Source organism: Dendropsophus ebraccatus, chromosome 2, assembly GCF_027789765.1.
Source record: "Dendropsophus ebraccatus isolate aDenEbr1 chromosome 2, aDenEbr1.pat, whole genome shotgun sequence".
Taxonomy (NCBI): Eukaryota; Metazoa; Chordata; class Amphibia; order Anura; family Hylidae; genus Dendropsophus; species Dendropsophus ebraccatus.
Window position 1 is genome coordinate 39,986,661 of NC_091455.1, and position 119,228 is coordinate 40,105,888.

At 43.0% G+C, this 119,228-nt stretch overlaps 1 protein-coding gene across 6 annotated transcripts; it reads left to right on the top strand.

Annotated features, from left to right (window-relative positions):
- The first annotated feature begins 6,790 nt into the window (after window positions 1-6,790).
- On the top strand, window positions 6,791-112,240 carry CNGB3 (cyclic nucleotide gated channel subunit beta 3). 6 transcript variants are annotated; one of them, XM_069957402.1, is made up of 19 exons: window positions 6,791-6,998; window positions 11,755-11,834; window positions 19,877-20,006; window positions 35,835-35,957; window positions 45,073-45,218; window positions 47,191-47,415; window positions 49,236-49,444; window positions 52,934-52,984; window positions 57,210-57,296; window positions 62,797-62,861; window positions 65,042-65,164; window positions 72,676-72,817; window positions 75,271-75,430; window positions 77,284-77,381; window positions 78,176-78,259; window positions 88,923-89,041; window positions 90,075-90,221; window positions 103,177-103,330; window positions 111,806-112,240. In XM_069957402.1, exons 2-19 carry the CDS (start codon window positions 11,792-11,794, stop codon window positions 112,091-112,093), a joined length of 2,394 nt encoding a protein of 797 aa, XP_069813503.1. In that variant the 5' UTR covers window positions 6,791-6,998; window positions 11,755-11,791; the 3' UTR covers window positions 112,094-112,240. The 6 variants fall into 6 exon arrangements, with proteins under 6 accessions (XP_069813503.1, XP_069813505.1, XP_069813506.1 ...); XM_069957404.1 differs by lacking the exon at window positions 111,806-112,240 and adding an exon at window positions 106,106-106,278 and having other exon boundaries at window positions 103,177-103,354; XM_069957405.1 differs by lacking the exon at window positions 111,806-112,240 and adding an exon at window positions 106,106-106,278.
- The last annotated feature ends 6,988 nt before the right edge of the window (window positions 112,241-119,228 follow it).

Genomic DNA, 119,228 nt, shown 5'->3' on the forward strand with positions numbered 1-119,228 from the left:
ACCAATGTAGAATATGTGCTTTGCTGGAACTGAGGTGTAGATAAGAAGTAAGTGATACTCGTACTCACGTATAGTCTGACCGCTTTCTGCCCCCTAGTTGCCTAGAACCCATCCTAGGTGGGTAGCACGAGGTCTAGTCATTGGTTATCTGGGTGTAGCAGACTTCCGAAATTACCCAGTTGTCTTGCACTGCGCAGTAGGATACGTAGACCTATTCTGGTAGCTTTGGCCTACTGAGGTCAGCTCCTTTTGTTTCAGGAGACTGCCCTGCACATTTTAGAAGGGCTCCTGGCATGGTCAAGGGTTATGCTAGGTGGCTTCTCTCCCCTAAGATGAACTTAGCACAGCATAGTGAAAGTAGTTGCTTGCATAAGGGAAGTCTCTCCAAGAGCTAGCTTCTCACACATCTGTCCCCTCTGGAAACTAGTCTGAACTAACTCACTTCTTCCACCAAGTTAACTCCTCCTACAGGGGTAAATCTAAACCCTCCTGTGAGTGGTAGTAAGAGACAAGAAGGAAAGATTAGAAAGAAAGAGCACCTGGGGCTGGTCAGGATAGAAACACATGGTACAACACAGTTAACCCTGTACTCTACAGCTGTGCATAAGAGACATAAACAGTATTGACACCTAGTGGGGAAAATAAGGTACTACATCTCCCACTGGTTAACCTGAGCGAAAACTTTATACAGGTGCCAAGGAACAGCACCCTGTGCTGTCACACAACATAGGTCCATCCCCAGCATGAGGCCACCTTATCGTTGGGGGGATGGTTTACACTATTTATTTTTTTGTCAGTTGGGGGGCTGCTTTTAGCTATTTTCATATCTGTGTTAAGTCTGTATCTTGCTATTAGTGGTGAGCTATTGCACTTTTTGTGTTTTTGTTTGTTTATAAGTTTTCATATGTTGACACTAACAATTCCTTCCATACTTGTTATTATCTATTCAGTCTCCTTTTACAAGTTCTGAACTGCTGCTTTCTACAGAAGACACAAAATTTGTTTGCAAGCTTTTCTCTCTGTCTCCCCCTCCCTTTTAAGGCGGATAATGTAAACAAGTTCCTATCCGCAACTTTGTCCTGCTGTGAGGATTAATCAAAGTGAATTCATAAGTAACTTGACCTCAGATGAACCCTCCCAGCATTACAAAAATTCTATAAACTTGTAGATAAAGCCTGTCAGGGACTTGCTTATATCAGCTGTCTCGGAAAGGGAGAGGAGAGGAGGGGTTGATGAAGAGAAAAGCTCACATACAGTTTATTGTGTCTTAAGCAAAAACAGCGGCTCAGAACTGTGGGAAGGAGACTGAATAGATCACAACAAGTATAAAATGAATTGTAAGTCTCACCAGGGGCAGCAACATATTAAAAGTAGAAATGAGCGAACTGGGTTCGGGTTCGAGTCGATCCGAACCCGAACGTTCGGCATTTGATTAGCTGGGGCTGCTGAACTTGAATAAAGCTCTAAGATTGTCTGGAAAACGTGGATACAGCCAATGACTATATCCATGTTTTCCACATAGCCTTAGGGCTTTATCCAACTTCAGCAGCCCCGGCTAATCAAATGCAGAAAGTTCGGGTTCGGATCGACTCGAGCATGCTCGAAGTTCGCTCATCTCTAATTAAAAGTTATGTTTGAGTGGAATACCCCTTTAAGAACTACTATAGCAGCCTGCTGGGCTGGTTGTTCCCAGAAACCTACAAAAGTTTTAGCAATACCCCAGACAAATTTGATGCTCCCCAGGCCAGTAGTATGTGGCTATATAAATTATCTAGTGTTGCTTCTTGGGCAAAAAAAAATTACATAATTACTGTATATTATTTGTTAAGCCAATAACCAAATAGTTATTAAAGTTTCCTTCTCATTCTACATCATACAGTGTTCATGATTTATTTATGGGGTTTTTTTTTCCCCGTAAATGATCCGCTCACTAACTTTTGGAAGCATGACCTGTGATTTGTGCCTGTAGTCGTGTAGCAATAAGGTGAGTGAAGCTGTATATAAAGAAGCTGTATGTAGGCCATGTCTGACTTGTCAACTTTAGTCTCCACATCTATCAGAGTAGAGAACTAAGTTGTAATTTATTAGGAAATGGGCAGCTTGTATCAGTTTCTTCTATTTCAACATTGAAAATTTTTGTCGAAAAGTCAAGAATTCATATATTCATGCATAGACTTGATATTTGTAATGAACATCATATCCACATTATTATTCAGGTTCAAGTGTCACATAAAAAGTTAATGTGAAAAAATTCTATGGACTTAATTCATAAAATGCAGTCAGTCACGTTGAGGAGTGCAATAAGGTACTTAATAATTCCATAATGTTTTCCTCGGTATTAAGGGATTTCAGAATCTTTTTTTCCTTAAAGGGATATTCCCATCTCAACTAATATAGTTATACCTAAAATCTCAAGCCTTCCCATACTTATCAGCTGCTGTATGTCCTGCATGAAATGTTGTTTTCTTTTCAGTTTGACACAGTACTCTCTGCTGCCACCTCTGTCCAAGACAGGAACTGTCCAGAGCAGGAGAGGTTGTCTATGGGGATTTGCTGCTAATCAGCACACAAGTTGTAGAAAATTCTAGGCTCATCTCGTGAGGTAATTTACAGCCATCACCTCCAGATCTCTGTGCTTGGTGTTGGTGTGTCTCAGTTAGAAAACCACGTCTGTGCACCCTGGCTATCAACTACATCCTCCCTTCCCAGTGACCGTATAGCCTTGGGATCTTGTTCCATTCCTAGTTCTCTGCTCAGCTCCAGTCCGAACAACGTCTCCATTTAGCATTTTATACATCGACCGCAAAAAAACATAATCTAGTCCCGGCCTCCAGTACTCCTTCATTTCCTGCAGTCGGTGGTCAGCGAGGACCTTCTCTGAGCCTATCCGTCTCTGGTGAGAACCGGGGGCTCCTTAGACTCCTTAGAGAAGGTACATCATCACTCCTCGGTTATCCAGGGGATCCAAGTTCTCATGCCTGGACCATCCTTTACATAGATGATGGCTTTTATACCCTCCAAATGCAAGGGGGTTAAGATATACAGAGGTGTCAGACTAGCACATCAATGAAAGAACCAGAATCCATAGGGAAAACCAAAAACAAGGCAGAACCAAATCAAAATCCAAACCAGTAATAGAGATCAATCAGAATAGGAGATCTCATCAGGTCCAAAACAAAATCAGGGGTCAGGAATCCAGGCAGCAAACAATAACTATGAGAACGCTCCTAATCGCTGGAACTTCAATAACGTGGGACGGCCCCTGAGGGCATTAAAGGTCTGACCTGCCCTGCCATCACCTATAGGCGATGTTCACACAGTATTTATAGGTCCTATAAAGTTATCTATTAACTGGGTCCCATATTATCCTATGGTAGTTGATGGCCATGTTAGAGCATGTGCACTACCCTGGACTTTTTAGTTTCTTGTGAAGAACATAGTTCTGCATTTGGAAGAAGATAGGACTAACAAGGCTGCCTCTATCTGGGGGCCCCACAGCAACCACATGGCCTGATTCTGTCTATATATCAGTTGCCGATGGAAGATTTTATAGAGAGTTCAATGACTAACCTGGAATAAAAATAATCGAGCCCATGCAATAATAATTATATGCGATGCTAACAATAATTATATTGTCTGAACTTGACAAAGGAGGTCCTGAGAAACTCTCTCCACACATGGTATCATGTATTAAGACTACAGCAAGTAGGAAAAATAAATGATGAAATTGTGAGAAGCTCAAAACTGTTTTATTATAGGGTTCTGTCAAAGTGCTCAGCGGGCCCAGCTGTGGACGTAACTTTATTGCCAATGACATCTGGTGTCTTGGCATCTTCCAGAGATGTTATACTGAGCGCTCCAAATTATAGGCACACTAAATTCATTTTTTTTCTCTTTTTTTTTCTTCTTAGTTGACCTTCCTCACTATATAAGCTACTTTAACGCTATATAAATCGTGAACCCAGGATCTAGAATGGAAATGAAAAAAAAAATAAAAATAATAATGTATATAAAGTCATAGCTGTAGCTAGGCTTTTATTCACCTTATTATTTTTATTTTTTTTAAGTATAATAGTATACATATTTTGGGTCAACAACAATACATATACATACACAATTGCTCTACACACACATGGTACTGCTATATACACTCATACATACACACATTTAAACAGCATGCAACACACACACCATATATAACTATACATTACACCCACACACATACACCCCATGCATACATGCATTTTGCACACACATACTGTACACAATATATTGTTGGAAACATTACACAGAGGGCCCACGGTATGAAACACCCTGCAGATTAATCCTCTCTTCTTTTCTATCTTTGCTCCTTTGATATTATTACAACAGTCAGTAATATGCTTCAGCTGTTGTAACTTAAAAGGGAACGTCGGCAAAAAATGTTTTCTTTTAAATCAACTGGTTTCTTAAAGTTTTAAAGATTTGTAATTTACTTCTATTTAAAAATCCCAAGTTTTCCAGTACTTATCAGCTGATATATGTCCTCCAGTCTGACACAATGCTCTCTGCTGCCGCCTCTGTCCATGTCAGCAGTAGCAAATTCTCATAGAAAACCTCTTGCTGACATGCACAGAAGTGGTAGCAGAGAGGGTCAGATTGGAAAGAATACACCACTTCCTGCAGGGCATACGGAAGCTGATAAGTACTGGAAGACTTGGGATTTTTAAATAGAAGTAAATTGCAAATACTGTATATATAACTTTCTGAAGCCAGTTGATTTAAAAGGGGAAAAAATTGCTGGAATTCCCCTTTTAGGATATGTGCACACTATGCAATTTCTGCAGAGCCTTTAAACGGATTCTGCTTCAAGTTCCACCAGTTCCATAGACTCAATGATATTGCCAGCGAATTCCACCGTCCACCAAAAGAAAAGATAGAAGAATCCGCCGGCAAATATAATTGAGTCTATGGAACGGGGTGAACATCAAGCGGAGGCCACTCGGCAGAATCCACTTGAAGTCTCTGCTAAAATTCTGTAGTGTGCACATTTCCTTAAAGGGGTTGTCCAGCGAAAATCTTTTTCTTTCAAATGAACTGGTGTCAGAAAGTTATATAGATTTGTAATTTACTTCTATTAAAAAATCTCAAGTCCTCCCATACTTACTAGCTACTAAATGTCCTGCAGGAAATGTTTTATTTTCAGTCTGACAGAGAGCTCTCTGCTGACATCTCTGGCCATGACAGGAACTGTCCAGAGCAGGAGAGGTTTTCTATGGGGGATTCATAGAAAACCGAGACAGAGTTCCTGTCTTTGCCAGAGATGTCAGCAGAGAGCACTGTGTCATAGGGAAAATAAAACATTTCCTGACATACAGTAGCTATGGGAAGACTTGAGATTTTTTAATAGAAGTAAATTACAAATCTATAAAACTTTCTGATATCAGTTGATTTGAAAGAAAAAGATTTTCACTGGACAACACCTTTAAAGCGACTCTGTACCCACAATCTGTCCCCCCCCCCCCCCCCTCCCCCAAACCGCTTGTACCTTCAGATAGCTGCTTTTAATCCAAGATCTGTCCTGGGGTCCGTTCGGCAGGGGATGCAGTTAATGAGCTAAAAACAGCTTTTAATCCGGCAGCGCTGTGTCTAACGGCCGGGGCTTACATTTGTATATGCATTAGGCTGGCACACCCTCTCTGTCCTTCCTCCCCACCCTCCTCATCATTAGGAATGCTCCAGGCAGATTGCTTCCTATTCCCCACCTGTGTGCATAATGAACATGGGCTGGATTGTTAAGACACCTGTGCAAAGCTCAAACAGCAGTAAATGTTCCTGGATGATTCCTAATGATGAGGATGGAAGGGGAGGAAGGATGGAGAGGTGGTGCCAGCCTAATGCATATACAAATGTAAGCCCCGGCCGTAAGACACAGCGCTGCAGGATTAAAAGTTGTTTTTAGGAGAATAGCTGCATCACCTGCTGAACGGACCCCAGGACAGATCTTGGATTAAAAGCAGCTATCCAAAGGTACAAGTGGTTTGGGGGGACAGACTGTGGGTACAGACTCCCTTTAAGCAGTAAAGGCAAAAGAAGGCAGTATCTTCTGCTCATTCCACATCTTTACACGAGTGCACCTGTGGTGACACACACACACACACACACACACGTTTTTCAGAAGTATACTCATTATATTCTACTCAATTAAAAACATGTCTCTGTAAGAAATCCTAAGCATATGCGATGAGATTTTTCATATATTTCTATAGCCACCAACTTTAAAGGGTATAGCTTCATATTAAAGGGGTTATCTGGGATTAGAAATGACTAACTTTTTTAATTCAAAACAGCGCCACTCATGTATAGAGCTTATTTGTAGTACTGCATCTCAGTGCCATTCAAGTCAATTGAGCAAGGTTGTATTACCACACATAGCCTGGGGACAGGTGTGGTGCTGTTCTTGGAAGAAAGCAGCTACATGTATGTTTTTCTTTTCCTGTTACCCCCTCTTAGGTCTCTTACAACCAGTAAGATGCATAAAGCCATTCTCACGAGGCCTTGAAGATGTAGCTTTAATGCCTTTGGGTAAGATGCTAACTTCCGCAATGGCAGATGGCGGCATTGCCAGTTTTGCCACCTTCAGCAATCTGTTAACAATTCTCCGACGACAAGTTCTGCAGACCTAGGGGTCCAATTTCCATATTTGTTAGTATCTGAATTTTAAATGAACGTCAAATAGCGGAATAAGAGATTTCCATTCCTAGCAACAAAAAAAAACTGACTGTGCAGCCTAATGACTGTCTTCAGAATGTCACAAGTGGGCTTCCTTATCTGGTCACAGACTTTGCATTATGGAATTTAATTAAGCTAAACCCTAAAGTACTTAAAAGACTGATTAACTTGCCAGGTCAAAGCTAAGAAAGAAGTCAAACAGTTGACATAAGCAGTTGACGCGGGCTGTCAGCTGGGAACGCATCGCAGGACGGCCATGTGAACCAAGAGATTAGCCTGCACAGAAGGTAAGGTGGTATATACATTTATTTACATCTATAATGGCTCCTCGGAATATGGCCGCCATCCAAGCAATGACATCTAATGCTATAAATTCTGACGGAAAAGGACATCTTGTGGCCTGTTCTCAGAAGGATAGCACTATATAAGCATGTTACAATGATAGGGGGTACAGTGGTTGCCGTGGTAACCCAAGGGCCTACATAGAGATAGTACTATAAGTGACTATAGGGGAGCTCTATCCTAATATAATATTCTGTAATCTATAATAATCTATAATATTCTTTATCTATTAAAGGACTATAGGGAATAAGTACAGTAAAGCATATCGAATGTGTGTTTACAGCTAATATATATGTAAATGGATACTTAGCACTCCAGGAATGATAGATCATTGCACTGTAAAGGAACATCCTTAATCTTGTCTCTATCTAGTTCACGTTGCATTTACATAGTCATTAATATGATGAAGAAAATCTGGTATCTTTGTATTATTAAGGCCTCCATATGTCGGTCGCTCTGCTGGGAATGTGCGGCTTGGAATGCTTATTTTCCACTCTTCAGATTCTTGATAGACCTGGATTAATGGGGATTAGTGAAAATCAATTCCAATCCAAAACACGGCATTTAGAGCCCGGCCGGAGCACATGTGAAGTGTTAATACGGGGGGAAAAAATGAGCCGCTGTGCACTTCTGTTAACAAATCATATTATATTGCACACAGTATTTATTACGTTGTAGAGACATGCCATGAGACATTAGCCGAGCAGCATGATAATTACACATTGTGAACGGTGTTAGCGCACGTAGAACATATGGGAGCCACTGGAGATCTCCTATTATGGATTAGGATTTTATTACAGCATTAATGAACTTGTGATTTTCAATTAATTACTCAAATCCAATTTTAGTTATAATGCGTATTCGGCTGTATGTGGTTCTTTATGTTAGAGCTTACACATTGAAAGACATGCTGGTATTGAAGCCCATGTACCACAAGGTACATCGCTTTGTGTATTTTACATGAACAGACTGGTGTCTGCGCAGGAATGCTGGTGCCGCGTTCATTTTATTGGTCTGTTCCCGAGCATGAAGCACCGGACCCCAATGTGGCAAAACCCCTCCCCTCTGTGATGCACCTCCATTAGAATCAATGGAGCTGCGTCACAGGGAGGAGATTCTCAAACTGGGGGGCAGTGGGCCCGCCCCCAGTGCTTCATGCCAGGCCGATGCTCGGGAACAGATCAGCGCTGTGCGCGGGAAACAGGCGGCAGTTGAAAAAAAGGACATCGGCATCAGCATCCCTGTGCCTGCACCGGTCTGTTCATGTAAAAAACACAAAGCGATGTGCCTAGTGGTACATTAGCTTTATAGGGTACAAACACACACACCGTACACGCTGCGTATTTACTGCTGCGATACGCAGCAGATACGCAGCAGATTGGATCTATATAACTGAACACAGCATCAAATCTGCAGCAGATCTGCTGCGTATCTGCTGCATATACGGTGTGTGTGTTTGTACCCATAAGGATTTTCCAATAAAGGACCTGAGCAAGGGGGTCCCATGTCCCCATGGCTAAATTGGCCAGTGTTTGGACATCTATGCTGATACTTCATTTAGATCTATGAGACTGACAAGGATAGCCAAATATGATATGATATTATAGCCAAAGATGCTTATCAATCCACTTCTGTGTTTTATGGGATTCTAAGATGTGTGATTAAATAGGCCCGGACACAAAAACTAGGTGAAAAAAACATGGTTTACTGTAGTAAAGACAAAGACAAAGCAAGAGGTTAAACAAAGGATTAAACAAGAACAAGATATACTTAGTTATGAATATAGATAACACCAGTCCTAGGGGAGCCCCTCCAATGGACGGTTATTCAATGCACACCCGGTTGAAGAGTAGTTTCTTCCAAACACGGCTGCACCTGAGCAGCTATTTTACACTTGAATAATTTTTTCCCAAGGGCTCCCTTTGTGCTTAGTGTACCTGGTTTATAAAAACTTTCTCTCCACTCTTTTTCGATCCTTTAAAGGGGTAGTGCGGCGCTAAAAAATTATTCACAGAATAACACACATTACAAAGTTATACAACTTTGTAATGTATGTTATGTCTGTGAATGGCCCCCTTCCCCGTGTCCCACCACCCCCACCCATGTAACCGGAAGTGTAGTGCATTATACATACCTGATCCGTGCCGACACACGTCCGCCATCTTGTGCCAAACGTCATCTTCGGCCGGCCGGCCTGAACACCTTCGATCTTCCCGAGGGCCGGCCGCGTCATCAGCTGAGATTGGCTGAGCATAACTGTGCTCGGCCAATCGTGGCTCAGCGGCTGATGGGTGGGTTCTTTTATTAGAGCCCAGCATTGTTAGAAGCTGCTGCAGAACATCTTTGGGAGCAAACCTGTCAATCACTTGAGACACAACTGACATACACAAACACACACATATACACCAGTGCTACAGACATTGCTGACATACACACACATATATAGCCACAGATACATACACATACTGACATATAGATATATACACAGATACATATATACACACACTGACATATAAATATATACACAGATACATACATACACTCACTGACACACACACACACACACACACACAGCACTTACAGCTCCCAGGCTTCCCCCCTCCTCCTGTAGTCTGGGCTGATCTTCACATAGAAGTATTCAGGACCTTTGGGTCATGTGACCCAAAGGTCCTTCATCCCTCTCCTGTGCCGTCTGGCAGGTCCTGCTCCTCTGTTCAGCCCGCTCACCCGGCACTACAGTGAGGGGGCTGAACAGTGCAGTGGCGGGTCCCTCTTCCACTGGACCCCTGGGGGAGCGGGGTACCTACCATGAAGGCAGGGCAGGCTTTCTCGGGCCCCCTTCCTGCAGGGGCCCTATAGAAGTCGCCTTCCCTGCCTTCATTGTAGCTACGCCACTGTCTAACGTGTAGACCACAAAGAGACACTTCCCAATGAATTCTCAAGTATTAAAATATCTAGGAGATAAGATAAACATTAGACTAAGATAAGAAGGAAGGCAACAATAAACCCTTTAAGAAAGCACAGTATGAACACAGTGAACCCTTCCATATACATTCCATCCGTGGTAACTGAATCAGATAATTTTATGGGATAAAACTATCGGATTTTACTCTATTACACAGTCAGGCAATGAGTGTCATTTGTAGACAAATCCCTTTTAGGCTATGTTCACAATAACAGCCGTATCTCATAACAACAGCTGTTGTTGTGCAAATAATGGCCGTTATTTCAAAAATATCCGCTATTGTTTGCACAACAATGGCTGTTGTTATTAAATATGGCCGCTGTTTTTACATGCTGTGAAAATAGCGTAGCTTACCACTCAGTCTTTAATGTCTGATTCACTAGAGGTGTTACTTATAGCTTCAGGTTCACAATACGACACCAGATACCAGAGGTGTAACAAGAAATGGCTGGGCCCCATAGCAAATTTTGATTGGGTCCTACGACTGACCACTAAGCCATGAAGTGTAGTCATAACTGCATAACTGCAAGCACTAGTCAGGAGTGCTTGCAATTAAAGGGACATGGGCAGAACCCGGGAGACCTGGGGGCTGCAAATGATGACAGCTTAGGTGGCCCAGTGTATTGCAGGAGTGGGCCAAGGGGCCCCCTGATGCAGCAGGCCCCATAGTAGCCGCTATGACTACTACAGTGGTAGTTACGCCCCTGCCTGATACATGGCTCACCAACCAGACACAGTAGTGACCATGCTGTGTTTTCTTATGGGAAAAAGGACCATTGGGCCATTGATTCCTAATGATAAGCTGACACTTCCTGTTCTGTACAGGTCACTTCCTATTTGTGTCCTCCTTATCATCACAAATAGCAATACATTGACAGGTAACACCAGAATATAAGACACCACACTGAGAAAAGCCGATATTTAGAGCTCAGCCTCTTCCTCTGCGGAATTACCTCTGCACAGGTTACAGTGCATAGAAGCTTCTTCCATATAAAATAATACGATCTGCTCTAGACTATTATGGCTATACCCATATGGCTGGCTGTAAAGCATATCTCTAAATGCTGTTAAACACAACTTAGACAGATGGTCACCCCCATAATTTTGTTGGAAAAAAAATGAAATAAATAATCTGAAAAAAAAGAAAAAAGAAACCCAGGTCCCTAGTGCCACTTATTGGACATTAGTAACTAGTAAATATATGACCCATAAAAGAGGCTTGAAACATGGCTAGCTAATGTGCATTCGTCCCTCCTAGGAAGCATTGCCAGGTTTATATGACTCTCAGCTGGCAGTCTCCACAAGGAGAAGCACTACCACATAATACCATGCAGAAGGGATTTTATGGACCTATTTTTTCGGAATGCAAAAAAAAAAGGAAAAAAATCCGGCACTTATCAGTTCTTTGCTAATAGAGTTCTTTTATCAGGTCCATTTTGAATTTTGAATCACATGTATTGTTTATAGACTCTGTTGACATATGGATGCATACGCATCAATACACACTAGTAAGGCTGCAGAGGTATGATGCTTTAACATCATGTGTGCCATGGGTGATGCTCTAACATACAAATGTCATGTGACCACAAGGAGATCTGTGCAGCCATATGTCTGACATGGTCATTTTTACAGTTTATTATATTAAGTATAATTGTTTATCCACAAGATACAATAAGCATTGAAATAGAATTGTACCTTGGTAATATGTGCATAGTCTAATACATATGTTTCTACAGACAGGAGAAGAGGCATTAAGAAAGACACCAAACAGCGATGAAAAGATTTAACTTCAAAGCAAAGTTCTTTGCCCCACAAAGTAAGTTTTAAGATTCATTTTGTGTTACTGACCAAGGCTATGTTCACACTACATATATTTTCGTAAAAATATGTGATTAATACGAAAATATATGTTACATCGCCGTCTATGGAATCCCAGACGGAGTGTATATACATAGTATACGCTTCAGCTGGGATCTCTAGCGGAGCCGTGAGAAACTGACAGAAACAATTACCAGTTTTCCATAGAATTTTGGTTTCAACATACAATGGTCATCCTGGAACCAATTAATATCATATGTTGAGGGACGACTGTATATAAGGATTAAATGTATAGAAGAATATAAGAAATTTACGTTCATAGGTTTTTAATTGCTCTGCCGCCGAAAATGAGAGTAAAGATGCCTATTCACCTTCAGTAACAGTTATTTACCCAGTTCTCCAGATACACAGCCAATGGTTTATATGTTCTCTGTAGGTAAGGGAGCCAATGGCAGATTTGGTTTATCACTCAGAGAAAGAAGGAGTTGGGCAGTTAAAATCCATCATCATCTATTGTGGAGAGGCCCCCATATACCTCATACTGATGCCGGTAACAGGTCTGGTCTTCTTCCATATAAAGTGTATGGGGGCTTTTATGTCAAGTTCCACTTCTTAGAGCACAGTAGTAAAAAACAATCCTTGGAGAATGACTTCAAGAAGCTTAAACTATACTAACAAATGTACATAGATAAAATCAGTGACTACAGAGAAGGCGGCACAATTACCAGCCCCTGGCTTTATTACATATCTATGGGCTCCATTATCAGGTCTATTATCAGGATGTATTCAGCTTGGTTGTTCTTCTGTATTCCTTTTTTATTATTTTTCATTTTCATGATGAGTTTCAGTGTAATCAGATCTGTCAGTTATTTAGTCTATCACCAAGTTATTTCAAGAGCAATATATGAAGTTTAATATACAACACATCAGATAAGAACTTCAGGCTCAATTTTCCAAGGTGCCGTACACCAACAATAGTGGAGTTAGTGAGAGAAATATATGCAATATTAAATCCTTTTTTGTTAAAGAGACAAGAGTATTTTATAAGTAATACTTGGGGGCAAACAGAAGTCTTGTGTTAGGAAGTTTTTGGAGCACAGGGGGCCCCTTAATCTGGCTGGGATACAAGTAGGTCCGCCATTTGTAAGGCAGCCTAATGCCGGGGTCCTTGTGTCCTTAAGCTTCCAGATATTATTTTTTTCTTGTTAGCCAATAAAGGTATTCTATAATTCTTTGGTCTCTTTTGACACCAAAGTATTTAACATCACATAGACTAAATATTTCTACATTTCAGAACAAGCTTATACCGCTCGCTGGCACTGGCATTGCCCAAGGGAACGTGCTTGCTCTGATATGCTGTGATGATGTTTGTCATAGTACACTGGCCAGGAAATGTGAATCACTTTCATCTCTCATATGTCCATGAAATCATTATTCTCCCCAAACTGGGAAAAAAAAAAAAAAAAAAACATGAACCGTTAACGTCTAACAAAGTTAAAACATAGAATTATAGCATTAAGTTGTCTTTTTTGCTAATATTATAAGTGTAAATTTAGATGTAAAGTGTTATCAATATTACACAACTATAAGGCACATAATAATAATAATAATAATAAAAATTAGCCATCTGGCAAATTCCTCTTGTGGCTTATCTTCCTGAGAACAAAAAGATCAGGCAATTAAAATTCAACATGCCCAATACTTCTTTTCCCTAACATCATCTGTTGCAGAGTCTTTTCTCTAACATTGTATGCTATGTGCTCAGCACTAGAGCCACTGAAATATGTGATGTATCCAAGCACAATGTTCTGACAGGTTATTTTTGGCCATGGGTTGGCCACAGGTTTCCAGAGAACATGGGCCACACAATAAATCTAAGAGAAATTCCCCCCTCAGCCCCCAAATCAGACCTTACTACAACATCAGCCCCAACAGGTTGCCCATACTGGGCCGACATTATTTCCCAAAACCCAGCAGATTCCCAGAGTTAGCTACTCGCAGGTTGCACTCAGCCCTTACTGCTTTAGGTGCTACCCACACAGGATGCTGCTTGGTACCTACTTTTACTGCCAGTCTTGCCATCTGTCCCATGATATCCACAACTTGGAAAGCCCGTAAAGACTCGCCTTTCGTTGCTAAGTTGACCTTATGGATCAGCATCACTCCTGAGCCACATCTTGTGACCTACAGTTCCCTAGCATCCTGTTGGTTTCCAGTCCCCCTATCTCTCCTGCAGAGTGGCAAGCCATCGCTCTAATGTCCAGGCCCAGGACCATTTTTTTAGACAAACAGGCCAATAGTATTTCCACTACACCTTACATGGCTGTCGTCTCCCTCACCTCGACACCATGAACACCTGCCTTATAACACTTCTTAAGGCTTCTCCCTCTCAGCATAGTGACATGGTACACCACTGTTACCAGGCCCATCCCTCTGGCACTATTAGGACTACAGATGAGCGAAGGAGACGGAAATTTGTTTAGCGAGCCTCGCACAATTTCTGTTAAATTCGTTAAGATTCGCAAATTGAACAAATTTCATTAAAACAACCAAACTATAGTAGCTACAATACTGGCACTATTACAGAAGGACGAATTTGTTAAAGCATGTTGTTGCAAAAGTGTCAAAAATTGGAAAATCACAATTTAGAAAAAAAAAGTTAATCAGCCAGTCAGTCATCCAATTTCTGTCATTCCTCTCCTCTCTGTCCCTATATCATTCTGTTAGTCTCTCCCTGCTCTGCTGTAACTGCCTGCTGCCATCCTGCTCTCTCCTCCACACACAGCTGACTGGCCGCCTCCGTTACCGAACCCCCTAAGGTGCCTTCACACAAACCGGATCCGCAGTGAATTTCATGCTGCAAATTCACAGTAAAATCCGCTGTGGATCCAGTGCCAGTGCATCCCTATGAGAATGTATACTCACAGCGGGATTGACATCCTGCTGCGAGTACGTAAGTTAACCTCCCGCCAGCCGGAGCATACATCACCAGCATCTCCAGCTTGCTTCGGGGGTTCTCGGCTGCACGTCCCGCTCAGCCAATTAGTGGCTGCGGAGGGGCAGCACACTGATTGGCTGAGCGAGATGCCGGGAACCCCCAAAGCAAGCTGGAGTGGGGAGCAGGTGATGTATAATCCGGCTGGCGGGAGGTTAACTTACATACTCGCAGCAGGATACATTCTCATAGGGATTACCTGGCACTGGGTCCACAGCGGATTTCACTGCGAATTTGCAGCGGGAAATCTGCTGCGGATCCGATGTGTGTGAAGGCACCCTTATGTAGAGGATCAGAGGGAGATGCTGACATCACAGAGGGGCGTGCAGCTGATTGGACGGGCACTAAAGATTATGCTTAATCCCTTTCACCCGCCCAATGACACTCCAGACCGCATGTGCGGCCGGCTTTTTTTTTTTTCCTTTACAAATCAGAGTGAATTCGCTGCATAGAACAAAGTGAATTGACAGCGCGATTCGCTGCAAATCTTTGCCAGATTTCTCTTCACTCACCTCTAACTAGGACTCGGACCCCCCAGAGATTATTGCAATACCTGTATCTCCCCATGGGGTTGGCAGACCAGACTACAACTACCAGAGTCAGGTATGGTATTAGGGCCTATCATCCCACAGTATACACATATACAGTGCAGCATAGCAATATATATATACACACAGTCAGAATATACATAAATATTCGATGAGCAGTCTTTAGGTGCAGTATACAGTTCTGCAAAGGGAAATTGCCCCCCCCCCCCCCCTTACAAATTTCTATATAATTTTCTATGGCCTTCTTCAATAACATCATTGTCTATGTCAATTTATGAAACACTCGTTTTATGTCAGTGACACTTGCGCACGTCTGTCCCCGGCACAGGCGTTTCCTCCTCAATGTTTTCACTATAAGATTGCTGTTCCTCGGGCTTCATGCTGTTCTTTTGATCTTTTTGGCTTCGTATTCCTCACAGCTTGTTTTTATTCTCCTTGTCATTATTGAAAGTTCCATAAAGTGTAAGGCCACGTAGACACAAAGCTATAAACAAATTTTAATTGGTTCCCACGACAATATAAAGCATTATGAAATATTTTAAAAAAAACTTTTTTTTTTAATAAAATATTCAATTGCCTACTCCTAAATTGTAAAGATCACAGTGTCATTACCGCTACTCTCCATTACCATTGTTTCCCTTTTTAATGGAATAGAAGGGTGCCAGTGATAAAACACAGCGAAAATACCAAGCTTGCAATAAAAGGGAATATATTTTGGCTTCTATGCTGAGATCACAGCTGAAAAGTCCAGAGGCAGTTCCAGCATTGTTTCTAGCAAAGCGATTGTAATTTAGAACAATTCCTTGTATGTTGAGCTTATATGTGGATTTAGCGATCAGAATCAATTATGGACAGTTACTCTAACTACCCTGGGTATGAGCATTGTGGGCACTGGGTCTTCCATCACGATAACTTCTTTTTACTGCTGTATTGGAGAGGTTACATAACAACCACATTTGACCTATTAAAGGAAACCAATCGATTGTGCTGATTGGTTCCCTGCTGCATAGTAAAGCTGTGCTGTGCAGCTCCCCGGAGCTACCATTCGCATCTGGAGCCGCAACTTTACAGCAGTAGTTTTATTCTATCGCTTAAGGACAGGAGAGGGGCAGCAACTAGTCATCTGGACAGGGAGCCGCTTGTGACTAGTCACTGCTCTCTGCCTGTCAGTGCACAGTGCGGGGATGATTAACAGGCAGAGAGGCCACCTACCTGACTCTCTGACTCTCAATCATACCCGCACTGCGCACTGACAGGCAGGGAGCCATGACTAGTCAGTCTTCAGTCTGTAGTCAGTGTGTGAGGAAGCAACAAGAACTAGATGTCTGCTGAAGTTAAGCCAGGGTGTCATGATCGTGGCTGAAAAGACATCAGTGCCACCCTGTGCGGTGAAGATCCGACCTCTGCGCAAAAGACTGCGCTTTTGGCCTTAAGTCCGTTCCTGGTTTTATTATGTTCTTTGCTTATGTCTTTTGCGATCCAGTCCATGTTTTCTCAGTTCTCCCTGCACTTTCCTTGCTGTGGTCTATTCACTAATTGTCTCTGCTGTGTTCTGATTGACAGGTCTCCTCACCTCTGGCTTTGTGTGATTCTCTTGTGTGTTTTTCCTGCTCTACCTATCAGCTTGGAGTCTGGGACTTCTGTTCCCTTATAGCTTGGTCTCTTCCTTCAGTCTGAGCTCTTGATAGTTTTGTGCAGCTTGTCTGTCAGCTAGATCCAGCCTTTGTCATATTGTCTGTATTCCTGGTTTTCTTATTCCTTTGCTTGTTTCTTGCCTTTCTTTGTCTTTTGGTTCAGTGTTCCTCGCTTAGTCCTCAGTGTGCCTTGCCTTGTCCTCAAGTTTCTTTGTTACTGTCTCTGGCTTCTGTTTCACCGTTTACCTTGTCCATTGTCTGTTATTGCTCCTAGTGCCTTGTGCCTTAACCTAGCGTTCTCCTGACTGTTTGTTATTGTGACTTTGACCTTTGGATTTTGTACTCTAACTTTGCTTCCTGGATTCTTATTTTGTACCTTCGCTGCCCATGTGTTGCTGACCCCGTACTCTGACTATTCTCTTTTGTGTTTGTTTGTCCTGTCTTGTTTTGTTTTGCACTTATTTCAGTGTAAGGGCTCGTTCACACAGAGCAAAAGCAGCTGAATTTCTGTGCTGAATCAGCACTGAAATTTCAGCCGTTAAAATAGGTGCAGAGCTAATTTCCATTGTGTTGAATGGAAATTCTGCTCTGCAGTTCACACAGTGGAATTTCCGCACTGAACTAATCCGCTTTCCGCCAGAAGAATGAACATGTTCATTCTTCCGCTAGCGGAGGCCTATACAAATCAATGGGGCTCTGATTTTCTGTTTCAGCGTGGAATACGCGTGTATTCAGCGTGGAATACAAGCGTAATACAAGCGGAAATTACGCGCTGAATCAGCGCAGAAATGGGGAAAAAAGAGGGGAGGAGGATTCTAGTATATATTCTGGTATAGTCTAGTTTACTCGCCAAATACATGCATGCGGATTCCTCGAGTATTCCGCGCTGAATTTGTCAAGAGCTGATTACGAGCTGAACACTTTCCTAGCGGAATACGCAGGGATTCTGCTTACATTCTGCTTATATTCTGCTCGTAATTCAGCGTCAGTTGATTTCAGGTGGAAATATTTCCACGCGTAATCCGCCCCTTTTGCTCTGTGTGAACGTAGCCTTTGGATTGTCGACCAGTTGTCCGCAGTAATCTTTAGTACTGTTTGTGGCAAGTAGGTAGGGTGAGCTGGGGCACGTGCCAGTGTTACGGTTGCACCAGTCTGTTGTCTTCCCAGTTCCCTACCTGACACAGGGCCTGGCTTAGGATAGGTCCCATGACAGGGACACAAACAAGGAAGCCACAGATTCTGTCTATGCAAGCCACAGCCACTATGAAGGAAATACAAAGGGGGAGAACTGCCAGACTAGGATTCCCTTGTGCACACCAGGAACCTCTCTAAAACGTGCAAGGCAGTTACCTCAGCAGTCACAGGAACTGACCCCTGTGGAAAACAGTTACTATGAGTCTAGGTATTCCACTGCACAGTGCAGGACGACCAGGAAATCTTGAAAGTCTGCTTAGCCCAGATAATTAGGCCTGGGGCTTGTACTACCCTGACAGGATGAGTAGCTCGCAACTGTAGGGCAGAAGGCGGTCAGACACAGTCTAAACATCCGGGGCGGATCCTATACCACTTCAGGCTACCATGACAAGTGTTCAAGTGACCCTAGAACCACTCAGCTACCACACCACCATAGCAGCTGACCTGGGAGTATACCAAAACGCCAGGCCAACCAGTCTAGCGTTCCCCATTTGGTCTGCCTACCGCACATCTTTAACCCCACCCACACTGACATCTATCTATGTAGAATCGAAAAAAGAGAATAGATAGATGGATAGATAGATAGATACTATTAGAGATGAGCGAACTGGCCGAGGTTCGGGTTCGTATGAACCTGAACTCTCGGCTTCTGATCCACGCTGTCTGCCCGTTCCGTGGAGAGGGTGGATACAGCCTGAGGACCGCCTGGGCTGAATCCCAGTTTTCCAGGCAGTCCTCAGGCTGTATCCACCCTCTCCACGGAGCGGCCAGACAGCGAGAATCAGAAGCCGAGAGTTTAGGTTTATACGAACCCGAACCTCGGCTGGTTCGCTCATCTCTAGATACTATGCTTAATGTGGAAAGCATAAGCAGATCAAGCCAGTGGTGTGCAGATACTACAAGGCAGGGGCAGGTTCTGACAGTTCGTTCTGAGGTGCAGTGTATGCTGGGAGATGTAGTTTGCCGGCCTGGTGCCATGATGTAAAACTTGGATCATTTGAACCTGGAGCTAGGAGCAGCATAGACAAGTGAGAAAGGTGTCAAACAACTGGTGGTGGATCGATGAGTACACCTACATGCTTTTTGTGCATTTTATTTTTCATAGAGTTTTTTTTTTTTTGCCAAAGGGGTACTTATAGTTATACAGAATTATGGAAGTTATACAGATTTGTAAATTATATTGAAAAATAATCACGCCTTCTATTACTTGTCAGCTGCTATACAAACCAGAGGAACTCATATAGTTCTTTCTAATCTGACTCAGTGCTCCCTGCTGCCCCCTCTGTCCATGTCAGGAACTGTCCACAGCTGGAGAGGTTTGCACTGGGAGTATGCACCGAGTTACCAGCACAAACAGAGGTGGCAGCAGTGAGTACCGTGTTGAATCGGAAAACATTACATGATTTCCTCTGGGATAAAAAGAAGCTGGAGTACTGGAAGTCTTTTTTTCTTTACGTTTTTTTTTTTTGTTTTTTTTATAGAAGTAATAGAAGTAATTTACATATTTGTATAACTTTCTGACAATAGTCAACCAGGAATCTTCTAACATCACTCATGCCACCCAGACCTCGACAAACTAACTGTTTTTCAAATTGCTATTACACGATCATGACTCAAGTACCCTGCCATATTACCAAAATACCTGATATCGTTTTCAATATACTCTTAGATGATCCAAAGGATGAGAACGCTACAGAAGAGATCAAACCAGGCTCATCGCAGTCCCAGGAAAAAGCACAAAGGGAAAACTCATCAACAAGCAATGAAAACCAAATCTGTGAAGAGAAAGATAAAAAGGAGTAAGTAAATGTTGGCGGCTTTTCTAAAAGTAACATTTAATGTGAAAAGGAGTAATTTCTTTTACTTATTGTACCACCTAGAGCAGTAAGAAGAGGGATGGTTTGCCTTTGTCTATCCTTTTTTTGTGTGAAGGGTTCCTAGAAAATAAGTAATATGATCATATATTATCCTGACGCTTAGTCCCCTAGTGAGACAACCTGGCAAGTGTGCAATTCTTCTACAGCTCCCCCACAGGAGAAATTAAGAATTACACAATTGAAGAGACGGCTCTATACTGTGCATTGACATGTTGGGTCCTCCAGAGGGTGAGATATTCTGTTAAGGCTGTTCTTTGGTTGGGCTTATAGGTAAAGGTGTTTAACAAAGGACTCCCATCTAATAAATCAGAATTTTCTAAGATTTGCACTTTTCGTTTCAGGTGAGGTTTTAGCCATTGTGTATATAAGTGATAACAATATTCCATCCTGACCATTATATGGCTTGTATCATTTGATTTGGCTTTAAAGGGTTTATCCAGGATCAGAAAAACATGGCCGCTTTCTACCAGAAATAGCACAACGACTCTTGTCTCTAGTTTGGGTGTGGTTCGGCAATTAAAGAGACTCTGTACCCACAATCTGCCCCCCCCCCCCAAACCGCTTGTACCGTCAGATAGCTGCTTTTAATCCAAGATCATGGAGCCGCGGCACACATATTCCATGATAGATTTATGATCTCACACTGATATATATGTCATATGTATTCTAACTCTATTCATACATAGGTCTACCATCTTACTAGAAATATCTCCACATTCTGTTATGTCATGTTGTTTAGGTTCTATAGACACGTACTATGTAAGCATTGTTTCTATAACATTATAGCTCTGTAAAGTGTGACTACATTCTTCTGGTATTAACATAATGTGTTATTACGCCCCTGCACTTCATGAAGCTCTACAGATGGACCTTCTGCACCCTCTGTACCTATAGTACTCAGCTATGTACTTCACATATACAAGTGTAGTTGACTTATACGACCTACGGAGTCAGCATTACTAATGAATGGAGACAAACACCCGGTTTATTCTGAGCGGCTTACGGGCTACAGATAATGTTATTATGCCAGGATGTGCCTTGTAGCCTAAACATGTTGTCATCCATGATAGGAAAACAATACCAATTATTTTGGGAACTTTCACCCATATGTCATAAACCAGGAACTATTTCTGCATTTCCTGCCTCTGAATGAGCCCTCTCCTATTTACGGCCGATTCCTCGAATGTTACAGAATAGAACGGCAGCCCAAGTCTTCATGTTTAACAAAAAGGGAATGATGCATTTCCTCTAATTCTTGTATAACAATAATATTTATTCCCTATTACGACTTCTCCTAAGTAGCTTTGTCTATACTACCGTCATATCGGTAATAGAGGACTAGAACCCATTGAAGCTATCCAAGAAGTTATAAATCAGGTTTTTCGGCACAAGTTAGTTTTTATTGAAGCGGGAGGGATGGCGTTATCTCTTTATTTATTAATTTAAATAAATCCTAAAATTTAAAAACACTAAGCATCAATACAAGAAGGATAATGATAAAAATACATCAGTTCATCATATGATACATTTTGCACATCTGAAACTGGCAAGAACTCGAAAAGTGGGGTAAAAGAGGCAGAAATGATAAATCTTCTTCTAGTGTTTAATTTTCAGCTGTTTTTGTGAACAGGAGGTGGGGAAAGGGTCATTAGTTCTTTCATCACCATCAGAGTGCAGAATTACAAAGGATAAGGTATAATAACTAGTTATCATAATTTGCATTTTAAGGCGATGTTCAAACAACGTAAGTTCAGTATTAATCATGGCCATTTCAACAACAGCCGTGATTAATACTTAACTTACATTGTGCTGCAGCTAGAGGGAATCCTGGCCGGAGTGTAAATACATAGTATACACTCTGGCCTGGATTGCTAGCGGCCACGCAATACCTGACATCCGTACGCTCTATTGTGTGAACTGACAGGTTCTTTGCGGCCGCTATTCATTGTGTGCAGCGGGGAATTGGGATGCGGGTGCACACGCATCCCAATTCATGAGAAATTAAGATCATCTGTCCGGTACTGCAGTACTGGCCAGGATTATCTTCTCTGACACTGGCCGTTCTGTGACCCGGCGGGACACAGGGCGGCCGGTGTCTTACGCCATGTGAACATGGCCTAAAGTTAGATGTACAGTATATAACACAGGATTACTATAATGACCATAGAAGATAGAGACATACTCCCCCTCCCATCACCGGGACTTCTGCATATGTCACAGAGCATGCCTACTATCCCATAGATGTCACTTAGTTATTTTTTTTTTCCCTAAGTACCTGCTATAAATCAGATTGTTCAGACAAAATGAAAAATAAATAATTAACCAATGTATAATCTAAAACAGATGAGAAAAGTACATTACAGTACACTTACTTATTACTGTACCTTGAACTATTTAACTATAAAGTGGCCAACCCCTCTAATCGTTATATTTCAGGCAATCAGGGTGTGTAGAGCAGACATAAAGATTCTAAAACCTAAATTAGGGCATGTCTGTTGGAGATGTAGAGAATACAGAGACACTTACCTAACTGGGTACTTGCTACTGAGCAATTAAGACCCCAGGCTTAATTTATCACTACTCTGGACAATTAAACAAGCATATTGCGGGACAGAGGCATGCCAAACAAAGTATGGGGACACGTATTTTGCAGAAGTTAGAAATAAGTGCTAAGACTGGATATTAGCAGTACAGATGAGCAAACTTTTCAAAAGTTTCCCTGCTGCCGCCAAAAGCCAGCCACTCACTCACTCACTCAGTCAATTACTTAATCAGCCAATCACTAACCGAGACGGGACAGGGGCTGAGTGGGCTGTTAGTCTTGTCTCCGCCAATCACTGGTGAGGTGCTGTCTTGTCTAAGCTAGTGATTGGCTGAGCATGCTGGAGACGGCTACAATCAGTGGAGGACACCGGAGAACCGGAGGAAGACACCAGGGGAGCACGGACAGGTGAGTATACCCTTTTTTTATGGGTGTTAAATTGTGCAGCTACCATCTTTACAAACTTGTTCGGTACCAAATCGAACTTTTCACAAAGTTTGGAACAAATCACGGTTGATAAGACTTAGTTCTCTCATCTCCAATTAGCAGGACTCTCAGCTCCTATACTTCCAGTTTCACATGTCTGACTGAGAAGGATATCTGGGAAAGTCCTCTATATTTTTTTACCTTTTAGAATCAGAATATGCATAAGGAACAGCAATGTATAATGTATAGCCGGACTGCACACAATAAAAGGAAAAACAAAATCCCAAACGAAAAAGCTAAAATCATAGAAATTACTAATTGACACATGCAGAAAGTAGTCAATGTCATCTAAGTAGCAATTACATCCAAAAGAAGGACATAAAATTGAGGCTCATTTCATCATATGTGTGAAACCATTCTGACACCAAATGTATTCTGGGAAAATTAGCTTGCGGAGGATAATTAGCAGATGCCTATGCAAAATGCCACATTTGTGTTGAATCAAATATCCTGATCTTTAAAATAATTTCATGTAGTTAAACTATAACAATGGTATGAGTGAACTGGAATAAACCTGGCTTTCATCAAGCAGCTGAATAGAAAGTCTTTGTCAAAATACTATTCAGATTCAATCTACTATACGGAAAGACAACCCAGGCATAAGGGAGCAAGAATTATGAGTTCTAAAAATGACATGGTATACGGTTATCCTAAATATTCCACCTTGATGGTCTGTTCAGTGATGGGCTTCAGTGATGGGTCAATGTTGGTAAAAAATTAGAAATCATCCCAACTCTAGCATGCTGGAGACCGTCCAAACCTGGAAGTCTCAGCATTTGATTACTGGTGGCTTAAAGGGGTATTCCATGAAAACCATCTTTTCCCCTAACCACAGGATAGGGAAAAAGTTGGAGATTGCGGGGTTCCGAATTCTGTACCCCCCGCCGATCAGGCCCCCAGCTTCTTTGTTATGAATAGAGCCGTGGGTACGGCACATTACCCATGGCTATATTCATTTCTACAAAGCAACGGAAAGAGCTAAATATGCCAGAGGAATGATGTACTCGGCTCTTTCCACCACCTCCATAGGAATGAATAGAGCCACGGGTCACATGCCGTACCCACATCTCTATTCATAATACAGAAGCCAAGGGTCGGATAAGGAGATCATGGGGGGTACAGAGATCAGACCCTCTGCGATCCCCTACTTTTCCTCTATCTTGTAAATAGGGGAAAAAATTATTTTCTTGGAACACCGCTTTAGGAGTTTGGATGAAGCCCTAAGGAGTCCTGAAAAACCTGGGTACAGCCTATGCCTTAATCCATGTTTTCCAATCAGCCTTAGGGCTGCATTCAACTTCTTCATCCTCCGGTAATCCATTGTCCAGACTTCTGGGTTAGGAAATGAATCATACTGTCATGATCGCGCCTGAAAAGGCATCAGAGCCACACTCTGTTGCAAAGATTCGACCTGTGCGCCAAAGACTGCGCTTTTGGCATTAGGTCCGTGCCTGGTTTTCTTATGTTCTTTGCTTATGTCATCTGTGATCCGGTCCATGTTTTCTTAGTTCTCCCTGCACCTTCCTTGCTGTGGTCTGTTTACTGATTGTGTCTGCTGTGTTGTGATTGACAGGTCTCTTCTCCTCTGGCTTTCTGTGATCTCTTGTGTGTTTCTCCTGCTCAGCCTATCAGCTTGGAATCCGGGACTTCTGATCCCTTATAAGCTTCTCCCTCCCTTCAGTCTGTGCTCTTGATAGCGTTGTTCAGCTTGTCTGTCAGCTAGATCCTGCTTTCCTCAGATTGTCTGTATTCCTAGTTGTTTATCCCTTTGCTTGTTTTTTACCTTCTTTGTCTTTTGGTTCAGTGTTCTCCTTTAGTCCTCAGTGTGCCTTGCTTGTCCTCAGTGTTCCTTGTGCAGTCCCCAGCTTATCTTGCAAAGTTCTATGGCTTTGGCTTCACTGTTTCCTTGTATGTCTGGCTTTGGCTTCACCGTTACCTTGTTTCATCCCTGGCTTTCGTCCTCCGTTTGTTTGGTCCTCCGTTTCTTGCTGCTTTCTTGGTCCTGTCCTTCTGTGTGTGTTTTTTGGCTTTGCCTTTTCTGCTGTCATTGTACCTTGTTTGTCTGTACTGTGTCTTGTCTGCATTTGCACTTACTGCAGCGTAGGGAACGCCGCCCAGTTGCAGACGGTCGTTTAGGGCCTGCTCTGCAAGTAGGTAGGGACAGCGTGGGGGGTCTTAGCCATAGTTCTTGTGCCAGGAGCTTGCTGGGCATCAGGCGGCTGTCTTAAAGGACAACTCCTGTGCTAAGGGAAAAAAAAGCAAAAACAATCAGAAACATAGTTTATATACTTATCATCCCTCCTGGGCTGTTACTGTTTGAATTTCCTGGTTTCAGCTTCCCATGATGCACTTTGGCTGCTGTGACGTTGCAAGTGCCTGCCCCTCAATTCACTTCAACTCCCATCATACATGACCCCCTCTCTCTCTCTTCCATCAGGCTGCTGTATAATCACACAGGTTGTCAGCCCCTGCACTGAAGCTGCACACACATACTTTCACTTTGCAATGTAGTGTACATAGCAAAGTGACATCTGCACAATGGCCGTCCCTAATCAGGTCAGGGCAGCAGGAGAGATAAGACGGGGGTCTGTCACGGAGGGAAGATAAACAAGTGACAGGGCTCCTTCACTCACTGAGTCCACTCCACAGCAGGAGAGAGTATGAGGGGGGGGGGGCTGCCTATGTGCTGGGAGTCAGAGAGAAGATAAGCAAGTGACATGACTTGCAGTTGCTCAGCCAATGGGAGCTGAGCAAGCAGAGTCACCTGACAAGGCAGGGGAGGGGGAGGCTGGTGTAACAGGAGCTAGAGCAGCCCTCCTGCTGATGACTCAACGTCACAAGAAGGAGCTGAGAGAAGATGACAGTAATTAGGTCTGTGTGAGTTTAGTGCACTTCCTGGTGGGAGGGTGGAGGGTGGAAAAGACAGGGAAGGGAGGCAGATAGGTGATTGAAGCACATTACAGAGTTATATAACTTTCTACTGTGCTTCAATTACTGGGAAAATGTTTTTTATGGGAGTAGTACTTTAAGCATTGTTTTGCTGCTCTAAACTTTAGAGAACTCTGCAGGTCACCAACTCTAGATGTACATGTCATTTGCTGTGATCAGTTAGGGGCTGAGTTTTCAGACTCCTAGTAATCGCTAGAACAAGTGGGGAGAGAAGCACATGGGTCACTGTCCCATAAGCTTGCATTATCATTTCTCTATAATTTGACAATTTAGTTAATAGTCAGCTGGGTGTGAACTTAAAGGGAAACTATCAGAAGGTTAGACAAATCTAAGATGCTGATAGCACCTTATAGCACCTGGGACGCTGAGGAGGAAGGTGTGTGTGTGTTACCTTTCTCTTTGGTGCCGGTCATGCGCTGTTAGTCAGAGTAATCTTCACTCCGATGCACTGTTAGGAGCACTGCCACATCATTGTCCAGCTCCTTTTGATCATAATCAATGGAGCAGGTGGGCCGGATGACGCGGCAGTGCTCCTAACAGTGCTCTGGATCGAAGATTACTCCGAATAACAGCTCAGGATTGGCACAAGGAAAAAGGTAACACACACACCTTCCTCCTCAGCGTCCCCGGCACTATAAGGGGCTATCAGCAGATTAGACTCATCTAACCTTCTGATAGTTCCCCTTTAAAAGTTTTACATTGAGTGCTGTATATGTCTAATACATACCCCTTAACTGTATTCACGGCATCAGCTGATATTCACACCCTTTATAAACATTAAAGTACACGCCCATTTGACTATTAGGGTGCCTTCACACACACCAGATTTGCTGCAGATCTGCAGCAGATTTGATGGTGCAGATTTGATGCTGTGTTCAGTTATTTAGATTAAATCAGCTGCGGATCTGCTGCGATACGGTGTGTGTGAAGCTACCTTTAAATTAATTGTCAGAAAAACTTTAAACCCTCATATCTCAGGAATGGAAGGGAGTATCTAGAAACTGTAAAAAAAAAAAAAAAAGTGTGTGATCATGGCGCCCTGCATTATTTAATGAACATAAGGTCTCATTTTTTGGTGGTTGACTCTTTAAGGGTAACTCTTGGCAAAGGTGAGTTTTCCAATGGAATTATTAATTAGGCAGATTTTTATGCTTTCTAAGGCTATGTTCACACGGCGTATAAGTACGGTCGTTGTTGCCATCGTCAACAATGGCCATACTTTGTACACCTAGGCAAGCTGCCATATCTTCTATGGGATCCCGGCCTGAGCATATACCTATCATATACGCTTCGGCTGGGATCCCTCACGGCGCTGCAAAGAACTGACATCTCAGTTTTCTGCGGCCGCAATTTAGTGAATTGCAGCAGTAGGAAACCCTGTCAGTTCACACAATGAAGTGAGCTGCTCCGGCCACTTGCTCCATAGTGTGGTGTGGGGAGTTCTGATGCGGGAGTGCATGGATGCACCCGCATCAGAACTCTGCGGCCAGAATGATCATTGCAGAGACCGGCCGTTCCGTGACCCGAAAGCCTAAGGCTATGTTCACACTGCGTATGATTCCAGCCGTAGTGCGAACCACGAATATACGCACGTAGTTTTGAGGTTGATGCGTTAGCTTGAAAGTATAGGATATACGCCCGCACAATGCACACTACGTATGAGCTTACGGCCGGATCGTATACGGCGCCGTGAAAAACGAACAAGACCATTGTTTTAGGACGGAAATGTTCCAACTCACGGCCGTGGATTTCCATGCGGTCCCGTACGGAGTACTTATTTCAGCCAAATTGATTGTGATTTTTAGATCCAAAAGGTTCTGTGAGTTTTATTGGGCTGGGCGAAGATTTCCAAGTAAATGACCTGTTTCAGATCGCTTTGAAACGCTAGGGAAGCATAACTGTACTATGGGCGTATGTTCGCAGTACGTACGCATGTTCGCAATCCAGCCGTATGTCTATTTTGCCCACGACTGTACTTTCAGCCGCACATATACGACTGCGTACGAACTACGGCCGGACTCATACGTAGTGTGAACATAGCCTAACAGTGTATTGCATGACATATTGATAAGCAAATGGGTATCACAATCAAGTCTGCGAGAAATTCGTAGTTAAGCTCTGCTACATCTTGAAAAAAAACTGAACAAACTTTAAAAAAAAAAATTTAAGTGAGAAATTATAAAAATACTCTGCTTAAACATAGGGTAACATAGCTGCAATACGAAAATATTAAGATACATCCTCATTAGTTTAGAATTTTTCTTTTTGCAAAGTTCAGTTCTTTGATATGAACATTGAAAGTGAATGCATGTGTTAGTCAAACAAGTTCCCATTGCAAACTAATTGCACTTTAGTCGGTCCTGAGCAGCCTTGTACTTAGAATGTCATGGAAGTGTTATTATTAGCATCAGTACTAAATCACTGCGGAAACATCGCTGGGAAACATAAAATCACTTACATGAATTTCATCAAGTCATCAAACTTTTTAGTTCTTTCATAGAGGAATTAGAAGCTGACTACAAGTCTGAATGCCTTAAAGGGGTTATCTCGGGACATAAAAAGGCCATTGCCCAAATTTAAAATAATAAAACTTACTTATCCACTTTCATTTTGAATGTTGCACTAATGTCCTGATTTCAAACAGTGTCTCATATCCCTGGCCCCTACACTCCAGCAGTCATTCCAAATGTCTCCATCAGCTATGACGGAAAGGGGGGTGGCTTAGCTAATCTTCTGAGCCACTCACCTTTAAGTATTTTGCACAAACATTAACCCCTTAAGGACCGTGGGCGTATATTTACGTCCTGCGGTCGTTAAGGGAGTTCAGAGCGGGGCCGCGCGGCGACCCCGCTTTGAACTGCTGCGGTCCCGGGTGCCGCATGTAGCACAGGACCGCGCCTATTAGGTAATCAGATGCAGCTGTCAAAGTTGACAGCTGCATCTGATAACTAGTTGCAGCCGATCCCTGGTGTCTAGTGGGGTGGATCGCCCACTTGAAGGTTCCCCGAGGTGCGATCCACACAATTTTACCGGCCGGGGGTCCCTGATCCCGGCTCGGCACTCAATTGCAGCAGCCGGAAGCAATCCAGTGCCTATCTCATTGATGTATGCTGTATAACTTTACAGCATAGATCTCAATGAGAGATCAGTGTGCTTATACTAGAAGTCCCCCAGGGGGAATAACCCTAACCCCAGGGGAAATAACCCTAACCCCAGGGGGAATAACCCTAACCCCAGGGGGGCTTCTAGGATAAGTGTAAAAGAAAAAAAAAGTGTTGTTATTAATAAAAAGTCCCCTCCTCTAACAAAAGTTTGAATGACCAGCCTTTTCCCATGTTATAAATAAAAATAAATAAATAAACATGTTTGGTATCACCACGTGCGTAATTGCCCGAACTATTAATTAATCAATCACGTTCCTGACGGTGTAAGCGCAAAATAATCCCAAAGTGCAAAATTGCGCATTTTTGGTCGCCTCAAATCTAGAAAAATTGTAATAAAAAGCGATCAAAAAGTCACATATGCGCAATTAAGGTACCAATAGAAAGTACATATAATGGCGCAAATAATGACACCTGACACAGCCCCATGGACCAAAGGATAAAAGCGTTATAAGCCTGGGAATGGAGCGATTTTAGGGAACATATATTTGTTAACAATGGTTTGAATTTTTTACAAGCCATCACATAAAAGAAAAGTTATACAGTACATTTTATATATCGTTGTAATTGTAATGACTTGATGGACATATATAACAAGTACCCCCCAAGTAAACAAAATGCGTGTTTTTTTTGTTTTTTTTTTTCAATTTCACCACACATTTATTTTGCACTGGCTTTGCAGTGTACTTTATGAAAAAAATCAGCCTGTCATTGCAAAGTACAATTAGTGGCACAAAAAATAAGGGCTCAAATAAGCACTGTGGGTTTCTAGGTGAAAAAAATGCAAGTGCTATGGCCTTTTAAGCACGGAAAAACGAAAACACAAAAAACGAAATTGGCCCCGTCCTTAAGGGGTTAAAGGGAATAATAATAATAATAATAATAATAATAATAATTTTTATTTATATAGTGCCAACAGATTCCGCAGCATTTTACAATTCTGGGGGTACATACATAGACAAAAATCAGACATTACAGAGATCTACATATAATTATCCATACATGAGGAGTGAGGGCCCTGCTAGCATGCATGAGCTTACAGACTATTAGGAGGGGGTGCGTTTTTTTCCATGAATGGATTGGCGGCGGTGCGGGGATGCCGGTCCCGCAGTCCTTTTTTACATGAAGCACTGGAGGCAGACCTGCCGGCCCCCAGTGTGATGATCTTCCCTCTGTGACGTGGCCCAATAAGAATCAATGGAGCCGTCTCACAGAGGGGAGGGGGCTTCAACACACTGGTGGACGGCAGGCTCACCCCCAGTGCTTAATGGCGGGCTGGGGTCATAATCACTTAAACACTATTAGGGGGAGATTTATCAAACATGGTGTAAAGTGAAACTGGCTCAGTTGCCCCTAGCAACCAATCAGATTCCACCTTTCATTCCTCACAGACTCTTTGTAAAATGAAAGGTGGAATCTGATTGGTTGCTAGGGGCAACTGAGCCATTTTCACTTTACACCATGTTTTATAAATCTCCCCCTGTTTGTATAAATGTAGCTTGCCTGTGTATTAGTAGATGCTTTCTATCCAGGCTAAGCATCACTACATAGAGCCAGTAGAACTATCGATAAGCTTTTAATAATATTTGAAATGTGTGCAGATACTGTATAAAGAAAATATGTTAAAGGGGTACTCCAGAGGGGAAAAAATAGTTTTTAAATCCATTTCAAGCCTCCCAGTACTTATCAGCTGCTGTATGCAGTGCAGGAAGTGGTATATTATTCAAAGTCTGACAGAGTGCTCTCTGCTGCCACCTCTGTCCATGACAGGAACTGTCCAGAGCAATAGCAAATCCCCACATGGACAGAGGTGGCAGCAAAGAGCACTGTGTCAGATAAAATACACCACCTCCTGCAGGACATATGTGGTAACCCAGGAAGCCAGGTATTGTTTAGCTGGGGACAAGATGTTGTGCACTGCCTAGGCACTAGTCATGGTGGCCAGGAGGAGAATGTGTCCACCCTTGGATGTACCAACACACAGCTTTTTAAGTAGAACAGTTGTGGGTGTAGTGTGAGAGGAATCATAGAGTACTTTAAGAGTTGGTAAGAGGGCTACAGGAGGAATCGATCTAAGCAGTGCAGTATTCTGTCAGGGTGAACCTAATACATGGTACTTGATAGAAGAAACCTATACTCACAGTTTTAAGAACACGGCCTCATGCCAGTAGAGATGCCAGATCCAGGAACACAGGCCTAGGCCTTTAATAGGTCAAGGAATGGGAACTGTAAGCAATCATAGTCCTGTGCATATTAAAACAACTATTGCATTAACCTCCATTTCTTCCAATGTGCTGGATGAAAATAGGTTGAAACTGAATACCGGCATCTTGTGGCCAAACAATGGTAAGACATCTTTGAAATCACAATACAGAAAGACACAGGCCACCCGTACAAAATATACCTTTCAGGGGCCGACTGGACCAAGGAGGGAACCCATTAGTGGAACATGGGTTCTGGACTATTACACATGCAGCAGATGATAAGTATTGGAAGACTTGGAAGAGATTTTTAAATAAAACTAAGTCCGTATAACTTTCTGACACCAGTTGATGTTAAAACATTTTTTTCCAAAGTATCGTTTTAATTTTAAAAAAAAACAAAAAAAACTGTGAACAAAAAGTACAATTAAAGGAGAAGTTCGGCCATTTTTAAAATCCATCAGCCTGCAGGGGCAGGGGGTAATTTGATAACAAGTATGAACTTACCTCTCCTCGTGCCCGTCATGAGCAGCGGGACCAGTCTTAGCATCCCCAGCGCTGACATATCACAACCCGGCTGATGGACTGGCTGCTTATCCAGTCACTGATTGGGGTGGGGCTCCGTTCCACTGGTCACTGGTCACTGGTGGGCTGAGCAGTCAGTCCATAAGCCGGGACAGGCCTTTACCCCAAGTGGTGACGTCATCACAACTCAAAGAAAATGCCTTCCAGCGAGGGTCCCGAAGCCAGTCCCGCCACTCACCGCGGGCACAGGGAGAGGTAATTCAGTGTTAGTAATCAATTTCCCCTCTGCCCCTGCCGGCTGCCGGATTTTAACAACGGCCAGACTTCTCCTTTAAATTATTGAAGATTTCTAACTCTCTACAACACAGAATGGAGTTATCTAAGGACACTTGATAGGAGTCTGCACCTCACACAGAACCCGGGGAGCTATTCCAAAACCTCCATTTCTGCAAATTGTGTTGAGAACTCCCACCAGGTTCTCCTGATAGCAAATAAACAATGTTAATCTCCTTTTCCTATTGTATGTTTCTTAAATAATGACTAATGACACATAATAAGGCAATGTCGTGCGCACCTGCTGGCTCAATGCTTCTGTTTGTTATCGCTGCTCAGATAATAGCAATGTAATCAGGTGGCATTAGGGTAATGGGCGGCATAATAAACAGCTATAATGTCAGCGTGAAGAGCGAAATAGAGTTGGTAAAAAATTTGTAAACTGACCCCTTCTATAACATATTGCAAATTGAGTTTGGTATCTAATTTGTAGCCTAGTAATGGCTAAGTAGGCCCGGGGGATTATATTAATTGATGCTGTGCATGAATATGTTTGTCACAAAGAGTTGAGCTATGTGCTCAGTCACTTAACCACATAATCATATTTTCCCAGCTTTTAGATATGGACTCATGCTGTAAATTAAATTAGCTCCTTATATTAGGTAAATCAGATAGTGGCACTTCAGAAAAATATTGAATTTGCAAATGATTCCTTTAAGGAAAGAAAAAAAAAACCTACTTGATCTATGGTCACAGTTTTCAGCATTTAGGAATTAGGCAGCATGGTGGCACAGTGGATAGAGATGTTGTCGCGTAGCTTGGGGACCCTGTTCTTAATTCCAATCAATGGGGGTCTTTTTTTTATGTTCTCTGTTGTGTCACTATAACTTGCTGCCTATAGTCTACAAATATGATGGATTATGTAGTCTAGTGTAAATTGGAAACAATGTGAGTCATGGTAGGTGGAAGGTGAGCTTTACTGAGTCAGTGAATGGTGGGAAAAGCAACCTAGCTGCAATTTCATATAGAAATAAGGCCATAGCGTTGGATAGATGGTAATATCTTTAATCATTAGAATTAGAATGAGTGAAAACACTATACTGGAGGGTCAAATAAGGTTTAAAGGGGAACTCCAGAGTAAATAAAAACAAATCAACTGGTGCTAGAAAGTTATATATTTTTATAAAGTACTTTTATTTAAAAATCTCAAGTATTCCAGTACTTACCAGCTGCTGTATGTCCTGCAGGAAGTGGTTCTTTCCAGACTGACACAGTGCTCTCTGCTGCCACCTCTGTCCATGTCAGCAATTGTACAAAGCAGGAGAGTTTTTTGCTGCTTCTCTGGATAGTTCCTTTCACGGACAGAGGCAACAGCAGAGAGCACTGTGTCAGACTGGAAAGAACCACTTCCTGCAGGACATATGGCAGCTAATAAGTACTGGAAGACTTACATTTTGAAATAGAAGTAAATTTAACAATCTTTATGAGTCTTCCAGTACTTATCAGCTGCTATATGTCCTTCAGGAAGTGGTTCTTTCCAGTCTGACACAGTGCTCTCTGCTGTTACCACTGTTTGTGAAAGATACTATCCAGAGCAGCAGCAAAAACCTCTCCTGCTCTGGACAGTTCCTGACATAGACAGAGTCAGCAGCAGAGAGCACTGTGTCAGACGGAAAAGAAAACCCCACTTCCTACAGGACATACAACACCTGATAAGCACTGCATGTAAAGACATTTTTTTCTGTAGAGTACCCCTTTAAAGAAGCCAAGGATTACTGCACCATGAAGGGTTCTGTTCACATTAGAAATCAGTTTTACTGTGACTTTCAAAAAGCACTGGAAAGGACACTTAATAGGAAAGTAACAACATAATTGTAATCAGGACGCAATAAAATGCTATTTTAATTGAACGTGCCATTTCTCAAAAGAAAAAAAGAGATATCACTGGGTTGGTGCTGGCGCATACATCCCATCTTCTGCAGTTTCTCCCTCTGCAATTAGGCTGCTCAGTGTACTGGAGACGAGCCCAGTGCCCCCAGTTCACCCATATCTGCCCAGTGCACCGAGCAGCCTAGGTGCAGAAGCACAGATGACAGGAATCCCTTTAGAAAAGTGGTACAATCACTTTGATTTCATCCAGTATAGTGGTCATCTCTGCTGTATATAAATCTTCCCCAATACCTATGTTAATCTTCATTACATTCTGTGTTGCGGTTTTAAAGGAAATTGTCGTCTCCTTGTTTTCATTTGCCAGTTAATACATTTTATTATTGTCAATTTTATGCCACTTCAGTTTCTGCGGCGTGCAATTTCCATATTAATGGCCGAGGAGGCGACATTTTTCATTGCATCTAAGGCTCGGGGCCTAGAACATGTGTGCCCAGTATATCTGCCTGGGAAACATCTCTGTCTAAATCATTTGCAGGATCTCTTTGCATTGATAAAAACATTTACCAGAGTGAGCAGGAGGCAAGGTTACTCCTGTCCTCAGTATGGGTGGGGTATTGCAGCTCAGTTTTATAGAAGTGAATGGAGCTGAGTTGTAATGCAGCAAAAGACCTGAGGACAGGGGTGGCGCTGTTTTTTGAAAAAGGTAGCTATGTTTTTTTCAATCCTGAAAAAACCCTTTAAACCACTACAAACCACACTGAGGTTCCTTTTATTTTCCAGCTACAATGCCATTCTAGTCCTACTGCTTGCCCACATGCCCAACATTATGTTTACACCCCATAGCTACTGCTGTGTGGATCAGGAGTCACTTTCGCTATGCCTACTGTATCTATAAACCGTTCAATTTAAGGTACATAAAGTTACATATAAAATTTGACTTTATTAGCTATGGGATGCAAACAGTAACATGGTGGAGGGAGCAGAACTGCACACCTGAGAAATGGCCGCCTGCTTAAAGGGGAACTATCAGTAGGTTAGACAAATGTAACCTGCTCATAGCCCCTTATTGCACACAGGGAGCTGAGGATGACAGTATGTGTCTTAACTTCCTCCTCTGCACTGTTCCTGTGCTGTAAGCAGTGTAATTCTTGGTCTGGAGCACCGTTAGGAGCACTGCCCCACCCCCAGAGCATTGATCGGCTTGGCGCTATGGGGGCGGAGCAGTGCTCCTAACAGTGCTCCAGGCCATAGATTACAGGCTTACACCACGGGAACTGCGCCAAAGAGGAAGGTAAGAAATAAGGGGCTATCAATTTGTCTAACCTGCTGATAGTTCCCCTTAAAGCAGCATCACACAATTGTTTATAGTTTGTTATTTTACACACTAATGTTCTTAAATCAACTAGTTTCAGAAAGTTATATGGGTTGGTAAATCATTTCCATTTAAACGTCTTCCAGTACTTATCAGCTGCTGCATGTCCTGCAGGAAGCGGTGTATACTTTCCAGTCTGACACAGTGCTCTCTGCTGCCACCTCTGTCCATGTCAGGAACTGTCCAGAGCAGTAACAAATCCCTGTAGAAAACCTCTCCTGCTCTGGACAGTTCCTGACATGGATAGAGGTGACTGAGAGCTATGTGAATTGACTGTATACTTGTGACTTGATTATAACCAAAGTGACATTTATCACTAATCTTTTGTTTGTTTGTTTTTTTAAATTTCAGGAAGACAGTGACAACAAAAAAAAGTCTAGGAGTTTTCTTCAGGGTTCCAGTGGTGATTAACTGCATGAAGGGAATATTACACGCACAAAGGAAACTTAAAATAGGAGGCTCTGCTAGACGGAGGTAAGATACTTCAGTGTTTAATGGCTGGGATTGGCTCATTCTCAGTGTCTCCATCACAGAATACACATGAATCCCTTCCCTGGTTAAGTGGTACACATATACCTGGCCATCCTGATGCTCATCTGCCTGTTGTGGATGCATTGGGTATAGACTGATGCCACCATGGGCATGGGTTACACAGTTCCATACACCATGAGCTGCAATGCCCTGTGAGATCTGACATCTTCCTATTAAAACAGTGGTCACAATTTGTGTTATAGTGCTGTTCTATGGAATCATACCAGATAGGTTAGCCTTGCCTCCCTATTCACATTAACTCGGGAGCCCATGCCTGTATTCCGTATACTTCCTTGGACCACTAACAATTGTAACACTCAGTAAGACCTGGCCCCGGCAGTTCCCCGTCCCCTGCTCTGCTCAAGCACTGATGTACTGTACATTGCTGTACATAGCAGGGTCCCATCCCCTGTGTGTACTGTATATTCTTATATACAGTACCCAGGGGGGGAAGCTGCCTGACACAATCACTGTTCTAGAACCACTTGTAATGATAGCAATCACTGCTCCCTGTATAGAGACAGCCGCACATAGCGATCGTGTCAGGCCGCCTTCCCCCCGGGTACTGTATATAGGAATATACAGTACATAGGGAGGAGGGGACCCTGCTTTGCAGTACTTGAGCAGAACAGGGGATTGGGAACGTGTCTTTCCTTTCTGCTACCAGTCAATGGAAATGCTTATGTAAATTAAAAAAAACTGTATACAGTGAAACTTTGAGTTACAAGCAAGGTTCATGCCAGGAGCTTGCTTGTAATCCAAATTACTCATATATCAGAGCAGATTTTCCCATATGAAATAATTCAAGCAAAGACAATTCGTTCCACAATGCAAAAATAAGGTAGGTAAGGTGTTCTGTATCAGTAAAGAAGGGGTTAATCAGTTAACTCTTCCTCCAGACACAACTCCACAGGTGGCTGCAAACCTGCTGGTTGTTGGTACTAGTGCAGTGGCGGGAGATGTCCAGATGAGGCACTGTGGAGTTAAAGCACTCACCACTTGGGTCATATCTGTGCATGCAGTATCTTGGCTGCCTGAACATCGGAGTAGGAGGGCACTGCAGCCTTGCAGCCGATGGGGGCCCAATAATAACTGTAAATGTTTACTGGGCCTATTACCCGGCCCGATTATCGTTTAACAAGGGTTAACGTTGCTGATGTCCTTGCAGCCCTTGCTTAAACTTTATACATTACCTAGCCAGGCTGCAGGGCTCCTCTTGCGGTCTTCTTCTCCCCGGGTCCCGCTCGCTCCAGCTTCAGAGCGGCTTGTCTGAGCTGACAGGACGCTCAGCCAATCACTGGCCGCGGCGGTCCTGGCCAGTGATTGGCTGAGTGGTCTGTCATCTCATACAGGCCCCTCTAAAGTTGGAGCGCGGGACCCGGGAAGAAGACCGCAAGAGGAGCCCTGCAGCCTGGATAGGTAATGTAAATCATCAGCCACGCACCGCGTGGTCGGCACTCAACAATTATAGGTTCAAACCTATATCAACGATCAGCCGATGATCGTTATCATCGGCTGATCGTTCTATTTATTACATGGAGCGATATTCGGCAGATTATCGCTCCGTGGAATAGGCCCCTTACTCACACTCAGTCCTCCGGCAGCGGGGAGAGGATATAAGGCCAAGCTGCCCGCTTCCACAGGAGCATCTCTGCAATTCTAATTGCGGATGCGGATGGCACCAGAGGAGAACCGGAAGGCAATGGATCACTGAAAGAGTTGACCAGGTATCAGTGGGTTAAAATCAGAGGGCTTTCTACCAAGTACAGTATCAGGATGGGGATACAGGGGGCTTGTATTACCAAATCTTACTTTTTTTTTTTTTTCAATTGTTAGCTTGCAAAACACTCTCTGACTAAGAACCCTATTACACCAGCAGAATCTCTGACAGATTTTTTTGAGCCCAAGCCAGGAATGGACTATAAACAGGGAACAGGTCATAAAGGAAAGATGGAGATTCCTCTTTTCAAACCCATTCCTGGCTTTGGCTTTACAAAAATCTGTCAGATAATCTGTTGGTGTAATAGGGCCCCTAGTTACTTGTAGTCCAAGGTTTGACTTACATAGATTTATTTTAATAAAATTATATTACAAAGTAATATAACTTTCTTAAAGTAACGTTTTAGCAAAAAAAAAAAAAAATCCTGTCACCGGAGTACTCCTTTAATCTAACTCCCAAACTAAATATGAATCCTGCATAAAAATTCATCACCTAACAAAATAACTTTTTTTTCCTTAGAACTTTCTTAGCTTTGTTCTAAATGCCCCAGACCAAAGTTTATTACACATACACAGACCCTCCTATACTAAGCGGACCGATCAATCACTATGACAAACAACACAAACCATATCCCGGCTTAACTAAATGATACAGTAACTTGCATCAGTTACCCATAAATATTAAAATGAGTAACATAAATTGTTGGCGGCCATTGTTTAAAGGGAGAAAAGCCACGGGATATTAAGACGCGAGAGGCTGATGCAATGAAATCCATTAGCCGTCCATCAGACATTAAAAGAGAGAATGTTTGAAATGAAAAATTAATTGCAGCTTTAGTTTCGCTGCCTTTTCTCTTTTCTCAATGTGTCTGGTGTAAAATTTGTAATTAACTTTTCAATCATTTTCTCATTTATTCTGGTACCTGGAATAGCATTTAATGTGCCGAAAATAGAGCGATATTTTTCCTAAGAGAGTTAAGGGAAGGAGATTAGAGGATTCATCCTGTAGTGACTGACTGATTCCTTGCACTAAGCCGCCATTTCACGTCTTACAAAGAATTTAATATAAAGAGAGAATTCCTTTGTAATGTGACCATCTCCACGAACAGAATTGACTTCTGGCACTTGAGAAGAATAATTGCCCTGGGTCTTTGTGCTATTTCCTCTTCTTTTTTTTTATTTCTTCTTAATATAAAATATGATTAAGAGCTCAGATGAAAGGGAATTTGAGTATTTAGTGCCTACAATTATCAGAAAATACTTAGAATGGAAATTTTGATCAAATGGAAAATATCATTGGCCGCGCTATTATCCAAAATACGGGTGGCTGCATGGTTACTGCAGACAATGGAGAATCCCCAGGAAGCGATAAAGTCACAGTAATTTTTAATTTTTTTTCGACCGAGGATGGGAACAGGGTGTTACTTAGCACTTGGTGAGCATTTCTCTCGGCTCATTCTAGTGATCAATCAGAGTCTGAAAATGTCAAAAGTTTTTTTTAAGGTTAAAGGGCCCACTTAAAGGGAATTACTTTTGTATTTCATTTTAGTTTAAGGCTATGTTCACACTTTGTATGAGATTGGCTGTTCTGTGACCCAGCTGAGTCATGGAACGGAAGAAAAGATCATCTCAGCCAGTACCGGCTGGATGATCTTTAGCACCGCTGAATTTAGATGCGGGCGCATCAGTGTACGCCCGCATCTGAATTCCCTACTGTGAACGGGATGTGAACGGCCGCATCTGAATTCCCTGCTGCACACTATGGAGCGTGCGGCCGTAGAAAACTGACATGTCATTGAATAGCGGCCGCAAAAAACTGACATGACATTTTCCCGCGGCGCCACTAGGGATCACTCTGGCCGGGATTCCCTCAGCCTTCAGCCCAGCATAAGTTCCGCACTATTTACGGCCGTTGCAACAAGGGCCGTGAGTAGTACGGAACTTACGTTGTGTGAACATAGCCTAAAGGAAACCAATCATTCCAAAAATGCATAGAAAGCTATATGTACGGTGTAATGCAAAGGTGTAACTGACACCTATGAGCTCACCATATAACACCCTGAAAATGACGTTTGTAAATGACAACTAGTCATGTGGGCGTTCCTTGGCGTCGAACTAGTCACGGATGGCGCACTTCAGTTGGATGTAATCCCGCCTCTCTGGGAGCATCAGCACACAGGACTGGCCCCTCTGTGACGTGCAGCAGGTTCCTGCATTAAGAATAAAGCCCAAAGGGGTTTCCCTGGGCACCAACACTCCCAGAGGGGCGGGAAAAAAAACTTTTCTGGGGGTATGTGGAAAGTTCACAGGTGTCAATTACACATGCAGTAGGCTTCATTACAACATATGCATAGCTTCCCAGCGGACGATTATCGTTCGCATAATCATTAACGATTAACAATCTCAAACGACTGCTATTGCGAAAGACCTGAAAACGTTCACTCATTTCCATGGAACAATAATCGTTACTTATGATCGTATTTGCGATCGTTTTTTCTTCGCTATTTCTTCGCTATTGCGTTCGTATCTATTGCGAGCGACCGAACGACGTCTTATTCAATGCGAACGATTTGCGAACGTTTTGCGAATGAGCAACGATAAAAATAGGTCCAGGTCTTATGAAGCGATTAACAATTTCTCGTTCGGTCGTTAATCGTTAACTGCATTTCAACCGAACGATTATCGTTTAGATTCGAGCGATTTAACGATAATCTGAACGATAATCGTCCGGTGGAATAGGGCCCTAAGAGTGAATGGTTTGACATTTCATGGTGGACACTCATGGTAGAGATAAATGGATGCGAATCCAAGGACATTAAAGGAAACCAAAGATCACCAAACTTGCTATAAACCTAACAAACATTGTTAATAAAGCTTCTAACACAGTGCCCAAGCATATGCGTGTTTCCCGATGATTGGTTCCCTTTAGGCTACAAACCCACTTGCCGGATCTGCAGCGAGTCTCCTTGCTGCGTTTTTGCAGCGAGACTCGCTGCAGATCCCAGCCCTATACTTTCATTAGCAGAGAAACTCGCAGCAGGGATGTACATCCCTGCTGCGATTTTGTCTGCAGCCCGCCCCATTAACCCCCTAGCCGCCGGACATTATACGTTACCGGGTCCCCGTTCCTGCTTGCTTCGGGGCTCCCGGTGTCTTCACGGCCCGCCCGGCCAATCAGTGCGCTGCCCCGCCGCACCCCCCGGCCGCATGATCGCCCCCAGCACCCCCCGGCCGTACGATCGCCCCCCCTGCAGCCCCCGGCCGCACAATCGCCCCCCCGCAGCCCCCGGCCGCACGATCGCCCCCCCACAGCCCGGGGGGTGCGGGGGGCGATCGTGCGGCCGGGGGGTGCGGGGGGCGATCATGCGGCCGGGGGCTGCGGGGGGCGATCGGGGCTGCGGGGGGTGATCGTGCTGCCGGGGGATCGGGGGGCGATCATGCGGCCTGGGGCTGCGGGGGGCCGATCGTACGGCCGGAGGGTGCGGGGGGCGATCATGAGGCCGGGGGCGATCGGGGCTGCAGGGGGGGCGGGCAGGATATACATTACCAGGTCCCCGCTCCTGCTTGCTTCGGCGGCTCCCGGCACGTTCTGCCCGGCCAATCAGTGCGCTGCCCTGCTGCAACGCACTGATTGGCCGGGCGGGCCGTGAAGACACCGGGAGCCCCGAAGCAAGCAGGAACGGGGACCCAGTAATGTATAATGTCCGGCGGCTAGGGGGTTAATGGGGAGGGCTGCAGACAAAATCGCAGCAGGGATGTACATCTCTGCTAATGAAAGTATAGGGCTGGGATCTGCAGCGAGTCTCGCTGCAAAAACGCAGCAAGGAGACTCGCTGCAGATCTGGCAAGTGGGTTTGTACCCTTAAGGACGCTGCTCAAGCGTAGTAAGAGCAATTGCTGGAGGGTTGTGCCTACAAATGTGACAAGGCATTGGAAGTAAGGAGCTCTTGGATCAGGAGCCCATTAATATATCGAGTAGGCCTTTGAGCAAGAGGCTAAAGGTGGGCATACACCTTCAATAACTGCCGGACGAACATTCGTTCGGGCCAACAGTTATCTCTTTCATCCCCATCCCCATAAGCATGAATCTGTGACACGGCCAAACATTCCTATGTTCTCTATGGAAAGGGGTAAGCTGCATCCAGGCAACTCTGGTGGTAACTTATCTCTCTAAGAACAAAGGGGCCAAGAAGTGATGTCCCTAAGTCTCCCCACCCAAACATAAGTGCCTTTTGTGAGTAAGACCTTCTTGAGTCCAGCATCAAAAACTAACTGTGTATGCATTTCTTTCAGTGCCATATCCTCCCAGTCAGAAAGTCACCATCTGAGGCCCATAGGGGTTATGCCACTCAACCTACACCCAGCACTCATGGCATATATCCTGGCATGCTACGCCCCTAATCCCTATACATGAACTGGAGGAAAACATCCTTTTCCCTACAGATGATATCCACCTCTTACCATGCAGACGGCTTTATTACTTTCCCAGCGATCTTTTGTGTTCTTGCACTTTGCCCATCTAGCTCTCCTTTTGTTTCGTACAAGTATAATAAAGTGTAGATAAAGTTTTAATCTAAAATTGAACTTTGCGGCAATGAAATTCCCATCCTTCTTGTCTGATGGATGTGTTTAATCCATTTACCAGTTATGGCAGTGAAAACAAAATCTCCGTTCTTCCCACCAGAGATTTCCTATTCTTCTGTTGTCTGTTTGGAGTAAAATACTGAGCGGAGTGGATAGCTATGAATATGTGCCAAGCACCTTAGAGTATTGTTCTATTTTCTACTGATCGCTGAATTATGTATGAGATTACAACAAGTGTCTTTTCTGATCATACAAGTGCCTGAGAGTTTTATTAGAAAATTATTCCCATGCTATCATGTACTCCAAACATTTTCCTAAAGGAGGATCTTGTCCTAGATTGAGAGCAATTGTGCATTTAATCTTCAATACATGACATATGGTGTTTTCATTCATTTTTATGCCGCCACTTGAGAGCATGTTAGGGCACTTACAACCGCATTTAATATAGTTTGTTCATCCAGTGCAGACTTAAGTGTATGATAAATGAACCTGCAAGGCTTACAGTCAACATAAAGCCGCCGTTTATGAACAATTTCCCGTAAAAAGGATAGATGCAATAGCAATGGTGAGGAGGAATGAAAAGAACTGCTAATTGAGTTTTACTCTATAAGCAAATAGGATGTGAACGGAGGAATAGAATATCCAATAGAGGGGAATCTGACAGCTCCATCACTCGGACCCACTCATTACATTACCACCTGAAGGTCTCTTCCAACTTTGTCTCTTATATAGAATTACTTTTATGCGCAACTTGTCAAAGAAACTTGCAAACGTAAAACTAGGGAAAGTACATAGAATGGAAGGAAATAGTTCAGAGTCTTAAAGAGAATCTGTCAGCAGTTTTTGGCTATCGGAACTGCTGACAGCTCCATAAAGTAGTTAGGAAGGGAGTGGAATCATACCTTAGGTCTCTGTCATGCTGTTCTATGCCCTGGCCACCAATGCCGAAAGAGGTGAGATCTATTTGTGATTAAGTTCTATTCATCTTCTGTTTCGATGGCCATGGCCGCGAGCCACTTTGTGGTCAGCAGCAACACTTGTGTCCCTGGCGCCTTGCATCTTCCCCCGATCCTCTCATGTTTGTCTGCTCTCGGCTGATGCTGATGCAAATTTAAAAGGCCACTGCACCATTAATTTGTGCAGGTAACTGGCCTTCAATATTTAGCCAGCCTCTTTTTGGGGGTCATTGACAAATTTTTAGTGCCTCTAGCTCAGGGGTAGGGAACCTTGGTTTCCCAGTTGTTGCAAAACTACAACTGCCAACATGCCTGGATAGCCAAAGCTTTAGCACACGCCTCTTAGGGTGGAATTCCTCGGGCCGATGGGGGCCCGATAATACCTGTAAACGAGCACCTATCTGCTAGATCGGCGCTCGTTAACTGGCCCTATTACACGGCTTGATAATCGTTTAACAAGGGCTGCAGGGACATTGTTACCGATGTCCTTGCAGCCCTTGCTTAAACTATATACTTTATCCACGCTCCAGGGCTGCTCCTGCGGTCCGCTTCTCCCAGGGTCCTGCGCGTGGATAGTTAATGTATACAGTCAGTCGCCGGCCGTGCACCGCTATTACACGTAGCGGTGCTCGGTCGGCGCCAGACAAATATAGGTTCTAACCTATATCAACGATTAGCCGATGATCATGTCATCGGCTGATCGTTGTATTTATTACACAAAGCGATAATCGGCAGAATCGGGCCGATTTCGGCGATTATCGTTCCGTGTAATAGTACCCTTAGGCACACACCTCTTAGTGAGTTTGACCAGGGAAAAGGAGACAGGGCCTAATTAAAGACTGGCGTTCAAGTATGCCGGTCTTGCTAAATCTTCCCCTTATACTTCTGCCGGCTGTACCCCCGGTTCTCCCGAGATGCCATTCAAATTCAGGGTAGCTTCACACGTACCCTACGGCAGCGGATTTTCTGCTGCGGATCCGCAGCAGATTTGACTGAATGAATGAACACAGCATCAAATCTGCACCATCAAATCTGCCGCAGATCCGCTGCGATCTGGTACGTGTGAAGCTACCCACAATAAAATTCACAATGAAGAGAATGGTAGTGTGCGGGTTCCAATTCAAAGGGGAGATTTGGATACCCGTTCTTATAATCAAAGGGGGTCCCAGGAGTCAAACAACCCTTGAAGCAGCATCAAATTATGCTCCAGTCAAAGAGACCCCAAACACTCCTAGTCATGAAGGGCTTAAAGGTTTTCCTAATATATCACTTACAATAAATATGGCAAATGGGAAATCCTTGTTCTTGAGAATGATTGACATGTCATAAAATTCAACGAGACTCTATTGTGGAGAAGATGATAAATGATGGAATGTTCTAGTTTTGGTTTATAGATCATAACAGTAGTGAGAGGGAATCCTCTGGAGGTGCTGGGAGAAACAAGACACAAGCGCTCAAATATCATTAGATGTCAATTTTATTGACTACAGCTCCATGTTTCAGGACTGGACCGGCCCTTAATCAATCTGAGGAGATGTGTAATACAGGAGGAGTTCATGGTATACATGGCTACAATTACATCAAAGTCTTCTCCTTTTCCATTACACATTACTCTTGGGCATCGTTCTGTGGCTCACCTCTTCTCGAATTTCATCGGTGTGCTTTGCAGGAAAAACCCTTTAATTGCTTAAATTATTTTATTTATTATTTTTTTATTTAATATTTTATTACGTTTATTGTTGCTTTATGTGACTTTGTTTATGTGACTGCTATGAGTTTTTCTTTATTTGGTTTGACAGAGGAAAAGATGAGACAAGTATCAACAGCGAAAAAGCAGAAGCCCAAATCATTGACCTTATCAGACGCATGCGGGAGAGAACCAGCCATTACAAGGATAAACTGGCTGATGCGGACAGTTCATCGGCAGAGCCAAGCCCCACAACAAGTAATTTATAGGGTATTACTGGTTTAGAGTATGGTATTAGATCCATTCAGCCATCAGATTGCAATTTATACAAGTGTGAATAGTAGAGCAATATAACTAGTGTCGACAATTGTTAGGCAGTGCCCAAAACCCAATGATCTATGAGCTTTGAAGAGGTTGTCCAGGGAAAAAAAATCACTTCTCCCCTATTCGCCGGTTGATCTAAAAACTGGCTTCTTTCTTCCAGAGACAGCACCACTCTTGTCTCCAGGTCAGTTGTGGTTTGCAATTAAGCTCCATTCACTTTATTGAAACTGAGTTACAAAACCTCACGCAAATTGGAGACAAGAGTGGTTTTGTCTCTGGAAGAAAGTGGCCGTGTTTTTCTAACACCGAATAACCCCTTTAAATATTTGCATCAAAAAGAAAAATCATTTGTGCATTGAGAACCAATGTTTTATTTTTTTGTTACCAAACTAAGACAAGTGGACCATACAATGTAACCCCCAATACTAAACAAAAAGTCCCCAAATTGTCTCCAATATAAAATGTTTGAATATTTAGAAATGTGTCATCTAGATTTTTATACCGATCATCAGACACATGTCCTAATCTGTTTGTGTTTTCTGATTGTAATTCTTATACTTGATTTTTTTGTATATTAGTATGAGGACAGCCATATTGCCTGAGCTCTCTACGCAGCACATAGAGATATGCTTTTAAAGCAAACCCCTTGGACATAGGATACAATAGGCTGAAGCTGACTTTATTAACTTCCATGGAACAACTTTCTATGCATGCTCTGTGGCCTTTGAAGTGGCCGTTGTGCAGAAAGGGGAGGTTGAGCTCTGACCATCATCTACTGTGATTGACCTGATCTAATCTATATGTTGTCACCTTTTTATTGTAAAAATCCATTGTTGCACCTCATTCTATTCATGTGAGGCGGAACACAATGGGAGTCCATTGGTGCACTGGGGGAGGAGTCCATTGGTGCACTGGGGGATCAGCCTGCCTCCAGTGTACCCGACCTGCTAAATAAAATATACTGAAAAACGGACATATCTGAAGAATGGTGCTCCAAAGGACACGACTTGAATCAGCATGGTGACACACCGATCAGAGAATATAAAAAACTTCTAGCAGCATATGCGATGATCAATTCCCCCTAGGGTCCATTTACACAGAAAGATTATCAGACAGATTATCTGCCAAAGATTTGAAGCCAAAGCCAGGAATGGATTTGAAAAGAGGAAAAATCTCAGTCTTTCCTTTATGACCTGATCTCTGTTTATAGTCTGTTTCTGGCTTTGGCTTCAAATCTTTGTCAGATAATCTTTCTGTGTAAATGGGCCCTTAATAGGCAAATGTATGCCAGTAGGTTGTTCTTTTGGCATACCCATGGCCAGGATACTGTGGGACCAAGAACTTTTTTGAAACCTAGATGCCTTCTATAAGTAGTCTTAGGGCCCTATTATACGATTATTGTGTGAAAAATCATTATATTGTTTGAATTTAAACGATAATCGTTCTGTGTAATTGCAGGCAACGATCAAAAAAAACGTTCGTATGTCATTGATCGTTGATTTAGCTCTGAACCTAAAATTATCGCAAATTGTTCACTAATCGTTTGCTAATCGTTCACTGTAATTCCACATTCGTTCGCTCAAGTTCCGCATTTGTTCACTAATCGTTCAGTGTAATTGCACATTGTTCATTGTTTTGCTGGGACCAGAAGGAATAAACGATCATAGTAACGATCGCAATAACAATCATAGTAACGATCGTAACTTACAACCATCATTCTGTGTAATATGGTGAATAATTTCAGGTTAATGATAAACAATCTCGTTTGCGATCATTTATCGTTAGTCATAAATCATCAAAAATTACTAAGTGAAATAGGACCCTTAGGGAAGCAAGGCCATACTAGATAACCATACTAATAAGCATGTAGGACTGCGTGATATTACAGTAGATACTCCTTTTACAGCTCCAGTTAAAAAGAAACCTTCAACACCCCCGCCGCCACCACCACCACCACCACCTCCTAAAGAAGAAGAAAAGACTGAAAAAGATAAGGATGTTGAGAAGGGAGCACAACCAGAAGCTGAAGAAGAACCGTACTGTGATATGCTCTGCTGCAAATTTAAGAGACGTCCATTGAAAAAGTACTTAAGCAAATTGAAGATCCCTGACTCCATTGATGGATATACAAGTAGGATTTGATGTTTTAGGGTCTGGAAATCTTAACCATTGTTAAAGCCTTAAGGTCATTTTAGACTAAAAGATTTTTACGTGAACCTTTTATTTGTAGATATGGTTCATGTTGAGCAGATTTGCCCAATTGTTTGGGTTTGGCAACGTTCTCCGACCCCAAACACTCATCATTTGACTCCTGATGTTAGGAGAAGTTGGGTGCAGTGCCAGGGGACCCAGGAAAACATATGCATGTTTTCCTGGTAGACCTAGGGTGGCATCCAATTTCTCCAGACACCGGAAGTAAAATGCCTAGCGTTCGGGTTTGGAGACTGTTGCCAATCCCGAACAATTCAGCAAGTCTACTCAACAGTAAACACGGTGCACGTTCATGCTCAGTACAGTCTCAATATCAAATATATACCATAAACTCTAGAAATTGCAATGGGTGCCATACATCTGACGCAATAGTTCTAGGCTATTTTCACACTACATGAACACCCGGCCATTCCGTGACCCCGGCCGGGTCACGGAACGGCCGGTCTCAGCCCAGATCATCCCGGCCGGTACATAAGTACCGGCCGGGTGATCTTTCCGGCCGCGGACCTCTGTGCGGGCGCATCAGCGTGCGCCCGCATCAGAGCTTCACTGTGTGAACTGACACGTCAGTTTTTTCCGGCGCCGCATGGGATCCCGGCCGGAGCGCATACGATGTCTGTACGCTCCGGCCGGGATCCCATTGAAAATAAGGCTATGTTCCACCCCCTCAAAAGTACGGCCGTAGTTCTGCGGCGAGAACTGCGGCCGTAGTTTTACGTAGTGTGAACATAGCCCTAGGGTGTATTATCAAGATATGGGTTAATATAATTTTAGCATATAATTATTGGAATCCAACAGAAGAAAAACTCTATATACTGTATATATATCTCTATAACTCTAATATTTTTGTCTGTCACATAAGTAAACAATGGGGCTGATTTACTAACACTTTAAAGTCTTTATGCTGTCGGTTGTATCTGTTGTTTTGCATTAAATTCATTAATGTGGCGTATGCCCTTAGTAAATTTGGAAGGTTTTTAACAGGACAAAACTAAAACCCAACCATCCCGCCACTCTAAAAGTGGTTGTCAAAAAATTTGCTTAGTAAATCTGTCAGTTGTGGCAGGTTTTAAAGGACACTCCCATGTGACCCACTTGGTGGGTTTTGAATAAAAGTTACAGATTTGACAGGTTTTTGGAAAAATTGTGCCACACACCTTTAGTAGATATGTTGGAACACCAAACTGACTGGGAAATGGACAAAAACCAAAACGGGAACACGTTAGTAAATAAGCCCCATTATATCAAAAGAAATCAGTAAACAAGATATACAAAGAGGAAAACATACAGGACATCTAAAGATATACAAAAACCACATTTTATATAATAAATATATATATTTAAATGTTTATTGCTGAGTGGACTTGCTGAATTGTTTGATATTGATATGTTTGGGTTCTGCAACGTTCTCCGAATATATATATATATATATATATATATATATATATATAGTTGTACATAATATATATATATATATATATATATATATATCACTAATATAAGGTGTCACTGATTTCCAAATCAGGAGACTACCAAAGATTTTTTTTTTCTTCTGACACCCTCAGCACATTATACACATATACGTTCCTATGTTCACCTATCTTTGACAATTTATAAAATAGCCACCTGTAAAACGTATTGTTATTGGCGATGACTAGCAAGGTCACAAAGTGTCAAAACTGTTACCTGAGTAATCCCGACACTTGCACATTGTAGATGAACATTGTGTTTTTTTCCTAGATCCATTATATCTGTTCTGGCTGCTGATTGTTGCATTGTCATTCAACTGGAACTGCTGGTTTATTCCGCTGCGATGTGTATTTCCATATCAAACCTCTGACAACCTGTTGTACTGGATGATCATTGATTATACGTGTGACGCTTGTTATCTTTTGGATATTTTCGTCTTCCAGCCACGTCTCCAGTTTATAAAAGGAGGTGATATAGTAGTAAGTATAACACAGTAAAAAAAGAAAAGAGACAAAATGGTGTCTCCCAAATAATCTCTATAGAAGTCATTTAATGTTTCATGGATTTTCTTGACCTTATGGGGCAAAACTAAAGTTTGCGAGGAGAACAGGAAAATTCTAAATGCTTCAGACTTTGTTGGCACTATATACATATACAATATTCTTATTACTAATCAGCAAAGAACAGGCGGCACTACGGTTCAAGTGAAAAAGGTGCTTGAATTATTCACCCATCAACGTCTGATGGCCCCCCCCAAACCCACCCTACCTCTGGATACGGCCCTCCATACTTAACCCATCCTGCCGTTCCCACTCCCCATGCCATCTGCGCACTCAATTTACAAATGAGCGGAGATGAGTCCAACATCCATAGGAAAGCACTCTCCGTGTCGGGACCGGCAGTAGGATGGGGTAAGTATGGGGTTGGGGGCATATTGACCATTCAAATTAAGGGCTATGTTCTCACACAGTAAAATAAAAGAAAAGTACAGCTGTGATTTTCAGTTAAAATAAAACAACAGGTATAAAAAAGCCATTTTTTGCTAAATAAATAATGAGCACGTTTATTATTTTGACAGTCGTAATCAATTATGGCCATTATTTGTTTATATGGTGCGTGCACTGCCAGCCAATTTCCCATTGATGTTAATGGAACCAGGGCCGGCTCCAGCTTTTTGTGGGCCCTTGGGCGACAGAGCCTCGGCGGGCCCCTTTGAGGAGCAAATCATGGAGAGACAGGCGAGGAAAGATTTGCAGCAGAAGAAACATGCGGCTGCTGCATATCTTTCTCCTCCTGTATCTCCTGATCTCTGCAGTAGTCAGGACTCTGGAGGAGCCAGACCCAGTCACAGGATTATATATATATATCATGCTGGTGCTGCTAGTTCTCTAGTATACAGCTCCTTCTGTGTGTGTGTGTGTGTGTGTGTATATATATACATACACACACACAGAGCAGGAGCTGTATACTAGAGAACTAGCAGCACCAGCATTATATATATATATATATATATATATATATATATATATATATATATATATTTATTTATTTATAATATGAACATGGTGAGACCTCTAGTTCTCCTATATACAGGCCCTGCAGTGATATACAGTGTGTGTGTGTGTGTATATATATATATATATATATATATATATACACACACACACACACACACACACACACACACTGTATATCACTGCAGGGCCTGAATATAGGAGAACTAGAGGTCTTACCATGTTCATATGATAGGAGATAGGGAAATAGATAGATAGATAGATAGATAGATAGGAGATAGATAGATAGATAGATAGATAGATAGATAGATAGATAGATAATAGATAGGAGATAGGGAAATAGATAGATAGATAGATAGATAGATAGATAGATAGATAGATAGATAGATAGATAATAGATAGATAGGAGATAGATAGATAGATAGATAGATAGATAATAGATAGATAGGAGATAGATAGATAGATAGATAGATAGGAGATAGGGAAATAGATAGATAGATAGATAGATAGATAGATAGATAGATAGATAGATAGATAGATAGATAGATACAGATATCTACTTGTTTTGTGTATAGAGGTCCTGCTGTAATATATATATATATATATATATACATATCCTGCTGTAATAGATATAGATATATTACAGCAGGACCTCTATACACAAAACAAGTAGAAGAACCAGCACATACAGGACACTTAGTTTGCAGAGCCTACCTGCTGCCCTCTATCAGGTCATGTGTCCGATCACATGACCCGTGACATCATCAAAGGTCCTTCAGACTCAAAGGTCCTCTTTCCTACTCGGCTGTAGGGAAGATTTGTGATGGAAGACAGGTGCTCGGGGGCCCCAGTATGGATCGGCGGGCCCCTAACTGTCACATGCGGCCTCTAGGGGCCCAGTCCCCTTTGTTACTACACTTTTTTTTCTTTTTTACTAACAAAAAAAATGTAGTAACAAACGGGAGTGGGCCCCTAGAGGAGCTGTGGGCCCCGGCATTTGCCCTACTTAGCCGGGTGCTGACGCCGGCCCTGAATGGAACACATTATCACCTTGAGGCCATGTTCACTGGAGTACCGGCCGGGTGATCATAATTTCTGTTGAATTGGGATGCAGGCGCATCAGTGCGCCCCTGCATCCCAATTCACCGCTGCACACAATGGAGCCTGAGGCCGGAGCCGCACTCTCCATTGTGTGAACTGACATGTCTGTGCGGCCACAATTCAATGAATAGCGGCCGTAGAAAACTGAGATGTCAGTTTTTCGTGTGGCCGGATGGAATCCCAGCCGAAACGTCTACTATGGGGGAGATTTAACAAACATGGTGTAAAGTAAAACCGGCTCAGTTGCCACTAGTAACCAATCAGATTTCACCTTTCATTTTCCAATCTGTGAGGAATGAAGGTGGAATCTGATTACTAGGGGCAACTGAGCCAGTTTCACTTTACACCGTGTTTGTTAAATCTCCCCCTATGAGTGCAAACTCGTATACATGCAGAAAATGACCCAAACGTAGTCACCAGCTGACTACCTTCCAGCCATAGAGTCAAATGGGGTGCATACCAATTCTTGCACAGAGACATTGGTGCCCAGTTTTTACAGGGTGTTGACATATCGATGCCTCAGAAGGCAGAAACATACTGTATAGAGAATTTTTTTCTGATGTAGCAATATCCACAACAAATCTGCCCTGTGTGGACATACCCTTAGGCTAGCCATACACTTTAGGGCTATGTTCACACTACGTATATTTCAGTCAGTATTGTGGTCCTCATATTGCAACCAAAACCAGGAGTGGATTGAAAACACAGAAAGGATCTGGTCACACAATGTAGAAATTGAGTGGATGGCCGCCATTTAATGGCAAATATTTGCTGTTATTTTAGAACAACGGCTGTTATATTGAAATAATGACAGTTATTTACCGTTATATGGCGGCCATCCACTCAATTTCACCATTGTGTGAACAGATCCTTTCTGTGCTTTTAATCCACTCCTGGTTTTGGTTGCAATATGAGGACCACAATACTGACTGAAATATACGTAGTGTGAACCCAGCCTAGATGGTAGTTTAGAATGAGCAGAGATTTAGGTGAGTAAATTACTAGCTATACTGAATATTAATATGTTTCTACATGTGTATGATAATCTGCTCAGCTACTCCTAACCTATAACATGTTGCCCGCAGGTTGGACAGAATTTTCAATGTTACAGGTTCCCTATAGAAAACCTAGATCATTTGAACAGTTAAAGCTACAAGATGCAACCTTCACTCCAAACCAACCTAGGGCACCCATCTGCATCCTGCCGAGCACATTCTGGGCAGCATAAACTATGAGGATTTTATAGCCCCCATCTACCTAAGCTTTAGCAAACAGGCTTGCATTGAATTTGATTGAAATTACTCAATGATATCAAGCTAATAAAAAAATACATATATATATTTCTCTAATTAGACTGAAAGAAAACAAACAAGGAAAAACTACTGGGAATCTGCAAAGTTCCGGGTAAGTAACCTCTGTATAATTGTTAGTTACAGGTATATAAACCATAAAGGGAACAGGTAGCCAGGAGAGATGGGGCTTGAGTTTCTTTTGGATAATCCACCTTTCCTAAAGGTCATCAAGAACCTGCTACAAATAGAAGCATAGAACCTCCTACACCTTAACATTTTGTTGGTAAGCAGCAAGTTTGGCCATCAGCAAGTTGTATGGATAAGTGCTGAGTAGCATGTAGTAGTGTTGGTAAAGTTGTACTGAGGTAGCGTAGTGGAGAGGAGGGTTCCGTGAGAGTCTCAACCCAAGTAATAATGTGTGTGGAGTATATAGAAGAATACTTTTAGGAGAAGAAGAATGAGAAAAAAACCTGTGCCTGTGTATTGACCTGTGCCTGTGAGTCTTCACACCACCTTATGCCCACTAGTGTTGGCTGAACCGTACTAATGGGGGACACAGGCCACAGACCTTGTTAACTGGGATGAGCAGAGTGCTGAGGGTTTCCTGGCGGACACTCGCGCTGCGAGATGGAGTTCACAGACTTTTACAGAAACTTTGCTCCACCCGGATCAGTTCCTAGCTCTTTGGCTTTTTAGTGGATTCTTTCCTGCACTTTTGTATCTCCTAGTCCACGTCGTGGGTTAAGGTGATCTGTTGGCTAATCCTCTCCTGCATCATGCAGGATATAGGCACTGAGCGAGAAGTTTGTAACAGAGCACTTTCCTGCGTCATACCCATGCAAGGTACTGACTAAGACTACTACTTTTCCTGTCTCTCGTGTGACTCACTTCCTATTCAGCATGTAAGGTGCGCTGTGGTTGGGTGGAAAGAGTGCAACAGAAGAACTGAGAGAAGAGGTGATAGGACAGAAGAAAATAAAGATCCTACTGGTCCACACAAACACAATAAACCTTTGAAACACTTCAGCTGTGCAACTTCCACATATAATATAGCAACATCTAGTGGTCATCTCTAAATACTACTTTGGCTGCAATAAGACCACAAAAAGTACAGACTTTTGCAAAGGGTATGAACAACAGTAACACCCTTAGTGGGACACCACAGGTGGTCTCATGTGGTCCTAAAATGTCCCAATTGTGGCATTCTCAATTTTGGCAAAGATAGCAAAGTAAAAGAAAAACATTCTGATTAGTGTTGAGGGAACTTTGAGCACACTTGGGTTCATCCAAACCCAAGTGTGCAGCATTTGATTACCAATGGCTGCAGAAGTTGGATGTAGCCCTAATGTTGCCTGGAAAACATGGATACAGCCAAAGGCCATAGGTTTTATCCATGTTTTCCAGGACTCCTTAGGACTGCATCCAAATTCAGCAGCCACTGTTACTCAAACTCGGATGAACCCGAGCATGCTCAAAGTTCTCTCAACTCTAACTGGTACTCTCACTATTAGAGAGATTTATAACATTGGTCATTATGGCAGCCTTATAATAATCACTGTTTTTCTTCCTATCCATACTATTAGAAATATCTTCTGCCAATATACTGTACACACCTTTGGACAGGGGCGTAACTACCACCGTAGCAGCCATAGCGGCTGCTATGGGGCCCGCTGCTTCAGGGGGCCCCTTTGTCCCTACTGCTATACACTGGGCCCCCTGAGCTGTCTTCATTTGCAGCACCAGGTGTCCAAGCGAGCCTACCTGGTTCTTCAAATATCCCTTTAACTGCAAGCAATCCTAAAACCGATTGCAGTTATGACTAGACTTGAAGACTTAGTGGTCGGTAGGGAAGGGGGGGCCTCATCAAAAGTTTGCTATAGGGCCCAGCCATTTCTACGCCTCTGCCTTTGGACCTGCATCAACCTTAACTTGACAGTACATATACGAGGCCCGACCCATTAACTCCTGTATATCAATGGTGACACGGTAGATTAATAAATAAAACCTGATTATTCAGTCTGTTATTGACTATTCACATCTTAACATACAGATGTTCATGTGTTAATAATCAATTAGAATTACACATCTAATAGCAATAGCAGCCAGCCTGATTGTTGACAGTAACAACTGAAAAGAAAATTGTTAAAACAAGCTAAAAGAAAGGTGAAAATTAAATATCATTAACATATCTAAACTCCATTAAAATGCCAAAGTAAGCAACCAATGAAAGCAAGATTTTATATTTCCCTGAATAATACAGATGATCCGTGTCCTCTCCTGACCTGTACATTTAAATAAATTCTATTGGAACATCTTTTCTTATAGCTCTGTACTATTCATCTCTAGGAGGAAAGTGCGGCTTGATTAATAATCATCTGTCATGTGTCAAGGTGCTTAAGGGGATCAAACATAGGTAGCACCAGAGAACAAGCTGTATCCCTTCTGGAGGAGGGTTACTTAGCATATTTTTCCCAGTTAAACATTGTATGGCCTATAAGACACTGATTTGATTCTCTCTTCAAGGAGAAGAATTACCCCTGATGAAGATTAACGTATTCACTGAAATGCGTATGAGTCTTGTTTGTTTCACATGCTACTCAGTACAGTGACGTCGCTCAGGACTTACCTGTTCAACAGCATAGTGCACCAAAACTGAAGCGGAAATCTCCCCGCTTACAGCGCGGCAACCAACAAGGACTATGGAAGATATCTAAAAGTTACAAATGTCCTGACAAAGGGGTGGCTCCTTAAGACCACCAAAACCACTATATTAAGGGGCCCTTTCAGTCAATATGCGACTAAATTACGAGTCTAAGGACATGACCAGGGAAATAGCAAAGCAAGGTATACATCCACAGACAGCTGTTTCGGGATGTTGCCCCTCATCAGTGTGGAGCAGGATTCTGGCTAGTGGGAGCAAGGCCTAGTAGAGAGGGAACAGATCTCAGGAAGACCAGCCAAAAATAACACTGTCGGCTGCTGACAAGAGATAATGGGGCATTTATCTAGTCTGGCATTACTAATTCCTACCACGTGTTCTGTGCCAGATTAACTGAGAGGTGCATATAAAGCCTCAGAGACCTATGCCAACGAGCTGGCGCAGATTTCCCCCATGATTTACAAATAGGTGTAAATCACGATAAATCAGGTGCAGGAGGACACGCCCCCTCTGCACCAAACAGGGAATAGAGGCAAAAAAAAAACAATGTTTGCATCAGCAACAACTTTAAAGGGGTAGTTCATAAAAAAAAAGCCATGGAAACTATGAAGATAATATTGTTCTTTCATATTACATGGAAATTAGTTCTAGTTTCTCAAACCCCCACCGATCTTACAGGGGTTGTTCACTTTTTTTTCTTTCAAATCAACTGGTGCTAGAAAGTGCCAAGATTTGTAATTTACTTCTATTAAAAAAAAAACTCAAGTCTTCCAGTACTTTTCAGCTGCTGTATGTCCTGCAGGAAGTTGTGTATTCTTTCCTGTCTGGAGAGCAGGAGAGGTTTCTATTGCTTCTGCTCTGGAAAGTTCCTGTCATGGACAGAGGTGGCAGCAGAGAGCACTGTGTAAGACTGGAGAGAATACACAATTTCTTGCAAGACATACAACAACTGATAAGTACTGGAAGACTGGAAATTTCTTTAAAAGAAGTAAATTAAAAATCACTTTTTGGCACCTGTTGATTTGAAATAATTTTTTTTTGTGAACTACACCTTTAATACATCCCCCATGAAGAGCAACTGAAGACATTGCAAGGTGAGAATATAAATGCATTTAGAATGCCATATGTGAAGAACCCTCCACAAGAAAAGAAGATGGTGTCAACCAGATCTCTGCTGGTGATATAGTTGTAGTCCCCTGCAAGAAGATATACACTGATATACACTTTTTAATAAGTTGTATGTATTCAGAAACAGGGGCAGCACATTTTGAGGCGCTGCCACCTCCTTGTTAGGTCAGCAGTGAGACCCCTATTGGTCGCAATATGTGATATGACCATAACATAATCACATTTTCGGGTCTCTATTATGGCCCCAATATTACCCAGACCACTAATAGAAACTTAGGTCACCATAAGATCCCAAGGACATCTACATCTATATGTTTCTATATATCCCCCTATATGAAAGCGACCTGAACGACAAATGTTTACAGCTAATTAAGGGGATAATACTAATGAAAATGATGCGGGATGTTGAGCAAATCATTGCGGCTTCTTCAGATCATTTACAGGTTAATGAATTGACTGAAGCTGCCGGTGTGAACATCAGAAATATATCAACAGAATGTCATCCGCTTGGTTTAATTGGCGCTCTAAACAGTGTTGTGTTGTTTCACAGCTTGATGTAGCATCTGTGATACCACTTGATCTCCTGTACGTCATCTTCGGCTACAGACCATTGTTCAGACTGAACAGGATGTTAAAGGTAATCTAATGTGACTGCTTATAGACTGCCTGCTAGCCTAGGCTTTAATTGTACTTTATGAAATGTTTGTCATGTGTAGAATCTGTAGAATAAAGAAATCCGCTACCTACCATTGTGAACAAGTTCTGACAGGTGGGGTACAGGCGTGCAGCATTGTGCCGAGTTGTTTCCGCTCAGCTCTGCTTGGAGGGCAGTACAAACCTATACAGATTGACAGGAAGAACGGTCTAAAGAAGATGGAGATGCCATATGTATATTCTTTTTATTCTTTTAGGAACAGGCGAGGAATTTCAAGCTGAATCTGCGCTTCATTTTACCCATATTGCGCTTGAAATTCCGCCTTTAAAATATGTACAGAGCAATTTCCCATTGAGTTTAATCTGTTGTTCAATCCGCTTTCCGTCCAAAGAATTGATATTCTTTGGGTGGATTCCACTAGAGAAATCCCATAGAAGCCATTGGTGCTTTGAATTTCCACTTTCCGCTCAAATTCCACTTGAAAAAGAAGAAATTTTCCTCCTTAATTCCTTCCCTTTTCCTCAGAGTGAACATTAATGAACACCCTTAATCTTAACTAATGTAGTATCGTAGTAATGTATCGTTCATAGACCCGCTCCAACGACCGCTCGTTAACGAGCACTTAACGATTTTTTTAAGCGAACGATAACACAGAATACGTGTGGGAACGTGAACGATATCTGTAGTGTAACGATTCTTTTGCGGTCGTTGCATCGTTACATGGTCGTTTAAAACGTGGGGAAAAGATTAGCAAATTATTATTGAAAGACCAACGATTTTTTTTCGACATGTTGAAAAAAATAGTGAACGGCTCAACGACGATTTCGCTGTTGTCATTCGCTCGTTTACAGCTATTCCACAGAACGAATATCGTTAACGAGCGGTCGTTTGAACGATTTTATGAATGATAATCGTTCGAAAAAGTTCAGTGGAATAGGGCCTTTATACTTGTAGGGCTCGTCCAGTTAAATATTTTTGCTAAGGCTATGTTCCCACAGCGTAAGAGACCGGCCGTTCCGTGACCCGTGACACGAAACGGCCGATCTCTGGGGAGGATGATCTTTCGGGCTGCAGAGTTCTGATGCAGGCGCATCCGTGCACGCCCGCATCAGAACACTCCACTGCACGCTATGGAGCAAGTGGCCGGATCCGCTCGCTCCACAGTGTGCATTGACAGGGTTTTCTACGGCCCCTACTCACTGAATAGCGGCCGCAGAAAACTGACATGTCAGTTGTCTGCGGCGCCACTAGGGATCCCATAGACAGAAAGGTAATGTATATTTTCCTAATAATCACGGCCGTTGTGTAACGGCCATGGTTTTACGAAAATATACGTTGTGTGGACATAGCCTAATACAGTAAATTTAGCAAACTTGTCTCTTTCTCCTGATATGCAACTCTGTCCAGGTTACCGACCATCACTCTGCTCTAAAAGCAGTGGTCAAACGGATAAATATATAGATATAATGTAGAAATATATATATATTGGGCCTCAATTACTAACAACGTATTAATTTTAAGCTGTTGGTCGTGTCAGGTTTTTTGCGCCAAGTTCATTAATGTGACGCATGTTCTTAGTAAATCTGGAAGGTTTTTCACAGGTAAAAACTAAAACCCGACCATCCCGCCACTTCAGGAGTGGCTGTTTTTAGAATATAAAATCCGTTAAAAAAAGACAGTTTGCTCAGTGAACCTGTAGGTTGTGGCAAGTTTTAAAGGATACACCCATGACACACCCAACTTGGTCGGATTTGTGGACACATGCCTTTAGTAAATGTGTCGGTCTACTAAAAGTTGACAAAAAAATAGACAAAAGCCTGACAATTTGCTGCTAGGAACACTAGGAATACTGTACGATATACAGGGCTATGTTCACACTGCGTATGTTTCCGTCCGTAGTGCGAACCGCGAATATACGCACGTAGTTTCGAGGTTAATGCGTTCATTTGAAAGTATACGATATACGCCCGCACAATGCATACTACGTATGAGCTTACGGCCGGATCGTATACGGCGCCGTGAAAAATGAACACGACCATTGTTTGAGGACGGATATGTTGAAACTCATGGCCGTGGATTTCCATGCGGTCTCGTACAATGTACTTATTTCAGCCAAATTGAACTTGATTTTTCGATCCAAAAGGTTCTGTGAGTTTTATTGTGCTGGGCGAAGATTTCCAAGTAAATGACCTGCTTCAGATCGCTTCGAAACATGCTAGGGAAGCATAACTGTACTACGGGCGTATGTTCGCGGTTCGTACACATCCGGCCGCATGTCGATTTTTCCCACGCCCGTAGTTTCAGCCGCACATGTACGGCATGTATGAAATGCGGCCGGACTCATACGCAGTGTGAACATAGCCTAAAAGTGCATTGAGTAGCATATCTACATGATTTTCAACTGCATCAGGGTTGTATCTTAGCTTTGCTGCTTCTGCTACATCAGACTCTGCCCTTATACTTTTTAGGCTTTCCCACTTAGTATTTTGATCAGTACTAGAGATGAACAAATGCCGAGCATGCTTGGGTCTATCCAAACCTGAGCATGCAGCATTTGATTTCCGGTGGCTGCATGTTCACATGGCGTTGGAGACCGGCCATTGCGTGACTCGGCCGGGTCACTGAACAGCTCAGAAAAGATTATCCCAGCCGGGCCTGGGGCCGCCTGCTCTATTGTGTGAACTGACAGGGTTTTCTGCTGCCGCTATTCATTGAATAGCGGCTGCAAAAAACTGACATGTCAGTTTCTCACGTCGCCACTAGGGATCCTGGCCGGAGTGTATACTATGGGGGACATGTATCAACGGGCGTACAGGGGTTTTAAGGCGGAAAGTGCAGATTTGCGCATTATTTTATGCACAAATGGCCGATTTGCGCATAAAATATTCGCAAATCGGCACTTTCCGCCGGGTACGCCGGGGGGGGCGGGGAGGGGGTGTGAAGGGGTCGGAACGGAGGGCGCGGACTCAGAGTCCGCGCGATTCACCATCCGTTCCGCAAAAAGATACGCCTAAAACCAGTCCTCAGCTGGCGTAGGTTTTCGGGTGTGCGCACCGACGCGCACGGGATTTATGTAGAGGCAGTCCGCCTCTACATAAATCCCCGTAGCGCCGGAGATGCGGAACCATTTATAAGTCCGGCACAAAAAACGCCGGACTTAATAAATGTCCCCCTATGTGTATACACTCCGGCCCAGGATTCCTTCAGCCCTCAGCACAACGTAAGTTCCGTACTAATCACAGCCGTTGTTCAGAATGTGCATGTAACATTTAGGTAAATCTACAGGCAGAGTTATTTAGATATTTTACAATAGGAGGAATTACAATAATAGATTTAAGACCTTGTGTGTGGCTGTAAGTATGAACTGGTACCATACAGAACTCTGACAGTTCTTGCTTACTTGCCATTAGCTTTGGACAGCGCTAATTAAAAGTTTTCCCTTAAGAAAACAAGCCTCTACACAATGTGACAACACAAATTTATTTTTAGGGAAAAGTGCTAAAATAAAGCCAACAAATGCCTGGCATTAATATATACAAAAAAGCAGAAGAGCAGAGGGTAAGTATATAGCACTGTGTTGGTCATACATGGTGCATATTGCAGAATAGTAAATTAAGCTGAATCACACAGTAGCGACAATATGTAAACGCATGAACCCCTCCAAAAACTAAGGTAAAAAATCATGTACAAACACATATGTAAGGAGCCCAGAAATCAAAAGTAGAGATGAATAATGCCCAAGTTGCTTAAGGTAGACAATGAACAAAAAGCCCTATGGTCCCAGCCAATGCACATTTTGCTGTCAAACAGTTCCATCCAGTTGCTGAGAGCTCCACCGATAAAGAGAACAAACTGGGAGAAGTGCACGGTAGCCCATTTCACTACCCAATGATCTCAGTCCAGACGTCTCCATTATAAGTCTTTGGGGTTGCTGGATGGAGATGATTAACAATAAGGAAGTGACGTGCACCAACCCCCAACCAATTAAAACTTTTAACATGCCTGTCAGGATTGTATCTTTGCGGAGCGTTATGTGCCCCTCGGTTCGAGCTGTGCGGCCAAGAAGGCGCTGAATTTTTTTGTATTCTGTTCCTGTCTTTTTGTTTTGCAGTGTCTGAACAATGGTGTATCTGCTTACTTGGTTTGGTGGACACACCCGACTGCACCTGCAGAATTCTTTCTGGCCATGTCATGGTTAATCTGTGTTTTGGTTCTGCTGTGACTGACAGGTCTTGCTGCCAGTGGATTTGTTTTGTTGTCAGGTGTCTGTGCTTGGGGATCAGGGGGATGGTCCAATTACGTTCTGGATCAGAGCCCTGGCCTCCTATATAACTAACCCCAGTCTGTGTTCTCATTGCTGGTTATTGACTTTGTCTATTTGCGTCTCCTGAATCTTTGCCTTTGTATTTTTGACCTCCCTTGCTTGCTGCCTGACCCTGACCATATTGCCTTTTCTTTGACTACGTTTACTGGATTTTGATTTTGTACTTTTGCTACCCAATTGTTGTGACCCGCACTGTTTATTATTGTGACTATACTGTGACTATTCTTTATTGTGTTTGTTTGTCTGTCTTGTCCTGTGTGCACCTATACTAGTATAGGGAACATCTTTGTGATTGTTCGCGGCTGCTTAGGGCCATTTGAGGGAAGTAGGTAGGGACAGTTGGTAGGTTCAGCGTCAGGGCTTACTGTCTTGTCTTGTCCCTGCTGTCCAGTTCCTAACAATGCCCCTGTGAAGTTTTTTTTTATGACAGGTAGGCAATGAATAAGTTATAATAAATACAAACTGAAAACTGCAACTTGTCCCACATAATACTAGCCCTTACATGGCTATGTCAACAGAGAAGAATTTAAAAAAATATTCCAACTCTTGGAATGTCATGACAGGAAAACTAAGCTTCCTGGAGGAGGAGTTAAAGGGGTTATCCAGAGAGCAGAAAAGTCCTACCTCTTCAGCTCCAAAGAATGGAACTTCCTTTCTTTGACCGTTAGGAGAGGCAAGAGGAGGACGGAAGAATGTTGTGGGCATTGTGTGTGGATAAATCCATGCAATGTCCAATAGCTGCCCTATTTCCTGCGTCATAGCTAACATTGGACAGCTATTGCTCATTGCCGTCTCAAAAGTTATCATCCAAGATGGTCAGAGGGAGGACGTGCAGCGCCAGAGAGCAGAAGAGGTAGGACTTTTTCTGCAATATGAATAATCCCTTTAACCAGACAAATCCTGTAACACAAAACCATCTCCAAATAAAAAAAAAAAATTAAAAACTTTCATGTTCAGCCTTCCATATTTTTCAGATGAGGCCCAACTTATGTTGTCTTCAGATGTGAAACAAAAGTGAAACCTATTTACATTTTGATGTGTTTTTCTCAAAAGGTTTTCCAGCTTTGTCCCAGTTTCCTGTTGCACATGACGGGGGTTTTGTTTGTGCGGTGTGATTATTTGCGTGGGTCTAATTGTTTCATTTCTTATTGTTTCCAGTACAGCACATTCTTTGAGTTTAATGATCGACTAGAAGCTGTCCTCAAGAGAGCGTACATTTACAGGTGAGGCGCAAACTGTGAAAACTTGCCAGAAAAGCATAATTTATTACACAGCGGAATGCAAACCAGCCGCTAAATTACCTTCCTGATAACTAACTTAAGTTTATTTTAAGAAATTAGAAGAAAAATGTGAAAGAAAGAAAGAATGACGTGTATCAGTTCACTCGACCTGCCATGTAAATGGCCACCCTGGATCTCCGCAAACCTAGGGAGAGCAGAAACCCAATTATATCATTATTAATAATTAATAAAATAATTAATAAATTATATTTAAAAAATCCTGACAAGTCTGTAGCATCTTTACTTGAAGGGATTATCTAGCACTACAAAAACATAGCCACTTTCTTCCAGAGACAGCACCACTCTTGTCTCCAGTTCAGGTGTGGTTTGCAATTAAGCTCCATTTACTTCAATAGAACTGAGTTACAAAACCTACACCCAACCTGGAGACAAGAGCTGTGCTGTCTCTGGAAGAAAGCTGCCATGTTTTTTTTAGCGCTGGACAACCCCTTTAAATCTCAACATCGTGTCATTCATCTATTATTCCTCTTAGAATTTAGGGAAAAATTGACAACTCGGTGTTACTCATCCCTGCAAACTCTGACTCTATCCAGTAAGATCAAACAACACCAGAGAGTGTATGGACACACCCCTTTGACATGAGAAATTGTAACACCCAGTTGTCAATTTATTTTTAAATTTATAGAAGGAATAACAGAGGATTTACCAATGAAGAGTTATAAGTAAAGTTTGTTCAGATTTGTTATTTTATGTAAAAAATAAAAAAAAAGTATTTACTATAGTGGACAGGTCAGGCAAGTTGATGGGTTCTCATTCCCAAACCTGTCTAATATTTAGCTTTTTGGCTATGTATTAGGCAGGGTAGATTGTTTAATACTAATTTTATGAGCATCTGGCAGAGTGATTTCTTACCCATTCTAAACATGTGTAATATATTTTTAGATTATAAACTGTGTTTGCTGTCTGTGCTGTATGTGAATAAAGTACCTAGAATCATTGGGGTGTTACACAGCAGCTCTGAGTCATGAAGTAGTCTCTCTGCGTTCATCTCTTCCTCTGCTGCAAGCACGCCTCCTGTCTGATGATTGACAGCTGTGACATCAGCACAAGCTTGTCTGGCAGAAGGCATGCTTGCAAAGAAATGACTCTTTGACCTAAAGGTGTTGTGTAATGCTACAGGCACTCTAGCTATTTCATTCACATACAACACAAGCAGACAGTACAGTAAGCTGTGTCAGTACAGTAGCACATGGTACTCGCTCAACACTAATTAATACATGATTACTACACACATTACATGACTATTCTTTTTATGATGATGACCACTTACCATAGATTTATGGCTGTATATACCCATCATTGTAAATGTACAAGGTAAGTGTGAAGCTCCAGGAACAAGTTAGATCCACCGAGATGGAGGAGAAGAATAAAGCGTCTTCACCTATGTTGCTCAGTGAGTGCTTCGTAGTAATCAGAGGCAGGCTAATATCACAACAGGGGGCTATTTTCTTTAAAATGGATTCTCCGGTTACAGAGGAAAAACTGCAAACTAAAAACAGAAAAATAAAGTCTATTTAACCTCCCATACTCTTTTATGATCTCATGGGAGACACATAATATCATGTAATAAATAATATGTAAGTTCATGTGCACCTACTGTACCTGAGGAAGGCGTTGTTCCAACCCAGAAACACGTTGTTATTGTGCAATTAGTTTGTCATTACAACCCAAACAAACAGCGCCTGCCAATTCCATTTTTAATATTTTGGAAGGATCTTTATCCTCATGTTTTCAAAGGTTTTTGTGCCCTCTGTACAAGACTGTCCGGTGAGCAAGTATTCACACCACCATCTACAGGAAATGAGGAGCAAGTGAACACTGACCTGACAGGTCGGCACTTGCTTGCTCCTCTGAATTGGCCCATGTAATAGGGGCTTTAGAAAAAAAAAAAGCAGCAACCACACAATAAAAAAAATTTTGCATGTTATATATGTGTGAAAGTGACTGAAACATAATGAATTTTAGCATTTTATTTACTGAGCTTAAAAAGCAAGGGCTTGGTTGGGGAGGGGTTAACAATACAAGACTCTTTGCCTACAGTACAGAGGGTTCTCCGTGTTGCTATTATTGCCCCCATTAAATATTATATCGTTATTTTACAGGGTCATTAGGACAACAGGATACCTATTGTTCATTCTTCACATGAACGCCTGTATTTACTACTGGGCTTCGTCCTATGAAGGCATTGGTAGCACCAAATGGGTTTACGATGGAAACGGCAACATGTGAGTTCTATACATCATTGCACTTATAGATATTTATTGGCCATGTTCGGATCGATGCATGAAACGGTTAAAACGTCTGCAGACGATAAATCAGACTTAACCCCCCTATTACTGAGCAAGATCAGGGGATATTTTTAGCAGCTTGATACGTGTTTGTCATAAGGCGCAGTTAATGCTAATATGTTATCACAAAAGGTCATATGCAGCAGCCACCCGTATAACTATCTGTCATTTGACGGACTGACAGCTTGTTATTTCATTTGCTCTACAAATGACACCAAGACAATAGAAATGATGGAGAGATCCAAGATGGAGTATATTATATATGCATCCGAGGTATCATGGGACTCACAGTGACATACGCCGCCATGATCGCAATGGAGTTTGAAAATATCTTAAAGTGAACAAATACATTTTTACTCCCGATGACTCCCATGCCGCCATTCATCTTCAGCAGCCAAGGGGCTACAAGGTATCCATTATGAAGAGCGCTTTTTTTTTAATCGACGTTCTCCTTTGAGATCACTTGTTTCTATAGAACTTAATTCTTTAAGATGACCACAGGCTATGTCTGTATTTCTACTTCCTGAAGGACAGATGTTTCCAGAACTTTATTTTGTATTTTATGTTGCTTTTTTCCATAGCCTTTTTATTTTTTAATTGGCGTAGGAGTTTTTTCCTATGGGCTGTGAAAGCAATCCATTATACACAGTCCTATAATCTCTTCATTAAAATTATTTTACATGTCTATATTGTCGCTTGTCGAGTCGCTGGTTTCACACATGGAAGTTTTAAAAAAAAAAAACTGCCACTGCAATTTTTGAGCCAAAGCCAGAAGTGTATCCAGCAGGTAAGAGAGCTATAGGTACTTCCTTCACTTTACCCATTACCTTGCATCCACTTCTGGTTTTGGCTGAAAAACTGCAATGGCGGGTTTCCAAAAAATTGTCACGTGTAAAACCAGCATAAAGGCCCCATACACTTTATACTTGGAGGGTTATTACGGCGATCTCAGGTCTATATTCAAGATGTTCAAGTCGGGAAACTAAAGATCCCAGCATGCATTGCACTTCAGATCCAACTGCCAAGTATTTGCCTCTTCTTATAGTATCTGCCTATCGGTGGCTCAATCTGCTTTTGGTGTACACTGTAAATAAAATATCTATCTATTTATCTATCCAGCTATCCTTCTACATAGATTAGAAAGAAAAAGAAATAGAGAAAGAGATAAAACAACTGTGTTTCCTTTCCCCTGTACTGCTCTGGAGGTTGTCACTGTTCTGTTGTTTTCCCACCCCTTGGCCAGGTTCTCAGCGATTGCTGTAATATCAGTGATGGGCGTGGTTACAGGTGAGGTGGTACAGCTTGGTTAAATCTTTCTTAAGTGGAGTACGCCTTTAATTCTTTCCTAACCTTTTAAGTTTGCCAAAAACGCCACTGGTGATGGGTCCAGTCGTCCAGTCTCTGCTGAGAGATAACGGTTGGGCTTGATGGATTTTTACTGACGTACCCTTTTGTTCTTGGAGAGATAAGCCCCCTTCCCCCTTAGAGAGTTCATGAACGATCCGACATGCCAAACATTTATGTGTATAGGGGGACAGGAGAGATATGATTGTTATTGAAGGTGTATAGGCATCTTAAGACAACCCTTTTTATATGACAAAGTAGAGCATAAGCCAGAGTTGAGCAGTTCACACCCTAGCGGACCCAGTTATGTCTATATGGTCACCATGTATGCTACATTTTCCCTGCAGTGACCTCTCCATGTTAAATGTATGGATGGCTGGATTTTTGGTAATAACAGCTGACTACTTGTAACTATGCTCGTTGGACAGTAGACTTGCCTTTCCTGGGTCCTAACATTGAATTCAAAACTCAGATACCCCTAGGACTTATAGTAGGATAGAATAAGGCGACCAGGAAGCAATTGCAAGGAAAATCTTACAATGCTTTATGTACAACGTTTTTTAATTTTTCTTTTTTACATTACTGCTTTCTGAGAGCTACTATATAAAGCCATACCGTTTTAATTTCTCCATCAATGTAGCCAATGGTTTTGTTTTTGTTTTGTTTTTTTAGAACTCAGGCACACTGGATTTCTCTAGAGACGCATTTGAGACGGTCTGTGCACCCTTATTAAAAACTATGGGGGAAATTAATCACACATGGTGTAAAGTGAAACTGGCTCAGTTGCCCCTAACAACCAATCAGATTCCACCTTTCATTTTCCAAAGAGTCTGTGAGGAAAGAAAGGTGGACTCTGATTGGTTGTTAGGGGCAACTGAGCCAGTTTCACTTTACACCATGTTTGATAAATCTCCCCCAATGGCTTATTTGCTGCACGGGGAGGTCTCTTCTGTGGTTGCGGACGAAACTAATCCGTACTCCTCACATGCATAAATGAGCCTCAGGCATCCACGACCCTTGACAGGCACCATGGCTACAAGATAGTCAATGCTATTAACTTCACCTATCAGTGGTTTGAAGGTTTCGCTGATCGGTGTATCCATCAATACGTTCCGCTTCTCCAGCTCTATAACATGCTACCTACAGATAGGACTTCACTTGCAATGTGCCAGGTTCTTTTTTCATTCCCTTTTACCTTTTTCTCTCAACCTCGTTTGATCCTTCTAAATTATTGTAAGATGAGGTTTTTTTACAGCTGAAATTGATTTTTTTTTGGTTCAATTCAAGTTTTATACGAACAACCCAGCTATGCATATTATGTTTTATTTATTTTTTAAGTGAAAACTTTAAAATGATCAGTTTATTCCTAAAAATCCTATCATCTTGCCAGCCTCCACTATGGGGTAGAACCTAGGAGGTTGCGCGTTCCTTACACTGTGATATGGCCTCTGCCTCGCTTATTATTAATGCTCAGTCTGTTACATTCTGCTCTGGCTGTTTACACATTAGCATGCCAGTCTATAATAGTATTTGTTTAATTCAGTGCCAGAGGCTCTGGAATGGGTATCAATGTGTTGCAGAGTAACCTGGCATACTATAACCCAAAGCATTATTATTTTAGCTCCACTTTATGAATAAAATGCTTGTGTTCTGTACTGTCATAGCTGAACAGCTCCTGACTATTATTATAGGATTGTTATGCTTTGTCAACCATTTTGCACACTTTTCCCATATGCTGCTGTTATTTTGCATGCTCCTACCTCTGGTTATTTCCATATTCCTGACTGTGGCTTTAGACGGGAGCAGTATACAGACAATGCAACAGTCTCGAATGCCAAAGAGGGCATATTGAGCTTGCCACTTTAGCTGAACATATGACAACATATGGAAATTTTCCTAATACCAGTTCTATAAGTTTTTACGTAGGATTCCAAATAAATATTCTAAATTATTTTATCCAAAGAGTACAAACAATGCAAAAGTGACATCCCACCTACTATAAAACGAGACAAACTACATAACATGTATGACATTGAAATAATTTTGTCTATTGACTGGTGCGCGCCCTTATGTGGGTGTACTTGAGTGATAATAGTATTTCTGACCACACTGAATGGATTTGTCAGAGCATTTCTCGCTCTGTAGGCTCCATGTATAAATTACCCTATTTTCCCTGAGTTTAGCTACAGAAGTACTGCAACTTCCTCTTACATCTCAGAAGCACCGCACCCTGTCTGTCCTCCAGTCCTCCATGCTGTTATAGTGTTTTAAAGGGGTTATCCAGCGCTACGAAAACATGGCCACTTTCTTCCAGAGACAGCCCCATCTCTTGTCTCCAGCTTGGGCAGGGTTTGGCTGCTCAGTTCCATTGAAGTGAATGGAGCTTAAAGGAGACGTCCGGCCAAAATTATTTTTTTATATGTTATTACTTATGGAAAGTTATACATTTTTCTAATGTACATTAATTATGGGAAATGCTCATATACTGCTATTTCCCTTAATTTAGTGTATCAGGAAGTGTTGGAATTCTCTCAGAAGCAGTGACGTCACGACGTGTCCAGCAGGGGGCGCTCTATATATAGAAGTCAATGAGTACCATTGACTTCAATATATAGTGCGCCACTAGACACTCTATTGAATTATTTGATGTGTATGTAATGTAATGTTATGTACTGTACTTTGTGATTGAATACATTTATGGAATACTACTACTGCTCCCCAAAGTATCCCATAAATGTATTCAATGAATACATTTGCAGGGCACCGAGCAGGGAGGGAGAGGAGTGCCATCTACCTCCCCCCTCCCTCCTTGCTCGGTGCTGTGCACATATACACAGTACTACTCCCCCATTATCTGCAGATAATGGGGGAGTAGTACCTGTGCTATCTATGCCCATCATATCACCGCCGCTCACAAAAGGGCCGCTCTTCATGCCCCCTCCTCCTCCTCTCCCCCCTTCTCCTCCCGGCTTCAAACTAACTATCGCGCCACTGACTCCCACCCGCCTGCTCCTCACACTATCTCGCCGCCAGCCGCCGCTCTCTGCTCCTGCATGCTGGCCCCGTCAGCCTTTCCCCACCCCAGCCAGGAGCATGGCGCTCCCGGTTCTTCCTGGTGTCCCCGGCCGGGGTGGGGGAGGGCTGACGCGGCCGGCATGCAGGAGTAGAGAGCGGCGGCTGGCGGCGGGATAGTGTGAGGAGCGGGCGGGTGGGAGTCAGCGGCGCAATAGTTAGTTTGAAGCTGGGAGGAGGAGGGGGAGCAGAGGAGGAGCAAGGACACTTGCTCCCCAAAGTATTCCATAAATGTATTCAATCACAAAGTACAGTACATAACATTACATACTTATCAAATGATTCAATAGAGTGTCCAGCAGGGGCGCACTATATATAGAAGTCAATGGTACTCATTGACTTCTATATATAGAGCACCACCTGCTGGACACTCTATAGGAATTACACCATTCGTCGTGACGTCACTGCTTCTGAGAGAATTGTAACACTTCCTGATACACTAAATTAAGGGAAATAGCAGTATATGAGCATTTCCATTAATTAATGTACATTACAAAAATTGTATAACTTTCCATAAGTAATAACATATAAAAAATAATTTTGGCCGGACTTCTCCTTTAATTGCAAACCGCACCTGAACTGGAGACAAGAGTGGTGTTGTCTCTGGAAGAAAGTGGCCATGTTTTTGTAGCGCTGGATAAATCCTTTAATGAACTAGCAGAGAATTCTGATAACTATCCAGGGAGAGAAGTGTCCATGTTTTTATACTGTATGCAATCCTCTGTGCTTCAAATAGGAATGATAAGTATACACACACAAAAGCCCACAAACAGACACAAGCTGTAAACATTAAAAGTTAAATCTTAGCATCTATAGTCTAATAGTGGCACCCTCTTTCTGTAATTTCAAGTGAATATATTGCCACTGGGACTTGGTTCATCAGATTGTTGGGAACCCATACCAGTCCCATTGTAACGACACAAACAGACACAGCAGCAGAGGGTTTGGGACATTGTATACATGAAAGGGCTTAGCATTTCTGTTCCTAATAAAGATGTGGCATGAGATAATTTAGCAATTTAAGGCCCTATTCCACCAACAGATCTGACGACAGATTATCTGCCAAAGATTTGAAGCCAAACCCAGGAGTGGATATGAAAAGAGGAGAAATCCAGTCTTTCCTTTATGACCTGTTCTCTGATTATAGTCTGTTCCTGGGTTTGGCTTCAAATCTTTGGCAGATAATCTGTCGTCAGATCTGTTGGTGGAATAGGGCCTTTAATGTGTGTGTGTGTGTGTGTGTGTGTGTGTGTGTATGTGTAGACCTTCCATTCTCTTCCTTCTTACTACATTTTTTTCAAGTGGAATAGTCATTGTGGTTTTTCAGTGAGTGCAGAGACTTTGAACAGTTACATCCTACATATATTTTCAATAGATAATGGCCCCAGTTTATTGTGAACAGTGTGGATTAACAATATATTCTATAGAACAATGTCCGTGGTGTATACACACTGAATAAACTGCGTCCGGTGTTCTATGCAGCCGCACAAAAAAACTGACATGTCTATTTTGTGCGGCCCCGCACAAAATAGGCTGCACACACTATGTAATGACGGCTCCCTGTTTTCTATGGCTAATTGGAGTGCTGGCATACCCTAATGTGCACCCTAATACAGCAGTAGCGGCCGGGGTAAATATCTCAGACAGCGGCCGTTCTGTAACACGGCCGTGTCACACAATGGCCACTGTTTGTGATCCTGGCCATAAAGTAGATGTAGATAAAAAAATGAATGTAAAAAAGAACTGTAGAAAGAAGCATTTTACTTTAGATATAAAATTCATTATCTTCATATTCAGTAAATGATGATCTGTACAATACGAAACACATTAACATGAATTATCCTTCGTCCCCTGTTAAGAATGTGCATCCATGCAAGTAGCAGTAAAAAAAAAAAAAGCTTTTACGTTTTTAAGTTGGAGACCTAGGTCTTTAATACCATCTCCTCATATGTAGGATCACCATGCTGTAGATGCTGGAGGAAGCTCAAGTGTAAACACAGATAAAACAATAGTGAATAGTGTTGAGCGGACTTGACAAAAGTTCAGCAATGTTCCTTAAACTTGCTTATCATTTGACTCCCGGCAGCTGGGAAAGTTGGCTGCATCCAACATCTCGAGCCACTGGGAGTCAGATGCAGAGCGCACAGGTTCGGAGAACGTTGCCGAATATGAACACTAGTAGTGAAAGGTCAGATTGGCCCATCAGAAACCAAGTGGATCCCGTGCCAAGTGTTGACACAGCAAAGGTCCAATGGTTTTAGAGTTATTCTATGCAATAAACTATTCTTTGATTCCACAACAACCTTCTATAATGTATTCATTTATTATAAAGAAAAAAGATTGGCCTAGAATGGATGGAAGTATAAACTATTTGTGATCCCTCAGAATTATGTTCACTAGTGTATGCAAGCAGGGCTGGAACATAGTATTTTGGTGCACTGGGCAGATGAGGCAAATTGTGCCTTGGTCACATAGTCACTCTTGGGTCTAATGGTGGTGTGTATTAGTTCAAAGCTTTATTTTTTATTTATTTTGTGGTATAACCCCTTTAAGTAAGCCACAACAATTTCAAACACCGTTTTTCTAGGCAACTTGTTGTTCAACATCAGACAGAGGACATGCAGACAGAGGAGGAGAGCTACTGCCAGATGCAGTAGGGCTAAAACAGGAAACAGAAGCCAATGAGATAGCTTGAGAGGGCATCTGGTCAGGGTCAGCCGAGCATCCTGGGGGGCCCAACGGCCATTCGACCGTCACATCTGATCTCACTGTAGCTGCATCACATCACTCAGGGGCCTATCAGACGATTCATGAGCCCCCATGTGATATGCAGCACACTAGAACATTACCTTACACACACCCGTCGCTGTAGGTCTCCCTTTATTCTGATGTCCTAGGGTTTATGAATCCCACAGAGTACATGTACATGTCTAAATGACTGTTTGGTTTGTATGTCTTTTACTTTTAATATGCTGTCAGAATAACACAAACACAGAAAAACTAATAATGACTGTTGTTTTATTTATTTGCAGGTACCTGCGATGTTACTACTTTGCAGTACGGACTTTAATCACAATAGGTGGCCTTGCCGAACCGCAAACAATATTTGAAATCCTTTTCCAGCTGTTAAATTATTTTTCCGGGGTCTTCGTCTTTTCAAGTTTAATTGGACAGGTAACAAATGGCTAAATACTAGCATCACGGTTACCGTATCGGTACAGGCGAATACAATACCCATGGAAAATAATTGCTTCAAAGAGAATCATTAGTTTGAAGCAGTGTCACCTGTCGTCTCCTCATGAAACCAAAATAGGTCATGTCCTCCGGGGTTTCTAAAGCGAAATCACAGGTGATATAATTATTAACTTAAACATATTTACAATAAAGATATTAATGGACCCCTATTACCAGACTGAGGACAAAAGGGTATCATTTTGGCCTCTATCTGAGGGGGTTTACATTGAGATTTATGTTTATTTGCTGTATGGAATAGCACACAGTGAGGGAACTCTTTTAAAACAGTCGCCACTAGATCTCTGTGCGCTTTAAGCTGTGACTTCTTGCTCTCTTTGTGCTTGCTGTCAGGGTTTCAGATATTTCCACACTAAGGTCATTACATGAGCTGTGAGAGCCAATCTGCTAGATCAGTGCTCGCTTACCGAGCCTATGAGCCTCATTAGCGATGTCTATTCAGCCCCTGCTGCATATACAGAAAATAATAAAGTAATACTTACCTATCAACACTTCCTGGTGTCCTCCTGGCTTGTACCTGCTCAACACAGCTGCCACTCAGCCAATCCCTGATCAAGAGGGGAAAACATCATTGCCAATGACTAGCTGAACAGCCTTTCACTTTAAAGACAGCCTCAGAAGCTTCAGCAGGACACCAGGGAGATTGGACAAGTAAGTACTACTAAATTATATTCTATATACTGTTTCAGGCAAAAAGACCCATTTGGTCAGCTCTCCTACAACACCCTTCACACTAGGCTGGAGCACGTTGCTATAGCTGAAATTGCAAACACACAACACAAAAAAAATGCAACAGCTCACCACTATTGGCAAAATATAGACATGAAAATCGCTAAAAGCAGCCCCCAAATGCTAAAAAAAATCTCCATAAAAATAATTAGCAATGTCTGTGCAGACCTTGCTGCATATACAGAAAATAATGAAGAAATACTTACCTCTACACACTCCCAGGTGTCCTCCTGGCTTCTACCTGCTCAACGCAGCCACCACTGACACATCTCTGCAGTAATAGGCCGCTGAGCCAATCACTGATCAAGAGGGGAAAACACTATTGCCAATGATTAGTTTAACGGCTTTTCACTTCAAAGATGGCCTCAGAAGCTTCAGCAGCAGCAGGACACCGGAAGCGTGGACAGGTAAGTATTATTTTATATTTTTATATACTGTTTCATTAGCCATGACCCAGATGAAGTGCCCCAATTATATCCCTGTACACAGTCCTGTCCTCAGCGGTGATGTGCACATGCTCCTTACAGAGATGTCATTGGGGCATGTCTGCCGGGCATCTCAAAGTGGCAGCAGCAGCACTGGATCCAAAACAAGTACAGCGGTGAGTCAGTTTGTTTGTTTTTTTTCCCACCAACCATTGCTTGGCCCTTTAACAAACCTATATGACATTTTCTGAAAGGCAGAATGGAGTCCTCTTTACAGTGTTGTTCTAGTGGAATGATTATTTATGTCCGTCCTTGGAGATATTGCTTAATTAAAGGGAAAAAAATCTCATCCATGAACAAATGAGCCTTTGCCAGTTTGTTAAAGTAGCTGGATGTATGTAGACACTCGAATTTCCATTTAAAAAATCAATGAGACATCCACTTCAGCAGAGACCTGAGGATCATGTTGTGTACTAGACAACAAAGTGCGACGAGTTTATTATTAGAGGTTCAGATTAAAACTTTAGCACAAAATTATGTATTTACAATGTCCTGGCTAGGGATGGTCCAAACCTGCCGAGGTTCGGGTTCCTACAAACCCGGACTCTCAGCAATGATTCCCGCTGTCTTAAACCTCCGTGGAGAGGGTGGATAAAGTGGGAGGACCGCCTGGAAAACTGGGATACAGCCTATGGCTGTGGCTGTATGCCAGTTTTCCAGGCAGTCCTCCCGCTGTATCCACCCTCTCCACGGAGGTTTAAGACAGCGGGAAGCATTGCCGAGAGTCCAGGTTCGTACGAACCTGAACCTCGGCAGGTTTGGACCATCCCTATTCCTGGCACAAAGTTGATTGACCATGTGGACTTGCAATGAGGCTGGCGTTTAACGGACTATCTGCCAAGGAAAGAAGAGCACGGGGAGGTCAACCTATCTTTATTAAATAGAATCAATGGAGCCGCGTCATAGAGGGTAGGGAAATTCCCTCCCACTGGGGGCGGGCCGGCCTACCTCCAGTGCTTGAGCACCGTCCGGTAACCGTGCATAGAACGGCGCCGTACACAGGAGCCGGGGCACGCTTCGAAAAACAGACCGCGGCAACGGCTTCCCCGTGACGGCGCCGTTCTATCCCTGTGTCAGGTTAAAGAGGATGTACCTGGTGGTACATCCTCTTTAAGAAACCATAGATCCCATAAAAATGTTAACTATCAATGTCTTTCCTAGATGCGTGATGTGATTGGAGCTGCAACTGCAGGACAAAGCTATTACCGCGCCAGCGTGGACAAAGCCGTCTCATATATGAACACGAACAAAATCCCCAGACAAGTTCAGAACCGGGTCCGGACGTGGTTTGAGTATACATGGGATTCACAAGGAATGTTAGGTATGACTATATCTACTTACTAAAACGATTCCTAGGGTCACTAAAAGTCTCACTTAACTTGGAGATTTATCCTGAAATTGACCCATAATGTTACTCATAGACATATATTATTAAAGGGGTTTTTTTTTTAAAAGGGGTTATCCTGCGCTACAAAAACATGGCCACTTTTCCCCCTACTGTTGTCTCCAGTTCAGGTGCAGTTTACAATTAAGCTCCATTTACTTCAATGGAACTGAGTTTCAAAACCCCACCCAAACTGGAGACAACAGAAGGGGGAAAGCGGCCATGTATTTGTAGCTCTGGATAACCCCTTTAAATAGTTTTGAAATCAACTGGTGTCAGAAAGTTATACAGATTTAAATATTACTTCTATTAAAAAATCTCAAGTCTTCCGTACTTATCAGCTGCTGTATGTTCTGCAGGAAGTGCTTTATTCTTTCCTGTTTGACGCAGTGCTCTCTGCTGCCACCTCTGTTCATGTCAGGAACTGTCCAGAGCAGGAAAGGTTTTCTATAGGGATTTGCTACTGCTCTGGACAGTTCCTCTCATGGACAGAGGTGGCAGCAGAGAGCACCGTGTCAGGCTGGAAAGAATACATCACTTCCTGCAGGACATACAGCAGCTGATAAGTAACTTACAAATTTCTATAACTTTCTGACACCAGTTGATTTGAAAAAAAAATTTCTCTCCAGAGTAATCCTTTAAGTCAGACCACAAAGCTACCATAACAGAGACTTTACTGGTTGTACTACTACCTCCAGCTATCCCTATACTACCACTCTCACCCTCCTTGTGGGCAAGGCATTTACACAGTGGCATTTCAGGATGGGTGAGCTCTCTCCTCGACCGGCTTTCACTATCCTGGTGCGTCACTGCACCTGCGCGGGATTGTCCGTGCGTGACGATCCCGCGCAGACGCAATGACGCACCAGGATAGTGGGAGAAAGCCGGTCGCGTCACTGCACCTGCGTAGCTGATTCCTGGATCCTGGAGTGGAGGCACCATGGTATGTGGAGGGGGGGGGGGGGGAATGACTGGCAGGAGAGGCGGGGAAGGCCATAAGCGCCAGGAACACGGGGCGAGGACGGCTCTACTTCATTGCATCGGTTCGGGGGGGGGGGTCAGGAGGTGGCGCAGGCGCAAAAACAAAAAACACTTAGTGTCAGAATTTAGCAATACAGAACAACCCCAAAAATTTAGTTTTTTAAAGTAGTAAAATATAACTAAATCTAGTATCTCTGTAATCATTGCAACACCTAAAAATAAAGTTAAAGGAGAAATCCAGGCAGAACCACTGTGGGGAATGCAGTGCAGGGGCTGATAGAGAGCGGAGAGCGGACGCTGAGCACCCAAGTGTCCTTCGCATCCTGCTGCAGCAGTGCAGCACTTGTCGCCTGGCTCCACATGGTGCTTCTCTTCAAGGGCTCTCTGCTGATGCTGGTGACTGCGTTCCCCGGGGAGGTGAGGGGGCAGAGGAACCCGGTCTCCGCTCACCAGTGTCCCACATGATGTGTCTGGCTCAGCGCTGCCCCCTATATTCCCTTACCGGATGATGACAGCTCCAATGCAGGGAGGATTCACATGTCACATCATCCCAGTGGTCTCTCTCCTGTCCCGCACTGGAGCTTACCTTGCTTCACGCTCCCATTTTGTTTTCTTGCTGTTTTTGTTTTTGTTTTGCTTTTGCTTTTTTTTTGTAATTTAAATCCACACATATATATTTCTAGGAAGTTGGGAACAAAAGGGATAAAAACAAATTTAAGAAAGGCATCCCTAAAAATTGCTGCAGGAAGTGGTTGAAGACCTATTGGTTCTTACTGTACAGATTATATTTTTACTATATTCCTTTACAGATGAATCTGAGCTCCTGGAGGAAATGCCAACAAAAATGCAACTGGCTATTGCGATGGATGTAAATTTAGCAATTGTCAGCAATGTGGAGTTATTTAAGGTAAGTCACTCAGGTTCCTTTCTACATTCTATATTATACATTATTCAGAGCAGCTTTAACCATAGAGCAAGTGGTGACCGTGATGCTACATTGGGCCCATTGTTCCTAAATGTTCATATGTCTATACAAACATGACGCTAATTGTTCTTGTCTGCCGATCACACACAATTTGTTCGATGATCGGAATGGTTATACAATCATTTTCGAACATATTCAAACTTGTGAACGTACGCCACTGCGTAATTTTAAGCTTTGCGTCTGATACTCTGTACCCATGCCTGTAACTCTACACCAAAATGTACGCAATCTTTAGGCAAATGAATGCAAATGAAATGTGTACGCAACTGCCTAATTTCCACTTTGCATCTGATGATCTGTACGTCCTAAGACTAGGAAGACAGTGTCATCCTGCTGCATGGAGGTAGACAATCAGGTTGTACAGTAGGGCTACTATAGAGAGGCTTCTGGAAATAGAATAGACTGGCATACAGCATATAAAAAGTACATTCTAGAGCAGGGACACCTGTCAAAGATAGAAGTCTCTGCTCCTGTAGGTATTGAGCAGCCAGTAACTTGTTGTATCACGAGCAACTCATCCCCCCAACTGCTTAATGTATATACTCACCCACCATCTAGCACTGTCCGTTTCCCTGTGATCATGTGACCATTCTGTAAACGTTTTGAGTTGAGTCACTCATTCTGAATTATAACCTATCCAAGATATAGGATATAGTCAGTAAGTCAGTGTCTCAACATTTTGTTATTTTGTTATCTAAAAATCCCTTTTTTACCAGGGTTGTGATAACCAGATGATTCAAGACTTGCTGTTGAAGCTGAAATCCATTGTTTATTTACCAGGAGATTTTGTCTGCAAAAAGGTAACCCAATTGTACTGCTAACTAGAGGAAAGTATCTGTATTGCCTATTGACTAGTAGTACCTACACTGTACCTACTGTGACTGGCAGTACCTGCACTGTACCTACTGTGACTGGCAGTACCTGCACTGTACCTACTGTGACTGGCAGTACCTGCACTGTACCTAATGTGACTGGCAGTACCTACACTGTACCTAATGTGACTGGCAGTACCTACAATTTACCTACTGTGACTAGCAGTACCTACACTCTACCTACTGTGACTAGCAGTACCTACACTGTACCTACTGTGACTAGCAGTACCTACACTCTACCTACTGTGACTGGCAGTACCTTCACTGTACATACTGTGACTAGCAGTACCTACACTGTACCTACTGTGACTAGCAGTACCTAGACTGTACCTACTGTGACTAGCGCTACCTACACTGTACCTACTGTGACTAGCAGTACCTAGATTGTACCTACTGTGACTGGCAGTACCTTCACTGTACCTACTGTGACTGGCAGTACCTACACTGTACCTACTGTGACTAGCAGTACCTACACTGTACCTACTGTGACTAGCAGTACCTTCACTGTACCTACTGTGACTAGCAGTACCTTCACTGTACCTAATGTGACTAGCAGTACCTACACTCTACCTACTGTGACTAGCAGTACCTGCACTGTACCTACTGTGACTAGTAGTACCTAGACTGTACCTACTGTGACTGGCAGTACCTTTACTGTACCTACTGTGACTGGCAGTACCTACACTGTACCTACTGTGACTAGCAGTACCTACACTCTACCTACTGTGACTAGCAGTACCTACACTGTACCTACTGTGACTGGCAGTACCTACAATGTACCTACTGTGACTGGCAGTACCTACACTGTACTTCTGTGACTAGCAGTACCTGCACTGTACCTACTGTGATTAGTAGTACCTACACTGTACCTGCTGTGACTAGTAGTACCTACACTGTACATACTGTGACTAGCAGTACCTACACTGTACCTACTGTGACTAGCAGTACCTAGACTGTACCTACTGTGACTAGCAGTACCTACACTGTACCTACTGTGACTACCAGTATCTGCACTGTACCTACTGTGACTAGCAGTACCTAGACTGTACCTACTGTGACTAGCAGTACCTACACTGTACCTACTGTGACTAGTAGTACCTACACTGTACCTACTGTGACTAGTAGTACCTACACTGTACCTACTGTGACTAGCAGTACCTAGACTGTACCTACTGTGACTAGTAGTACCTACACTGTACCTACTGTGACTAGCAGTACCTAGACTGTACCTACTGTGACTAGCAGTACCTAGACTGTACCTACTGTGACTAGTAGTACCTACACTGTACCTACTGTGACTAGCAGTACCTAGACTGTACCTACTGTGACTAGCAGTACTACACTGTACCTACTGTGACTAGTAGTACCTACACTGTACCTACTGTGACTAGTAGTACCTAGACTGTATGCCTCCTTTTTACCAATGGTCAGTAAATTACTGGTAATATACAACAGTGAATACACTCAGGGCTATGTGAAAATGCAACCTTACCGTGAGGCTTCTGAAATATGACAACTTGGCGTCCTCGAAAGGCTTTTGCATGATCCCATCTTGACAGTCATGTCTTGTGACAAGGTGATATGTTGGTGAAATTCTTGTCCAGTAAATACAACTTCATCAATCATTGTAAAGAGAAGAATTATACAGCTCTTTTGTATGTTTTTTTCTGCCCCACCATTTGCAAGAGATCTGTTTTCTGTAGGTGAATGAAAACCTACCAGGTATTCCAGAGAAAGAAAATTATTTCAAGACAACTGATGTCAGGAAGTTATATACATTTATAAATTACTTGTATTTTTAAATATTAAGTCTTTCAGTACTTATCAGCTGCTATATGTCCTGCAGGAAGTGATGTATTCTTTCCAGTCTGACACACTGCTCTCTGCTGCCACCTCTGTCCATGTCAGCAACTGTCAAGAGCAGAGGAAGTTTTCTATGGGGATTTGCTGCTGCTCTGGACAGTTCCTGACATGGACAGAGGTGGCAGCAAAGAGCACTGTGTTAGACTGAAAATAATACACTTCCTGCAGAACATACAACAGTTGATAAGAAGTGGAGGGCTTGAGATTTTATAGAATTTATTTACAAATTTGTATGACTTTCCAGTTGACTCTATTTGATTTAAAAACATTTCTCTGAAGTATCCCTTTAATTTTTTTGTTACTTTGATTTTCAGTGTGTAATTTGGAATCCAGCCCTTAATCGGTTGACAATTTGGTTTCCATTGACCATTAATACATCTTTTTGTTCTTAACAAATTACACAATTTATATCAACTTGAATCGATTGTTCATCTAAATCCCAAGTGTTGTTTAAAGGGAACCTGTCACCAAAATAATGCTATCTAATCTATCACCATCATGTTATAGAGCAGGAAGAACTGAGCAGGTTGTGATATATATCTTTGTAGGAAAAGATCAGTGTAAGGGCCCTATTACACGGGATGATTATCGTGTGAAAAATCGTTATATTGTTAAAATTTAAAGGATAATCGTTCTGTGTAATTGCAGGCAACGATCGAAAAATCGTTCGTATGTCGTTGATCGTTGATTTAGAGCTGAACCTAAAATTATTGTTAATCGTTCCACATTCGTCCGCATTTTTTCACTTATCGTTCAGTGTAATTGCACATTGTTCATTGTTTTGCTGGGATCAGAAGGAGTAATTGATCATAGAAACTATCACAATAACGATCGTAGTAACGATCATATCTAATGACCATCGTTCTGTGTAATGTGGTGAACGATTTCAGGTTAACGATAAACAATCTCGTTTGCGATCGTTTATCGTTAGTTGTTAATCGTCAAAAATCGCTCCTTGTAATAGGACCCTAACTTGTTACATCTTGATAGAAATCCCTGATCATTCTGTGTTATGGAGTCCAGTGGGCGGTGTCACTCAATGGACTGGACTCTTCAGCCTGGAAACATCAGAGATTTCAGTGAATACATTACAAGTTATACAGAATCTTTTCCCATAAAGATATATATCAATCTGCTCAGCTCCTTCTGCTCTATAACATCATGGCGATAGCTTAGGTAGCATTTTTATGGTGCAGGGTTCCCTTTAAGTGTTCATTTCATGGAGAAGGGTATATTAGATAAAGCTGCATAACTAAACTTTATTTCCATCACACTAGAGAACTCCATTGGATGAAACATACACATTAAAAGCTGCTACTAAAACTCTGTAAAACTGGAGTCCTTGGATTAGGAAGTAAAATGTGTTGTGTGGAGCAGCTTGTGACACTCACAGTGTACTCATTATACACCACACTGGCGTCAGTGCTGGCGTAATGGCCGATCTCGCCCATTTTTCCTCTGTTTTGTACATCTAAATGATTTAAAAATGTTGATTTTAGTAAAATATTCAGGACGCTCACAGGCTGCTGCCGCGCTGATGTTTTATGCTACTTCATTAAAGATTAATCTCATCTGTTAAGCCTTTTGTCTGCTGTGAGCCAGAACCTGTACTTGTTCTGAAAAACCGCTTGGGCGCTAGGAATTTCCTGTGGACATTTTTCTTAAGCTATAAACTGATAAACTTCTATAACAAAGGAAAATAAGGGATATTGTTTGCCGCTTACCTGCAGCCATTGTCTTACTGGGAATACTAGTAAGCGGTGGACTTTGTAGCTTTTATTCTTCATAAGGATGTGCCAGTTCCTTAAGTCATAATTCTTTACATTACAAAAAAAAAAGTGTGTATATATTCATGTATTGGGTGGATGGCACTATGTACTATGTTTGTTTAAAAGTGTCACTAGGTTTATGTGGCCTTAAATAAGGGCAACATAAACTAGTGACAGAAATTCTGAACAGATCAGTGTATTACTTGCATAATTTTGTTCAGCCGTTCTCCTAATTTGCAGGAGAATAGGATTCTTGCCACACCCCTCCCCCCGCCCTCCAGCTGCTGATTGACAGTTGACTGCCTATACATAGCATGGATAGATAACTGCCAATCAGCAGCTGGAGGACGGACTTTTCTGCTTCTCATGAATATCCAGGACAACTGGGCTCATGCACATAATGGAGAGGATTACTTATTGTCCATGTTATTCAGGAGGATGTATCTGGATCAGCTGCACAGAACTATGTAAGTGATACATCATTCTGTTCAGCTTCTCTGTCACTAGTTTATGCTACACTTATATGGGACAGCATAAACCTGTTGACAGAATCTCTTTAAACATTTCTATTTAAAAAAAATCTTATGTTTTTCAGTACTTATCAGCTTATGTATGCCATGCAGGAAGTGGTGTATTATTTCCTATGTGCTCTCTGCCGCCACCTCTGTCCTTGTCAGGAATTGTCTTGAGTAGTAAAGATTTTCTATGGGGATTTGCTGCTGCTCTGCTCAGTTCTTGGCATGGACAGAGGTGGCAGCAGAGAGCAATGTTTCACACTGGAAAGAATACACCACTTCCTGCAGGACATACAGCAGATTATAAGTACTGGAAGATGTGACTTGTACAAATCTGTACAACTTTCTGGCACCAGTTGATTTTGAAAAAAAAATATTTTCTAAGCACTACCCCTTTATTTTAAAGCGTGTCTGTCATATTAATGGAATTTTAAAAACCTGCCTGGTTTTGATAGATTAACGCTTCAGAGGGGTGACAAATGACTTTATTTCTTTTACATCTGTTATTAGTGCACAGCTATTTCTCATTCTCTCCATTTTAGTGGCAGGACCAGGGTAGGGCTGTTTCCTGTCGTACACACACAGGGCTTCCTTTCCCTTACTTCTCTGGCCAATGACAGCTTAGCCCATACTCCTCTGTGCTATGTTATATAATGATTTGCACAATACACTACTATACTTGGCTTGTTAGGTGAGAAGGGATTGCTGATGCTCTGGGTTTCTAACTTGTGTTAGCAAAAATGAAAGAAAAAGCAACAGCAAGGAAGGGGTTATACTAAGTAATGAGCTGCTTCGGAGAATCTAAAGTGAAGTGTAAAACAATGTGGAAACATTGCAGTAGCTAGCATTTACAGAAGGGACGGCTGCCCTTTTCAGGTGGTCAGGCACAAGATAAACATAGCAGCTGATAAGTATGGGAAGACGTAACATTTTTAAATAGAAGTAAATTACAAATCTACATTACTTTCTGACACTAGTTGATTTGAAAGATTTTTTTTTCGCTTGACAACCCCTTTAAGGTAACAATACACTATATCAGGGCCGGATTAAAGGGAGGGCACAAGGGGCATGTGCCCAGAGGCCTCCACCACTAGGGGGCCCCCACCAGCCCAAACCCGGAAGTGGTGTCTGGGAGCCAGTCCCACACGCAAAAAGCATGTGGAAACCGTACCTGGACACAGCACTGGCCACACTGCATGCTGTCCAGGGAGGGAGGGAGGTGTAGGGTTAATCCTGTGTAAGCATCTCCCTCCCGGCAGGCTCAGACTCCCCCCTGATGGGTCTTTGAATGGATTCTTCCTGTCAAGCTTCGGGGTGCCTGTTTCCTGCCGAGGTCCTCACTCCCCCTTGCCCCTCCCCCTCACTGAGGAGAGGACTGCATGGGACCTTAGCAAGGAAACTTGATCTCTCCAGCAGGGATGTGACATCATGGAGCATGCTGGAGCATCTGTCACAGTGGCTGACAGGCTGAAGGAACAGAGAAGAGCCAGAAGAGAGAAGACCTGTCATCTGCCCAGATCAGGTGAGTATGAGGTTTTGTTTTGTATTGGCACAACAAAGCAGGGGTATATACTATAGAGGCATATATCAGAGCAGGGATATATACTATAGGGCATATATCAGAGCAGGGTTATATACTATAGGGGCATATATCAGAGCAGGGGGCATATACTATGGGGGCATATATCAGAGCCGAGGGCATATACTATGGGGGCATATATCAGAGCAGGGGTATATACTATAGGGGCATATATCAGAGCAGAGGTATATATATATATATATATATATATATATAGCCTGTGTGCAGCATATGACATGTAGCCTGTGTGCAGTGTATGATATATAGCCTGTGTGCAGCCTATGATACATAGCCTGTGTGAAGTGTATGGTATATAGCCTGTGTGCAGCCTATGATATTTTGCCTGTGTGCAGCCTATGATATATAGCCTGTGTGCAGCCTATGATATATTGCCTGTATGCAGTGTATGATATATAGCCTGTGTGCAGTGTATGGTATATAGTCTGTGTGCAGTGTATGATACATAGCCTGTGTGCAGTGTATGGTATACAGCCTGTGTGCAGCCTATAATATATAGCCTATGTGCAGCCTATGATATATAGCCTGTGTGCAGTGTATGGTATATAGCCTGTGTGCAGTGTATGGTATATAGCCTGTGTGCAGTGTATGGTATATAGCCTGTGTGCAGTATATGACATGTAACCTGTGTTCAGTGTATGGTATATAGCCTGTGTGCAGTGTATGGTATATAGCCTGTGTGCAGTATATAACATGTAACCTGTGTGCAGTGTATGATATATAGCCTGTGTGCAGCATATGACATATAGCCTGTGTGCAGCATATGACATATAGCCTGTGTGCAGCATATGACATATAGCCTGTGTGCAGCATATGACATATAGCCTGTGTGCAGCATATGACAAATAGCCTGTGTGCAGTGTATGATATATAGCCTGAGTGAAGCCTATTATATATAGCCTGTGTGCAGCCTATTATATATAGCCTGTGTGCAGCATAAGGTATATATAGCCTGTGTGCAGCATATGACATATAGCCTGTGTGCAGTGTATGATATACAGCCTGTGTACAGTGTATGGTGTATATATAGCCTGTGTGCAGCATATGACATGTAGCCTTTGTGCAGCTATATATGCCATGATCCTTAGGGTATATTCACATGTACCATATCTGCTATAGATTATACACAGCCTTTAAGTACTTTCTGGGTGCTCCTTACTGCTTCCGGTAGTTTATATGGTTGGGAACTGAAGATAGGACTTAGACTTGCAAGTCCTAGCTGTGGTGGCTGACACAGTGGGCAAGAGCGCACAGAAAGTTCTAAAGTGCTGTGTTCTCGCATTGAAGTAAGTGGGAACACACCACGATGCTCACCCCTCCCCCATCCTGTCTCTAGGACCTGGCATCTTCCTCTGCACTGCAGCCTCTAGGGACCATCATATGCAGAACAGAGGAGGATGCTGAGCCATACAGCCAGGAGTGAGGAGGGGTAGGTACTAAGTCCCCTACAGCAATCAGCCACCTATATAGATTGCTGTATGGTTTATTTGTGGGGGAAGAAAATGGGGGGGCCCCCAACAAAATTGTTGCCCAGGGTCTCCACGAACCTTAATCCGGCCCTGCACTATATACTAAAGTCGGCTGAGCCCCCCCCCCCCCCCCCCACTGATGGTGAGTTCAGCCAACAGTATAAAGTTTATAGGGGCCTCCTGATTCTTCTCCATTAACAGATGATGTTGGTGGAGATAGGGGTTGGACTAAATGGACTTTCACTTCTCAACCCTGGATAAGCCAGGGTCAGAGCTGCCTATCGCCAGCCTATCCCTCACTGCTTCATGTATGGGGTGTATAGTCTGTGTGATATATATATATATATATATATATATATATATATTTATATATATTTATTTGTAAATAATTTAATTTACCAGAAATGACCACCATACAAAAACAGCTCTTAAGTCATGCTGCTATATATCCTGCAGGAAGTGTTGTTTATTTACATTCAGAAACAGTGCTCTCTGCTGACATCTCTGGCCGAGTCAGACATTGTCCAGAGCAGGAGAGGTTTTCTATGGGGGTTTGCTACTGCTCTGGACAGTTCCTTCCTGGGAAAGATGTGGCAGCAGAGAGCAATGTTTCTGAATGTATATAAAACGCCACTTCCTGTAGGACATAAAGCAGCTGATAAGTACGGGAAGACTTGAGATTTTTAAATAGAAGTAAATCAAAAATCTTTATAACTTTCTGACACCAGTTGATTTGAAAGAATTTTTTTTTCGCTGGGCAACTTCTTTAATGTTTCCTAACATAGGTAGTAACTCTTCCTAATTGTGTATTTTTGGGATATTATCTCTTGGCTAGGTACACAGAAAGGAGTGGTCTATCAATCAATGGGCGCTATAGTCCATTGTTATAAAGGAGCCTATCAGTAACAGTGCCATGATTCTGCTAACAGGCTCTTTTTAACTTTCCTGTTCCTGCTCATAGAAAAAAAATTACCTCTCTACATCCGATCTGACGCGGACAGCGGCAGTGCTGCCAGTCATTCCTTCAGGATGACACTTGTTGCTACACAATTGATTGGCGCCATTCTTACAAATATTTGCTCGGCTCCCAGGACGACCGCTTCCGCTGCTTGAAATCGACAGATACGCCTCACACCAGATATTAAAAACGACTTCTGAGCGAAATCCAGGAAACTGGGTATAATGAAAGCTTTTATGTGGACATCTGTTTTCTGCTTTGACAGCTTTGTAAAGTGTATATAATAAATGAAAGATGTAACCTTCACGACGTGGTGAATACCAACTGCAAATGTCTTCATTTAAGACACAAGATATAATCATTTAAGAGGCACGGCGGCTATGATTCAGCCATACAGAGGGAAACCACTCTGGAATTCTAACAGTATATATTATCTAACAATAAGTAAACACAATTTACCAACTCAAGGCCAAGGCTGCAATTCCATCATTATTTGAGAAATGAAAGAGTATGAAATGATTATCTGACATCTAGAGGTCTCACACAGAAGAAGTGATGACATTCTTGACCTGACTGATTACTTGCCTTTCGCATAGCTCCCTTGTTAAATCATCATTCTTTCCTGGTTTTCCAGCAGTATTTGCCCGCTTGTCTTTTTTCATGTAAGCTTTATTCATCATGCAATTCCCCATACGCTCAGCAATCTAGCCCGCCAGATTTCATAGTATGGACATGCTCCAGTCTATAGAATGTAGGAGATATTCAGAGTAGGGTTGGGTTAGGGTACCTTGGGCTCACCATTGGAAGTGATTCTAATGTCCACCCTCCATCTATAAAGAACCTGTTTACATTGAGGTTTTTGGGCCCACCAGAGTTGGTTATTCCAAAGGCCCACCCATTTCTAAATCCATTTTAGTAATTAGAAACTTTAAGTAATGATTGCCCACTTAGAGTTGAAAAGGAACCAATCTGCCCAATTGGGCTGATTTGGTTTCCTGGAGCACAGTATAAAGCTCCTGTGTAGCCCACAGCACGTACCGGCCGCGGCAGCTGCTTTATACCCAGGAAAATAAAAATGAATCCCCCCGCGCACTGCAGGGAGAGGAGCGGCAGGTAGTCATCCTGGCAGCTCCCCTTCCATGTCTAGTCACCGATCTCGGCCTGTCAGTGTGCTCGGGGATGGGTGTCGAGTATGTGCTGTGAGCTGTGCTCCAGAGAACATAACACATACCCTTTAAAGAATTCCCATTAAACAATTTCCAAAAAAAAGAAAAAGCAAATGGTAAAAGAGCATGTAGCACTGATTACTTAGGTGCCCTAGTTCTGAAACCACCAAAATCTGTTTTTTGTGTCTGTAATCCTCTTCCTTACCATGTCCTTTCACTACTTCCTGGTTAAAGAAGTTGCCGAAAACCTACGCCAGCTAAGGACTGGAGTAGATTTTTGGCGTATATTTTAGAGAAAAAAATAGTGAGTCATGTGGACTATGAGTCCACGCCCCCCGTTCCGCCCCAACCACACCCCCTCCTGGCCCCCTGGCGTACCCGGTGTAAAGAGCCGGTTTGCAAATATTATATTCGCAAAGCAGGCAATTTTGCGAATAAAATATTTGCAAATCGGCTCTTTATGCCGAAAAACAAATGCAAAAGCCACTGTATCATTTCCTGTCTACTCTTCTGACTGTGGCATTGCTCAGCACATGGCAGCATGGTGTAAACATTCCTCATTCTCACTCAATGTCCCAATAAAGATAAATGTGTGTGTGTGTGTGTGTGTGTGTGTATGACAGAAAGATGGTGATTAGGGCTGTATGGTATAGTCATAGGTGATGACATCCTTCAGGGGTAGGACTATAGCTCAGAGACAAGATCCAGCCACACCTACTGAGACCGAAGAAGTTAGTTTGTTGTCTTAGATGAGAGGGAGGAGCTAGAGAGATAGAGACAATACCATATTGTGTAGTTTTTTCATTTCCGACTTCCTGTCATGGTTAAATTAAGCCAAAACACACTAAAACCAATAAGTTAGTCATAATACTATCTTAGTGAGTTACATATATCTTAGTGAGTTACATATGCTGAGTTTTCGGATATTAGTTTCAAACATATTGGTCACTTATTCCCAATGGACACTCAGGTACTCAGCTCCAGATAACAACACTAAACCATCCTTCATAGAACCAAAACAGATATATATCCACTGAAGGAAAACATAAATGACAGCCAGCAGAGATCCTGAAAATCAGTGAATAGATTCTAACATTGTAGAACTTTCCATTACATAAAGAATACCATATATTTTTACAAACCATATTACCTCTTTAAGATTAGATGTTGTTTTATTCTGGTCTATACAACTCATATATTCTGTCCTGCAATTTATAAAGAAGCAGAATGACATTTACTCATTTCCAAATACAGGGGGAGATAGGAAGAGAGATGTACATCATCAAGCAGGGATCTGTACAGGTTCTCGGTGGGCCAGACGATAAGAAAATCCTGGTTACACTGAAGGCTGGAGCTGTGTTTGGAGAAATCAGGTGAATTTCTTGTTGTCTTCCAAGTGGCAGTTTAGAAGCATCTGACCTGCTGATATTTCCCTATAGAGCATGGGGTGCTGCTGATGAAGTTATTTTTATTATCTTCACCCTTAGCACTGTTTTCCAGAACTTTGTAGTTTAAACCATATGCTAATTAGGTGGTTTGGTGCACTGGGGGCGGGGCTACTGCCCTCAGTGCTCCAATCCATCGCGACAGGCCTTCCCTCCTAATGAATACTGTGGCAATGCTTTGCAGTGACATGACTCCGGCACTCATCACTGCAGAGCACCAGGTGAATATACATTAGAGGGGGCAGGCTGGCCGGAGCGGATCAAAAGTTTGAATTTTATATAATTTTGTAGCTTCAAGTGCCCTGAGTCCAATGTTCAGTACAGCTCAGTACATGCCTTTCATGCTGATGCTGCTTTTTAGGCTGTGTACAGTGACACAGAAGTTCAGGATCTCCTCATCTGTGTGTGCAAATACCATGGACTTTAGACTCTGTCCACCAACTCTATGAGAACTAAAAATTGTAGAGCAGATATCTACTAATAAATGTCATATCCAAGATCGACAGGGTGGATCAAAAGTCTCAAGACACCCTTTTCTTTCAGAAATGAAAGGGAAAATTACATATCTGACTATCCCAGTAAGTAATGGGTGGGGGAGCCTATATTTTAGGATCTGTCCAGAACATGGCCGCCAACTTGAAAGCCGCCATACTGGATGAAGGGCACCTTTTTTTCATGTAGTATATCGATTGTTGCAATCACATATCAAAGCGTTCATAACAAATGGATCTGGGGTCTACAGCTGTCCGGGGTGCTGAACGCAGAGTTGAAGGCCGATTGTTGGGAACTTTTGATAACTTTTGAACTTATGACTGGACCATAAGGATCTCTAAGTAGATTATTTTTCTAATTTGTAAATTAAATATTATTGAAGCACATGGATATACATGAGCATGAATGCCAGCCTTGTACTCTCACCTCTCTTGCTTTCCATGACTCAAAGTCCTGTTATTTCTTACAGTCTCCTAGCCGTTGGTGGAGGAAACCGCAGAACTGCTAATGTGGTGGCCCATGGATTTGCAAATCTTTTTATTTTAGATAAGAAGAGTCTCAGTGAGATCTTGGTTCACTATCCAGACTCAAAGAAGCTGCTTACAAAGAAAGCCAAGTATGTTATAGTTATTGTTTCTTTTTAAATTATTTTTCAAAAAATTGGACCAATAATTTATATTAAAGGGAACCTGTCACCCCCCGTGCCAGGGTGAAGGGCGCCTGACCCCCCGCTAGAGCCCCAGATACTTACCCCATCCCGCCAAGTCCTGTTCCTGGAGCCGGTCCAGGGACAGAGATATCCTTGTCGGAAGCCCGGCGCGCTGCAGAGAGGAGTCCGACGACCATAGAGAATGACGGCTCCATTAATTCTCTTTGGGCGTCGGACTCATCTATGCAACGAGGGCTTCCGACAAGGATATCTTCGTCCCAGGACAGGCTCCAGGGGCGGGACTTGGCAAGATGGGGTAAGTATCCGGTGCTCTAGCGGGGGGGTCGGAACGGGGGTGACATGACAGGTTCCTTTTAAGCAAATAACTTTTAGAGAAAGTCAAGACCGATGATAACAATATCAGGGCCCAGTTGCTGTATGGTCTATCTAGACATCCTTTCAAGAATGCTACTTTGTCAGGGCCCTTTAGTAGTAAACAATAACTCCCTCCTCCCCTCCTCCTCTTCTCTGTCTTTCACACATTCAATGGCTTGTCATACTTGCTGTTTAGTGCTACATATAGTCATAGTTCAATTTACTTTATTGAAATTCACATTTCCATGATCCTCACCCCTTGTTGGAGGCTGCACCCTCCGTTTATGTGTGACTGGTCGCTCCTAACTTCTGGATAATTTTTTTTGCTAAAAGTTGAATAAGCAAATTATCACTAACTGATAATTACAATATATAGAGAGCATATTATAACACTGCTGTTAGGTTATAAAAACTATAATAGCAGCTATTGTACACTTTATTGGAAACCATTAAAGGGGCATTCCGCTCAAACATAACTTTTCATATACAGACCTAGAGAAAAAGGAGCTGCTGCACCTCACACCCATGGCTGACACTAATGCCTCTCGGCTATATTTAAAAACCCACGCCAGAATGTTGCTATATAATTTGATCAAACTATATTGCCTCATGTACTGCATGCAGGTCTTCTGGCCCTACACTAACTTAACACTGTGCCAGTCAGTGACTGCCGACCCCGCAAAGCAAATGACAACAGAGAAGGGGGAAGGGGGCACAGAATGGCCAGGCTTGGCAGTCGCTGATCGGCACAGTGTTGTTTTAGAGGAGGGACTCGTGTGACAGAAGGCCTTCACGCGGTATGGCGCATGAGGCAATATGGTTTGATCTAATTATATACCAACATTCTGCTCTTGGTTTTTAAATATAACCGAGAGGCATTAATGTAAACCATGGGTGTGAGGTGCAGCCAGTCCTCTTTCTCTAGGTCTATAACTTTTCATATGCTGCTGGACATGATGAGCCTCCTTCCCCCAGTTCTGAGCTGCTGCTTTGCGCTGAAGACACAAAAAAACTGTGTGAACATTTCTCTCTGTCTTCCTCTCCTCTCCTCCCCCCTCCCTTCTGAGACAGCTGTATAATCACAGTTCATCAGCAACTTGACCTTTAGAACAACCCTCCCAGCATTAAAAAGAAGGTACAAAGTTGCAGATAAACCTGCCAGGGACTTATTTACATCAGCCGTCTCAGAAGGGAGGGGGAGATAGAGAGAAAAGCTCACACACAGATTTTTGTCTCTTCAGCAGAAAGCAGCAGCTAAGAACTGGGGCAAGGAGACGGAATAGATAATAAGTATGGAAGGAATTGTTAGTCTCACCATGAGTAGCAACATATGAAAATTTATGTTTGAGTGCAATACCCCTTTAAATGCTGAGACTTTTTAGAAATCTTGCACCATTATTCTTTTATACAGTAATCGAGGAACCAGCATAGCTGCAGTGTAAGGTATGGGGGAGTAACAAGCAAAAAGCATCAGTCCCAAACATCATCAAAAATAAGCCATAGATCTGTAACTTAATGACACCACTAAGAGCAGTGTATATGACCTAGAGCAATAGTTTTTAAATAGGAAGGAAGGAAATAGTATGATATAGATACACAAAGACAAGATAGGCTGATTTAAAGGGGTTTTGTGAAATATCCTCATAATCTGCTATTCAGCATCCATACTACACAGTGAACAGGGTGGAAGCAGCTCGCTTTGTCGCGACGGAAATGCGTAACAGCAGCTTAGCTCTTGTTAAAGAGAACAGGAACTGAACTGCAGTAACCAGGTCCGGCCACTACATACTGAATGGAGCCAGCTGCTTTGAGCCCCAGCTAGTAGGCCTGGTGTCTCTTGTGGAAAGCTCATCAGTCTATTTTGCCTGTTAATCCCCTTTAAAAGGGTATTCCCATCTCAACTAATACGTCGGTATTGTTGATTTTAAGTCTCACAAATTTCAGTGAGGTCGGTTATGAAAATGCCCTTTACAAGCTCCAAAGGTACGTTCTCATATAATGTCACACCAGTGGATGGCATTTCTAGTTATTGAGCTGAGCACAGGAAGTACCGGAATGCCATATTGAGCAGGGTAAAACCTTAATCCTGTTTTGCGTTACTGTATAATTTCACATCAGGCCATGAAATAATTTCATGAGAGCACGTCAGATTATTAGTTATTCAGCCATTCAATGAGTCTGACTCACCAGTACATGATTAACCAAATGCAGGAAATTCTCAATAGTGATCTATGGGGGTCTTCAACCTGTTAATTATGAATCATTGGAAAATTAGGAAAAACGAAGCTAAAGTCCATGGCACAGCATGTCCCGACATTGTCTCTATGAGAGAAGTCATTTGTAATGCAGTAAATATCCTATTCCGATTTAAAACTGTTAAAATCATTTTCCTGAGCCCCTCTCCTTTTGCTTACAGAATGATACTATTATATTATATCTGCCACTGTATTATCAGATACACATGTTGTAAAGTTATATTTAGGCCCATTCACAGTTCTGTGGTCATTTTTATGTTCTTGGAACACTGACCAGGAAGCCTTTTAGGAAGCTTCAGGAAACCATCAGGCCGTAAGAACAGAGGAGGAAATAAAATCATACTTACCTGCTGCAGGCTGCTGCGGTGCGCCTTCGCTTGCCTGGCGTTGCGTGTGCATGAGTGGCATCACGCGTGCACTGAAGCACAGGGGAGGAGGCAGCGGCCTCTTGTGGCTGGAGGTATAAAGCTGTCTCCAGCCACAAGTGTGAGTGACAGGCTTGGGAGCCAATGGCTTCCAGCCCGCACAATCACAGCACAACATTTAATTGTATGTGCTCCTGATTAGGAATGTCTACAAGTATACGGCAGAACTTCCCCCGGGTGCTGCTGCTGGCCCTGGCCTGGGCTGCCAGGTAATGCATCTGGAATTCTGGAGAAATTCCGGATTTGCATCAGGAGCTGTCCTGAATTCTGGATGCCCCCATAGAGTTGTATGGATCTGTGCTGGAATTCCGGACAAATATAGGACATATATTTTCCAGAGCTATTTGCCATCATAGAGACCCTTCAGAAAAAGCCTTTAAAGTTACCAGTGTCCATTAGAACCCTATGGGTCCGGAAATTTATCTGGATTTCCTGATAAGTAATCCGTAAAAATGGAATGGACATAAATGCAAACTAGGTGTAAACATCCTCATAATGCCTCTGGGTGTATACAATAAAGTCTTCCTTTAGATTAGGGTCATATCTTAAAACAGCCCAATGTTTGCCGCATGCATTGGAAAACGTGACGATCGGTATCCCAACATATCCCGCAGTGTATACTCACTAGATCCTTGGTGGGGATTTATCATTTGCAGTGTATGTATGATAAATTTGCACAAATCCACACAAAGTCACACCGAACACTTACAAATAAGACTGTTCATCACTTGTGTAGATTTGGCAGAAGCTGAAAAGTCACATGTAATGAATGAAATTTTTCCAAAAGACCTAAAAGACTAGTCAGAAATATAAGATTTCATGATGCCGGACACAAAAGTCACTAACTATGAACAAATTAATGATTGCAAAAAATTAGCAAAAATATAATCCAAACACCAAGGTACTGTTACCATCTATGTGTCTGCATGGTAACAGACTACAAACAAACCCTGTGTAGTCTGATCCTGCACTCATACTTCCTTCCATCTGTCCCAAACTTCTTGGTTGCAGCAAAAAGTGCAGAACAGATGAAAAGAAATATCACTTCAGGATCAGACTACACAAGACTTATTTGTAGTCTGTTTCTATGGAAACATAGAAACTGTAGACATGAAATGGTAGGAAATTTATAAACAAAATTATAAACAAACATAATTTAATTTTTTTCTCCAGCTTTTTTGGGGGATTATAAAATATTGGGAAGGTGTACGCAGCATAATTTTCTGTATGATATATACAGTATATATATATATATATATATATATATATATGTCACATGTTGTTTAGAATTAAACAGTAAAGTAAAAAGTTCAGCTGAACTCTGAAACTCTGTTTCCTTTTCCTGTCTTATCTCCTTTTGATCCATCTGAATCGATAATTCTCACTTCTAGTCCTTACTGACTCCCTATTCTATCCAATAAATCCAAAAAAGAGCTGATTTTCTTATTGATCTGACTGCACTGAAGTATATCTAAGCTCAGAAAATGGAGTCGCTCACCTTAAAATCCACTATTAAAGGGGTCTAATAATAGGAAAGTCTCTTCATTCATCTTTAATAATATCCCCATCTTCTGACCTTCTCACCCTAGGAATGAGACCCGACCCTATACCCCTTCTATTTGTATCGATGGATGGCATGCAGTGAGGAGCACAGTAGCATACAATACTCGTATGGCTCAGCCCTCTGTCATTGTGTATTAGTTCTATGTAATGTTCGCCCAGTTTACAGAATGCCAATTACCAGTATTGTTATCATAGGAAGTTATAGGTGTTATATTTAGAAGGGGACAAGTGCAATGATCTCACACAAATTGCTCACTCTGGAACAAAGGGGAATGGATTGAATCTTTCACAAAGCATCTCTTCTAGTAAGCTCCGATCAATACTTGTAATCTCACCTTCAATCTCTCTGCACGTTGGATGCCAATTCAGTGGCTTTAGGAATCATAGTAGAGAAAATATAAGAACACACGGTAAAAGTTTTAAAAATAGGACCTAATGTGTTCAGTCTGTGTATGTAAAATGTATCCATTGTTAAAGGAATTAAAGGGGTTTTGTAACCTCCTCCAAATAATAACCCTATGGATTGCTTGGAGGTCAGATGGTACCACTGGGGAAGTGTGGTCTAACCTGGCACCTGTTAAAATGAGTGGGGCACACTTCCGGTTCCGGCGCGGTCATGTAAAGACGCACGCCGGAGGAGCTCCCGGGGTGAGGCGGCACTGACCCTTACAAAACGGCCGCAGGCGGCGACAGACCAGCCCGAGGAGACGGGACAGCGGGCGAGCAGCAGGGGGACCAGCAGATGGAGCGTTACCTGCTCCGCAGCACACAGAAACAGCCCCAGACGCCGGGCCGCATGGCGGCAGAGGAATCCAAGATGGCGCCGCAGGAGGAGGAGAACACTGCCACAGGAGGTCCCCAGCAGGCAAGTGAAGGCTGGCGAGACCCAGAACCGGGGCAGCGGCACCACACTAGCAGCTCGGCGGGACCGGCACAGCCCCCCAATAGTACAGGTGGAGTGTGGGGAAGGGAAGCCGGCCGGGACTCGCAGCAAACCGGCACAAAGGAGGGGGACACAGTACCCGGGGCCGGCGGCCATGCGCTCCCTATGGGAGAGCCCCAGCCTGCAAAGACAATATCAGGGGGTCTCTGCCAGAATCAAGCTCCCCCAGACAGTCCTGCATCTTTATCCCAGACCCCAATACAGGGAACTATGCCACAGAGCTATGCCCAGGCCCAGCTGCTGGGATATACTGGGGAAACAGGCAGTGCTGCCAGCAATGCTAATGCCTGCTCACAGGGAGGACTATCACCCGCCATTGACTATAAGCTATTGGCAGCAGCAGTTACACAGCACATACTCCCGAATATGCAGAGGATAATAGAGGATGCTTTTAAAACCTCTCTGTCCCAGATACGCAAGGAAGTTACTGACCACGCTACCAGAATTGAGGTGGTGGAACAGCGTGTTTCTGCTCTGGAAGATGAAAACGACTTCCTCCGCTCTCGTGTACGCCAGCTATACGACGTCACCGAGGTTATGGAGGACAAAATAGATGACCTGGAAAATCGTTCCAGAAGAAACAATCTACGCATCATAGGGATACCAGAGAAAATTGGTACAGCTGACCTGCAATCATTCTGTGAGCGGGACATACCAAAAACCCTCGGCCTGCCCCATGCGTGTAGGATTGAAAGGGTACACAGAATTGGCATGCCCCCCAGCATCCGCGAAAATACGCGGGACGTGATGACAGCGAGGCCTCGTCCAGTTATATTCCGGCTGTTAGACTTCAACGATAAAACGGCCATCCTGCGAGCCTACAGGAAGAGGTCCCAACCCCTGGAAGTACAGGGCATGCGCCTCATGATCTTTGAGGACTACTCTGCAGAAGTCACAAAACGGCGCAGAGCTTTCAGCAACGTTTGTACAGCTTTATTCAAGGCGAAAAAGAAGTTTCAGCTGCAATATCCGGCCACTTTGCGCATTTTTCATAATGATGGCTCAATGTCCACCTACAAGTCACCTAAGTTGGCGGAAGAAGCTTTCAGGAGAAATGAACCCTTCAGTGGATCACAGCCGTCCAGCCAGCGGTCACAGGGCCGCCCCGCCCAGAGTACAGTATGCCGGCCGGAACAGTCTTCACCCAAGGAGCAGCGCAGGCGCATGCGACGTACCAGACGCGCCAGAAGTTACTCCAGATCTCCCTCTCCCGACTGAGATGGTCGACAGCGAGGCTGTAATCCTGCTGCATGAGGGACAGTAGCAAGTATTTCGCACACACCTGCTTAAATGGTTATGGTTATCTTTTCTCTTTTACCACTTTCCTTCCTGACATAGATATGGGCCTGCTGATGTCTTGGTCCTCGGGGCGTGACTTTTTGTATACTTATGCAGTGGCGCCCCCACGGGAGCCCGTTGCATGACTGAAAAAAGAGAAGTCTCACACTCGAGGATGGAGAGGCAGTCTCATGCTATCAGACCCTCTCATGAGATGAAAAATCACTTTTGTTTGGTTATGTTTTGTTGTTGTTTTTATGTACACAGAGATTCACGCAGGAGGCAGATGGTATATGGTAGAGGGGTCACATGGTTCTATGTTCTTGTCTCTCTTTCAGTGCAATCGGGGGGAGGGGGGAGGGGGAAACGTAAGCATGAGCCTACACAGGTCGGGGGTCATGGGGTGCTTATTACTGACGGCACTCTATCTGAGGCGGTCCTCTTACTACACTTTATCCTTGCATTCTATCTTTGTCTAGACTTATCATGGTTAGGCTCGTAACATGGAATGTAAAGGGGCTAAGGTCACCCAATAAACGGGTGCAACTGCTCCGCTTTCTGAAGAAACACCGTCCCGACATAGTAATGATGCAGGAAACCCACCTAGAGGCGGAGGACATGAATAGAATGCAACGATTCTGGGTGGGCGGCGTCTATGGGTCCCCATCAGTGAATGGTAAGGCGGGAGTGATCACGCTGATTCATAGGTCCTTCCAATTTAAACTAGTATCGCATACACATGATGCCGAGGGAAGGGTCTCGCACCTGATCATAGACCACCAGGGGGACCAATATAGCATCTTTAACATATACGCCCCCAATGGGGACAATATAACTTTTTTTGCAGGACTGGCAGATAGACTAAATTCAGATGCCACACAATGGAAAGTAGTGGGAGGGGATTTTAACACTGTCCTCGATCCAAGGGAGGATAGGAAGGGGCCCTCAACGAACCCTAACCCTACGTCATTCCGGTCTAGAGATAAAGTGCTGCCGGGCTTCCTGGAACAGACAGGGCTAGAGGACGCATGGCGCCTCACACATCCAGCTGATAGGGATTTCACCCACTTCTCACACCCCCACCAGTCATGGTCTAGAATAGACTACATGTTGACTAACCCAATTCTCAGCCGTAGGATAGAATCGGTGAAACATGGAGACCTGGTCATCACGGACCATTCACCGGTTGTATTGACCCTCTTCCCATCCTGCCCGACGGGTAATGAGTTTATCTGGCGGTTTCCCTCCTATATGACGGAGGATGAAACGTTTGTTGAGCTTCTGAGGGGGTGGTGGACTGAGTTCGACTACTATAACGCGGAACACAAATCCACTCCTCAACTATTCTGGGAAACCAGTAAGGTCGTCCTTAGAGGTAAATTGATAGCTCATGTCACATCAATGAAAAAAAAAAACCGCCACCCAATATAAAAAGGCGAGTGATCGCCTTAGAGGCGCTTACACGGCCTACCTGGGGGACTCGTCTGACTCCAACAGGGAGGCCTGGCAGACAGCAAAGGCTGATTACGAGTTATGGCTGGACAGGAGGGATAGGATATATCGTACCCAGGGCGAGGTGGAATTTTTCCGCCACGGTAATAAGGCGGGCAAACTATTGGCTAGACTTGCGAAAGGAAGACACCCCCCGGCTCATGTACTAGCGCTGAGAGACCAACAGGGGACCCTGCACGCTGCCCCGACCCAAATCAATAAAATTCTGGGGGATTATTACACGTCACTCTACTCTACTCCCCCTTCAGAGACGGGTAGCTTGTCCACTTTCCTAGCGGATTTATCACTTCCCTCCCTCTCTGTGGAGCAACAGGAAGTGCTAAACGCAGAAATCACTGAGGAGGAAGTACGTGGGGCTATAAAGGCCTCCTCAAATGGCAAGGCTCCCGGACCTGACGGGTTTACAGGGGAATTTTTTAAAACATTAACAGACCAGATAGTGCCTAGCCTCACTACACACTTTAATTCCATGTTCACCACAGGAAATATCCCGGCAGGAGCAAAAATGGCGTACATAAAAGTTCTCCCTAAACCGGGTAAAGACCCCACAGACCCGGGATCATACCGCCCAATCTCGCTAATAAACTATGACATTAAATTATTGACCAAAATATTGGCGGATAGACTAGCCAATTACATGCCTGACTTGGTGGGGGAGGCGCAGGTGGGTTTTATTAGAAATAGATCGGCAGTCACTAATATTAGAAAAGTGCTGGTAGTCTTGGACAGGATCCGACACCGCCCTCAGCCAACCGACAACCCTGCTTTATTATCTCTAGACGCGGAGAAAGCGTTTGACAATGTTCGCTGGGATTGGCTGTGGGCGGTGTTAGACAAATTCTCCATTGGAGGGCGCTTTCAGACATTTTTGGGGGGCCTGTACACTGCTTCGGTGGCGAGGGTCCATACTCCAGGGCTCTTATCAGCCCCAATTCCATTAGGAAGAGGCACCCGACAGGGATGCCCACTATCCCCTTTATTGTTCGACTTGACCATAGAGCCTCTAGCCAAATATCTAGAAACATCGAACTTGTTTGAGGGCATACAGGTGGGGGACAGAGCAGTTAAAACGACCCTCTTTGCGGATGACCTCCTAATTTTTCTTAATAACCCCCATGTTAGCCTGCCCGCACTATTTTCTTTCCTGACTGATTACGGTAAACTTTCAGGATATAAAATAAATTTTACTAAGAGCGAGCTCCTCCCTCTAGGTCCTTCTCCCCCCCCTTGGGTACATGTAAATAGGCCACCCCCTATGCAAGTAGCAAAGACACATATCACTTATCTAGGGATCAAGGTGGGGAAAACACCGGATTCTTAATTCTTTGTACTCCTTAAATTACCCCCCATTATTGAATAAAATTTATGCGGAACTGCGTAAGTGGGCACAGCTACCGATCACCTTTATGGGGCGCTGCCACCTGGTGAAGATGGTCAGTTTTGCACGGTTGTTGTACCCACTTCAAACTCTACCCCTGCTTATAAAACACACTGACATAAATAAACTTCGCCAGTCTTTCACTAAATTCATATGGGCGGGTAAGCGCCCAAGAATAGCCTTCCAGAAACTAGCCCTGGGCAAATTGGATGGGGGACTCAACTTCCCAAATGTTAGGGGATATAATATAGTTTGTCTTCTCCGTCACGTTATTGACTGGTTACATGGGTCCTCATACCATTCTAATTTCCCTCTAGAGTCAGCGCTCCTTCAGCCGTGGAACCCGGTAGCACTTCTCCACACCTCCCACTCCCGAATGCCGGCGCAACTTAAGAGCTTTACCATTCTGAGAGATACAGTGATGGCATGGAGGGAGATACGAAAGATATTTAAACTTCCTTTTCTCTTGTCCAAAAGGATGCCTCTCTTTGGACATCCAGAACCTCCTTGGGGAAGCTCTCCAGGATGGGCGGTGCAATGGATGGCCAGGGGAGTCACCCAGGCGGGCCATTTGATTAACCCTGTGGATAGGCAATGGTTTACCCCATCAGAAATCTTGTCCAAATTTGATATTCCCCGGTCTCACTTCCTCTATGTTCAGCAGGTATATGCCTTCTGCTCTACCAGATTGCGGAACTTGGGGGAAGAGGCCCAAAACCATACTCTGGATGGCATCATGGGAGCCGCTCCTGGAAAGACTTCCATCTCAGTATTGTATAATGCCCTTAGAGATTCTTTCCTAAAAATTGACAAGGCAGCCCTGTTCCCATCCTGGGTTAGATGGACGTCTGACCAACAAATCCAGGAACAAATCTTGCAAGGGTGGCAAAAGGTCAGAAAATGTATAATAAACGAAAGATGGAGAGAAACTTATTTCAAATTGGCACATAATGCACTCTACGGTTTTAACATACTCCCCTCTCCGCAATTTCCTGATAGAATCACAGCCTGTCCAAAATGTGACCAACCCCTCACTAACCTGTGGCACGGGGTGTGGAGCTGTACGCACACCCAAACATACTGGAGGGCTATAGCTGCCTATGTTCACTCACACTGGGAGATAGAGATATCACACTCCCCCCAGGCCTTTCTCTTCCATCAGTTACGTCCCCCGGAGGACGACACTGTGGTAAAGATACCTGACATAGTACATATAGTCATACACGTAGCATTGAGGTGTTTGTTCCAGGAGTGGCTTTCAGGTAAGACTCCAGATGTCCCTATGGTAATATCCCAGCTAAAACGACTCTTCGGCATAGATAGAGTCTATGCAGAAAGGCAAAAGCATTCAGGGATTAAGGGGTTTTTTGATCGCTGGCGCTCCTTTCTGGAATCCCATCACACAGCTCAGGAGATACATGACATAATGTACCCCTTCAGACTTACTGAGTGGTATTGTCGGCATGATCTGGCAGGAACTCTGGGGTGCCTGCGTATTTAGCAGCCACTTCAGGGAAGACCTGGTCACAATGGGTCTCCTCAGATGTCCTTGTGCCTCAGAAACAGGGTGGGTGATGGGACAGGGGAAGCAAGGGGGGGGGAGGAGTCTGTCGAACTAAGGGTGATGTGGTCAAGATTTGGAGGATTATCACATCCAGACACGGATGTGAATTAAATTAAGTTGCTTTGCGTTATCCTGTGACATGTCGGATACCTCTGTCTCCTCACCATGTATTACTGCCTGTATCTTGAATATGTTACATTTCACTGTTGGTTCTTTCCCTCTCTCCAATTGTTTCGAGAGATGGGGTGTTTGTAAGTCTGTATGTAAATCAAAATTCTGAAAATTGAATAAAAATTTATTTAAAAAAAAAAAAAAAATGAGTGGGGCACTATTAACTATGTACTATGGGAGTGCGGATTCTTCTATAGTCTTTCTATAGACTTTTTTAAAGATCTTGATGATGGAGCCATCTTTATGATTTTCACATATTATAAGGCCCCATTCACATTACGTGAGACACCAGCCATTCTGGGACCCGGCCAGTGTCAGTGAAGTTTATACTAGCCGGTACTGCAGTACTGGCTGGGATAAACTTCATTTCTATTGAATTGGGATGCGGGCGCATCAGTGTGTGCCCGCATCCCAATTCACCATTGAACACAATCGAGAGTGCGGCCGAAGCCGTACTCTCCATTGTGTGAGCTGTCAGGGTTGTGCGGCCCCTATTCAATGAAATGCGGCAGCACAAAACTGACATGTCAGTTTTCGTGGCGGCCGCTAGGGGTCACGGCCAGAGTGTATACTATGTGTATACACTCTGGTCAGGATTCCATAGACTGCAGCACAATGTAAATTTTCTATTAATCATGGCAGTTGTTGCAAATCGGCAACAATGGATGTGATTAATAGAAAATTTATGTTGTGTGAACGTATCCTAATATGGCATTGAAAAGGTGGTTTTCCTAATAGATGAGATCACTCAAAAAACCTTCATTGTTTTTAACAACACACTTTTCTTAGGTGACTTAAAGTGTCACTGTCGTTTTTTTTGTTGCAGAAATCAATGGTACAGGCGATTTTAAGAAACTTTGTAATTGGGTTTATTATTAGGCAAATATGCCATTATTTGCATTCCAAATGACTTTCCCCAGGTCCCCCCCTCCTCTCTCTCATTCACTGCTCATTATCAGGAAAACTCGACTCTTTTACATCAGTCTTGTCCTGTGTAACCTATGGAGAGGAGAGGGGGGAGGAGGGAGATTAGTCACCAGCAGAGAGCAGAGAACAGAGGATTGCACAGTGGGAGCTGTGTAAAAAGAAGTATTCATAGGTCAAAGAGGTCAGTGCTGACTGTCAGAGGAGGTAGCCCGGTGATGTAGATGTTGTTGTTTGTTGTCCTATTTTGGTGCCTCAGCTCCCTCAACCCCTCCCCTCTCCATAAGAGAACAATGAAGACAGAGGGAGAGCTTCAAACTGCTTTTTCATTATAAAAATGCATTTTTATAATAAACCCAATTACAAAGTTTCTTAAAATTGCCTGTACTATTATTTCTGCAAAAATTTAAACGACAGTGACACTTTAAAGCGAATGTACCACGCTTTGTTTTTTTCACATGAACAGACAAGCACTGGCAATTTTTTTTTTCTAATAATTATTAAATAAATTAATGTTGTCATTTAACTTTGCAGGAAATTGTTAAAAGATAAAGGGAAGCCAGCAGGACCCACGGTTATTAAGAAAGGCTTCACCCACCTGATACCATCAAAAGAAGACACCCCGCGTCTTTTCAAAGCGCTAATGTCGGCTGCTGCTCAAAAACCGGGAATGCGCCTATTACAGAGGGTGAGGATGCAAAGGGCTAGACTGGTGAGAACTGGAAGATGGTAATACAAGATCACCACTATATATATATTTATATATATATATATATATATATATTTGTATATTTAGTCAGATGTGTATATATTATCTGCATCGGTCACAGAACACTAAATCTATATTATGAATAAGGTCCCAATGCACATAATCCTGCAAAATCATATATCATCATACAATTGTGTATAGTATAGGACCCATTCTGTTCTGCGGGCCATGAAGGGGCGGGTCTAAGTCCTGATCATCGTGTGGGTGGAAAGCACGCCCACAATACATTGTCCCATAGCTATATACAGTGTCTCTCGTGTTGCAGCGGGGTTCGGCTATTGGACACCTTAAGGTTTTACCTACATGTGATAATCAGAACTTTAACCCCCACTGCCATCCCTCCAAGTCTTGGAAGGGGGAGAGGAATAAAAACTTTCAGCACTGGGGAGTTGGCTAAAGCCCCTTTAAGTCTTTCTATTAGATGGCTTTATAAATCTCCCCAATTATGTACAATTTTGCCTCCAACATTTGATGTGTACATGTATGTCATAATGCCAGGAAGGTAGGATGGAGAAGGTCAGGATGCAATAATATTTGTCCCTTTGTGTAGTGGTATTTTTTGTTAAAGTGGTCAGCAAGGAGAGGGACACTATTTCTAAAGCTGGAGGTAGTACATTTATACAGGGAGTACTGTTTATAAGACAAAAGCACTATTTAAAAGAGGGGGGGTCAATATTCCTAAGGAAAGGAGCACTATTTCTAAGGAGGGGGTTACAATGTCTAAGGAGGGGGGTAGTATTTATAAGGAAGGGGTCACTATTTCTAAGGAAGGGGTCACTATTTCTATGGAAAGGAGCACTATTTCTAAGGAAAGGGGCACTATTTCTAAGGAGGGAGTCACTATTTCTAAGAAGGAGGTCACTATTTCTAAGGAAAGGGGCACTATTTTTGAGGAGAAGGTCACTATTCCTAAGGAACAGGGCACCATTTCTAATGAGGGGGTTACCATTTCTAAAGAGGGAGGTAGTATTTATAAGAAGGGGGTATTATTTCCAAGGAGGGGCCATTATTTCTATAAAGGAAGCACTGTTTATAAAAAAGGAACCACTATTTCAAAGCAAGGAGCCCCTATTTCTAAGGAAAGGGACACTGTTTCCAAGTTGGAGGGAGCTATTTCTAAGGAGAGGATCCACCATTCACAGTAGCCAATGGTAACAGCTCCCGTTTCTATACAGTGATTTCTTCACAAGTCACAGAGCATGCTTAGAACACTCTCCCAGAAGTCAATGAGATAGCTCCAGGAAACTCTGTAAGCTGTTAAGCTGTCGGAGAAGAACTGAAGCTCCGACAATGTGGCTACCCCAATAATAATGTGCAGAAAACTAGATTTGAAAAACTGTACATTGGGGGGGGGGATATATATATATATATATATATATATATATATATATATATATATATACATAGATCCATAATATCCTAACTGTATATATATATATCATTCCATGTACACATTTACAAAGAAGGAGTTGGCTAATGGACACCGTATCCCACACCACAATGCTATTTATTCCACTATAGTAAGCTATCACTACTTAATTCACAACCTAACTTTCCCATTTAGTGTAAGCTTCCAAGGTCAGCAAACTTGCGCACAAGGTCGTAGAAACACAGACTTTATGGAGAGGAAATTATAATTCTGCTGTTAGTGATACATTTCTACAGAAAGGTCGATAGATGCATCACGCAGCAAAGATGATGGATAGCCATTCACAGAATACAGCAGGAGAAAAGACTGATTATAAGCAGAAGAATTATAATATGGTAGCAACAAGAGTCGGGGAGACGCTGTGCTATGGAAGCCTGCACAAAAATGAGATTATGAAGAGAGACTGTATCATCCACATTTTGATAGCATTGCTAATTCAAGTCACTTTGACACAATGATTCATGATTTTTGGCTTTTCCTTTTGAGCTAAAATAAATCCAACTTTGTTTTTGGTTAGAAAGTACATATTATATATTGTTTGGAAACTAAATTCTACTGATTTATACAAGAATGGCTTATTGTACATATACTGAGTAAGAATCAATGATGCTAAACTCCTAAACCCCACCAGCCTTATGTCAGACACCTTCGCTAATACTATTGCCATGGCAAAGTTCCATTCAAAGGGATAGCTGCAATACCGTGCACTGCCATGTGGCGGAGAGTACCACCGGGTAGGAAAAAAGCGGAACAACCCCTTTAAGAATATAGGTGAACAACCCCTTTAAGAATAAAGGCACTGCAGCACTATATTTTGTAAGGGGTTGTTCACCTTTTTTTTTCAGAATCTACTGGTGCTGAAAAGTGCCAGAGATTTGTAATTTACTTCTATTAAAAAAATCTCAAGTCTTCCAGTACTTATAAGCTGCTGTATGTCCTGCAGGAAGTGTTGTATTCTCTCCAGTCTGACACAGTGCTCTCCTCTGCCACCTTTGCCCATGTCAGGAACTGCCCAGAACAGTCCCCATAGAAAACCTCTCCTGCTCTCCAGACTGGAGAGAATACATTATTTCCTGCAGGACATATAGCAGCTGATACTGGATACTGGAAGAGTTGAGATTTTCTAATAGAAGTAATTTATAAATTTCTGGCATTAGTTGATTTAAAAGAAAAAAAAATTGGTGAACAACCCCTTTAAGATCGGTGGGGGTTTGAGAAATTAGAACTAATTCCCATGTGATAACAATGAAAAATTTTATCTTCAGAGTTTACATTTACAAAATCTATTTATATATGCAATATGAGATCCCTGATGAAGTCGTAAATGATGGCGAAGCACGTCGGTCCTCACTTCTTATCCAGAGGGCTCTAAGATCTTATGATTAGAACAGCGGACATGAATATAGGACAATATATAAAACATGGCAGTAGCAAGTGCTAAAAGGTAACGAAAATCAGGTGGCATTGATTAATTATGTGTAAAAGAAAACCTATAGAGGAAAAGACAATAGAAACAAGATATAACATACATTATATTTTATGAAATGCCAAAATATTAGCAATTGAGATGACTGAAATACAGGTTTTTTATTAGGGTTCGACAGAGCCTTTAGTAAATATGGCAGAAATTAAGGGAGCCCACCCCGAGTATCCTGGGTTGGGTTACATTCCTTAACCCCTTCATGTCACAATTTTGTCACAATTTTCCTCCTCGTGTTTAAAATCGATGAATCTAACCTGCTGACAGCCCCTTATAGCGCCCAAGACGATGAGGAGGGAGGTCTTACCTTCCTCCTCGCTGCCGGTCCCGCAATTTTAGTCGGAGTGCACTGCTAGGAGGACTGCCGTCATCCGGAACGCTCCTTCTAATGATAATGAATGGAGGGACGGATGACACAGCAGAGCTCCTAACATTGAAGTGACGATTACTCCGACTAACAGCGAGGAGGAAGGTAACACACAAACCTTCCTCCTCAGCCTCCCGGGCACTCTAAGAGGCTATCAACAGGTCAGATTAGCCATACTACTTTCATTTTTTCCCCTACAAACCCATATGAGGTGTTTTTTTGTGACACCAATTGTACTTTTTAACGATACTGTTCGATTTTCCATACAAAATGCTGTGGGGAAAAAATAAATACATATGTGAGGTGAAATTGAAAAAAAAAGTATAATTTCAGGGTGGTGTTATTTTTATGCTGTCCCCCCTGTGGTAAAACTGACATGTTATCTATATCTATCTATAAGTCACTACCATTATAACCATGTATATAACTTTTATTTTATTCTACTACTTAAAAAAAAAAAAGTGTTAAAAATTTGGGTCTAGGAGGCTGTGTGAGGGCTTATTTTTGTGACGTGAACTGTCGCTTTTATTGGTACCAAACTTGCATATATATGACTTTTTGACCACTTTTTATATTTTTTTCTGGGATGGGATGTGATAAAAAATCTGCAATTTTGCCCTTTGGCGTCTTTTCCATTTATGCCGTTTACCGTGCAAGATCATTTAAAGGGGTTATCTAGCGCTACAAAAACATGGCCACTTTCCCCCTACTGTTGTCTCTAGTTTGGGTGGGGTTTTGAAGTTCAGTTCCATTGAAGTAAATGGAGCTTAATTGCAAACCGCACCTGAACTGGAGACAACAGTGGGGGGAAAAGTGGCCATGTTTTTGTAGTGCTGGATAACCCCTTTAAGGTGTCAACACAACACAACGACCTGTAACTGCAGCTCTTCTTCTATTCAAGTGAACTGGAGCTGATCTCTAGTTACAGGTTGCCACCACCACACAGTGGATGGAGACAAGCTCCACTCACTGTGTAGTACAGGCTGATCACATTGGTGTCAGCACCTTACTGATGAGTGACTGATTAGCTATCCTGTTTAAAGCTTATCAGTCCATTGTACCCAGAAAAACCCTTTTAGGGTGCCTTCACATCTACTGGATCCACAGCGGATCTCACTTCTGTGGATTCGAAGCGAGAACCGCGGATCCGGTATCAGTTCACCCCTGTGATAGCACATATTCGCAGCGGGATTAACATCCCGCTGTGAATATGTGCTTTAACTCCCTGGTGCCCGCAGCCCCGCCGTTGCATCCCCGGTGCATCCCCCCATCCTGGCCACATCCCCCCATCAGCCCGCCGCCGCCCGAGAGCATACGGTACCTGCTCGGCGGCGCGGCTGCAGTGAGGCTGCCGGCTCCGGTCCCGCTCAGATCCGGAGATGGGCTGATGGGGGGGATGTGGCCGGGATGGGGGGGATGTGCCTCCGCAAGCTCTATAGTGTGCTGTGGTGAGTTCTGATTAGAGCGAGCGCTGATACTCTGCGGGGTGAAAGATCATCTGGCTGGTACTGCAGTACCGGTCAGGATGATCTTTTCAGAGTCTGGCCGCTCCATGACCTGGCCGGGTCACGGAACGGCCGCTCTCTTACACCATGTGAACATAGCCTAATAGTGATATTACTATTGAAGAGTATGAGAAGTGGTTAAAAACAGTATAACTGCAACAAATGGGTTAATGCTCACTTTCTTGTGGTCAATGGCAATGAAGAGGTTAATACTACCCCTTGGCCTCAGGGCCTGGTCAATGTGACTCCCTATATCTACACCAATGGTTCTTAGGATCCCTTCATCATGTCCAATGACTTAGTATATTTTCGGAAATTCAGCCGGTGAATGAGAGGTACTCAGTATGCTGAAGCCGTAACTCTGATTTAATATGAGGAAGTCGGGAACATTCAGAAAAAAAAAGAGCATTTCTGGAGAAGAAGCTGCTTTGTCATTTCCTTGACTACCAGGCTCCTCGGGAGCGGTGGCTGCTCTCACATTTTAATGCTAACTCTGGCAGTTTCCTAGAGATGGTATCACCAGCTGGAGGCCGGACACGTGCCGCTGCCTCCCAGACACAAGCTGACAAGTCATCTATAACTTTCTCAGGGCCTTCGCCATAAGACAGACACTGCAAAGAACTTCTGCCGGAATATTAATACAAAACAAATTTGTCATCGTGTCCATAAGAAATACAGTACATAAGATGAAATGAAGTGGCAAACAAAAGTATCCCTGTACTCAGCACTTCACTGCTTCACTGCTATACATACGGTGTAATGTTTGTTGTGGATGCTTCGGAAAAGTAAAATACACCCAGGAGGATAAGGACAAGTGACAGTTTAATACCAGTTATAGTGTTGTTGTTTCCAATCTTTTTATAATATACTCTTTATAGTTTCATACCCACTTACAAGGAATCTGTCACTAGATTTATGCTACATTGAATGAGGGCAGCATACACTGGTGGAAGAAATACTGAACAGAACAATGTACTACTTATATTATTCTGGTTAGCCGTTCTCCTGATATGTTGCACCACTCTCCCTGCCCTCCGGCTGCTGATCACATTTTATAACAACTGCCAATGAGTGGCTGGTGGGCGGAGTGTACTGATGCTTATGAATATCCAGGACTACTGAGCACACGCACATAATGGAAAGGATTAGTTATTGTTCTTGATATTTAGGAGGATGTTTTCGAATCAACTGCACAGAACAATGTGAGTGATATATCATTCTATTCAGCTTCTTTTTCACTAGTTTAGATAGGGCAGTATAAACCCAAAACTGACCAAAAAAACAGCAATTATGATTTTTTTTTACATGATAATCAGAAAAAAGTATGAAAAGTATGAATTTTCTACATTTGTTTTTTTATATTTTTGAAGACTTAAATGTATGATTGTGAATGTAAGAGGGGCAGATCATGTGACAGACAGAGCTCTCTCCCTCTAACTGCTTAGATGCCATGATCACTAATCAGTAAATGGCTGACAAGTGCTATGTATAGTCCCAGCTCATCGTGAAAAAAACATCCTCCTGACTGTCAACATACTTATATGGTGAATGACGTTTTGGGGTTTTTCCATCCTACAAAGTTTGATTGCAGAAAGGTTGAACAGGCACCCGAGTCTCCCATTATAATTAACAGGTGGATCATGCATGCATGATGGTGCTCCATTAATTCTTTATGGGAGCTGCAGAAACAGCCAAACACTTTATTCGGCAGCGCCATACAGAACAAATTCAGAAACATTCATTTGCGATAACCCAGGGCAGCCAGATGGTGTTAGCTAGGGCAGGTGTTGGTGTACCTCTTCAGCTCTTGCCACAGGGCCTGAGTGGTAGGTGACCTCCCTGGGTCCCAGAGACAGGCCCAGTAAGTAGTGTAGGTGCAGAGGAACTAGAGTCTAGAATAGACTTGAGTTGGAACTTTTACTGTAAAAAATTTCTTAAAGGCACGGTACACAGTAAATAACAATCATGGTGTAAGAATACAGTAGGTTTAAGGATCTCTGACTGAGATCCCCTGTAATACGATGCATACTTGAAAAACTTGAGAGTAGTACTTTTCTTTAAGCTTGAGCACAGACACTTTAAGGAAGTTGGAATTTAAGGTTACTTGGGGGTTGATACCTGACTGACACTGGGCTTATTGCAGGGAGAGAGAACTATCCAGACCCTTATGGCTCTCAGCTGGAGGGGCTTTAACCACTTTGGCTTAGTGGTGATAAACTTGAACAGTACCTGCATCCCTGGCTATGATTATGCGCTTGTTGCTGGCCATGGGCACAGAGTGACACAGAATCCAGGAAAACAGGCCCCATCCTAAAGCTAGCCATCGGGGGGACCCCTAAGAAAGCCTAGCATGTTACAGCAGAGTTCTCGGCTTGACTTGCAATCATCTAACTGCTGAATCACCTCCTGTCTCAGTTATCAAGGCTTAAAAAGGAAGAAGACGACAGCCCCTTAGCGTGGATGAGGTTTACTCCCCTGTCACTAGTAGCCTCACCGCAGGTGTTAATAGCCAAGCATGGCTAGTACTGGAACCCTTTTTAAAGAAAATATCAACTTAGAGCCCCACCTATGGGGCCTAGCCTCCAGGCCAGGCCCTGGAAAGTCCTTCATTCCTTACTCTGACTAGACTGGAACTACTAGACTACTGCCTAGCTGCTCTAGCACACAAAATATATGCCCCAGGGAGCTATCTGATTAGGGGAAACACATCAGGAGACATCCCATCTAACCTCTGGTAGGGGGAAGGTATAGAGAAGGGTCTGCTGTGAGATTCTCATTGACAGTGATTGGTTCTTAGCTTACAGTTAATGGCATAACACAGAAAAAATACATGTATTCACATAGGCAGTTAACCTCTAATAAACCTTCCTTCAGCTGTGCCATAGAGTACATAAAATATAGTGAGACATCTAGTGGTGGGAGTGCAGAATGTGTCCTTCATCCCAGAGCATACACACTTAATGGTACTGACCTACACACACGCTAAACAGCAGCTGAACATCCACTCTGGGACACTGCCCAATCTAACAGGCAATTTGGGTCCTCGTTCTCAAGATGCAGTTGGGCCCAAGCAATTGGATAGTGGACAATTTTGTTACATGACCCCTTTAAGCACTTGCCTCCTGTCATATATCCTCTATCACCTGTATGTTTTTTATCTAATATTTTTTTTCAACAAAATAAAAAGTCTGAACCAATCATATCATATTTTGGATAAATCCGATGTTATTGTTGAAAATTCTTCTTCCACATTCTTGCCTCTTACTGAGTGAGCTGTTTCCACATCTCTTTGTGTTGCAATGTCTTAGACATGAATGGTTGCATCTCTTATTTTCATGACATATTTCAGCATAATAGCTCGGATTTATTTGTGATAGAATCTGACAGGAAAAGGAGGCAGGTATTCCATTAGGTTATTACTCCACCATTACTAGGACAACTTGCCCTCTGCCCTGATGTTCTCAATATAAGACGGTAACATACAAGTAAATATGTAACCATTCTGGATGATGGGCGGCAGCCGCAGAACACACATAGCTTTTAACATGACACTACTTTAATATTTATTGCTTATTTCAATGCAAACAATGTATTTTTTTCCTACTTTTTAAAGGGAAAATCAGACGATCACGTTGGTGATGTGGCTACAAACAAGAATGAAATGCCCTTAAATCAAGGAGAACCGGAGAAAAGTGAGAATCCGAAAGCGCAGGAACCCGGCGAGCAAACAGTACAGGGACAGAAAGATGAAGGGAAGACAGAAACAGTCATCTCATCCAAAGCAAATATACCGGCAGATGCTAAAAACAAATCCTACATTATAACAATGTCTCCATCAGCTAAGGCCGGAGAGGGAGAAGTTCTTACCGTGGAAGTGAGAGAACCGGAAAAGAAAGAATAATGTCTGCAAAGATGGAGGACTGACCAGACAGTGCGAGTATCAGTCATCACTATCGCTTTCTTTTGTATCTGACTGAGAATATCGTTAAAGGGGGTCTTCACATTTTTAATGTTTCATTACAAATGAATACTTGTCACTGAATGGGAATTAAAGGGATTAAGACTCAAAAAACTGTATGTGCTTAAACTCAGGAAATATACATGCAAACTAAGGACAAGAGTGGTGTTGACTGAAATTAAAGGGGTTATCCAGCATTAGAAAAACATGGCCTCTTCTAGACAAAGCACAACTCTTGTCTCCAGTTTGTCTCAGTTCAATTAAAGTGAATGGAGCTTAATTGCAGACCACACCTGAACTGGAGACAAGAGTGGTCTTGTCTCTGAAAGAAAGTGGCCATGTTTTTCTAACACTTTATAACCCTTTAATCTTAAAATAGATTAGTTCACTAAGGGATTGGGTTATATGCTGCCTATAGAAGTGTATGGAGATTGGAGGAAGAGGAAGTGGCCGGAGAAGGACTTGGGCCTTATTCTCAGTGATTTTCAAGGTCCACGGATGAAGTCTACTATCTACCTCTGTGATCTGTGAAAAACCATCCGTGATAGCATCCGCTTTGCACCAGGGATAGCACAGATGTACACAGATGTCAGATCCGTGCAATCCGTGAAAAAGATGGATCCCATAGACTTCTACGGGGAAATCTGTGCCGTGTTCTTGTCTGCAGCTATACCAAATATGTGTACAGTACTTTTTCTCTCTCTACATTTATTATTTGCATTAGAGGATACAGGGATTACGTCTGTATTTTAATTTTTTTTTTTCTTTTTTTTACATCTTTATTTTATTTTTTGCCTTAGGGCTGAGCCTGATTAGCTCCCATAGCTATGACACAGGAGGCCTCAGGGAGGCCACTGGTTGTCATAGCTATAAACTCTGTGGTTGCTTCGCACTGACAGCAGCATCTATTGGGTTAACTGCCAGGATCCGACCACAGCTCGGGTCCCATCAGTTTTTGATGGTGCCCGGCTATCACTGACTGCTCCTACACCCGTTTTATCTGAGAACGTAATTGTATTAGTGGAAAAAGCACCACAAAAATAGACGTACAGTTATGTCCCTGGTCCTAAAGGGTTCGAGATACTTGATAACTTGCCATGTATCTAAATGATAGGGGATAAGCAGCTAATCAGTGGGGTGTGACTACTGGGACCCCGCCTTATTACAAGAACAAAGGTTTTTTTTTTTTTTTTACTTCAATCTTTATTTATAATTTTTTAAATAGAAAAGAAGATTCATGTTTAAAATCATATAGGATCAAGAACAGTACTTTTGAATTATTCCAAACAGAGGGATATATCCAGGAAGATTACATCTATAGCAAATTTCAAGAGGGGGTATCCCCAAAAATGCTTCTAGGTCATCTAATGCTTCTTACACTGAACCAGCTAAAATTTAACCCCTTGCAAAAGATACTGCTTCTCCCTTGTCCATGATTATTTTTTGCTTCTCTATGCATCCAAAACCTACCACTACAAAACGAATTTGTTCTCAACAATCTGTGATATTACCTACTAACACTCCTCAAGAGGAATGGCTCAGGCCATTCATCTATTGTACTAGCTGGAGCAGTGCACCCAGCGGCCCCCCACACCTTACAATCCCTAACCACATTCATCCAACAAATTAAGCGGTCATGGTCACACTCTTATTTTTGTGGGTGCCCCTTCCACCCATCCACTGAGGTCCAACTTGGTACAGCGAATGTCCCTATATTAGGGACCTTATCCACTCCACCTGCCGAGTCTTCAAACTACCGGGCATTCCAACTCCCATAGCCTCATGTGCCACAAGGGCTGAGAGTCAGATGCCCCGATTCTTGCACCCTTCTGCGGCAACTGAGGACCCCTGGCAACAGTCCCCACCACCAACCAGATTATACCACTCATTCTGTGGGGCGCCCACCTCTATTTTCATTTTATTTCAATTGACCTGCTTAGCCACAATTACTCAACCCATTCACCCTAAGAGGCCACTGACCACAATGCCCCAACCAGCACCCTGCTATCCATTATCTATTACTATATCTCCACCTAACCTACTTTTACTACTTAATCTTCATTTCGCCATAAAATTCTTTTTACCATAATTAATATTCATTACTTCTATACATGGACAGGGATTGGCAGTCTCTCAGCCCCAATTTTACAGTCTTGGGCACCTTCCAGCAATCCCAGAGTATGCCCCCCCCCCATTCACATCTCAATATTTGTACAATTTTACCCCTCTTCATCCCCCATATCCTCCTTTTCCACCTTCCCTGATCCTATCATAATAAACCAATTGACAAGAACAAAGGTTAAAGGTCTCTCAAATGTATTGACAGTGCACATGTTCAGCCACTGCTCCATTCAATCCCAACATAGCTGAGCACCATTCTTGGTTATGTTCATATGTCCCATATAGAGTGAAGGAAGCTGAGGCTGGTCATGTGCACTGTCACTCCATCCGATTACGAGACCTGTAATCTTGTGAGCGGTCAGACCCCCACTAGTCAGCTAGTTATCACCACTATATGTGTCACCACTATATATAGATGTCCCACCGCAGGTCATGTCCAGGCCAGTTCATCATTACACCGGGTATATACATCAGCCCTATGTGTCATTCATCTTAATTACCGAGAGAAGGCCGCATTAACCTGCATTATCCTATGACTATTATAAATAGGCACATTATAACATTGTGAAATAATAAAGCAAGACTGATGGGAATTTAATAGACTAAAGACTTAGACTTTCTACGTATCAATAACCGTCCCTGAGACCTATTAGATAAGTTCAGCGACTGAAGTGTCTCTGTATAAAATACAATTAGATTCCTGTCCCACAGCAATGCATTTGCTTATACAGGGTCATTTCTCCTCGCAGAAGCAGATAAAAGCTTATATGTCATTGATCTTCGTTGCGCTTTGTTCATGGATTCGAAACTGTGTCATTATTTTTCAATATATACCATAGGATACATTATAATGAACGTTCAGCATGCAGAACAAGTCAAGGAGTAAAAGATGTGACGGCGGCACCTTCCTGGAGTCAGCAAAGGAGGAAGGGCCACATGTATCATCCGGCGGACGGATGATTTTTGGCGGAAAGTGCCGATTTGCGTATTATTTTATACGCAAATGGCCGATTTGCGAATAAAATAATCGCAAATCGGCACTTTCCGCCGAGTACGCCAGGGGGCGGAAAGGGGGCGGAAAGTAGGCGGGAAGTGGGCGGAATGGAGGGCGCGGAGTCCGCGCGATTTATCATCCGTTCCGCCCAAATGTACGCCGAAAACCTACTCCAGTCCTCAGCTGGCGTAGGTTTTCGGCGGTGCGCACCGGCGCGCACAGGATTTATGTACAGGCACTCCGCCTCTACATAAATCCCCGTACCGCCGGAGCTGCGGGGGCATTTTTAAGTCCGGCGTAAAAAACGCCGGACTTAATAAATGCCTCCCGAAAACTTCTAGAATACTGCTCTCCTACTGAAAGTAGTGCACACCAAATACTGATGGCCACACCTATTTAGAGGGATTTCTATTCTTAAAGGAGTTGTCCAGGCTTAGAAAAACTTGATTGCTTTCTTCCTGCTTCTATTGAAGTTAATGGAGCTGAATTGTAATAACACACACAATCTAAGGACAGGGGTGGCACTGTTTTTGCAAGAAAGCTGCTGTGCTTTATTTAATCCTGGAGAACCCCTTTAATAATTCTTAGTTAAACATTTGACTTATTGAATGAGGAAAACATACATTTATTTTCCCCATTATATCAGTTTGAATTTCTTTGTGTTCAATTCTGTACAGATGCAATGTATTATTTATTAAGTTCAATATCCATATAACTTTCTGACACCAGTTGTTTTTTTTTTACACTTATACTAGAAGCCCCTCTGGGGTTTGGGTTATACCCCCTGGGGTTAGGGTTATTGCCCCTGGGGGACTTCTAGTATAAGTACACTGATGTCTCATTGAGATCTATGCAGTATAGTTATAATGCATAGATCAATGAGATTGGCACTCGATTGCATTACGGTACAGACCCCGGCCAGTGCTGGACACGGGGATCGCTCCTCCACAACATCACGGGGGGAGACCCCCCACTATACCACCAATGAACGGCTGCAAGTAGTATTCAGATGCAGCTTATAGCTACAAGCGGCACCCAAGACCGCGGTGGTTCAGACCTCTCTCAGACCGCTCTTAAGTCCCCTAGGCGACCCAGGACGAATAGGTACGCCCAGGGTTGTCTAGGGGTTAATTCTTAGTTAAACATTTGTCTTACTGTATGAAGAAAACATAAATTTATTTTCCCCATTGTATCCGTTTGAATCTCTTTGTGTTCAGTTTTGTACAGATCCGATGTATTATTTATTAAGTTCAATATCCATATAACTTTCTGACACCAGTTGATTTGAAAGGAAAAAGAACATTCCCCGGAGTACCCCTTTAATGAAACAGATTAGTATTTTGTTGTTGTTGTTTTTTTTAACCTGGCAGCAAATTAAACCAGTCTCCTTTGCCTGTAAAAAAAAAGTGTGGAATGGAAAGATACACTAAAATATCTGCTATTTCGCTGAAATAGTGGGTATTTTAGAGAGACAAATTGTACTGTCAGAACAACACAAAAGGAGCATTACACACCCCAGTGTCAGGTCCTCAGCATATTACATACCGTGGTATCAGGTCCCCAGTATATTACACACCCCAGTATTAGACCACCAGTATATTATACACCCCAGTATCAGGCCACCAGTATATTACACACCCTAGTATCAGGCCACCAGTATATTATACACCCCAGTATCAGGCCACCAGTATATTACTCACCCCAATATAAGGTCCCCAGTATATTACACATCCCAGTATCAGGTCCCCAGTATATTACACACCCCAGTATCAAGTCCCCAGTATAATACACCCCCAGTATAAGGCCCCCAGTATATTACTAACCCCATATCAGCTCCCCAGTATATTACACATGCCAGTGTCAGGTCCCCAGTATATGACACACCCCACTCAGAGCAGGATGTGGCCAAGAGATAGCACTGTACTGACTGACTGTATACAGGGGCGGAACTACCGCCGTAGCAGCCGTAGCGGCTGCTACAGGGCCCCGCCGCATCAGGGGGCCCGTGGCGCGGATGCTGAGTCAGTTACCAGTGCTGCCCCCAGGTACCAGGACACCCCCGGACCCCAAACAGCTGCAGCACCTGGGAGGCCTGCTCGGCCGCCGGGTGCTACAGGCTATGTCAGCTCCGGGGGTGTCCTGGTACCTGGGGGCAGCACTGGTACCGGACTCAGCGTCCGCCCGGGTCACGGAGCGTCTGTGCCGGAAGTACAGGCCGGGGGGCGGACTCTGAGCTCTCTGGTACCTGTGCTGCCGGAAATAGGACGGGACGCGCGAGGGGTCCCCCTTGTCATCCAGTCCTATCCCCGGCAGCACAGGTACCAGAGAGTTCAGAGTCCGCCCCCGGCCTGTACTTCCGGCACAGACGCTCCGTGACCCGGAAGTACCAGCCCGGGCGGACGCCGACTCCGGTACCAGTACTGCTTTGGAATCCCCGGGACACCCCCCAGGAAGTCCCCTGGGGAGAAGCGGAGAAGACAGCCGACGGGGGAGTTAGGTGAGTTGTGTTGTTTTTTTGTTTTTTTTTAATCTGCTTTGCAAAGGGGGATGATACATCTATGTATCATCTATGGGGGATATACAGGAGGGGGGGCATCTATGGGGGATAATGCAGGGGGCCATCTATGGGGCATAATAAAGGGGGGCATCTATGGGGGATATACAGGGGGGGCATCTATGGGGATATACAGGGGGGGCATCTATGGGGATATACAGGGGGGTGGCATCTATGGGGATAATACAGGGGGCCATCTATGGGGGATATACAGGGGGGTGGCATCTTTGGGGGATAATACAGGGGGGGGGCATCTATGTGGGATAATACAGGGGGTGGCATCTATGGGGGATAATACAGGGGGCCATCTATGGGGGATATACAGGGGGAGTATCTATGGGGGATATACAGGGGGGGCATCTATGGGGATATACAGGGGGGGCATCTATGGGGGATAATACAGGGGGCCATCTATGGGGGATAATACAGGGGGGTGGCATCTCTGGGGGATAATACAGAGGGGGTGGCATCTATGGGGGATAATACAGGGGGGGGGCATTTATGGGGGATAATACAGGGGGGGCATCTATGGGGGATAATACAGGGGGTGGCATCTATGGGGGATAATACAGGGGGGGGGCATCTATGGGGGATAATACAGGGGGGGGCATCTATGGGGGATAATAAAGGGGGGCATCTATGGGGGATATTACAAGGGGCCATCTATAGGGGGATTATACAGGGGGGGATCTCTAGGGAGAGAACATAAGGGGCATCTATAGGGGGACAACATGAGGGGAATCTTTAAGGGGGGGCAACATGGGGGACCATCTATGAGGGGGATGGAAAGCACAGGGCGGTCATTTATAAGGGGCTAACACAGGGGCATCTGTAAGGGATAATACACAGAGGGGCATATACTATAAGGGGCTCACATAGTGTTAGGGCTACCAACTAAATGAGGGTGGAAAGGGGCCAATACAGATGTGCAGTGTGTATAGAGATGAGGATGGTGCCAGTATAAGGAGCCTAATATGTTTGTCTGGCAGATTCTGTGGATTCGTGGCTTGGAGAAGTTCTCATAATGGCCCAGGACAGATGGAGAAGAAAATGAAAAGGGAAGAACGCTGATCAGAGAAGACGTCCCCTGTGAGTCACCTGATATAACTGCACTGTAATGTATTTGGTGTACAGAACCTGTGTAGAGCTGAGTGTGTTGATGGCGTAGTGGTCGATCGATCGAGGGAGGGGGGGGGCCCAATCAAAAGTTTGCTATGGGGCCCAGCCATTTCTAGTTACGCCCCTGACTGTATATACTGGTAGTGTTGTGCCCATATGACGCAGCTGCAGCTCATACTATTGTATTACTACTATACTCCTGCCCCTCCATCATCATATTACTACCCCTTTCATCCTCCTCCAGCTCCTCCATCATCATACTGCTACCCCCTTCATCATACTCCTGCCCC

Bases quoted from the DNA above. Each gene is read 5' to 3' on its own strand.
- CNGB3 (XM_069957400.1), top strand. From the start codon at position 11,792: ATGAAAAGATTTAACTTCAAAGCAAAGTTCTTTGCCCCACAAA. The intron at 62,862-65,041 runs GTGAGGCGCAAA...GTTATTTTACAG, and splicing joins AAGAGAGCGTACATTTACAG to GGTCATTAGGACAACAGGAT. The intron at 72,818-75,270 runs GTAACAAATGGC...TGTCTTTCCTAG, and splicing joins TTTCAAGTTTAATTGGACAG to ATGCGTGATGTGATTGGAGC.